Source organism: Saimiri boliviensis, chromosome 21 (assembly GCF_048565385.1).
Source record: "Saimiri boliviensis isolate mSaiBol1 chromosome 21, mSaiBol1.pri, whole genome shotgun sequence".
In the NCBI taxonomy this organism is placed as follows: Eukaryota; Metazoa; Chordata; class Mammalia; order Primates; family Cebidae; genus Saimiri; species Saimiri boliviensis.
The window spans coordinates 21276634-21420812 of NC_133469.1; positions in this window are offsets into that span (position 1 = coordinate 21276634).

Here is a 144179-nt window from a genome sequence, read left to right on the forward strand (position 1 = left end):
GAGAAATACCTTGCTCTAAAACCAAAACGGAGCTATCTAGCAGAATGGTTGTCAATGTGTGTATTCAACTTCCAGAGTTAAACTGATGTGTGTTTGCAGCAGTTCAGAAACCCTTTCCTGGGAGAATGTAGAAACAGTCATTTCCAGCCCTAGAGACGCATATAAGAGTTTGCATTAAGAATGCGTTTAAAACACAGAAGACCCGCTTCTTACGAACTCATCTGCTGTGTGTTTGTTCCTTTAAGGAAGTTGCATCTATGGTTAAATTCAGCGAGGTAGAAACACGTTTCTTCTAAAAGCTGCGTTTGGACATTCCAGAGTGGATGGGAGAACAGGCTGTAAAGAGAAATACCTTGCTCTAAAACCAAAACGGAGCTATCTAGCAGAATGGTTGTCAATGTGTGTATTCAACTTCCAGAGTTAAACTGATGTGTGTTTGCAGCAGTTCAGAAACCCTTTCCTGGGAGAATGTGGAAACAGTCATTTCCAGCCCTAGAGACGCATATAAGAGTTTGCAGTAAGAATACGTTTAAAACACAGAAGACTCGCTTCTTACGAACTCATCTGCTGTGTGTTGGTTCCTTTTAGGAAGTTGCATCTATGGTTAGATTAAGCGAGGTAGAAACACGTTTCTTCTAAAAGCTGGGTTTCGACATTCCAGAGTGGATGGGAGAACAGGCTGTAAAGAGAAATACCTTGCTCTAAATCCAAAACGGAGCTATCTAGCAGAATGGTTGTCAATGTGTGTATTCAACTTCCAGAGATAAACTGATGTATGTTTGCCGCAGTTCAGAAACCCTTTCCTGGGAGAATGTAGAAACAGTCATTTCTAGCCCTAGAGACGCATATAAGAGTTAGCAGTAAGAATGCATTTAAAACACAGAAGACCCGCTTCTTACGAACTCATCTGCTGTGTGTTGGTTCCTTTTAGGAAGTTGCATCTATGGTTAGATTCAGCGAGGTAGGAACACGTTTCTTCTAAAAGCTGGGTTTGGACATTCCAGAGTGGATGGGAGAACAGGCTGTAAAGAGAAATACCTTGCTCTAAAACCAAAACGGAGCTATCTAGCAGAATGGTTGTCAATGTGTGTATTCAACTTCCAGAGTTAAACTGATGTGTGTTTGCAGCAGTTCAGAAACCCTTTCCTGGGAGAATGTAGAAACAGTCATTTCCAGCCCTAGAGACGCATATAAGAGTTTGCAGTAAGAATGCGTTTAAAACACAGAAGACCCGCTTCTTACGAACTCATCTGCTGTGTGTTGGTTCCTTTTAGGAAGTTGCATCTATGGTTAGATTCAGCGAGGTACGAACACGTTTCTTCTAAAAGCTGCGTTTGGACATTCCAGAGTGGATGGGAGAACAGGATGTAAAGAGAAATACCTTGCTCTAAAACCAAAACTGAGCTATCTATCAGAATGGTTGTCAATGTGTGTATTCAACTTCCAGAGTTTAACTGATGTGTGTTTGCAGCAGTTCAGAAACCCTTTCCTGGGAGAATGTAGAAACAGTCATTTCCAGCCCTAGAGACGCATATAAGAGTTAGCAGTAAGAATGCGTTTAAAACACAGAAGACCCGCTTCATACGAACTCATCTGCTGTGTGTTTGTTCCTTTTAGGAAGTTGCATCTATGGTTATATTCAGCGAGGTAGGAACACGTTTCTTCTAAAAGCTGGGTTTGGACATTCCAGAGTGGATGGGAGAACAGGCTGTAAAGAGAAATACCTTGCTCTAAAACCAAAACGGAGCTATCTAGCAGAATGGTTGTCAATGTGTGTATTCAACTTCCTGAGTTAAACTGATGTGTGTTTGCAGCAGTTCAGAAACCCTTTCCTGGGAGAATGTAGAAACAGTCATTTCCAGCACTAGAGACGCATATAAGAGTTAGCAGTAAGAATGCGTTTAAAACACAGAAGACCCGCTTCTTACGAACTCATCTGCTGTGTGTTGGTTCCCTTTAGGAAGTTGCATCTATGGTTAGATTCAGCGAGGTAGGAACACGTTTCTTCTAAAAGCTGCGTTTGGACATTCCAGAGTGGATGGGAGAACAGGCTGTAAAGAGAAATACCTTGCTCTAAAACCAAAACGGAGCTATCTAGGAGAATGGTTGTCAATGTGTGTATTCAACTTCCAGAGTTAAACTGATGTGTGTTTGCAGCAGTTCAGAAACCCTTTCCTGGGAGAATGTAGAAACAGTCATTTCCAGCCCTAGAGACGCATATAAGAGTTTGCAGTAAGAATGCGTTTAAAACACAGAAGACCCGCTTCTTACGAACTCATCTGCTGTGTGTTGGTTCCTTTTAGGAAGTTGCATCTATGGTTAGATTCAGCGAGGTACGAACACGTTTCTTCTAAAAGCTGCGTTTGGACATTCCAGAGTGGATGGGAGAACAGGCTGTAAAGAGAAATACCTTGCTCTAAAACCAAAACGGAGCTATCTAGCAGAATGGTTGTCAATGTGTGTATTCAACTTCCAGAGTTAAACTGATGTGTGTTTGCAGCAGTTCAGAAACCCTTTCCTGGGAGAATGTAGAAACAGTCATTTCCAGCCCTAGAGACGCCTATAAGAGTTAGCAGTAAGAATGCGTTTAAAACACAGAAGACCTGCTTCTTACGAACTCATCTGCTGTGCATTGGTTCCTTTTAGGAAGTTGCATCTATGGTTAGATTCAGCGAGGTAGGAACACGTTTCTTCTAAAAGCTGCGTTTGGACATTCCAGAGTGGATGGGAGAACAGGCTGTAAAGAGAAATACCTTGCTCTAAAACAAAAACGGAGCTATCTAGCGGAATGGTTGTCAATGTGTGTATTCAACTTCCTGAGTTAAACTGATGTGTGTTTGCAGCAGTTCAGAAACCCTTTCCTGGGAGAATGTAGAAACAGTCATTTCCAGCCCTAGAGATGCATATAAGAGTTAGCAGTAAGAATGCGTTTAAAACACAGAAGACCCGCTTCTTACGAACTCATCTGCTGTGTGTTGGTTCCTTTTAGGAAGTTGCATCTATGGTTAGATTCAGCGAGGTAGGAACACGTTTCTTCTAAAAGCTGGGTTTGGACATTCCAGAGTGGATGGGAGAACAGGCTGTAAAGAGAAATACCTTGCTCTAAAACCAAAACGGAGCTATCTAGCAGAATGGTTGTCAATGTGTGTATTCAACTTCCAGAGTTTAACTGATGTGTGTTTGCAGCAGTTCAGAAACCCTTTTCTGGGAGAATGTAGAAACAGTCATTTCCAGCCCTAGAGACGCATATAAGAATTTTCAGTAAGAATGCGTTTAAAACACAGAAGACCCGCTTCTTACGAACTCATCTGCTGTGTGTTGGTTCCTTTTAGGAAGTTGCATCTATGGTTAGATTCAGCGATGTAGGAACACGTTTCTTCTAAAAGCTGCGTTTGGACATTCCAGAGTGGATGGGAGAACAGGCTGTAAAGAGAAATACCTTGCTCTAAAACCAAAACGGAGCTATCTAGCAGAATGGTTGTCAATGTGTGTATTCAACTTCCAGAGTTAAACTGATGTGTGTTTGCAGCAGTTCAGAAACCCTTTCCTGGGAGAATGTAGAAACAGTCATTTCCAGCCCTAGAGACGCATATAAGAGTTAGCAGTAAGAATGCGTTTAAAACACAGTAGACCCGCTTCATACGAACTCATCTGCTGTGTGTTTGTTCCTTTAAGGAAGTTGCATCTATGGTTAAATTCAGCGAGGTAGAAACACGTTTCTTCTAAAAGCTGCGTTTGGACATTCCAGAGTGGATTGGAGAACAGGCTGTAAAGAGAAATACCTTGCTATATAACCAAAACGGAGCTATCTAGCAGAATGGTTGTCAATGTGTGTATTCAACTTCCAGAGTTAAACTGATGTGTGTTTGCAGCAGTTCAGAAACCCTTTCCTGGGAGAATGTGGAAACAGTCATTTCCAGCCCTAGAGACGCATATAAGAGTTTGCAGTAAGAATGCGTTTAAAACACAGAAGACTCGCTTCTTACGAACTCATCTGCTGTGTGTTGGTTCCTTTTAGGAAGTTGCATCTATGGTTAGATTCAGCGAGGTAGAAACACGTTTCTTCTAAAAGCTGCGTTTGGACATTCCAGAGTGGATGGGAGAACAGGCTGTAAAGAGAAATACCTTGCTCTAAAACCAAAACGGAGCTATCTAGCAGAATGGTTGTCAATGTGTGTATTCAACTTCCAGAGTTAAACTGATGTGTGTTTGCAGCAGTTCAGAAACCCTTTTCTGGGAGAATGTAGAAACAGTCATTTCCAGCCCTAGAGACGCATATAAGAATTTTCAGTAAGAATGCGTTTAAAACACAGAAGACCCGCTTCTTACGAACTCATCTGCTGTGTGTTGGTTCCTTTTAGGAAGTTGCATCTATGGTTAGATTCAGCGAGGTAGGAACACGTTTCTTCTAAAAGCTGCGTTTGGACATTCCAGAGTGGATGGGAGAACAGGCTGTAAAGAGAAATACCTTGCTCTAAAACCAAAACGGAGCTATCTATCAGAATGGTTGTCAATGTGTGTATTCAACTTCCAGAGTTAAACTGATGTGTGTTTGCAGCAGTTCAGAAACCCTTTCCTGGGAGAATGTAGAAACAGTCATTTCCAGCCCTAGAGACGCATATAAGAGTTTGCAGTAAGAATGCGTTTAAAACACAGAAGACCCGCTTCTTACGAACTCATCTGCTCTGTGTTGGTTCCTTTTAGGAAGTTGCATCTATGGTTAGATTCAGCGAGGTACGAACACGTTTCTTCTAAAAGCTGCGTTTGGACATTCCAGAGTGGATGGGAGAACAGGCTGTAAAGAGAAATACCTTGCTCTAAAACCAAAACGGAGCTATCTAGCAGAATGGTTGTCAATGTGTGTATTCAACTTCCAGAGTTAAACTGATGTGTGTTTGCAGCAGTTCAGAAACCCTTTCCTGGGAGAATGTAGAAACAGTCATTTCCAGCCCTAGAGACGCCTATAAGAGTTAGCAGTAAGAATGCGTTTAAAACACAGAAGACCTGCTTCTTACGAACTCATCTGCTGTGCGTTGGTTCCTTTTAGGAAGTTGCATCTATGGTTAGATTCAGCGAGGTAGGAACACGTTTCTTCTAAAAGCTGCGTTTGGACATTCCAGAGTGGATGGGAGAACAGGCTGTAAAGAGAAATACCTTGCTCTAAAACCAAAACGGAGCTATCTAGCGGAATGGTTGTCAATGTGTGTATTCAACTTCCTGAGTTAAACTGATGTGTGTTTGCAGCAGTTCAGAAACCCTTTCCTGGGAGAATGTAGAAACAGTCATTTCCAGCCCTAGAGATGCATATAAGAGTTAGCAGTAAGAATGCGTTTAAAACACAGAAGACCCGCTTCTTACGAACTCATCTGCTGTGTGTTGGTTCCTTTTAGGAAGTTGCATCTATGGTTAGATTCAGCGAGGTAGGAACACGTTTCTTCTAAAAGCTGGGTTTGGACATTCCAGAGTGGATGGGAGAACAGGCTGTAAAGAGAAATACCTTGCTCTAAAACCAAAACGGAGCTATCTAGCAGAATGGTTGTCAATGTGTGTATTCAACTTCCAGAGTTAAACTGATGTGTGTTTGAAGCAGTTCAGAAACCCTTTTCTGGGAGAATGTAGAAACAGTCATTTCCAGCCCTAGAGACGCATATAAGAATTTTCAGTAAGAATGCGTTTAAAACACAGAAGACCCGCTTCTTACGAACTCATCTGCTGTGTGTTGGTTCCTTTTAGGAAGTTGCATCTATGGTTAGATTCAGCGAGGTAGGAACACGTTTCTTCTAAAAGCTGCGTTTGGACATTCCAGAGTGGATGGGAGAACAGGCTGTAAAGAGAAATACCTTGCTCTAAAACCAAAACGGAGCTATCTAGCAGAATGGTTGTCAATGTGTGTATTCAACTTCCAGAGTTAAACTGATGTGTGTTTGCAGCAGTTCAGAAACCCTTTCCTGGGAGAATGTAGAAACAGTCATTTCCAGCCCTAGAGACGCATATAAGAGTTAGCAGTAAGAATGCGTTTAAAACACAGAAGACCCGCTTCATACGAACTCATCTGCTGTGTGTTTGTTCCTTTAAGGAAGTTGCATCTATGGTTAAATTCAGCGAGGTAGAAACACGTTTCTTCTAAAAGCTGCGTTTGGACATTCCCGAGTGGATGGGAGAACAGGCTGTAAAGAGAAATACCTTGCTATATAACCAAAACGGAGCTATCTAGCAGAATGGTTGTCAATGTGTGTATTCAACTTCCAGAGTTAAACTGATGTGTGTTTGCAGCAGTTCAGAAACCCTTTCCTGGGAGAATGTGGAAACAGTCATTTCCAGCCCTAGAGACGCATATAAGAGTTTGCAGTAAGAAGGCGTTTAAAACACAGAAGACTCGCTTCTTACGAACTCATCTGCTGTGTGTTGGTTCCTTTTAGGAAGTTGCATCTATGGTTAGATTCAGCGAGGTAGAAACACGTTTCTTCTAAAAGCTGCGTTTGGACATTCCAGAGTGGATGGGAGAACAGGCTGTAAAGAGAAATACCTTGCTCTAAAACCAAAACGGAGCTATCTAGCAGAATGGTTGTCAATGTGTGTATTCAACTTCCAGAGTTAAACTGATGTGTGTTTGCAGCAGTTCAGAAACCCTTTTCTGGGAGAATGTAGAAACAGTCATTTCCAGCCCTAGAGACGCATATAAGAATTTTCAGTAAGAATGCGTTTAAAACACAGAAGACCCGCTTCTTACGAACTCATCTGCTGTGTGTTGGTTCCTTTTAGGAAGTTGCATCTATGGTTAGATTCAGCGAGGTAGGAACACGTTTCTTCTAAAAGCTGCGTTTGGACATTCCAGAGTGGATTGGAGAACAGGCTGTAAAGAGAAATACCTTGCTCTAAAACCAAAACGGAGCTATCTAGCAGAATGGTTGTCAATGTGTGTATTCAACTTCCTGAGTTAAACTGATGTGTGTTTGCAGCAGTTCAGAAACCCTTTCCTGGGAGAATGTAGAAACAGTCATTTCCAGCCCTAGAGACGCATATACGAGTTAGCAGTAAGAATGCGTTTAAAACACAGAAGACGCGCTTCTTACGAACTCATCTGCTGTGTGTTGGTTCCCTTTAGGAAGTTGCATCTATGGTTAGATTCAGCGAGTTAGGAACACGTTTCTTCTAAAAGCTGCGTTTGGACATTCCAGAGTGGATGGGAGAACAGGCTGTAAAGAGAAATACCTTGCTCTAAAACCAAAACGGAGCTATCTAGCAGAATGGTTGTCAATGTGTGTATTCAACTTCCAGAGTTAAACTGATGTGTGTTTGCAGCAGTTCGGAAACCCTTTCCTGGGAGAATGTAGAAACAGTCATTTCCAGCCCTAGAGACGCATATAAGAGTTAGCAGTAAGAATGCGTTTAAAACACAGAAGACCCGCTTCTTACGAACTCATCTGCTGTGTGTTTGTTCCTTTAAGGAAGTTGCATCTATGGTTAAATTCAGCGAGGTAGAAACACGTTTCTTCTAAAAGCTGCGTTTGGACATTCCAGAGTGGATGGGAGAACAGGCTGTAAAGAGAAATACCTTGCTCTAAAACCAAAACGGAGCTATCTAGCAGAATGGTTGTCAATGTGTGTATTCAACTTCCAGAGTTAAACTGATGTGTGTTTGCAGCAGTTCAGAAACCCTTTCCTGGGAGAATGTGGAAACAGTCATTTCCAGCCCTAGAGACGCATATAAGAGTTTGCAGTAAGAATGCGTTTAAAACACAGAAGACTCGCTTCTTACGAACTCATCTGCTGTGTGTTGGTTCCTTTTAGGAAGTTGCATCTATGGTTAGATTCAGCGAGGTAGAAACACGTTTCTTCTAAAAGCTGGGTTTGGACATTCCAGAGTGGATGGGAGAACAGGCTGTAAAGAGAAATACCTTGCTCTAAATCCAAAACGGAGCTATCTAGCAGAATGGTTGTCAATGTGTGTATTCAACTTCCAGAGATAAACTGATGTATGTTTGCCGCAGTTCAGAAACCCTTTCCTGGGAGAATGTAGAAACAGTCATTTCTAGCCCTAGAGACGCATATAAGAGTTAGCAGTAAGAATGCGTTTAAAACACAGAAGACCCGCTTCTTACGAACTCATCTACTGTGTGTTGGTTCCTTTTAGGAAGTTGCATCTATGGTTAGATTCAGCGAGGTAGGAACACGTTTCTTCTAAAAGCTGGGTTTGGACATTCCAGAGTGGATGGGAGAACAGGCTGTAAAGAGAAATACCTTGCTCTAAAACCAAAACGGAGCTATCTAGCAGAATGGTTGTCAATGTGTGTATTCAACTTCCAGAGTTAAACTGATGTGTGTTTGCAGCAGTTCAGAAACCCTTTCCTGGGAGAATGTAGAAACAGTCATTTCCAGCCCTAGAGACGCATATAAGAGTTTGCAGTAAGAATGCGTTTAAAACACAGAAGACCCGCTTCTTACGAACTCATCTGCTGTGTGTTGGTTCCTTTTAGGAAGTTGCATCTATGTTTAGATTCAGCGAGGTAGGAACACGTTTCTTCTAAAAGCTGCGTTTGGACATTCCAGAGTGGATGGGAGAACAGGCTGTAAAGAGAAATACCTTGCTCTAAAACCAAAACGGAGCTATCTAGCAGAATGGTTGTCAATGTGTGTATTCAACTTCCAGAGTTAAACTGATGTGTGTTTGCAGCAGTTCAGAAACCCTTTCCTGGGAGAATGTGGAAACAGTCATTTCCAGCCCTAGAGACGCATATAAGAGTTTGCAGTAAGAATGCGTTTAAAACACAGAAGACTCGCTTCTTACGAACTCATCTGCTGTGTGTTGGTTCCTTTTAGGAAGTTGCATCTATGGTTAGATTCAGCGAGGTAGAAACACGTTTCTTCTGAAACCTGGGTTTGGACATTCCAGAGTGGATGGGAGAACAGGCTGTAAAGAGAAATACCTTGCTCTAAAACCAAAACGGAGCTATCTAGCAGAATGGTTGTCAATGTGTGTATTCAACTTCCAGAGTTAAACTGATGTGTGTTTGCAGCAGTTCAGAAACCCTTTCCTGGGAGAATGTGGAAACAGTCATTTCCAGCCCTAGAGACGCATATAAGAATTTGCAGTAAGAATGCGTTTAAAACACAGAAGACTCGCTTCTTACGAACTCATCTGCTGTGTGTTGGTTCCTTTTAGGAAGTTGCATCTATGGTTAGATTCAGCGAGGTAGAAACACGTTTCTTCTAAAAGCTGGGTTTGGACATTCCAGAGTGGATGGGAGAACAGGCTGTAAAGAGAAATACCTTGCTCTAAATCCAAAACGGAGCTATCTAGCAGAATGGTTGTCAATGTGTGTATTCAACTTCCAGAGATAAACTGATGTATGTTTGCCGCAGTTCAGAAACCCTTTCCTGGGAGAATGTAGAAACAGTCATTTCTAGCCCTAGAGACGCATATAAGAGTTAGCAGTAAGAATGCGTTTAAAACACAGAAGACCCGCTTCTTACGAACTCATCTGCTGTGTGTTGGTTCCTTTTAGGAAGTTGCATCTATGGTTAGATTCAGCGAGGTAGGAACACGTTTCTTCTAAAAGCTGGGTTTGGACATTCCAGAGTGGATGGGAGAACAGGCTGTAAAGAGAAATACCTTGCTCTAAAACCAAAACGGAGATATCTAGCAGAATGGTTGTCAATGTGTGTATTCAACTTCCAGAGTTAAACTGATGTGTGTTTGCAGCAGTTCAGAAACCCTTTCCGGGGAGAATGTAGAAACAGTCATTTCCAGCCCTAGAGACGCATATAAGAGTTTGCAGTAAGAATGCGTTTAAAACACAGAAGACCCGCTTCTTACGAACTCATCTGCTGTGTGTTGGTTCCTTTTAAAAAGTTGCATCTATGGTTATATTCAGCGAGGTAGGAACACGTTTCTTCTAAAAGCTGGGTTTGGACATTCCAGAGTGGATGGGAGAACAGGCTGTAAAGAGAAATACCTTGCTCTAAAACCAAAACGGAGCTCTCTAGCAGAATGGTTGTCAATGTGTGTATTCAACTTCCTGAGTTAAACTGATGTGTGTTTGCAGCAGTTCAGAAACCCTTTCCTGGGAGAATGTAGAAACAGTCATTTCCAGCACTAGAGACGCATATAAGAGTTAGCAGTAAGAATGCGTTTAAAACACAGAAGACCCGCTTCTTACGAACTCATCTGCTGTGTGTTGGTTCCCTTTAGGAAGTTGCATCTATGGTTAGATTCAGCGAGGTAGGAACACGTTTCTTCTAAAAGCTGCGTTTGGACATTCCAGAGTGGATGGGAGAACAGGCTGTAAAGAGAAATACCTTGCTCTAAAACCAAAACGGAGCTATCTAGCAGAATGGTTGTCAATGTGTGTATTCAACTTCCAGAGTTAAACTGATGTGTGTTTGCAGCAGTTCAGAAACCCTTTCCTGGGAGAATGTGGAAACAGTCATTTCCAGCCCTAGAGACGCATATAAGAGTTTGCAGTAAGAATGCGTTTAAAACACAGAAGACTCGCTTCTTACGAACTCATCTGCTGTGTGTTGGTTCCTTTTAGGAAGTTGCATCTATGGTTAGATTCAGCGAGGTAGAAACACGTTTCTTCTAAAAGCTGCGTTTGGACATTCCAGAGTGGATGGGAGAACAGGCTGTAAAGAGAAATACCTTGCTCTAAAACCAAAACGGAGCTATCTAGCAGAATGGTTGTCAATGTGTGTATTCAACTTCCAGAGTTAAACTGATGTGTGTTTGCAGCAGTTCAGAAACCCTTTTCTGGGAGAATGTAGAAACAGTCATTTCCAGCCCTAGAGATGCATATAAGAATTTTCAGTAAGAATGCGTTTAAAACACAGAAGACCCGCTTCTTACGAACTCATCTGCTGTGTGTTGGTTCCTTTTAGGAAGTTGCATCTATGTTTAGATTCAGCGAGGTAGGAACACGTTTCTTCTAAAAGCTGCGTTTGGACATTCCAGAGTGGATGGGAGAACAGGCTGTAAAGAGAAATACCTTGCTCTAAAACCAAAACGGAGCTATCTAGCAGAATGGTTGTCAATGTGTGTATTCAACTTCCAGAGTTAAACTGATGTGTGTTTGCAGCAGTTCAGAAACCCTTTCCTGGGAGAATGTGGAAACAGTCATTTCCAGCCCTAGAGACGCATATAAGAGTTTGCAGTAAGAATGCGTTTAAAACACAGAAGACTCGCTTCTTACGAACTCATCTGCTGTGTGTTGGTTCCTTTTAGGAAGTTGCATCTATGGTTAGATTCAGCGAGGTAGAAACACGTTTCTTCTGAAACCTGGGTTTGGACATTCCAGAGTGGATGGGAGAACAGGCTGTAAAGAGAAATACCTTGCTCTAAAACCAAAACGGAGCTATCTAGCAGAATGGTTGTCAATGTGTGTATTCAACTTCCAGAGTTAAACTGATGTGTGTTTGCAGCAGTTCAGAAACCCTTTCCTGGGAGAATGTGGAAACAGTCATTTCCAGCCCTAGAGACGCATATAAGAATTTGCAGTAAGAATGCGTTTAAAACACAGAAGACTCGCTTCTTACGAACTCATCTGCTGTGTGTTGGTTCCTTTTAGGAAGTTGCATCTATGGTTAGATTCAGCGAGGTAGAAACACGTTTCTTCTAAAAGCTGGGTTTGGACATTCCAGAGTGGATGGGAGAACAGGCTGTAAAGAGAAATACCTTGCTCTAAATCCAAAACGGAGCTATCTAGCAGAATGGTTGTCAATGTGTGTATTCAACTTCCAGAGATAAACTGATGTATGTTTGCCGCAGTTCAGAAACCCTTTCCTGGGAGAATGTAGAAACAGTCATTTCTAGCCCTAGAGACGCATATAAGAGTTAGCAGTAAGAATGCGTTTAAAACACAGAAGACCCGCTTCTTACGAACTCATCTGCTGTGTGTTGGTTCCTTTTAGGAAGTTGCATCTATGGTTAGATTCAGCGAGGTAGGAACACGTTTCTTCTAAAAGCTGGGTTTGGACATTCCAGAGTGGATGGGAGAACAGGCTGTAAAGAGAAATACCTTGCTCTAAAACCAAAACGGAGATATCTAGCAGAATGGTTGTCAATGTGTGTATTCAACTTCCAGAGTTAAACTGATGTGTGTTTGCAGCAGTTCAGAAACCCTTTCCGGGGAGAATGTAGAAACAGTCATTTCCAGCCCTAGAGACGCATATAAGAGTTTGCAGTAAGAATGCGTTTAAAACACAGAAGACCCGCTTCTTACGAACTCATCTGCTGTGTGTTGGTTCCCTTTAGGAAGTTGCATCTATGGTTAGATTCAGCGAGGTAGGAACACGTTTCTTCTAAAAGCTGCGTTTGGACATTCCAGAGTGGATGGGAGAACAGGCTGTAAAGAGAAATACCTTGCTCTAAAACCAAAACGGAGCTATCTAGCAGAATGGTTGTCAATGTGTGTATTCAACTTCCAGAGTTAAACTGATGTGTGTTTGCAGCAGTTCAGAAACCCTTTCCTGGGAGAATGTGGAAACAGTCATTTCCAGCCCTAGAGACGCATATAAGAGTTTGCAGTAAGAATGCGTTTAAAACACAGAAGACTCGCTTCTTACGAACTCATCTGCTGTGTGTTGGTTCCTTTTAGGAAGTTGCATCTATGGTTAGATTCAGCGAGGTAGAAACACGTTTCTTCTAAAAGCTGCGTTTGGACATTCCAGAGTGGATGGGAGAACAGGCTGTAAAGAGAAATACCTTGCTCTAAAACCAAAACGGAGCTATCTAGCAGAATGGTTGTCAATGTGTGTATTCAACTTCCAGAGTTAAACTGATGTGTGTTTGCAGCAGTTCAGAAACCCTTTTCTGGGAGAATGTAGAAACAGTCATTTCCAGCCCTAGAGATGCATATAAGAATTTTCAGTAAGAATGCGTTTAAAACACAGAAGACCCGCTTCTTACGAACTCATCTGCTGTGTGTTGGTTCCTTTTAGGAAGTTGCATCTATGTTTAGATTCAGCGAGGTAGGAACACGTTTCTTCTAAAAGCTGCGTTTGGACATTCCAGAGTGGATGGGAGAACAGGCTGTAAAGAGAAATACCTTGCTCTAAAACCAAAACGGAGCTATCTAGCAGAATGGTTGTCAATGTGTGTATTCAACTTCCAGAGTTAAACTGATGTGTGTTTGCAGCAGTTCAGAAACCCTTTCCTGGGAGAATGTGGAAACAGTCATTTCCAGCCCTAGAGACGCATATAAGAGTTTGCAGTAAGAATGCGTTTAAAACACAGAAGACTCGCTTCTTACGAACTCATCTGCTGTGTGTTGGTTCCTTTTAGGAAGTTGCATCTATGGTTAGATTCAGCGAGGTAGAAACACGTTTCTTCTGAAACCTGGGTTTGGACATTCCAGAGTGGATGGGAGAACAGGCTGTAAAGAGAAATACCTTGCTCTAAAACCAAAACGGAGCTATCTAGCAGAATGGTTGTCAATGTGTGTATTCAACTTCCAGAGTTAAACTGATGTGTGTTTGCAGCAGTTCAGAAACCCTTTGCTGGGAGAATGTGGAAACAGTCATTTCCAGCCCTAGAGACGCATATAAGAATTTGCAGTAAGAATGCGTTTAAAACACAGAAGACTCGCTTCTTAAGAACTCATCTGCTGTGTGTTGGTTCCTTTTAGGAAGTTGCATCTATGGTTAGATTCAGCGAGGTAGAAACACGTTTCTTCTAAAAGCTGGGTTTGGACATTCCAGAGTGGATGGGAGAACAGGCTGTAAAGAGAAATACCTTGCTCTAAATCCAAAACGGAGCTATCTAGCAGAATGGTTGTCAATGTGTGTATTCAACTTCCAGAGATAAACTGATGTATGTTTGCCGCAGTTCAGAAACCCTTTCCTGGGAGAATGTAGAAACAGTCATTTCTAGCCCTAGAGACGCATATAAGAGTTAGCAGTAAGAATGCGTTTAAAACACAGAAGACCCGCTTCTTACGAACTCATCTGCTGTGTGTTGGTTCCTTTTAGGAAGTTGCATCTATGGTTAGATTCAGCGAGGTAGGAACACGTTTCTTCTAAAAGCTGGGTTTGGACATTCCAGAGTGGATGGGAGAACAGGCTGTAAAGAGAAATACCTTGCTCTAAAACCAAAACGGAGATATCTAGCAGAATGGTTGTCAATGTGTGTATTCAACTTCCAGAGTTAAACTGATGTGTGTTTGCAGCAGTTCAGAAACCCTTTCCGGGGAGAATGTAGAAACAGTCATTTCCAGCCCTAGAGACGCATATAAGAGTTTGCAGTAAGAATGCGTTTAAAACACAGAAGACCCGCTTCTTACGAACTCATCTGCTGTGTGTTGGTTCCTTTTAAAAAGTTGCATCTATGGTTATATTCAGCGAGGTAGGAACACGTTTCTTCTAAAAGCTGGGTTTGGACATTCCAGAGTGGATGGGAGAACAGGCTGTAAAGAGAAATACCTTGCTCTAAAACCAAAACGGAGCTCTCTAGCAGAATGGTTGTCAATGTGTGTATTCAACTTCCTGAGTTAAACTGATGTGTGTTTGCAGCAGTTCAGAAACCCTTTCCTGGGAGAATGTAGAAACAGTCATTTCCAGCACTAGAGACGCATATAAGAGTTAGCAGTAAGAATGCGTTTAAAACACAGAAGACCCGCTTCTTACGAACTCATCTGCTGTGTGTTGGTTCCCTTTAGGAAGTTGCATCTATGGTTAGATTCAGCGAGGTAGGAACACGTTTCTTCTAAAAGCTGCGTTTGGACATTCCAGAGTGGATGGGAGAACAGGCTGTAAAGAGAAATACCTTGCTCTAAAACCAAAACGGAGCTATCTAGCAGAATGGTTGTCAATGTGTGTATTCAACTTCCAGAGTTAAACTGATGTGTGTTTGCAGCAGTTCAGAAACCCTTTCCTGGGAGAATGTGGAAACAGTCATTTCCAGCCCTAGAGACGCATATAAGAGTTTGCAGTAAGAATGCGTTTAAAACACAGAAGACTCGCTTCTTACGAACTCATCTGCTGTGTGTTGGTTCCTTTTAGGAAGTTGCATCTATGGTTAGATTCAGCGAGGTAGAAACACGTTTCTTCTAAAAGCTGCGTTTGGACATTCCAGAGTGGATGGGAGAACAGGCTGTAAAGAGAAATACCTTGCTCTAAAACCAAAACGGAGCTATCTAGCAGAATGGTTGTCAATGTGTGTATTCAACTTCCAGAGTTAAACTGATGTGTGTTTGCAGCAGTTCAGAAACCCTTTTCTGGGAGAATGTAGAAACAGTCATTTCCAGCCCTAGAGATGCATATAAGAATTTTCAGTAAGAATGCGTTTAAAACACAGAAGACCCGCTTCTTACGAACTCATCTGCTGTGTGTTGGTTCCTTTTAGGAAGTTGCATCTATGGTTAGATTCAGCGAGGTAGGAACACGTTTCTTCTAAAAGCTGCGTTTGGACATTCCAGAGTGGATGGGAGAACAGGCTGTAAAGAGAAATACCTTGCTCTAAAACCAAAACGGAGCTATCTAGCAGAATGGTTGTCAATGTGTGTATTCAACTTCCAGAGTTAAACTGATGTGTGTTTGCAGCAGTTCAGAAACCCTTTCCTGGGAGAATGTAGAAACAGTCATTTCCAGCCCTAGAGACGCATATAAGAGTTTGCAGTAAGAATGCGTTTAAAACACAGAAGACCCGCTTCTTACGAACTCATCTGCTGTGTGTTGGTTCCTTTTAGGAAGTTGCATCTATGGTTAGATTCAGCGAGGTACGAACACGTTTCTTCTAAAAGCTGCGTTTGGACATTCCAGAGTGGATGGGAGAACAGGCTGTAAAGAGAAATACCTTGCTCTAAAACCAAAACGGAGCTATCTAGCAGAATGGTTGTCAATGTGTGTATTCAACTTCCAGAGTTAAACTGATGTGTGTTTGCAGCAGTTCAGAAACCCTTTCCTGGGAGAATGTAGAAACAGTCATTTCCAGCCCTAGAGATGCATATAAGAGTTAGCAGTAAGAATGCGTTTAAAACACAGAAGACCCGCTTCTTACGAACTCATCTGCTGTGTGTTGGTTCCTTTTAGGAAGTTGCATCTATGGTTAAATTCAGCGAGGTAGGAACACGTTTCTTCTAAAAGCTGGGTTTGGACATTCCAGAGTGGATGGGAGAACAGGCTGTAAAGAGAAATACCTTGCTCTAAAACCAAAACGGAGCTATCTAGCAGAATGGTTGTCAATGTGTGTATTCAACTTCCAGAGTTAAACTGATGTGTGTTTGCAGCAGTTCAGAAACCCTTTTCTGGGAGAATGTAGAAACAGTCATTTCCAGCCCTAGAGACGCATATAAGAATTTTCAGTAAGAATGCGTTTAAAACACAGAAGACCCGCTTCTTACGAACTCATCTGCTGTGTGTTGGTTCCTTTTAGGAAGTTGCATCTATGGTTAGATTCAGCGATGTAGGAACACGTTTCTTCTAAAAGCTGCGTTTGGACATTCCAGAGTGGATGGGAGAACAGGCTGTAAAGAGAAATACCTTGCTCTAAAACCAAAACGGAGCTATCTAGCAGAATGGTTGTCAATGTGTGTATTCAACTTCCAGAGTTAAACTGATGTGTGTTTGCAGCAGTTCAGAAACCCTTTCCTGGGAGAATGTAGAAACAGTCATTTCCAGCCCTAGAGACGCATATAAGAGTTAGCAGTAAGAATGCGTTTAAAACACAGAAGACCCGCTTCATACGAACTCATCTGCTGTGTGTTTGTTCCTTTAAGGAAGTTGCATCTATGGTTAAATTCAGCGAGGTAGAAACACGTTTCTTCTAAAAGCTGCGTTTGGACATTCCCGAGTGGATGGGAGAACAGGCTGTAAAGAGAAATACCTTGCTATATAACCAAAACGGAGCTATCTAGCAGAATGGTTGTCAATGTGTGTATTCAACTTCCAGAGTTAAACTGATGTGTGTTTGCAGCAGTTCAGAAACCCTTTCCTGGGAGAATGTAGAAACAGTCATTTCCAGCCCTAGAGACGCATATAAGAGTTAGCAGTAAGAATGCCTTTAAAACACAGAAGACCCGCTTCTTACGAACTCATCTGTTGTGTGTTGGTTCCCTTTAGGAAGTTGCATCTATGGTTAGATTCAGCGAGTTAGGAACACGTTTCTTCTAAAAGCTGCGTTTGGACATTCCAGAGTGGATGGGAGAACAGGCTGTAAAGAGAAATACCTTGCTCTAAAACCAAAACGGAGCTATCTAGCAGAATGGTTGTCAATGTGTGTATTCAACTTCCAGAGTTAAACTGATGTGTGTTTGCAGCAGTTCGGAAACCCTTTCCTGGGAGAATGTAGAAACAGTCATTTCCAGCCCTAGAGACGCATATAAGAGTTAGCAGTAAGAATGCGTTTAAAACACAGAAGACCCGCTTCTTACGAACTCATCTGCTGTGTGTTTGTTCCTTTAAGGAAGTTGCATCTATGGTTAAATTCAGCGAGGTAGAAACACGTTTCTTCTAAAAGCTGCGTTTGGACATTCCAGAGTGAATGGGAGAACAGGCTGTAAAGAGAAATACCTTGCTCTAAAACCAAAACGGAGCTATCTAGCAGAATGGTTGTCAATGTGTGTATTCAACTTCCAGAGTTAAACTGATGTGTGTTTGCAGCAGTTCAGAAACCCTTTCCTGGGAGAATGTGGAAACAGTCATTTCCAGCCCTAGAGACGCATATAAGAGTTTGCAGTAAGAATGCGTTTAAAACACAGAAGACTCGCTTCTTACGAACTCATCTGCTGTGTGTTGGTTCCTTTTAGGAAGTTGCATCTATGGTTAGATTCAGCGAGGTAGAAACACGTTTCTTCTAAAAGCTGGGTTTGGACATTCCAGAGTGGATGGGAGAACAGGCTGTAAAGAGAAATACCTTGCTCTAAATCCAAAACGGAGCTATCTAGCAGAATGGTTGTCAATGTGTGTATTCAACTTCCAGAGATAAACTGATGTATGTTTGCCGCAGTTCAGAAACCCTTTCCTGGGAGAATGTAGAAACAGTCATTTCTAGCCCTAGAGACGCGTATAAGAGTTAGCAGTAAGAATGCGTTTAAAACACAGAAGACCCGCTTCTTACGAACTCATCTACTGTGTGTTGGTTCCTTTTAGGAAGTTGCATCTATGGTTAGATTCAGCGAGGTAGGAACACGTTTCTTCTAAAAGCTGGGTTTGGACATTCCAGAGTGGATGGGAGAACACGCTGTAAAGAGAAATACCTTGCTCTAAATCCAAAACGGAGCTATCTAGCAGAATGGTTGTCAATGTGTGTATTCAACTTCCAGAGATAAACTGATGTATGTTTGCCGCAGTTCAGAAACCCTTTCCTGGGAGAATGTAGAAACAGTCATTTCTAGCCCTAGAGACGCATATAAGAGTTAGCAGTAAGAATGCGTTTAAAACACAGAAGACACGCTTCTTACGAACTCATCTGCCGTGTGTTGGTTCCTTTTAGGAAGTTGCATCTATGGTTAGATTCAGCGAGGTAGGAACACGTTTCTTCTAAAACCTGGGTTTGGACATTCCAGAGTGGATGGGAGAACAGGCTGTAAAGAGAAATACCTTGCTCTAAAACCAAAACGGAGCTATCTAGCAGAATGGTTGTCAATGTGTGTATTCAACTTCCAGAGTTAAACTGATGTGTGTTTGCAGCAGTTCAGAAACCCTTTCCTGGGAGAATGTGGAAACAGTCATTTCCAGCCCTAGAGACGCATATAAGAATTTGCAGTAAGAATGCGTTTAAAACACAGAAGACTCGCTTCTTACGAACTCATCTGCTGTGTGTTGGTTCCTTTTAGGAAGTTGCATCTATGGTTAGATTCAGCGAGGTAGAAACACGTTTCTTCTAAAAGCTGGGTTTGGACATTCCAGAGTGGATGGGAGAACAGGCTGTAAAGAGAAATACCTTGCTCTAAATCCAAAACGGAGCTATCTAGCAGAATGGTTGTCAATGTGTGTATTCAACTTCCAGAGATAAACTGATGTATGTTTGCCGCAGTTCAGAAACCCTTTCCTGGGAGAATGTAGAAACAGTCATTTCCAGCCCTAGAGATGCATATAAGAGTTAGCAGTAAGAATGCGTTTAAAACACAGAAGACCCGCTTCTTACGAACTCATCTGCTGTGTGTTGGTTCCTTTTAGGAAGTTGCATCTATGGTTAGATTCAGCGAGGTAGGAACACGTTTCTTCTAAAAGCTGGGTTTGGACATTCCAGAGTGGATGGGAGAACAGGCTGTAAAGAGAAATACCTTGCTCTAAAACCAAAACGGAGCTATCTAGCAGAATGGTTGTCAATGTGTGTATTCAACTTCCAGAGTTAAACTGATGTGTGTTTGCAGCAGTTCAGAAACCCTTTTCTGGGAGAATGTAGAAACAGTCATTTCCAGCCCTAGAGACGCATATAAGAATTTTCAGTAAGAATGCGTTTAAAACACAGAAGACCCGCTTCTTACGAACTCATCTGCTGTGTGTTGGTTCCTTTTAGGAAGTTGCATCTATGGTTAGATTCAGCGATGTAGGAACACGTTTCTTCTAAAAGCTGCGTTTGGACATTCCAGAGTGGATGGGAGAACAGGCTGTAAAGAGAAATACCTTGCTCTAAAACCAAAAGGGAGCTATCTAGCAGAATGGTTGTCAATGTGTGTATTCAACTTCCAGAGTTAAACTGATGTGTGTTTGCAGCAGTTCAGAAACCCTTTCCTGGGAGAATGTAGAAACTGTCATTTCCAGCCCTAGAGACGCATATAAGAGTTAGCAGTAAGAATGCGTTTAAAACACAGAAGACCCGCTTCTTACGAACTCATCTGCTGTGTGTTTGTTCCTTTAAGGAAGTTGCATCTATGGTTAAATTCAGCGAGGTAGAAACACGTTTCTTCTAAAAGCTGCGTTTCGACATTCCCGAGTGGATGGGAGAACAGGCTGTAAAGAGAAATACCTTGCTATATTACCAAAACGGAGCTATCTAGCAGAATGGTTGTCAATGTGTGTATTCAACTTCCAGAGTTAAACTGATGTGTGTTTGCAGCAGTTCAGAAACCCTTTCCTGGGAGAATGTGGAAACAGTCATTTCCAGCCCTAGAGACGCATATAAGAGTTTGCAGTAAGAATGCGTTTAAAACACAGAAGACTCGCTTCTTACGAACTCATCTGCTGTGTGTTGGTTCCTTTTAGGAAGTTGCATCTATGGTTAGATTCAGCGAGGTAGAAACACTTTTCTTCTAAAAGCTGCGTTTGGACATTCCAGAGTGGATGGGAGAACAGGCTGTAAAGAGAAATACCTTGCTCTAAAACCAAAACGGAGCTATCTAGCAGAATGGTTGTCAATGTGTGTTTTCAACTTCCAGAGTTAAACTGATGTGTGTTTGCAGCAGTTCAGAAACCCTTTTCTGGGAGAATGTAGAAACAGTCATTTCCAGCCCTAGAGACGCATATAAGAATTTTCAGTAAGAATGCGTTTAAAACACAGAAGACCCGCTTCTTACGAACTCATCTGCTGTGTGTTGGTTCCTTTTAGGAAGTTGCATCTATGGTTAGATTCAGCGAGGTAGGAACACGTTTCTTCTAAAAGCTGCGTTTGGACATTCCAGAGTGGATTGGAGAACAGGCTGTAAAGAGAAATACCTTGCTCTAAAACCAAAACGGAGCTATCTAGCAGAATGGTTGTCAATGTGTGTATTCAACTTCCTGAGTTAAACTGATGTGTGTTTGCAGCAGTTCAGAAACCCTTTCCTGGGAGAATGTAGAAACAGTCATTTCCAGCCCTAGAGACGCATATAAGAGTTAGCAGTAAGAATGCGTTTAAAACACAGAAGACCCGCTTCTTACGAACTCATCTGCTGTGTGTTGGTTCCCTTTAGGAAGTTGCATCTATGGTTAGATTCAGCGAGTTAGGAACACGTTTCTTCTAAAAGCTGCGTTTGGACATTCCAGAGTGGATGGGAGAACAGGCTGTAAAGACAAATACCTTGCTCTAAAACCAAAACGGAGCTATCTAGCAGAATGGTTGTCAATGTGTGTATTCAACTTCCAGAGTTAAACTGATGTGTGTTTGCAGCAGTTCGGAAACCCTTTCCTGGGAGAATGTAGAAACAGTCATTTCCAGCCCTAGAGACGCATATAAGAGTTAGCAGTAAGAATGCGTTTAAAACACAGAAGACCCGCTTCTTACGAACTCATCTGCTGTGTGTTTGTTCCTTTAAGGAAGTTGCATCTATGGTTAAATTCAGCGAGGTAGAAACACGTTTCTTCTAAAAGCTGCGTTTGGACATTGCAGAGTGGATGGGAGAACAGGCTGTAAAGAGAAATACCTTGCTCTAAAACCAAAACGGAGCTATCTAGCAGAATGGTTGTCAATGTGTGTATTCAACTTCCAGAGTTAAACTGATGTGTGTTTGCAGCAGTTCAGAAACCCTTTCCTGGGAGAATGTGGAAACAGTCATTTCCAGCCCTAGAGACGCATATAAGAGTTTGCAGTAAGAATGCGTTTAAAACACAGAAGACTCGCTTCTTACGAACTCATCTGCTGTGTGTTGGTTCCTTTTAGGAAGTTGCATCTATGGTTAGATTCAGCGAGGTAGAAACACGTTTCTTCTAAAAGCTGGGTTTGGACATTCCAGAGTGGATGGGAGAACAGGCTGTAAAGAGAAATACCTTGCTCTAAATCCAAAACGGAGCTATCTAGCAGAATGGTTGTCAATGTGTGTATTCAACTTCCAGAGATAAACTGATGTATGTTTGCCGCAGTTCAGAAACCCTTTCCTGGGAGAATGTAGAAACAGTCATTTCTAGCCCTAGAGACGCATATAAGAGTTAGCAGTAAGAATGCGTTTAAAACACAGAAGACCCGCTTCTTACGAACTCATCTGCTGTGTGTTGGTTCCTTTTAGGAAGTTGCATCTATGGTTAGATTCAGCGAGGTAGGAACACGTTTCTTCTAAAAGCTGGGTTTGGACATTCCAGAGTGGATGGGAGAACAGGCTGTAAAGAGAAATACCTTGCTCTAAAACCAAAACGGAGCTATCTAGCAGAATGGTTGTCAATGTGTGTATTCAACTTCCAGAGTTAAACTGATGTGTGTTTGCAGCAGTTCAGAAACCCTTTCCTGGGAGAATGTAGAAACAGTCATTTCCAGCCCTAGAGACGCATATAAGAGTTTGCAGTAAGAATGCGTTTAAAACACAGAAGACCCGCTTCTTACGAACTCATCTGCTGTGTGTTGGTTCCTTTTAGGAAGTTGCATCTATGTTTAGATTCAGCGAGGTAGGAACACGTTTCTTCTAAAAGCTGCGTTTGGACATTCCAGAGTGGATGGGAGAACAGGCTGTAAAGAGAAATACCTTGCTCTAAAACCAAAACGGAGCTATCTAGCAGAATGGTTGTCAATGTGTGTATTCAACTTCCAGAGTTAAACTGATGTGTGTTTGCAGCAGTTCAGAAACCCTTTTCTGGGAGAATGTAGAAACAGTCATTTCCAGCCCTAGAGACGCATATAAGAATTTTCAGTAAGAATGCGTTTAAAACAGAGAAGACCCGCTTCTTACGAACTCATCTGCTGTGTGTTGGTTCCTTTTAGGAAGTTGCATCTATGGTTAGATTCAGCGAGGTAGGAACACGTTTCTTCTAAAAGCTGCGTTTGGACATTCCAGAGTGGATTGGAGAACAGGCTGTAAAGAGAAATACCTTGCTCTAAAACCAAAACGGAGCTATCTAGCAGAATGGTTGTCAATGTGTGTATTCAACTTCCTGAGTTAAACTGATGTGTGTTTGCAGCAGTTCAGAAACCCTTTCCTGGGAGAATGTAGAAACAGTCATTTCCAGCCCTAGAGACGCATATAAGAGTTAGCAGTAAGAATGCGTTTAAAACACAGAAGACCCGCTTCTTACGAACTCATCTGCTGTGTGTTGGTTCCCTTTAGGAAGTTGCATCTATGGTTAGATTCAGCGAGGTAGGAACACGTTTCTTCTAAAAGCTGCGTTTGGACATTCCAGAGTGGATGGGAGAACAGGCTGTAAAGAGAAATACCTTGCTCTAAAACCAAAACGGAGCTATCTAGCAGAATGGTTGTCAATGTGTGTATTCAACTTCCAGAGTTAAACTGATGTGTGTTTGCAGCAGTTCAGAAACCCTTTCCTGGGAGAATGTGGAAACAGTCATTTCCAGCCCTAGAGACGCATATAAGAATTTGCAGTAAGAATGCGTTTAAAACACAGAAGACTCGCTTCTTACGAACTCATCTGCTGTGTGTTGGTTCCTTTTAGGAAGTTGCATCTATGGTTAGATTCAGCGAGGTAGAAACACGTTTCTCCTAAAAGCTGGGTTTGGACATTCCAGAGTGGATGGGAGAACAGGCTGTAAAGAGAAATACCTTGCTCTAAATCCAAAACGGAGCTATCTAGCAGAATGGTTGTCAATGTGTGTATTCAACTTCCAGAGATAAACTGATGTATGTTTGCCGCAGTTCAGAAAACCTTTCCTGGGAGAATGTAGAAACAGTCATTTCTAGCCCTAGAGACGCATATAAGAGTTAGCAGTAAGAATGCGTTTAAAACACAGAAGACCCGCTTCTAACGAACTCATCTGCTGTGTGTTGGTTCCTTTTAGGAAGTTGCATCTATGGTTAGATTCAGCGAGGTAGGAACACGTTTCTTCTAAAAGCTGGGTTTGGACATTCCAGAGTGGATGGGAGAACAGGCTGTAAAGAGAAATACCTTGCTCTAAAACCAAAACGGAGATATCTAGCAGAATGGTTGTCAATGTGTGTATTCAACTTCCAGAGTTAAACTGATGTGTGTTTGCAGCAGTTCAGAAACCCTTTCCGGGGAGAATGTAGAAACAGTCATTTCCAGCCCTAGAGACGCATATAAGAGTTTGCAGTCAGAATGCGTTTAAAACACAGAAGACCCGCTTCTTACGAACTCATCTGCTGTGTGTTGGTTCCTTTTAGGAAGTTGCATCTATGGTTAGATTCAGCGAGGTAGGAACACGTTTCTTCTAAAACTGGGTTTGGACATTCCAGAGTGGATGGGAGAACAGGCTGTAAAGAGAAATACCTTGCTCTAAAACCAAAACGGAGCTATCTATCATAATGGTTGTCAATGTGTGTATTCAACTTCCAGAGTTAAACTGATGTGTGTTTGCAGCAGTTCAGAAACCCTTTCCTGGGAGAATGTAGAAACAGTCATTTCCAGCCCTAGAGACGCATATAAGAGTTAGCAGTAAGAATGCGTTTAAAACACAGAAGACCCGCTTCATACGAACTCATCTGCTGTGTGTTTGTTCCTTTTAGGAAGTTGCATCTATGGTTATATTCAGCGAGGTAGGAACACGTTTCTTCTAAAATCTGGGTTTGGACATTCCAGAGTGGATGGGAGAACAGGCTGTAAAGAGAAATACCTTGCTCTAAAACCAAAACGGACCTCTCTAGCAGAATGGTTGTCAATGTGTGTATTCAACTTCCTGAGTTAAACTGATGTGTGTTTGCAGCAGTTCAGAAACCCTTTCCTGGGAGAATGTAGAAACAGTCATTTCCAGCACTAGAGACGCATATAAGAGTTAGCAGTAAGAATGCGTTTAAAACACAAAAGACCCGCTTCTTACGAATTCATCTGCTGTGTGTTGGTTCCCTTTAGGAAGTTGCATCTATGGTTAGATTCAGCGAGGTAGGAACACGTTTCTTCTAAAAGCTGCGTTTGGACATTCCAGAGTGGATGGGAGAACAGGCTGTAAAGAGAAATACCTTGCTCTAAAACCAAAACGGAGCTATCTTGCAGAATGGTTGTCAATGTGTGTATTCAACTTCCAGAGTTAAACTGATGTGTGTTTGCAGCAGTTCAGAAACCCTTTCCTGGGAGAATGTAGAAACAGTCATTTCCAGCCCTAGAGACGCATATAAGAGTTTGCAGTAAGAATGCGTTTAAAACACAGAAGACCCGCTTCTTACGAACTCATCTGCTGTGTGTTGGTTCCTTTTAGGAAGTTGCATCTATGGTTAGATTCAGCGAGGTACGAACACGTTTCTTCTAAAAGCTGCGTTTGGACATTCCAGAGTGGATGGGAGAACAGGCTGTAAAGAGAAATACCTTGCTCTAAAACCAAAACGGAGCTATCTAGCAGAATGGTTGTCAATGTGTGTATTCAACTTGCAGAGTTAAACTGATGTGTGTTTGCAGCAGTTCAGAAACCCTTTCCTGGGAGAATGTAGAAACAGTCATTTCCAGCCCTAGAGACGCCTATAAGAGTTAGCAGTAAGAATGCGTTTAAAACACAGAAGACCTGCTTCTTACGAACTCATCTGCTGTGCGTTGGTTCCTTTTAGGAAGTTGCATCTATGGTTAGATTCAGCGAGGTAGGAACACGTTTCTTCTAAAAGCTGCGTTTGGACATTCCAGAGTGGATGGGAGAACAGGCTGTAAAGAGAAATACCTTGCTCTAAAACCAAAACGGAGCTATCTAGCGGAATGGTTGTCAATGTGTGTATTCAACTTCCTGAGTTAAACTGATGTGTGTTTGCAGCAGTTCAGAAACCCTTTCCTGGGAGAATGTAGAAACAGTCATTTCCAGCCCTAGAGACGCATATAAGAGTTAGCAGTAAGAATGCGTTTAAAACACAGAAGACCCGCTTCTTACGAACTCATCTGCTGTGTGTTGGTTCCTTTTAGGAAGTTGCATCTATGGTTAGATTCAGCGAGGTAGGAACACGTTTCTTCTAAAAGCTGGGTTTGGACATTCCAGAGTGGATGGGAGAACAGGCTGTAAAGAGAAATACCTTGCTCTAAAACCAAAACGGAGCTTTCTAGCAGAATGGTTGTCAATGTGTGTATTGAACTTCCAGAGTTAAACTGATGTGTGTTTGCAGCTAGTTCAGATACCCTTTCTTGGGAGAATGTAGAAACAGTCATTTCCAGCCCTAGAGACGCATATAAGAGTTAGCAGTAAGAATGCGTTTAAAACACAGAAGACCCGCTTCATTCGAACTCATCTGCTGTGTGTTTGTTCCTTTAAGGAAGTTGCATCTATGGTTAAATTCAGCGAGGTAGAAACACGTTTCTTCTAAAAGCTGCGTTTGGACATTCCAGAGTGTATGGGAGAACAGGCTGTAAAGAGAAATACCTTGCTATATAACCAAAACGGAGCTATCTAGCAGAATGGTTGTCAATGTGTGTATTCAACTTCCAGAGTTAAACTGATGTGTGTTTGCAGCAGTTCAGAAACCCTTTCCTGGGAGAATGTGGAAACAGTCATTTCCAGCCCTAGAGACGCATATAAGAGTTTGCAGTAAGAATGCGTTTAAAACACAGAAGACTCGCTTCTTACGAACTCATCTGCTGTGTGTTGGTTCCTTTTAGGAAGTTGCATCTATGGTTAGATTCAGCGAGGTAGAAACACGTTTCTTCTAAAAGCTGCGTTTGGACATTCCAGAGTGGATGGGAGAACAGGCTGTAAAGAGAAATACCTTGCTCTAAAACCAAAACGGAGCTATCTAGCAGAATGGTTGTCAATGTGTGTATTCAACTTCCAGAGATAAACTGATGTATGTTTGCAGCAGTTCAGAAACCCTTTCCTGGGAGAATGTAGAAACAGTCATTTCCAGCCCTAGAGACGCATATAAGAGTTAGCAGTAAGAATGCGTTTAAAACACAGAAGACCCGCTTCTTACGAACTCATCTGCTGTGTGTTGGTTCCTTTTAGGAAGTTGCATCTATGGTTAGATTCAGCGAGGTACGAACACGTTTCTTCTAAAAGCTGCGTTTGGACATTCCAGAGTGGATGGGAGAACAGGCTGTAAAGAGAAATACCTTGCTCTAAAACCAAAACGGAGCTATCTAGCAGAATGGTTGTCAATGTGTGTATTCAACTTCCAGAGTTAAACTGATGTGTGTTTGCAGCAGTTCAGAAACCCTTTCCTGGGAGAATGTAGAAACAGTCATTTCCAGCCCTAGAGACGCATATAAGAGTTTGCAGTAAGAATGCGTTTAAAACACAGAAGACCCGCTTCTTACGAACTCATCTGCTGTGTGTTGGTTCCTTTTAGGAAGTTGCATCTATGGTTAGATTCAGCGAGGTACGAACACGTTTCTTCTAAAAGCTGCGTTTGGACATTCCAGAGTGGATGGGAGAACAGGATGTAAAGAGAAATACCTTGCTCTAAAACCAAAACGGAGCTATCTAGCAGAATGGTTGTCAATGTGTGTATTCAACTTCCAGAGTTAAACTGATGTGTGTTTGCAGCAGTTCAGAAACCCTTTCCTGGGAGAATGTAGAAACAGTCATTTCCAGCCCTAGAGACGCTTATAAGAGTTAGCAGTAAGAATGCGTTTAAAACACAGAAGACCTGCTTCTTACGAGCTCATCTGCTGTGCGTTGGTTCCTTTTAGGAAGTTGCATCTATGGTTAGATTCAGCGAGGTAGGAACACGTTTCTTATAAATGCTGCGTTTGGACATTCCAGAGTGGATGGGAGAACAGGCTGTAAAGAGAAATACCTTGCTCTAAAACCAAAACGGAGCTATCTAGCGGAATGGTTGTCAATGTGTGTATTCAACTTCCTGAGTTAAACTGATGTGTGTTTGCAGCAGTTCAGAAACCCTTTCCTGGGAGAATGTAGAAACAGTCATTTCCAGCCCTAGAGATGCATATAAGAGTTAGCAGTAAGAATGCGTTTAAAACACAGAAGACCCGCTTCTTACGAACTCATCTGCTGTGTGTTGGTTCCTTTTAGGAAGTTGCATCTATGGTTAGATTCAGCGAGGTAGGAACACGTTTCTTCTAAAAGCTGGGTTTGGACATTCCAGAGTGGATGGGAGAACAGGCTGTAAAGAGAAATACCTTGCTCTAAAACCAAAACGGAGCTTTCTAGCAGAATGGTTGTCAATGTGTGTATTGAACTTCCAGAGTTAAACTGATGTGTGTTTGCAGCTAGTTCAGATACCCTTTCTTGGGAGAATGTAGAAACAGTCATTTCCAGCCCTAGAGACGCATATAAGAGTTAGCAGTAAGAATGCGTTTAAAACACAGAAGACCCGCTTCATACGAACTCATCTGCTGTGTGTTGGTTCCCTTTAGGAAGTTGCATCTATGGTTAGATTAAGCGAGGTAGAAACACGTTTCTTCTAAAAGCTGCGTTTGGACATTCCAGAGTGGATGGGAGAACAGGCTGTTAAGAGAAATACCTTGCTATATAACCAAAACGGAGCTATCTAGCAGAATGGTTGTCAATGTGTGTATTCAACTTCCAGAGTTAAACTGATGTGTGTTTGCAGCAGTTCAGAAACCCTTTCCTGGGAGAATGTGGAAACAGTCATTTCCAGCCCTGGAGACGCATGTAAGAGTTTGCAGTAAGAATGCGTTTAAAACACAGAAGACTCGCTTCTTACGAACTCATCTGCTGTGTGTTGGTTCCTTTTAGGAAGTTGCATCTATGGTTAGATTCAGCGAGGTAGAAACACGTTTCTTCTAAAAGCTGCGTTTGGACATTCCAGAGTGGATGGGAGAACAGGCTGTAAAGAGAAATACCTTGCTCTAAAACCAAAACGGAGCTATCTAGCAGAATGGTTGTCAATGTGTGTTTTCAACTTCCAGAGATAAACTGATGTATGTTTGCAGCAGTTCAGAAACCCTTTCCTGGGAGAATGTAGAAACAGTCATTTCCAGCCCTAGAGACGCATATAAGAGTTAGCAGTAAGAATGCGTTTAAAACACAGAAGACCCGCTTCTTACGAACTCATCTGCTGTGTGTTGGTTCCTTTTAGGATGTTGCATCTATGGTTAGATTCAGCGAGGTACGAACACGTTTCTTCTAAAAGCTGCATTTGGACATTCCAGAGTGGATGGGAGAACAGGCTGTAAAGAGAAATACCTTGCTCTAAAACCAAAACGGAGCTATCTAGCAGAATGGTTGTCAATGTGTGTATTCAACTTCCAGAGTTAAACTGATGTGTGTTTGCAGCAGTTCAGAAACCCTTTCCTGGGAGAATGTAGAAACAGTCATTTCCAGCCCTAGAGACGCATATAAGAGTTTGCAGTAAGAATGCGTTTAAAACACAGAAGACCCGCTTCTTACGAACTCATCTGCTGTGTGTTGGTTCCTTTTAGGAAGTTGCATCTATGGTTAGATTCAGCGAGGTACGAACACGTTTCTTCTAAAAGCTGCGTTTGGACATTCCAGAGTGGATGGGAGAACAGGCTGTAAAGAGAAATACCTTGCTCTAAAACCAAAACGGAGCTATCTAGCAGAATGGTTGTCAATGTGTGTATTCAACTTGCAGAGTTAAACTGATGTGTGTTTGCAGCAGTTCAGAAACCCTTTCCTGGGAGAATGTAGAAACAGTCATTTCCAGCCCTAGAGACGCATATAAGAGTTAGCAGTAAGAATGCGTTTAAAACACAGAAGACCTGCTTCTTACGAACTCATCTGCTGTGCGTTGGTTCCTTTTAGGAAGTTGCATCTATGGTTAGATTCAGCGAGGTAGGAACACGTTTCTTCTAAAAGCTGCGTTTGGACATTCCAGAGTGGATGGGAGAACAGGCTGTAAAGAGAAATACCTTGCTCTAAAACCAAAACGGAGCTATCTAGCGGAATGGTTGTCAATGTGTGTATTCAACTTCCTGAGTTAAACTGATGTGTGTTTGCAGCAGTTCAGAAACCCTTTCCTGGGAGAATGTAGAAACAGTCATTTCCAGCCCTAGAGACGCATATAAGAGTTAGCAGTAAGAATGCGTTTAAAACACAGAAGACCCGCTTCTTACGAACTCATCTGCTGTGTGTTGGTTCCTTTTAGGAAGTTGCATCTATGGTTAGATTCAGCGAGGTAGGAACACGTTTCTTCTAAAAGCTGGGTTTGGACATTCCAGAGTGGATGGGAGAACAGGCTGTAAAGAGAAATACCTTGCTCTAAAACCAAAACGGAGCTTTCTAGCAGAATGGTTGTCAATGTGTGTATTGAACTTCCAGAGTTAAACTAATGTGTGTTTGCAGCTAGTTCAGATACCCTTTCTTGGGAGAATGTAGAAACAGTCATTTCCAGCCCTAGAGACGCATATAAGAGTTAGCAGTAAGAATGCGTTTAAAACACAGAAGACCCGCTTCATTCGAACTCATCTGCTGTGTGTTTGTTCCTTTAAGGAAGTTGCATCTATGGTTAAATTCAGCGAGGTAGAAACACGTTTCTTCTAAAAGCTGCGTTTGGACATTCCAGAGTGTATGGGAGAACAGGCTGTAAAGAGAAATACCTTGCTATATAACCAAAACGGAGCTATCTAGCAGAATGGTTGTCAATGTGTGTATTCAACTTCCAGAGTTAAACTGATGTGTGTTTGCAGCAGTTCAGAAAACCTTTCCTGGGAGAATGTGGAAACAGTCATTTCCAGCCCTAGAGACGCATATAAGAGTTTGCAGTAAGAATGCGTTTAAAACACAGAAGACTCGCTTCTTACGAACTCATCTGCTGTGTGTTGGTTCCTTTTAGGAAGTTGCATCTATGGTTAGATTCAGCGAGGTACGAACACGTTTCTTCTAAAAGCTGCGTTTGGACATTCCAGAGTGGATGGGAGAACAGGCTGTAAAGAGAAATACCTTGCTCTAAAACCAAAACGGAGCTATCTAGCAGAATGGTTGTCAATGTGTGTATTCAACTTCCAGAGTTAAACTGATGTGTGTTTGCAGCAGTTCAGAAACCCTTTCCTGGGAGAATGTAGAAACAGTCATTTCCAGCCCTAGAGACGCATATAAGAGTTTGCAGTAAGAATGCGTTTAAAACACAGAAGACCCGCTTCTTACGAACTCATCTGCTGTGTGTTGGTTCCTTTTAGGAAGTTGCATCTATGGTTAGATTCAGCGAGGTACGAACACGTTTCTTCTAAAAGCTGCGTTTGGACATTCCAGAGTGGATGGGAGAACAGGATGTAAAGAGAAATACCTTGCTCTAAAACCAAAACGGAGCTATCTAGCAGAATGGTTGTCAATGTGTGTATTCAACTTCCAGAGTTAAACTGATGTGTGTTTGCAGCAGTTCAGAAACCCTTTCCTGGGAGAATGTAGAAACAGTCATTTCCAGCCCTAGAGACGCTTATAAGAGTTAGCAGTAAGAATGCGTTTAAAACACAGAAGACCTGCTTCTTACGAGCTCATCTGCTGTGCGTTGGTTCCTTTTAGGAAGTTGCATCTATGGTTAGATTCAGCGAGGTAGGAACACGTTTCTTATAAATGCTGCGTTTGGACATTCCAGAGTGGATGGGAGAACAGGCTGTAAAGAGAAATACCTTGCTCTAAAACCAAAACGGAGCTATCTAGCGGAATGGTTGTCAATGTGTGTATTCAACTTCCTGAGTTAAACTGATGTGTGTTTGCAGCAGTTCAGAAACCCTTTCCTGGGAGAATGTAGAAACAGTCATTTCCAGCCCTAGAGATGCATATAAGAGTTAGCAGTAAGAATGCGTTTAAAACACAGAAGACCCGCTTCTTACGAACTCATCTGCTGTGTGTTGGTTCCTTTTAGGAAGTTGCATCTATGGTTAGATTCAGCGAGGTAGGAACACGTTTCTTCTAAAAGCTGGGTTTGGACATTCCAGAGTGGATGGGAGAACAGGCTGTAAAGAGAAATACCTTGCTCTAAAACCAAAACGGAGCTTTCTAGCAGAATGGTTGTCAATGTGTGTATTGAACTTCCAGAGTTAAACTGATGTGTGTTTGCAGCTAGTTCAGATACCCTTTCTTGGGAGAATGTAGAAACAGTCATTTCCAGCCCTAGAGACGCATATAAGAGTTAGCAGTAAGAATGCGTTTAAAACACAGAAGACCCGCTTCATACGAACTCATCTGCTGTGTGTTTGTTCCTTTAAGGAAGTTGCATCTATGGTTAAATTCAGCGAGGTAGAAACACGTTTCTTCTAAAAGCTGCGTTTGGACATTCCAGAGTGGATGGGAGAACAGGCTGTTAAGAGAAATACCTTGCTATATAACCAAAACGGAGCTATCTAGCAGAATGGTTATCAATGTGTGTATTCAACTTCCAGAGTTAAACTGATGTGTGTTTGCAGCAGTTCAGAAACCCTTTCCTGGGAGAATGTGGAAACAGTCATTTCCAGCCCTGGAGACGCATGTAAGAGTTTGCAGTAAGAATGCGTTTAAAACACAGAAGACTCGCTTCTTACGAACTCATCTGCTGTGTGTTGGTTCCTTTTAGGAATTTGCATCTATGGTTAGATTCAGCGAGGTAGAAACACGTTTCTTCTAAAAGCTGCGTTTGGACATTCCAGAGTGGATGGGAGAACAGGCTGTAAAGAGAAATACCTTGCTCTAAAACCAAAACGGAGCTATCTAGCAGAATGGTTGTCAATGTGTGTTTTCAACTTCCAGAGATAAACTGATGTATGTTTGCAGCAGTTCAGAAACCCTTTCCTGGGAGAATGTAGAAACAGTCATTTCCAGCCCTAGAGACGCATATAAGAGTTAGCAGTAAGAATGCGTTTAAAAAACAGAAGACCCGCTTCTTACGAACTCATCTGCTGTGTGTTGGTTCCTTTTAGGATGTTGCATCTATGGTTAGATTCAGCGAGGTACGAACACGTTTCTTCTAAAAGCTGCATTTGGACATTCCAGAGTGGATGGGAGAACAGGCTGTAAAGAGAAATACCTTGCTCTAAAACCAAAACGGAGCTATCTAGCAGAATGGTTGTCAATGTGTGTATTCAACTTCCAGAGTTAAACTGATGTGTGTTTGCAGCAGTTCAGAAACCCTTTCCTGGGAGAATGTAGAAACAGTCATTTCCAGCCCTAGAGACGCATATAAGAGTTTGCAGTAAGAATGCGTTTAAAACACAGAAGACCCGCTTCTTACGAACTCATCTGCTGTGTGTTGGTTCCTTTTAGGAAGTTGCATCTATGGTTAGATTCAGCGAGGTACGAACACGTTTCTTCTAAAAGCTGCGTTTGGACATTCCAGAGTGGATGGGAGAACAGGCTGTAAAGAGAAATACCTTGCTCTAAAACCAAAACGGAGCTATCTAGCAGAATGGTTGTCAATGTGTGTATTCAACTTGCAGAGTTAAACTGATGTGTGTTTGCAGCAGTTCAGAAACCCTTTCCTGGGAGAATGTAGAAACAGTCATTTCCAGCCCTAGAGACGCCTATAAGAGTTAGCAGTAAGAATGCGTTTAAAACACAGAAGACCTGCTTCTTACGCACTCATCTGCTGTGCGTTGGTTCCTTTTAGGAAGTTGCATCTATGGTTAGATTCAGCGAGGTAGGAACACGTTTCTTCTAAAAGCTGCGTTTGGACATTCCAGAGTGGATGGGAGAACAGGCTGTAAAGAGAAATACCTTGCTCTAAAACCAAAACGGAGCTATCTAGCGGAATGGTTGTCAATGTGTGTATTCAACTTCCTGAGTTAAACTGATGTGTGTTTGCAGCAGTTCAGAAACCCTTTCCTGGGAGAATGTAGAAACAGTCATTTCCAGCCCTAGAGACGCATATTAGAGTTAGCAGTAAGAATGCGTTTAAAACACAGAAGACCCGCTTCTTACGAACTCATCTGCTGTGTGTTGGTTCCTTTTAGGAAGTTGCATCTATGGTTAGATTCAGCGAGGTAGGAACACGTTTCTTCTAAAAGCTGGGTTTGGACATTCCAGAGTGGATGGGAGAACAGGCTGTAAAGAGAAATACCTTGCTCTAAAACCAAAACGGAGCTTTCTAGCAGAATGGTTGTCAATGTGTGTATTGAACTTCCAGAGTTAAACTGATGTGTGTTTGCAGCTAGTTCAGATACCCTTTCTTGGGAGAATGTAGAAACAGTCATTTCCAGCCCTAGAGACGCATATAAGAGTTAGCAGTAAGAATGCGTTTAAAACACAGAAGACCCGCTTCTTACGAACTCATCTGCTGTGTGTTTGTTCCTTTAAGGAAGTTGCATCTATGGTTAAATTCAGCGAGGTAGAAACACGTTTCTTCTAAAAGCTGCGTTTGGACATTCCAGAGTGTATGGGAGAACAGGCTGTAAAGAGAAATACCTTGCTATATAACCAAAACGGAGCTATCTAGCAGAATGGTTGTCAATGTGTGTATTCAACTTCCAGAGTTAAACTGATGTGTGTTTGCAGCAGTTCAGAAACCCTTTCCTGGGAGAATGTGGAAACAGTCATTTCCAGCCCTAGAGACGCATGTAAGAGTTTGCAGTAAGAATGCGTTTAAAACACAGAAGACTCGCTTCTTACGAACTCATCTGCTGTGTGTTGGTTCCTTTTAGGAAGTTGCATCTATGGTTAGATTCAGCGAGGTAGAAACACGTTTCTTCTAAAAGCTGCGTTTGGACATTCCAGAGTGGATGGGAGAACAGGCTGTAAAGAGAAATACCTTGCTCTAAAACCAAAACGGAGCTATCTAGCAGAATGGTTGTCAATGTGTGTTTTCAACTTCCAGAGATAAACTGATGTCTGTTTGCAGCAGTTCAGAAACCCTTTCCTGGGAGAATGTAGAAACAGTCATTTCCAGCCCTAGAGACGCATATAAGAGTTAGCAGTAAGAATGCGTTTAAAACACAGAAGACCCGCTTCTTACGAACTCATCTGCTGTGTGTTGGTTCCTTTTAGGATGTTGCATCTATGGTTAGATTCAGCGAGGTACGAACACGTTTCTTCTAAAAGCTGCATTTGGACATTCCAGAGTGGATGGGAGAACAGGCTGTAAAGAGAAATACCTTGCTCTAAAACCAAAACGGAGCTATCTAGCAGAATGGTTGTCAATGTGTGTATTCAACTTCCAGAGTTAAACTGATGTGTGTTTGCAGCAGTTCAGAAACCCTTTCCTGGGAGAATGTAGAAACAGTCATTTCCAGCCCTAGAGACGCATATAAGAGTTTGCAGTAAGAATGCGTTTAAAACACAGAAGACCCGCTTCTTACGAACTCATCTGCTGTGTGTTGGTTCCTTTTAGGAAGTTGCATCTATGGTTAGATTCAGCGAGGTACGAACACGTTTCTTCTAAAAGCTGCGTTTGGACATTCCAGAGTGGATGGGAGAACAGGCTGTAAAGAGAAATACCTTGCTCTAAAACCAAAACGGAGCTATCTAGCAGAATGGTTGTCAATGTGTGTATTCAACTTGCAGAGTTAAACTGATGTGTGTTTGCAGCAGTTCAGAAACCCTTTCCTGGGAGAATGTAGAAACAGTCATTTCCAGCCCTAGAGACGCCTATAAGAGTTAGCAGTAAGAATGCGTTTAAAACACAGAAGACCTGCTTCTTACGAACTCATCTGCTGTGCGTTGGTTCCTTTTAGGAAGTTGCATCTATGGTTAGATTCAGCGAGGTAGGAACACGTTTCTTCTAAAAGCTGCGTTTGGACATTCCAGAGTGGATGGGAGAACAGGCTGTAAAGAGAAATACCTTGCTCTAAAACCAAAACGGAGCTATCTAGCGGAATGGTTGTCAATGTGTGTATTCAACTTCCTGAGTTAAACTGATGTGTGTTTGCAGCAGTTCAGAAACCCTTTCCTGGGAGAATGTAGAAACAGTCATTTCCAGCCCTAGAGACGCATATAAGAGTTAGCAGTAAGAATGCGTTTAAAACACAGAAGACCCGCTTCTTACGAACTCATCTGCTGTGTGTTGGTTCCTTTTAGGAAGTTGCATCTATGGTTAGATTCAGCGAGGTAGGAACACGTTTCTTCTAAAAGCTGGGTTTGGACATTCCAGAGTGGATGGGAGAACAGGCTGTAAAGAGAAATACCTTGCTCTAAAACCAAAACGGAGCTTTCTAGCAGAATGGTTGTCAATGTGTGTATTGAACTTCCAGAGTTAAACTGATGTGTGTTTGCAGCTAGTTCAGATACCCTTTCTTGGGAGAATGTAGAAACAGTCATTTCCAGCCCTAGAGACGCATATAAGAGTTAGCAGTAAGAATGCGTTTAAAACACAGAAGACCCGCTTCATTCGAACTCATCTGCTGTGTGTTTGTTCCTTTAAGGAAGTTGCATCTATGGTTAAATTCAGCGAGGTAGAAACACGTTTCTTCTAAAAGCTGCGTTTGGACATTCCAGAGTGTATGGGAGAACAGGCTGTAAAGAGAAATACCTTGCTATATAACCAAAACGGAGCTATCTAGCAGAATGGTTGTCAATGTGTGTATTCAACTTCCAGAGTTAAACTGATGTGTGTTTGCAGCAGTTCAGAAACCCTTTCCTGGGAGAATGTGGAAACAGTCATTTCCAGCCCTAGAGACGCATATAAGAGTTTGCAGTAAGAATGCGTTTAAAACACAGAAGACTCGCTTCTTACGAACTCATCTGCTGTGTGTTGGTTCCTTTTAGGAAGTTGCATCTATGGTTAGATTCAGCGAGGTAGAAACACGTTTCTTCTAAAAGCTGCGTTTGGACATTCCAGAGTGGATGGGAGAACAGGCTGTAAAGAGAAATACCTTGCTCTAAAACCAAAACGGAGCTATCTAGCAGAATGGTTGTCAATGTGTGTATTCAACTTCCAGAGATAAACTGATGTATGTTTGCAGCAGTTCAGAAACCCTTTCCTGGGAGAATGTAGAAACAGTCATTTCCAGCCCTAGAGACGCATATAAGAGTTAGCAGTAAGAATGCGTTTAAAACACAGAAGACCCGCTTCTTACGAACTCATCTGCTGTGTGTTGGTTCCTTTTAGGAAGGTGCATCTATGGTTAGATTCAGCGAGGTACGAACACGTTTCTTCTAAAAGCTGCGTTTGGACATTCCAGAGTGGATGGGAGAACAGGCTGTAAAGAGAAATACCTTGCTCTAAAACCAAAACGGAGCTATCTAGCAGAATGGTTGTCAATGTGTGTATTCAACTTCCAGAGTTAAACTGATGTGTGTTTGCAGCAGCTCAGAAACCCTTTCCTGGGAGAATGTAGAAACAGTCATTTCCAGCCCTAGAGACGCATATAAGAGTTTGCAGTAAGAATGCGTTTAAAACACAGAAGACCCGCTTCTTACGAACTCATCTGCTGTGTGTTGGTTCCTTTTAGGAAGTTGCATCTATGTTTAGATTCAGCGAGGTAGGAACACGTTTCTTCTAAAATCTGCGTTTGGACATTCCAGAGTGGATGGGAGAACAGGCTGTAAAGAGAAATACCTTGCTCTAAAACCAAAACGGAGCTATCTAGCAGAATGGTTGTCAATGTGTGTATTCAACTTCCAGAGTTAAACTGATGTGTGTTTGCAGCAGTTCAGAAACCCTTTTCTGGGAGAATGTAGAAACAGTCATTTCCAGCCCTAGAGACGCATATAAGAATTTTCAGTAAGAATGCGTTTAAAACACAGAAGACCCGCTTCTTACGAACTCATCTGCTGTGTGTTGGTTCCTTTTAGGAAGTTGCATCTATGGTTAGATTCAGCGAGGTAGGAACACGTTTCTTCTAAAAGCTGCGTTTGGACATTCCAGAGTGGATGGGAGAACAGGCTGTAAAGAGAAATACCTTGCTCTAAAACCAAAACGGAGCTATCTAGCAGAATGGTTGTCAATGTGTGTATTCAACTTCCTGAGTTAAACCGATGTGTGTTTGCAGCAGTTCAGAAACCCTTTCCTGGGAGAATGTAGAAACAGTCATTTCCAGCCCTAGAGACGCATATAAGAGTTAGCAGTAAGAATGCGTTTAAAACACAGAAGACCCGCTTCTTACGAACTCATCTGCTGTGTGTTGGTTCCCTTTAGGAAGTTGCATCTATGGTTAGATTCAGCGAGGTAGGAACACGTTTCTTCTAAAAGCTGCGTTTGGACATTCCAGAGTGGATGGGAGAACAGGCTGTAAAGAGAAATACCTTGCTCTAAAACCAAAACGGAGCTATCTAGCAGAATGGTTGTCAATGTGTGTATTCAACTTCCAGAGTTAAACTGATGTGTGTTTGCAGCAGTTCAGAAACCCTTTCCTGGGAGAATGTAGAAACAGTCATTTCCAGCCCTAGAGACGCATATAAGGGTTAGCAGTAAGAATGCGTTTAAAACACAGAAAACCCGCTTCTTACGAACTCATCTGCTGTGTGTTGGTTCCTTTTAGGAAGTTGCATCTATGGTTAGATTCAGCGAGGTAGGAACACGTTTCTTCTAAAAGCTGCGTTTGGACATTCCAGAGTGGACGGGAGAAAAGGCTGTAAGGAGAAATACCTTGCTCTAAAACCAAAACGGAGCTATCTAGCAGAATGGTTGTCAATGTGTGTATTCAACTTCCAGAGTTAAACTGATGTGTGTTTGCAGCAGTTCAGAAACCCTTTCCTGGGAGAATGTAGAAACAGTCATTTCCAGCCCTAGAGACGCATATAAGAGTTTGCAGTAAGAATGCGTTTAAAACACAGAAGACCCGCTTCTTACGAACTCATCTGCTGTGTGTTTGTTCCTTTAAGGAAGTTGCATCTATGGTTAAATTCAGCGAGGTAGAAACACGTTTCTTCTAAAAGCTGCGTTTGGACATTCCAGAGTGGATGGGAGAACAGGCTGTAAAGAGAAATACCTTGCTCTAAAACCAAAACGGAGCTATCTAGCAGAATGGTTGTCAATGTGTGTATTCAACTTCCAGAGTTAAACTGATGTGTGTTTGCAGCAGTTCAGAAACCCTTTCCTGGGAGAATGTGGAAACAGTCATTTCCAGCCCTAGAGACGCATATAAGAGTTTGCAGTAAGAATGCGTTTAAAACACAGAAGACTCGCTTCTTACGAACTCATCTGCTGTGTGTTGGTTCCTTTTAGGAAGTTGCATCTATGGTTAGATTTAGCGAGGTAGAAACACGTTTCTTCTAAAAGCTGGGTTTGGACATTCCAGAGTGGATGGGAGAACAGGCTGTAAAGAGAAATACCTTGCTCTAAATCCAAAACGGAGCTATCTAGCAGAATGGTTGTCAATGTGTGTATTCAACTTCCAGAGTTAAACTGATGTGTGTTTGCAGCAGTTCAGAAACCCTTTCCTGGGAGAATGTAGAAACAGTCATTTCCAGCCCTAGAGACGCATATCAGAGTTTGCAGTAAGAATGCGTTTAAAACACAGAAGACCCGCTTCTTACGAACTCATCTGCTGTGTGTTGGTTCCTTTTAGGAAGTTGCATCTATGTTTAGATTCAGCGAGGTAGGAACACGTTTCTTCTAAAAGCTGCGTTTGGACATTCCAGAGTGGATGGGAGAACAGGCTGTAAAGAGAAATACCTTGCTCTAAAACCAAAACGGAGCTATCTAGCAGAATGGTTGTCAATGTGTGTATTCAACTTCCAGAGTTAAACTGATGTGTGTTTGCAGCAGTTCAGAAACCCTTTTCTGGGAGAATGTAGAAACAGTCATTTCCAGCCCTAGAGACGCATATAAGAATTTTCAGTAAGAATGCGTTTAAAACACAGAAGACCCGCTTCTTACGAACTCATCTGCTGTGTGTTGGTTCCTTTTAGGAAGTTGCATCTATGGTTAGATTCAGCGAGGTAGGAACACGTTTCTTCTAAAAGCTGCGTTTGGACATTCCAGAGTGGATTGGAGAACAGGCTGTAAAGAGAAATACCTTGCTCTAAAACCAAAACGGAGCTATCTAGCAGAATGGTTGTCAATGTGTGTATTCAACTTCCTGAGTTAAACTGATGTGTGTTTGCAGCAGTTCAGAAACCCTTTCCTGGGAGAATGTAGAAACAGTCATTTCCAGCCCTAGAGACGCATATAAGAGTTAGCAGTAAGAATGCGTTTAAAACACAGAAGACCCGCTTCTTACGAACTCATCTGCTGTGTGTTGGTTCCCTTTAGGAAGTTGCATCTATGGTTAGATTCAGCGAGGTAGGAACACGTTTCTTCTAAAAGCTGCGTTTGGACATTCCAGAGTGGATGGGAGAACAGGCTGTAAAGAGAAATACCTTGCTCTAAAACCAAAACGGAGCTATCTAGCAGAATGGTTGTCAATGTGTGTATTCAAATTCCAGAGTTAAACTGATGTGTGTTTGCAGCAGTTCAGAAACCCTTTCCTGGGAGAATGTAGAAACAGTCATTTCCAGCCCTAGAGACGCATATAAGAGTTTGCAGTAAGAATGCGTTTAAAACACAGAAGACCCGCTTCTTACGAACTCATCTGCTGTGTGTTTGTTCCTTTAAGGAAGTTGCATCTATGGTTAAATTCAGCGAGGTAGAAACACGTTTCTTCTAAAAGCTGCGTTTGGACATTCCAGAGTGGATGGGAGAACAGGCTGTAAAGACAAATACCTTGCTCTAAAACCAAAACGGAGCTATCTAGCAGAATGGTTGTCAATGTGTGTATTCAACTTCCAGAGTTAAACTGATGTGTGTTTGCAGCAGTTCAGAAACCCTTTCCTGGGAGAATGTGGAAACAGTCATTTCCAGCCCTAGAGACGCATATAAGAGTTTGCAGTAAGAATGCGTTTAAAACACAGAAGACTCGCTTCTTACGAACTCATCTGCTGTGTGTTGGTTCCTTTTAGGAAGTTGCATCTATGGTTAGATTCAGCGAGGTAGAAACACCTTTCTTCTAAAAGCTGGGTTTGGACATTCCAGAGTGGATGGGAGAACAGGCTGTAAAGAGAAATACCTTGCTCTAAATCCAAAACGGAGCTATCTAGCAGAATGGTTGTCAATGTGTGTATTCAACTTCCAGAGTTAAACTGATGTGTGTTTGCAGCAGTTCAGAAACCCTTTCCTGGGAGAATGTAGAAACAGTCATTTCTAGCCCTAGAGACGCATATAAGAGTTAGCAGTAAGAATGCGTTTAAAACACAGAAGACCCGCTTCTTACGAACTCATCTGCTGTGTGTTGGTTCCTTTTAGGAAGTTGCATCTATGGTTAGATTCAGCGAGGTAGGAACACGTTTCTTCTAAAAGCTGGGTTTGGACATTCCAGAGTGGATGGGAGAACAGGCTGTAAAGAGAAATACCTTGCTCTAAAACCAAAACGGAGCTATCTAGCGGAATGGTTGTCAATGTGTGTATTCAACTTCCAGAGTTAAACTGATGTGTGTTTGCAGCAGTTCAGAAACCCTTTCATGGGAGAATGTAGAAACAGTCATTTCCAGCCCTAGAGACGCATATAAGAGTTTGCAGTAAGAATGCGTTTAAAACACAGAAGACCCGCTTCTTACGAACTCATCTGCTGTGTGTTGGTTCCTTTTAGGAAGTTGCATCTATGGTTAGATTCAGCGAGGTAGGAACACGTTTCTTCTAAAAGCTGCGTTTGGACATTCCAGAGTGGATGGGAGAACAGGCTGTAAAGAGAAATACCTTGCTCTAAAACCAAAACGGAGCTATCTATCAGAATGGTTGTCAATGTGTGTATTCAACTTCCAGAGTTAAACTGATGTGTGTTTGCAGCAGTTCAGAAACCCTTTCCTGGGAGAATGTAGAAACAGTCATTTCCAGCCCTAGAGACGCATATAAGAGTTAGCAGTAAGAATGCGTTTAAAACACAGAAGACCCGCTTCATACGAACTCATCTGCTGTGTGTTTGTTCCTTTTAGGAAGTTGCATCTATGGTTATATTCAGCGAGGTAGGAACACGTTTCTTCTAAAAGCTGGGTTTGGACATTCCAGAGTGGATGGGAGAACAGGCTGTAAAGAGAAATACCTTGCTCTAAAACCAAAACGGAGCTATCTAGCAGAATGGTTGTCAATGTGTGTATTCAACTTCCTGAGTTAAACTGATGTGTGTTTGCAGCAGTTCAGAAACCCTTTCCTGGGAGAATGTAGAAACAGTCATTTCCAGCACTAGAGACGCATATAAGAGTTAGCAGTAAGAATGCGTTTAAAACACAGAAGACCCGCTTCTTACGAACTCATCTGCTGTGTGTTGGTTCCCTTTAGGAAGTTGCATCTATGGTTAGATTCAGCGAGGTAGGAACACGTTTCTTCTAAAAGCTGCGTTTGGACATTCCAGAGTGGATGGGAGAACAGGCTGTAAAGAGAAATACCTTGCTCTAAAACCAAAACGGAGCTATCTAGCAGAATGGTTGTCAATGTGTGTATTCAACTTCCAGAGTTAAACTGATGTGTGTTTGCAGCAGTTCAGAAACCCTTTCCTGGGAGAATGTAGAAACAGTCATTTCCAGCCCTAGAGACGCATATAAGAGTTTGCAGTAAGAATGCGTTTAAAACACAGAAGACCCGCTTCTTACGAACTCATCTGCTGTGTGTTGGTTCCTTTTAGGAAGTTGCATCTATGGTTAGATTCAGCGAGGTACGAAAACGTTTCTTCTAAAAGCTGCGTTTGGACATTCCAGAGTGGATGGGAGAACAGGCTGTAAAGAGAAATACCTTGCTCTAAAACCAAAACGGAGCTATCTAGCAGAATGGTTTTCAATGTGTGTATTCAACTTCCAGAGTTAAACTGATGTGTGTTTGCAGCAGTTCAGAAACCCTTTCCTGGGAGAATGTAGAAACAGTCATTTCCAGCCCTAGAGACGCCTATAAGAGTTAGCAGTAAGAATGCGTTTAAAACACAGAAGACCTGCTTCTTACGAACTCATCTGCTGTGCGTTGGTTCCTTTTAGGAAGTTGCATCTATGGTTAGATTCAGCGAGGTAGGAACACGTTTCTTCTAAAAGCTGCGTTTGGACATTCCAGAGTGGATGGGAGAACAGGCTGTAAAGAGAAATACCTTGCTCTAAAACCAAAACGGAGCTATCTAGCGGAATGGTTGTCAATGTGTGTATTCAACTTCCTGAGTTAAACTGATGTGTGTTTGCAGCAGTTCAGAAACCCTTTCCTGGGAGAATGTAGAAACAGTCATTTCCTGCCCTAGAGATGCATATAAGAGTTAGCAGTAAGAATGCGTTTAAAACACAGAAGACCCGCTTCTTACGAACTCATCTGCTGTGTGTTGGTTCCTTTTAGGAAGTTGCATCTATGGTTAGATTCAGCGAGGTAGGAACACGTTTCTTCTAAAAGCTGGGTTTGGACATTCCAGAGTGGATGGGAGAACAGGCTGTAAAGAGAAATACCTTGCTCTAAAACCAAAACGGAGCTTTCTAGCAGAATGGTTGTCAATGTGTGTATTGAACTTCCAGAGTTAAACTGATGTGTGTTTGCAGCTAGTTCAGATACCCTTTCTTGGGAGAATGTAGAAACAGTCATTTCCAGCCCTAGAGACGCATATAAGAGTTAGCAGTAAGAATGCGTTTAAAACACAGAAGACCCGCTTCATACGAACTCATCTGCTGTGTGTTTGTTCCTTTAAGGAAGTTGCATCTATGGTTAAATTCAGCGAGGTAGAAACACGTTTCTTCTAAAAGCTGCGTTTGGACATTCCAGAGTGGATGGGAGAACAGGCTGTAAAGAGAAATACCTTGCTATATAACCAAAACGGAGCTATCTAGCAGAATGGTTGTCAATGTGTGTATTCAACTTCCGGAGTTAAACTGATGTGTGTTTGCAGCAGTTCAGAAACCCTTTCCTGGGAGAATGTAGAAACAGTCATTTCCAGCCCTAGAGACGCATATAAGAGTTTGCAGTAAGAATGCGTTTAAAACACAGAAGACTCGCTTCTTACGAACTCATCTGCTGTGTGTTGGTTCCTTTTAGGAAGTTGCATCTATGGTTAGATTCAGCGAGGTAGAAACACGTTTCTTCTAAAAACTGCGTTTGGACATTCCAGAGTGGATGGGAGAACAGGCTGTAAAGAGAAATACCTTGCTCTAAAACCAAAACGGAGCTATCTAGCAGAATGGTTGTCAATGTGTGTATTCAACTTCCAGAGTTAAACTGATGTGTGTTTGCAGCAGTTCAGAAACCCTTTTCTGGGAGAATGTAGAAACAGTCATTTCCATCCCTAGAGACGCATATAAGAATTTTCAGTAAGAATGCGTTTAAAACACAGAAGACCCGCTTCTTACGAACTCATCTGCTGTGTGTTGGTTCCTTTTAGGAAGTTGCATCTATGGTTAGATTCAGCGAGGTAGGAACACGTTTCTTCTAAAAGCTGCGTTTGGACATTCCAGAGTGGATGGGAGAACAGGCTGTAAAGAGAAATACCTTGCTCTAAAACCAAAACGGAGCTATCTAGCAGAATGGTTGTCAATGTGTGTATTCAACTTCCTGAGTTAAACTGATGTGTGTTTGCAGCAGTTCAGAAACCCTTTCCTGGGAGAATGTAGAAACAGTCATTTCCATCCCTAGAGACGCATATAAGAGTTAGCAGTAAGAATGCGTTTAAAACACAGAAGACCCGCTTCTTACGAACTCATCTGCTGTGTGTTGGTTCCCTTTAGGAAGTTGCATCTATGGTTAGATTCAGCGAGGTAGGAACACGTTTCTTCTAAAAGCTGCGTTTGGACATTCCAGAGTGGATGGGAGAACAGGCTGTAAAGAGAAATACCTTGCTCTAAAACCAAAACGGAGCTATCTAGCAGAATGGTTGTCAATGTGTGTATTCAACTTCCAGAGTTAAACTGATGTGTGTTTGCAGCAGTTCAGAAACCCTTTCCTGGGAGAATGTAGAAACAGTCATTTCCAGCCCTAGAGACGCCTATAAGAGTTAGCAGTAAGAATGCGTTTAAAACACAGAAGACCTGCTTCTTACGAACTCATCTGCTGTGCGTTGGTTCCTTTTAGGAAGTTGCATCTATGGTTAGATTCAGCGAGGTAGGAACACGTTTCTTCTAAAAGCTGCGTTTGGACATTCCAGAGTGGATGGGAGAACAGGCTGTAAAGAGAAATACCTTGCTCTAAAACCAAAACGGAGCTATCTAGCGGAATGGTTGTCAATGTGTGTATTCAACTTCCTGAGTTAAACTGATGTGTGTTTGCAGCAGTTCAGAAACCCTTTCCTGGGAGAATGTAGAAACAGTCATTTCCTGCCCTAGAGATGCATATAAGAGTTAGCAGTAAGAATGCGTTTAAAACACAGAAGACCCGCTTCTTACGAACTCATCTGCTGTGTGTTGGTTCCTTTTAGGAAGTTGCATCTATGGTTAGATTCAGCGAGGTAGGAACACATTTCTTCTAAAAGCTGGGTTTGGACATTCCAGAGTGGATGGGAGAACAGGCTGTAAAGAGAAATACCTTGCTCTAAAACCAAAACGGAGCTTTCTAGCAGAATGGTTGTCAATGTGTGTATTGAACTTCCAGAGTTAAACTGATGTGTGTTTGCAGCTAGTTCAGATACCCTTTCTTGGGAGAATGTAGAAACAGTCATTTCCAGCCCTAGAGACGCATATAAGAGTTAGCAGTAAGAATGCGTTTAAAACACAGAAGACCCGCTTCATACGAACTCATCTGCTGTGTGTTTGTTCCTTTAAGGAAGTTGCATCTATGGTTAAATTCAGCGAGGTAGAAACACGTTTCTTCTAAAAGCTGCGTTTGGACATTCCAGAGTGGATGGGAGAACAGGCTGTAAAGAGAAATACCTTGCTATATAACCAAAACGGAGCTATCTAGCAGAATGGTTGTCAATGTGTGTATTCAACTTCCGGAGTTAAACTGATGTGTGTTTGCAGCAGTTCAGAAACCCTTTCCTGGGAGAATGTAGAAACAGTCATTTCCAGCCCTAGAGACGCATATAAGAGTTTGCAGTAAGAATGCGTTTAAAACACAGAAGACTCGCTTCTTACGAACTCATCTGCTGTGTGTTGGTTCCTTTTAGGAAGTTGCATCTATGGTTAGACTCAGCGAGGTAGAAACACGTTTCTTCTAAAAGCTGCGTTTGGACATTCCAGAGTGGATGGGAGAACAGGCTGTAAAGAGAAATACCTTGCTCTAAAACCAAAACGGAGCTATCTAGCAGAATGGTTGTCAATGTGTGTATTCAACTTCCAGAGTTAAACTGATGTGTGTTTGCAGCAGTTCAGAAACCCTTTTCTGGGAGAATGTAGAAACAGTCATTTCCATCCCTAGAGACGCATATAAGAATTTTCAGTAAGAATGCGTTTAAAACACAGAAGACCCGCTTCTTACGAACTCATCTGCTGTGTGTTGGTTCCTTTTAGGAAGTTGCATCTATGGTTAGATTCAGCGAGGTAGGAACACGTTTCTTCTAAAAGCTGCGTTTGGACATTCCAGAGTGGATGGGAGAACAGGCTGTAAAGAGAAATACCTTGCTCTAAAACCAAAACGGAGCTATCTAGCAGAATGGTTGTCAATGTGTGTATTCAACTTCCTGAGTTAAACTGATGTGTGTTTGCAGCAGTTCAGAAACCCTTTCCTGGGAGAATGTAGAAACAGTCATTTCCAGCCCTAGAGACGCATATAAGAGTTAGCAGTAAGAATGCGTTTAAAACACAGAAGACCCGCTTCTTACGAACTCATCTGCTGTGTGTTGGTTCCCTTTAGGAAGTTGCATCTATGGTTAGATTCAGCGAGGTAGGAACACGTTTCTTCTAAAAGCTGCGTTTGGACATTCCAGAGTGGATGGGAGAACAGGCTGTAAAGAGAAATACCTTGCTCTAAAACCAAAACGGAGCTATCTAGCAGAATGGTTGTCAATGTGTGTATTCAACTTCCAGAGTTAAACTGATGTGTGTTTGCAGCAGTTCAGAAACCATTTCCTGGGAGAATGTAGAAACAGTCATTTCCAGCCCTAGAGACGCATATAAGAGTTTGCAGTAAGAATGCGTTTAAAACACAGAAGACCCGCTTCTTACGAACTCATCTGCTGTGTGTTTGTTCCTTTAAGGAAGTTACATCTACGGTTAAATTCAGCGAGGTAGAAACACGTTTCTTCTAAAAGCTGCGTTTGGACATTCCAGAGTGGATGGGAGAACAGGCTGTAAAGAGAAATACCTTGCTCTAAAACCAAAACGGAGCAATCTAGCAGAATGGTTGTCAATGTGTGTATTCAACTTCCAGAGTTAAACTGATGTGTGTTTGCAGCAGTTCAGAAACCCTTTCCTGGGAGAATGTGGAAACAGTCATTTCCAGCCCTAGAGACGCATATAAGAGTTTGCAGTAAGAATGCGTTTAAAACACAGAAGACTCGCTTCTTACGAACTCATCTGCTGTGTGTTGGTTCCTTTTAGGAAGTTGCATCTATGGTTAGATTCAGCGAGGTAGAAACACGTTTCTTCTAAAAGCTGGGTTTGGACATTCCAGAGTGGATGGGAGAACAGGCTGTAAAGAGAAATACCTTGCTCTAAATCCAAAACGGAGCTATCTAGCAGAATGGTTGTCAATGTGTGTATTCATCTTCCAGAGATAAACTGATGTATGTTTGCCGCAGTTCAGAAACCCTTTTCTGGGAGAATGTAGAAACAGTCATTTCTAGCCCTAGAGACGCATATAAGAGTTAGCAGTAAGAATGCGTTTAAAACACAGAAGACCCGCTTCTTACGAACTCATCTTCTGTGTGTTGGTTCCTTTTAGGAAGTTGCATCTATGGTTAGATTCAGCGAGGTAGGAACACGTTTCTTCTAAAAGCTGGGTTTGGACATTCCAGAGTGGATGGGAGAACAGGCTGTAAAGAGAAATACCTTGCTCTAAAACCAAAACGGAGCTATCTAGCAGAATGGTTGTCAATGTGTGTATTCAACTTCCAGAGTTAAACTGATGTGTGTTTGCAGCAGTTCAGAAACCCTTTCCTGGGAGAATGTAGAAACAGTCATTTCCAGCCCTAGAGACGCATATAAGAGTTTGCAGTAAGAATGCGTTTAAAACACAGAAGACCCGCTTCTTACGAACTCATCTGCTGTGTGTTGGTTCCTTTTAGGAAGTTGCATCTATGTTTAGATTCAGCGAGGTAGGAACACGTTTCTTCTAAAAGCTGGGTTTGGACATTCCAGAGTGGACGGGAGAACAGGATGTAAAGAGAAATACCTTGCTCTAAAACCAAAACGGAGCTATCTAGCAGAATGGTTGTCAATGTGTGTATTCAACTTCCAGAGTTAAACTGATGTGTGTTTGCAGCAGTTCAGAAACCCTTTCCTGGGAGAATGTAGAAACAGTCATTTCCAGCCCTCGAGACGCATATAAGAGTTAGCAGTAAGAATGCGTTTAAAACACAGAAGACCCGCTTCTTACGAACTCATCTGCTGTGTGTTGGTTCCCTTTAGGAAGTTGCATCTATGGTTAGATTCAGCGAGGTAGGAACACGTTTCTTCTAAAAGCTGCGTTTGGACATTCAAGAGTGGATGGGAGAACAGGCTGTAAAGAGAAATACCTTGCTCTAAAACCGAAACGGAGCTATCTAGCAGAATGGTTGTCAATGTGTGTATTCAACTTCCAGAGTTAAACTGATGTGTGTTTGCAGCAGTTCAGAAACCCTTTCTTGGGAGAATGTAGAAACAGTCATTTCCAGCCCTAGAGACGCATATAAGAGTTTGCAGTAAGAATGCGTTTAAAACACAGAAGACCCGCTTCTTACGAACTCATCTGCTGTGTGTTGGTTCCTTTTAGGAAGTTGATTCTATGGTTAAATTCAGAGAGGTAGAAACACGTTTCTTCTAAAAGCTGCGTTTGGACATTCCAGAGTGGATGGGAGAACAGGCTGTAAAGAGAAATACCTTGCTATATAACCAAAACGGAGCTATCTAGCAGAATGGTTGTCAATGTGTGTATTCAACTTCCAGAGTTAAACTGATGTGTGTTTGCAGCAGTTCAGAAACCCTTTCCTGGGAGAATGTAGAAACAGTCATTTCCAGCCCTAGAGACGCATATAAGAGTTAGCAGTAAGAATGCATTTAAAACACAGAAGACCCGCTTCTTACGAACTCATCTGCTGTGTGTTGGTTCCTTTTAGGAAGTTGCATCTATGGTTAGATTCAGGAGGTAGGAACACGTTTCTTCTAAAAGCTGCGTTTGGACATTCCAGAGTGGATGGGAGAACAGGCTGTAAAGAGAAATACCTTGCTCTAAAACCAAAACGGAGCTATCTAGCAGAATGGTTGTCAATGTGTGTATTCAACTTCCAAAGTTAAACTGATGTGAGTTTGCAGCAGTTCAGAAACCCTTTCCTGGGAGAATGTAGAAACTGTCATTTCCAGCCCTAGAGACGCATATAAGTGTTTGCAGTAAGAATGCGTTTAAAACACAGGAGACCCGACTCTTACGAACTCATCTGCTGTGTGTTGGTTCCTTTTAGGAAGTTGCATCTATGGTTAAATTCAGCGAGGTAGAAACACGTTTCTTCTAAAAGCTGCGTTTGGACATTCCAGATTGTATGGGAGAACAGGCTGTAAAGAGAAATACCTTGCTATATAACCAAAACAGAGCTATCTAGCAGAATGGTTGTCAATGTGTGTATTCAACTTCCAGAGTTAAACTGATGTGTGTTTGCAGCAGTTCAGAAACCCTTTCCTGGGATAATGTAGAAACAGTCATTTCCAGCCCTAGAGACGCATATAAGAGTTAGCAGTAAGAATGCGTTTAAAACACAGAAGACCCGCTTCTTACGAACTCATCTGCTGTGTGTTTGTTCCTTTTAGGAAGTTGCATCTATGGTTAAATTCAGCGAGGTAGAAACACGTTTCTTCTAAAAGCTGCGTTTGGACATTCCAGAGTGGATGGGAGAACAGGCTGTAAAGAGAAATACCTTGCTATATAACCAAAACGGAGCTATCTAGCAGAATGGTTGTCAATGTGTGTATTCAACTTCAAGAGTTAAACTGATGTGTGTTTGCAGCAGTTCAGAAACCCTTTCCTGGGAGAATGTAGAAACAGTCATTTCCAGCCCTAGAGACGCATATAAGAGTTTGCAGTAAGAATGCGTTTAAAACACAGAAGACCCGCTTCTTACGAACTCATCTGCTGTGTGTTTGTTCCTTTTAGGAAGTTGCATCTATGGTTATATTCAGCGAGGTAGGAACACGTTTCTTCTAAAAGCTGCGTTTGGACATTCCAGAGTGGATGGGAGAACAGGCTGTAAAGAGAAATACCTTGCTCTAAAACCAAAACGGAGCTATCTAGCAGAATGGTTGTCAATGTGTGTATTCAACTTCCAGAGTTAAACTGATGTGTGTTTGCAGCTAGTTCAGATACCCTTTCTTGGGAGAATGTAGAAACAGTCATTTCCAGCCCAAGAGACGCATATAAGAGTTTGCAGTAAAAATGTGTTTAAAACATAGAAGACCCGCTTCATACGAACTCATCTGCTGTGTGTTGGTTCCTTTTAGGAAGTTGCATCTATGGTTACATTCAGCGAGGTAGAAACACGTTTCTTCTAAAAGATGGGTTTGGACATTCCAGAGTGGATGGGAGAACAGGCTGTAAAGAGAAATACCTTGCTCTAAAACCAAAACGGAGCTATCTAGCAGAATGGTTGTCAATGTGTGTATTCAACTTCCAGAGTTAAACTGATGTGTGTTTGCAGCAGTTCAGAAACCATTTCCTGGGAGAATGTAGAAAACAGTCATTTCCAGCCCTAGAGACGCATATAAGAGTTTGCAGTAAGAATGCGTTTAAAACACAGAAGACCCGCTTCTTACGAACTCATCTGCTGTGTGTTTGTTCCTTTTAAGGAAGTTGCATCTATGGTTAAATTCAGCGAGGTAGAAACACGTTTCTTCTAAAAGCTGCGTTTGGACATTCCAGAGTGGATGGGAGAACAGGCTGTAAAGAGAAATACCTTGCTCTAAAACCAAAACGGAGCTATCTAGCAGAATGGTTGTCAATGTGTGTATTCAACTTCCAGAGTTAAACTGATGTGTGTTTGCAGCAGTTCAGAAACCCTTTCCTGGGAGAATGTGGAAACAGTCATTTCCAGCCCTAGAGACGCATATAAGAGTTTGCAGTAAGAATGCGTTTAAAACACAGAAGACTCGCTTCTTACGAACTCATCTGCTGTGTGTTGGTTCCTTTTAGGAAGTTGCATCTATGGTTAGATTCAGCGAGGAAGAAACACGTTTCTTCTAAAAGCTGGGTTTGGACATTCCAGAGTGGATGGGAGAACAGGCTGTAAAGAGAAATACCTTGCTCTAAATCCAAAACGGAGCTATCTAGCAGAATGGTTGTCAATGTGTGTATTCAACTTCCAGAGATAAACTGATGTATGTTTGCCGCAGTTCAGAAACCCTTTTCTGGGAGAATGTAGAAACAGTCATTTCTAGCCCTAGAGACGCATATAAGAGTTAGCAGTAAGAATACGTTTAAAACACAGAAGACCCGCTTCTTACGAACTCATCTGCTGTGTGTTGGTTCCTTTTAGGAAGTTGCATCTATGGTTAGATTCAGCGAGGTAGGAACACGTTTCTTCTAAAAGCTGGGTTTGGACATTCCAGAGTGGATGGGAGAACAGGCTGTAAAGAGAAATACCTTGCTCTAAAACCAAAACGGAGCTATCTAGCAGAATGGTTGTCAATGTGTGTATTCAACTTCCAGAGTTAAACTGATGTGTGTTTGCAGCAGTTCAGAAACCCTTTCCTGGGAGAATGTAGAAACAGTCATTTCCAGCCCTAGAGACGCATATAAGAGTTTGCAGTAAGAATGCGTTTAAAACACAGAAGACCCGCTTCTTAGGAACTCATCTGCTGTGTGTTGGTTCCTTTTAGGAAGTTGCATCTATGGTTACATTCAGCGAGGTAGGAACACGTTCCTTCTAAAAGCTGCGTTTGGACATTCCAGAGTGGATGGGAGAACAGGCTGTAAAGAGAAATACCTTGCTCTAAAACCAAAACGGAGCTATCTAGCAGAATGGTTGTCAATGTGTGTATTCAACTTCCTGAGTTAAACTGATGTGTGTTTGCAGCAGTTCATAAACCCTTTCCTGGGAGAATGTAGAAACAGTCATTTCCAGCCCTCGAGACGCATATAAGAGTTAGCAGTAAGAATGCGTTTAAAACACAGAAGACCCGCTTCTTACGAACTCATCTGCTGTGTGTTGGTTCCCTTTAGGAAGTTGCATCTATGGTTAGATTCAGCGAGGTAGGAACACGTTTCTTCTAAAAGCTGCGTTTGGACATTCAAGAGTGGATGGGAGAACAGGCTGTAAAGAGAAATACCTTGCTCTAAAACCGAAACGGAGCTATCTAGCAGAATGGTTGTCAATGTGTGTATTCAACTTCCAGAGTTAAACTGATGTGTGTTTGCAGCAGTTCAGAAACCCTTTCTTGGGAGAATGTAGAAACAGTCATTTCCAGCCCTAGAGACGCATATAAGAGTTTGCAGTAAGAATGCGTTTAAAACACAGAAGACCCGCTTCTTACGAACTCATCTGCTGTGTGTTGGTTCCTTTTAGGAAGTTGATTCTATGGTTAAATTCAGAGAGGTAGAAACACGTTTCTTCTAAAAGCTGCGTTTGGACATTCCAGAGTGGATGCGAGAACAGGCTGTAAAGAGAAATACCTTGCTATATAACCAAAACGGAGCTATCTAGCAGAATGGTTGTCAATGTGTGTATTCAACTTCCAGAGTTAAACTGATGTGTGTTTGCAGCAGTTCAGAAACCCTTTCCTGGGAGAATGTAGAAACAGTCATTTCCAGCCCTAGAGACGCATATAAGAGTTAGCAGTAAGAATGCATTTAAAACACAGAAGACCCGCTTCTTACGAACTCATCTGCTGTGTGTTGGTTCCTTTTAGGAAGTTGCATCTATGGTTAGATTCAGCGGGGTAGGAACACGTTTCTTCTAAAAGCTGCGTTTGGACATTCCAGAGTGGATGGGAGAACAGGCTGTAAAGAGAAATACCTTGCTCTAAAACCAAAACGGAGCTATCTAGCAGAATGGTTGTCAATGTGTGTATTCAACTTCCAAAGTTAAACTGATGTGTGTTTGCAGCAGTTCAGAAACCCTTTCCTGGGAGAATGTAGAAACTGTCATTTCCAGCCCTAGAGACGCATATAAGTGTTTGCAGTAAGAATGCGTTTAAAACACAGAAGACCCGACTCTTACGAACTCATCTGCTGTGTGTTGGTTCCTTTTAGGAAGTTGCATCTATGGTTACATTCAGCGAGGTAGAAACACGTTTCTTCTAAAAGCTGCGTTTGGACATTCCAGAGTGGATGGGAGAACAGGCTGTAAAGAGAAATACCTTGCTATATAACCAAAACAGAGCTATCTAGCAGAATGGTTGTCAATGTGTGTATTCAACTTCCAGAGTTAAACTGATGTGAGTTTGCAGCAGTTCAGAAACCCTTTCCTGGGATAATGTAGAAACAGTCATTTCCAGCCCTAGAGACGCATATAAGAGTTAGCAGTAAGAATGCGTTTAAAACACAGAAGACCCGCTTCTTACGAACTCATCTGCTGTGTGTTTGTTCCTTTTAGGAAGTTGCATCTATGGTTAAATTCAGCGAGGTAGAAACACGTTTCTTCTAAAAGCTGCGTTTGGACATTCCAGAGTGGATGGGAGAACAGGCTGTAAAGAGAAATACCTTGCTCTAAAACCAAAACGGAGCTATCTAGCAGAATGGTTGTCAATGTGTGTATTCAACTTCCAGAGTTAAACTGATGTGTGTTTGCAGCTAGTTCAGATACCCTTTCTTGGGAGAATGTAGAAACAGTCATTTCCAGCACAAGAGACGCATATAAGAGTTTGCAGTAAAAATGTGTTTAAAACATAGAAGACCCGCTTCATACGAACTCATCTGCTGTGTGTTGGTTCCTTTTAGGAAGTTGCATCTATGGTTACATTCAGCGAGGTAGAAACACGTTTCTTCTAAAAGATGGGTTTGGACATTCCAGAGTGGATGGGAGAACAGGCTGTAAAGAGAAATACCTTGCTCTAAAACCAAAACGGAGCTATCTAGCAGAATGGTTGTCAATGTGTGTATTCAACTTCCAGAGTTAAACTGATGTGTGTTTGCAGCAGTTCAGAAACCGTTTCCTGAGAGAATGTAGAAACAGTCATTTCCAGCCCTAGAGACGCATATAAGAGTTAGCAATAAGAACGCGTTTAAAACACAGAAGACCCGCTTCTTACGAACTCATCTGCTGTGTGTTGGTTCCTTTTAGGAAGTTGCATGTATGGTTAGATTCAGCGAGGTAGGAACACGTTTCTTCTAAAAGCTGCGTTTGGACATTCCAGAGTGTATGGGAGAACAGGCTGTAAAGAGAAATACCTTGTCCTAAAACCAAAACGGAGCTATCTATCAGAATGGTTGTCAATGTGTGTATTCAACTTCCAGAGTTAAACTGATGTGTGTTTGCAGCAGTTCAGAAACCCTTTCTTGGGAGAATGTAGAAACAGTCATTTCCAGCCCTCGAGACGCATATAATAATTTGCAGTAAGAATGCGTGTAAAACACAGAAGACCCGCTTCTTACGAACTCATCTGCTGTGTGTTTGTTCCTTTTAGGAAGCTGCATCTATGGTTAAATTCAGCGAGGTAGAAACACGTTTCTTCTAAAAGCTGCGTTTGGACATTCCAGAGTGGATGGGAGAACAGGCTGTAAAGAGAAATACCTTGCTATATAACCAAAACGGAGCTATCTAGCAGAATGGTTGTCAATGTGTGTATTCAACTTCCAGAGTTAAACTGATGTGTGTTTGCAGCAGTTCAGAAACCCTTTCCTGGGAGAATGTAGAAACAGTCATTTCCAGCCCTAGAGACGCATATAAGAGTTAGCAGTAAGAATGCATTTAAAACACAGAAGACCCGCTTCTTACGAACTCATCTGCTGTGTGTTGGTTCCTTTTAGGAAGTTGCATCTATGGTTAGATTCAGCGAGGTAGGAACACGTTTCTTCTAAAAGCTGCGTTTGGACATTCCAGAGTGGATGGGAGAACAGGCTGTAAAGAGAAATACCTTGCTCTAAAACCAAAACGGAGCTATCTAGCAGAATGGTTGTCAATGTGTGTATTCAACTTCCAAAGTTAAACTGATGTGTGTTTGCAGCAGTTCAGAAACCCTTTCCTGGGAGAATGTAGAAACTGTCATTTCCAGCCCTAGAGACGCATATAAGTGTTTGCAGTAAGAATGCGTTTAAAACACAGAAGACCCGACTCTTACGAACTCATCTGCTGTGTGTTGGTTCCTTTTAGGAAGTTGCATCTATGGTTAAATTCAGCGAGGTAGAAACACGTTTCTTCTAAAAGCTGCGTTTGGACATTCCAGAGTGGATGGGAGAACAGGCTGTAAAGAGAAATACCTTGCTATATAACCAAAACAGAGCTATCTAGCGGAATGGTTGTCAATGTGTGTATTCAACTTCCAGAGTTAAACTGATGTGTGTTTGCAGCAGTTCAGAAACCCTTTCCTGGGATAATGTAGAAACAGTCATTTCCAGCCCTAGAGACGCATATAAGAGTTAGCAGTAAGAATGCGTTTAAAACACAGAAGACCCGCTTCTTACGAACTCATCTGCTGTGTGTTTGTTCCTTTTAGGAAGTTGCATCTATGGTTAAATTCAGCGAGGTAGAAACACGTTTCTTCTAAAAGCTGCGTTTGGACATTCCAGAGTGGATGGGAGAACAGGCTGTAAAGAGAAATACCTTGCTATATAACCAAAACGGAGCTATCTAGCAGAATGGTTGTCAATGTGTGTATTCAACTTCAAGAGTTAAACTGATGTGTGTTTGCAGCAGTTCAGAAACCCTTTCCTGGGAGAATGTAGAAACAGTCATTTCCAGCCCTAGAGACGCATATAAGAGTTTGCAGTAAGAATGCGTTTAAAACACAGAAGACCCGCTTCTTCCGAACTCATCTGCTGTGTGTTGGTTCCTTTTAGGAAGTTGCATCTATGGTTATATTCAGCGAGGTAGGAACACGTTTCTTCTAAAAGCTGCGTTTGGACATTCCAGAGTGGATGGGAGAACAGGCTGTAAAGAGAAATACCTTGCTCTAAAACCAAAACGGAGCTATCTAGCAGAATGGTTGTCAATGTGTGTATTCAACTTCCAGAGTTAAACTGATGTGTGTTTGCAGCTAGTTCAGATACCCTTTCTTGGGAGAATGTAGAAACAGTCATTTCCAGCCCAAGAGACGCATATAAGAGTTTGCAGTAAAAATGTGTTTAAAACATAGAAGACCCGCTTCATACGAACTCATCTGCTGTGTGTTGGTTCCTTTTAGGAAGTTGCATCTATGGTTACATTCAGCGAGGTAGAAACACGTTTCTTCTAAAAGATGGGTTTGGACATTCCAGAGTGGATGGGAGAACAGGCTGTAAAGAGAAATACCTTGCTCTAAAACCAAAACGGAGCTATCTAGCAGAATGGTTGTCAATGTGTGTATTCAACTTCCAGAGTTAAACTGATGTGTGTTTGCAGCAGTTCAGAAACCGTTTCCTGAGAGAATGTAGAAACAGTCATTTCCATCCCTAGAGACGCATATAAGAGTTAGCAGTAAGAACGCGTTTAAAACACAGAAGACCCCCTTCTTACGAACTCATCTGCTGTGTGTTGGTTCCTTTTAGGAAGTTCCATCTATGGTTAGATTCAGCGAGGTAGGAACACGTTTCTTCTAAAAGCTGCGTTTGGACATTCCAGAGTGTATGGGAGAACAGGCTGTAAAGAGAAATACCTTGTCCTAAAACCAAAACGGAGATATCTAGCAGAATGGTTGTCAATGTGTGTATTCAACTTCCAGAGGTAAACTGATGTGTGTTTGCAGCAGTTCAGAAACCCTTTCTTGGGAGAATGTAGAAACAGTCATTTCCAGCCCTAGAGACGCATATAATAATTTGCAGTAAATGCGTGTAAAACACAGAAGACCCGCTTCTTACGAACTCATCTGCTGTGTGTTTGTTCCTTTTAGGAAGCTGCATCTATGGTTAAATTCAGCGAGGTAGAAACACGTTTCTTCTAAAAGCTGCGTTTGGACATTCCAGAGTGGATGGGAGAACAGGCTGTAAAGAGAAATGCCTTGCTATATAACCAAAACAGAGCTATCTAGCAGAATGTTTGTCAATGTGTGTATTCAACTTCCAGAGTTAAACTGATGTGTGTTTGCAGCAGTTCAGAAACCCTTTCCTGGGAGAATGTAGAAACAGTCATTTCCAGCCCTAGAGACGCATATAAGAGTTTGCAGTAAGAATGCGTTTAAAACACAGAAGACCCGCTTCTTACGAACTCATCTGCTGTGTGTTGGTTCCTTTTAGGAAGTTGCATCTATGGTTAAATTCAGCGAGGTAGAAACACGTTTCTTCTAAAAGCTGCGTTTGGACATTCCAGAGTGGATGGGAGAACAGGCTGTAAAGAGAAATACCTTGCTATATAACCAAAACAGAGCTATCTAGGAGAATGGTTGTCAATGTGTGTATTCAACTTCCAGAGTTAAACTGATGTGTGTTTGCAGCAGTTCAGAAACCCTTTCCTGGGAGAATGTAGAAACAGTCATTTCCAGCCCTAGAGACGCATGTAAGAGTTAGCAGTAAGAATGCGTTTAAAACACAGAAGACCCGCTTCATACGAACTCATCTGCTGTGTGTTGGTTCCTTTTAGGAAGTTGCATCTATGGTTATATTCAGCGAGGTAGGAACACGTTTCTTCTAAAAGCTGGGTTTGGACATTCCAGAGTCGATGGGAGAACAGGCTGTAAAGAGAAATACCTTGCTCTAAAACCAAAACGGAGCTATATAGCGGAATGGTTGTCAATGTGTGTATTCAACTTCCTGATTTAAACTGATGTGTGTTTGCAGCAGTTCAGAAACCCTTTCCTGGGAGAATGTAGAAACAGTCATTTCCAGCCCTAGAGACGCATATAAGAGTTAGCAGTAAGAATGCGTTTAAAACACAGAAGACCCGCTTCTTCCGAACTCATCTGCTGTGTGTTGGTTCCTTTTAGGAAGATGCATCTATGGTTAGATTCAGCGAGGTAGGAACACGTTTCATCTAAAAGCTGCGTTTGGACATTCCAGAGTGGATGGGAGAACAGGCTGTAAAGAGAAATACCTTGCTCTAAAACCAAAACGGAGCTATCTAGCAGAATGGTTGTCAATGTGTGTATTCAACTTCCAGAGTTAAACTGATGTGTGTTTGCAGCAGTTCTGAAACCCTTTCCTGGGAGAATGTAGAAACTGTCATTTCCAGCCCTAGAGACGCATATAAGAGTTTGCAGTAAGAATGCGTTTAAAACACAGAAGACCCGCCTCTTACGAACTCATCTGCTGTGTGTTGGTTCCTTTTAGGAAGTTGCATCTATGGTTAAATTCAGCGAGGTAGGAACACGTTTCTTCTAAAAGCTGCGTTTGGACATTCCAGAGTGGATGGGACAACAGGCTGTAAAGAGAAATACCTTGCTATATAACCAAAACAGAGCTATCTAGCAGAATGGTTGTCAATGTGTGTATTCAACTTCCAGAGTTAAACTGATGTGTGTTTGCAGCAGTTCAGAAACCCTTTCCTGGGAGAATGTAGAAACAGTCATTTCCAGCCCTAGAGACGCATATAAGAGTTAGCAGTAAGAATGCGTTTAAAACACAGAAGACCCGCTTCTTACGAACTCATCTGCTGTGTGTTTGTTCCTTTTAAGAAGTTGCATCTATGGTTAAATTCAGCGAGGTAGAAACACGTTTCTTCTAAAAGCTGCGTTTGGACATTCCAGAGTGGATGGGAGAACAGGCTGTAAAGAGAAATACCTTGCTATATAACCAAAACGGAGCTATCTAGCAGAATGGTTGTCAATGTGTGTATTCAACTTCAAGAGTTAAACTGATGTGTGTTTGCAGCAGTTCAGAAACCCTTTCCTGTGAGAATGTAGAAACAGTCATTTCCAGCCCTAGAGACGCATATAAGAGTTTGCAGTAAGAATGCGTTTAAAACACAGAAGACCCGCTTCTTACGAACTCATCTGCTGTGTGTTGGTTCCTTTTAGGAAGTTGCATCTATGGTTAGATTCAGCGAGGTAGGAACACGTTTCTTCTAAAAGCTGCGTTTGGACATTCCAGAGTGGATGGGAGAACAGGCTGTAAAGAGAAATACCTTGCTCTAAAACCAAAACGGAGCTATCTAGCAGAATGGTTGTCAATGTGTGTATTCAACTTCCAGAGTTAAACTGATGTGTGTTTGCAGCTAGTTCAGATACCCTTTCTTGGGAGAATGTAGAAACAGTCATTTCCAGCCCAAGAGACGCATATAAGAGTTTGCAGTAAAAATGTGTTTAAAACATAGAAGACCCGCTTCATACGAGCTCATCTGCTGTGTGTTGGTTCCTTTTAGGAAGTTGCATCTATGGTTACATTCAGCGAGGTAGAAACACGTTTCTTCTAAAAGATGGGTTTGGACATTCCAGAGTGGATGGGAGAACAGGCTGTAAAGAGAAATACCTTGCTCTAAATCCAAAACGGAGCTATCTAGCAGAATGGTTGTCAATGTGTGTATTCAACTTCCTGAGTTAAACTGATGTGTGTTTGCAGCAGTTCAGAAACCGTTTCCTGAGAGAATGTAGAAACAGTCATTTCCAGCCCTAGAGACACATATAAGAGTTTGCAGTAAGAATGCGTTTAAAACACAGAAGACCCGCTTCTTACGAACTCATCTGCTGTGTGTTGGTTCCTTTTAGGAAGTTGCATCTATGGTTAGATTCAGCGAGGTAGGAACACGTTTCTTCTAAAAGCTGCGTTTGGACATTCCAGAGTGGATGGGAGAACAGGCTGTAAAGAGAAATACCTTGCTCTAAAACCAAAACGGAGCTATCTAGCAGAATGGTTGTCAATGTGTGTATTCAACTTCCAGAGTTAAACTGATGTGTGTTTGCAGCAGTTCTGAAACCCTTTCCTGGGAGAATGTAGAAACTGTCATTTCCAGCCCTAGAGACGCATATAAGAGTTTGCAGTAAGAATGCGTTTAAAACACAGAAGACCCGCCTCTTACGAACTCATCTGCTGTGTGTTGGTTCCTTTTAGGAAGTTGCATCTATGGTTAAATTCAGCGAGGTAGGAACACGTTTCTTCTAAAAGCTGCGTTTGGACATTCCAGAGTGGATGGGACAACAGGCTGTAAAGAGAAATACCTTGCTATATAACCAAAACAGAGCTATCTAGCAGAATGGTTGTCAATGTGTGTATTCAACTTCCAGAGTTAAACTGATGTGTGTTTGCAGCAGTTCAGAAACCCTTTCCTGGGAGAATGTAGAAACAGTCATTTCCAGCCCTAGAGACGCATATAAGAGTTAGCAGTAAGAATGCGTTTAAAACACAGAAGACCCGCTTCTTACGAACTCATCTGCTGTGTGTTTGTTCCTTTTAAGAAGTTGCATCTATGGTTAAATTCAGCGAGGTAGAAACACGTTTCTTCTAAAAGCTGCGTTTGGACATTCCAGAGTGGATGGGAGAACAGGCTGTAAAGAGAAATACCTTGCTATATAACCAAAACGGAGCTATCTAGCAGAATGGTTGTCAATGTGTGTATTCAACTTCAAGAGTTAAACTGATGTGTGTTTGCAGCAGTTCAGAAACCCTTTCCTGTGAGAATGTAGAAACAGTCATTTCCAGCCCTAGAGACGCATATAAGAGTTTGCAGTAAGAATGCGTTTAAAACACAGAAGACCCGCTTCTTACGAACTCATCTGCTGTGTGTTGGTTCCTTTTAGGAAGTTGCATCTATGGTTAGATTCAGCGAGGTAGGAACACGGTTCTTCTAAAAGCTGCGTTTGGACATTCCAGAGTGGATGGGAGAACAGGCTGTAAAGAGAAATACCTTGCTCTAAAACCAAAACGGAGCTATCTAGCAGAATGGTTGTCAATGTGTGTATTCAACTTCCAGAGTTAAACTGATGTGTGTTTGCAGCTAGTTCAGATACCCTTTCTTGGGAGAATGTAGAAACAGTCATTTCCAGCCCAAGAGACGCATATAAGAGTTTGCAGTAAAAATGTGTTTAAAACATAGAAGACCCGCTTCATACGAGCTCATCTGCTGTGTGTTGGTTCCTTTTAGGAAGTTGCATCTATGGTTACATTCAGCGAGGTAGAAACACGTTTCTTCTAAAAGATGGGTTTGGACATTCCAGAGTGGATGGGAGAACAGGCTGTAAAGAGAAATACCTTGCTCTAAATCCAAAACGGAGCTATCTAGCAGAATGGTTGTCAATGTGTGTATTCAACTTCCTGAGTTAAACTGATGTGTGTTTGCAGCAGTTCAGAAACCGTTTCCTGAGAGAATGTAGAAACAGTCATTTCCAGCCCTAGAGACACATATAAGAGTTTGCAGTAAGAATGCGTTTAAAACACAGAAGACCCGCTTCTTACGAACTCATCTGCTGTGTGTTGGTTCCTTTTAGGAAGTTGCATCTATGGTTAGATTCAGCGAGGTAGGAACACGTTTCTTCTAAAAGCTGCGTTTGGACATTCCAGAGTGGATGGGAGAACAGGCTGTAAAGAGAAATACTTTGCTCTAAAACCAAAACGGAGCTATCTAGCAGAATGGTTGTCAATGTGTGTATTCAACTTCCAGAGATAAACTGATGTGTGTTTGCAGCAGTTCAGAAACCCTTTCCTGGAAGAATGTATAAACAGTCATTTCCAGCCCTCGAGACGCATATAAGTGTTAGCAGTAAGAATGCGTTTAAAACACAGAAAACCCGCTTCTTACGAACTCATCTGCTGTGTGTTGGTTCCTTTTAGGAAGTTGCATCTATGGTTAGATTCAGCGAGGTAGGAACACGTTTCTTCTAAAAGCTGCGTTTGGACATTCCAGAGTGGATGGGAGAACAGGCTGTAAAGAGAAATACCTTGCTCTAAAACCAAAACGGAGCTATCTAGCAGAATGGTTGTCAATGTGTGTATTCAACTTCCAGAGTTAAACTGATGTGTGTTTACAGCAGTTCAGAAACCCTTTCCTGGGATAATGTAGAAACAGTCATTTCCAGCCCTAGAGACGCATATAAGAGTTTGCAGTAAGAATGCGTTTAAAACACAGAAGACCCACTTCTTACGAACTCATCTGCTGTGTGTTGGTTCCTTTTAGGAAGTTGCATCTATGGTTAGATTCAGCGAGGTAGGAACACGTTTCTTCTAAAAGCTGCGTTTGGATATTCCATAGTGGATGGGAGAACAGGCTGTAAAGGGAAATACCTTGCTCTAAAACCAAAACGGAGCTATCTAGCAGAATGGTTGTCAATGTGTGTATTCAACTTCAAGAGTTAAACTGATGTGTGTTTGCAGCAGTTCAGAAACACTTTCCTGGGAGAATGTAGAAACAGTCATTTCCAGCCCTAGAGACGCATATAAGAGTTAGCAGTAAGAATGCGTTTAAAACACAGAAGACCCGCTTCTTACGAACTCATCTGCTGTGTGTTGGTTCCCTTTAGGAACTTGCATCTATGGTTAGATTCAGCGAGGTAGGAACACGTTTCTTCTAAAAGCTGCGTTTGGACATTCCAGAGTGGATGGGAGAACAGGCTGTAAAGAGAAATACCTGGCTCTAAAACCAAAACGGAGCTATCTAGCAGAATGGTTGTCAATGTGTGTATTCAACTTCCAGAGTTAAACTGATGTGTGTTTGCAGCAGTTCAGAAACCCTTTCCTGGGAGAATGTAGAAACAGTCATTTCCAGCCCTAGAGACGCATATAAGAGTTAGCAGTAAGAATGCGTTTAAAACACAGAAGACCCGCTTCTTACGAACTCATCTGCTGTGTGTTGATTCCTTTTAGGAAGTTGCATCTATGGTTAGATTCAGCGAGGTAGGAACACGTTTCATCTAAAAGCTGCGTTTGGACATTCCAGAGTGGATGGGAGAACAGGCTGTAAAGAGAAATACCTTGCTCTAAAACCAAAACGGAGATATCTAGCAGAATGGTTGTCAATGTGTGTATTCAACTTCCAGAGTTAAACTGATGTGTGTTTGCAGCAGTTCAGAAACCCTTTCCTGGGAGAATGTAGAAACTGTCATTTCCAGCCCTAGAGACGCATATAAGTGTTTGCAGTAAGAATGCGTTTAAAACACAGAAGACCCGCCTCTTACGAACTCATCTGCTGTGTATTGGTTCCTTTTAGGAAGTTGCATCTATGGTTAAATTCAGCGAGGTAGAAACACGTTTCTTCTAAAAGCTGCGTTTGGACATTCCAGAGTGGATGGGAGAACAGGCTGTAAAGAGAAATACCTTGCTATATAACCAAAACAGAGCTATCTAGCAGAATGGTTGTCAATGTGTGTATTCAACTTCCAGAGTTAAACTGATGTGTGTTTGCAGCAGTTCAGAAACCCTTTCCTGGGAGAATGTAGAAACAGTCATTTCCAGCCCTAGAGACGCATGTAAGAGTTAGCAGTAAGAATGCGTTTAAAACACAGAAGACCCGCTTCATACGAACTCATCTGCTGTGTGTTGGTTCCTTTTAGGAAGTTGCATCTATGGTTATATTCAGCGAGGTAGGAACACGTTTCTTCTAAAAGCTGGGTTTGGACATTCCAGAGTCGATGGGAGAACAGGCTGTAAAGAGAAATACCTTGCTCTAAAACCAAAACGGAGCTATCTAGCGGAATGGTTGTCAATGTGTGTATTCAACTTCCTGATTTAAACTGATGTGTGTTTGCAGCAGTTCAGAAACCCTTTCCTGGGAGAATGTAGAAACAGTCATTTCCAGCCCTAGAGACGCATATAAGAGTTTGCAGTAAGAATGCGTTTAAAACACAGAAGACCCGCTTCTTACGAACTCATCTGCTGTGTGTTGGTTCCTTTTAGGAAGTTGCATCTATGGTTAGATTCAGCGAGGTAGGAACACCTTTCTTCTAAAAGCTGCGTTTGGACATTCCAGAGTGGATGGGAGAACAGGCTGTAAAGAGAAATACCTTGCTCTAAAACCAAAACGGAGCTATCTAGCAGAATGGTTGTCAATGTGTGTATTCAACTTCCAGAGTTAAACTGATGTGTGTTTGCAGCTAGTTCAGATACCCTTTCTTGGGAGAATGTAGAAACAGTCATTTCCAGCCCAAGAGATGCATATAAGAGTTTGCAGTAAAAATGTGTTTAAAACATAGAAGACCCGCTTCATACGAACTCATCTGCTGTGTGTTGGTTCCTTTTAGGAAGTTGCATCTATGGTTACATTCAGCGAGGTAGAAACAAGTTTCTTCTAAAAGATGGGTTTGGACATTCCAGAGTGGATGGGAGAACAGGCTGTAAAGAGAAATACCTTGCTCTAAAACCAAAACGGAGCTATCTAGCAGAATGGTTGTCAATGTGTGTATTCAACTTCCTGAGTTAAACTGATGTGTGTTTGCAGCAGTTCAGAAACCGTTTCCTGAGAGAATGTAGAAACAGTCATTTCCAGCCCTAGAGACGCATATAAGAGTTAGCAGTAAGAACGCGTTTAAAACACAGAAGACCCGCTTCTTACGAACTCATCTGCTGTGTGTTGGTTCCTTTTAGGAAGTTCCATCTACGGTTAGATTCAGCGTGGTAGGAACACGTTTCTTCTAAAAGCTGCGTTTGGACATTCCAGAGTGGATGGGAGAACAGGCTGTAAAGAGAAATACCTTGCTCTAAAACCAAAACGGAGCTATCTAGCAGAATGGTTGTCAATGTGTGTATTCAACTTCCAGAGTTAAACTGATGTGTGTTTGCAGCAGTTCAGAAACCCTTTCTTGGGAGAATGTAGAAACAGTCATTTCCAGCCCTAGAGACGCATATAATAATTTGCAGTAAGAATGCGTGTAAAACACAGAAGACCCGCTTCTTACGAACTCATCTGCTGTGTGTTTGTTCCTTTTAGGAAGCTGCATCTATGGTTAATTTCAGCGAGGTAGAAACACGTTTCTTCTAAAAGCTGCGTTTGGACATTCCAGAGTGGATGGGAGAACAGGCTGTAAAGAGAAATACCTTGCTATATAACCAAAACAGAGCTATCTAGCAGAATGGTTGTCAATGTGTGTATTCAACTTCCAGAGTTAAACTGATGTGTGTTTGCAGCAGTTCAGAAACCCTTTCCTGGAAGAATGTAGAAACAGTCATTTCCAGCCCTAGAGACGCATATAAGAGTTAGCAGTAAGAATGCGTTTAAAACACAGAAGACCCGCTTCTTACGAACTCATCTGCTGTGTGTTTGTTCCTTTTAGGAAGTTGCATCTATGGTTAAATTCAGCGAGGTAGAAACACGTTTCTTCTAAAAGCTGCGTTTGGACATTCCAGAGTGGATGGGAGAACAGGCTGTAAAGAGAAATACCTTGCTATATAACCAAAACGGAGCTATCTAGCAGAATGGTTGTCAATGTGTGTATTCAACTTCAAGAGTTAAACTGATGTGTGTTTGCAGCAGTTCAGAAACCCTTTCCTGGGAGAATGTAGAAACAGTCATTTCCAGCCCTAGAGACGCATATAAGAGTTAGCAGTAAGAATGCGTTTAAAACACAGAAGACCCGCTTCTTACGAACTCATCTGCTGTGTGTTGGTTCCTTTTAGGAAGTTGCATCTATGGTTAGATTCAGCGAGGTAGGAACACGTTTCATCTAAAAACTGCGTTTGGACATTCCAGAGTGGAAGGGAGAACAGGCTGTAAAGAGAAATACCTTGCTCTAAAACCAAAACGGAGCTATCTAGCAGAATGGTTGTCAATGTGTGTATTCAACTTCCTGAGTTAAACTGATGTGTGTTTGCAGCAGTTCAGAAACCCTTTCCTGGGAGAATGTAGAAACTGTCATTTCCAGCCCAAGAGACGCATATAAGAGTTTGCAGTAAGAATGCGTTTAAAACACAGAAGACCCGCCTCTTACGAACTCATCTGCTGTGTGTTGGTTCCTTTTAGGAAGTTGCATCTATGGTTAAATTCAGCGAGGTAGAAACACGTTTCTTCTAAAAGCTGCGTTTGGACATTCCAGAGTGGATGGGAGAACAGGCTGTAAAGAGAAATACCTTGCTATATAACCAAAACAGAGCTATCTAGCAGAATGGTTGTCAATGTGTGTATTCAACTTCCAGAGTTAAACTGATGTGTGTTTGCAGCAGTTCAGAAACCCTTTCCTGGGAGAATGTAGAAACAGTCATTTCCAGCCCTAGTGGCGCATGTAAGAGTTAGCAGTAAGAATGCGTTTAAAACACAGAAGACCCGCTTCATACGAACTCATCTGCTGTGTGTTGCTTCCTTTTAGGAAGTTGCATCTATGGTTATATTCAGCGAGGTAGGAACACGTTTCTTCTAAAAGCTGGGTTTGGACATTCCAGAGTCGATGGGAGAACAGGCTGTAAAGAGAAATACCTTGCTCTAAAACCAAAACGGAGCCATCTAGCGGAATGGTTGTCAATGTGTGTATTCAACTTCCTGATTTAAACTGATTTGTGTTTGCAGCAGTTCAGAAACCCTTTCCTGGGAGAATGTAGAAACAGTCATTTCCAGCCCTAGAGACGCATATAATAATTTTCAGTAAGAATGCGTGTAAAACACAGAAGACCCGCTTCTTACGAACTCATCTGCTGTGTGTTTGTTCCTTTTAGGAAGCTGCATCTATGGTTAAATTCAGCGAGGTAGAAACACGTTTCTTCTAAAAGCTGCGTTTGGACATTCCAGAGTGGATGGGAGAACAGGCTGTAAAGAGAAATACCTTGCTATATAACCAAAACAGAGCTATCTAGCAGAATGGTTGTCAATGTGTGTATTCAACTTCCAGAGTTAAACTGATGTGTGTTTGCAGCAGTTCAGAAACCCTTTCCTGGGAGAATGTAGAAACAGTCATTTCCAGCCCTAGAGACGCATATAAGAGTTAGCAGTAAGAATGCGTTTAAAACACAGAAGACCCGCTTCTTACGAACTCATCTGCTGTGTGTTTGTTCCTTTTAGGAAGTTGCATCTATGGTTAAATTCAGCGAGGTAGAAACACGTTTCTTCTAAAAGCTGCGTTTGGACATTCCAGAGTGGATGGGAGAACAGGCTGTAAAGAGAAATACCTTGCTATATAACCAAAACGGAGCTATCTAGCAGAATGGTTGTCAATGTGTGTATTCAACTTCAAGAGTTAAACTGATGTATGTTTGCAGCAGTTCAGAAACCCTTTCCTGGAAGAATGTAGAAACAGTCATTTCCAGCCCTAGAGACGCATATAAGAGTTTGCAGTAAGAATGCGTTTAAAACACAGAAGACCCGCTTCTTACGAACTCATCTGCTGTGTGTTGGTTCCTTTTAGGAAGTTGCATCTATGGTTAGATTCAGCGAGGTAGGAACACGTTTCTTCTAAAAGCTGCGTTTGGACATTCCAGAGTGGATGGGAGAACAGGCTGTAAAGAGAAATACTTTGCTCTAAAACCAAAATGGAGCTATCTAGCAGAATGGTTGTCAATGTGTGTATTCAACTTCCAGAGTTAAACTGATGTGTGTTTGCAGCAGTTCAGAAACCCTTTCCTGGGAGAATGTACAAACAGTCATTTCCAGCCCTAGAGACGCATATAAGTGTTAGCAGTAAGAATGCGTTTAAAACACAGAAAACCCGCTTCTTACGAACTCATCTGCTGTGTGTTGGTTCCTTTTAGGAAGTTGCATCTATGGTTAGATTCAGCGAGGTAGGAACACGTTTCTTCTAAAAGCTGCGTTTGGACATTCCAGAGTGGATGGGAGAACAGGCTGTAAAGAGAAATACCTTGCTCTAAAAACGAAACGGAGCTATCTAGCAGAATGGGTGTCAATGTGTGTATTCAACTTCCAGGGTTAAACTGATGTGTGTTTACAGCAGTTCAGAAACCCTTTCCTGGGATAATGTAGAAACAGTCATTTCCAGCCCTAGAGACGCATATAAGAGTTTGCAGTAAGAATGCGTTTAAAACACAGAAGACCCGCTTCTTACGAACTCATCTGCTGTGTGTTGGTTCCTTTTAGGAAGTTGCATCTATGGTTAGATTCAGCGAGGTAGGAACACGTTTCTTCTAAAAGCTGCGTTTGGATATTCCATAGTGGATGGGAGAACAGGCTGTAAAGGGAAATACCTTGCTCTAAAACCAAAACGGAGCTATCTAGCAGAATGGTTGTCAATGTGTGTATTCAACTTCCTGAGTTAAACTGATGTGTGTTTGCAGCAGTTCAGAAACCCTTTCCTGGGAGAATGTAGAAACAGTCATTTCCAGCCCTAGAGACGCATATAAGAGTTAGCAGTAAGAATGCGTTTAAAACACAGAAGACCTGCTTCTTACGAACTCATCTGTTGTGTGTTGGTTCCTTTTAGGAAGTTGCATCTATGGTTACATTCAGCGAGGTAGAAACACGTTTCTTCTAAAAGATGGGTTTGGACATTCCAGAGTGGATGGGAGAACAGGCTGTAAAGAGAAATACCTTGCTCTAAAACCAAAACGGAGCTATCTAGCAGAATGGTTGTCAATGTGTGTATTCAACTTCCTGAGTTAAACTGATGTGTGTTTGCAGCAGTTCAGAAACCGTTTCCTGAGAGAATGTAGAAACAGTCATTTCCAGCCCTAGAGACGCATATAAGAGTTAGCAGTAAGAACGCGTTTAAAACACAGAAGACCCGCTTCTTACGAACTCATCTGCTGTGTGTTGGTTCCTTTTAGGAAGTTCCATCTATGGTTAGATTCAGCGAGGTAGGAACACGTTTCTTCTAAAAGCTGCCTTTGGACATTCCAGAGTGGATGGGAGAACAGACTGTAAAGAGAAATACCTTGCTCTAAAACCAAAACGGAGCTATCTAGCAGAATGGTTGTCAATGTGTGTATTCAACTTCCAGAGTTAAACTGATGTGTGTTTGCAGCAGTTCAGAGACCCTTTCTTGGGAGAATGTAGAAACAGTCATTTCCAGCCCTAGAGACGCATATAATAATTTGCAGTAACAATGCGTGTAAAACACAGAAGACCCGCTTCTTACGAACTCATCTGCTGTGTGTTTGTTCCTTTTAGGAAGCTGCATCTATGGTTAAATTCTGCGAGGTAGAAACACGTTTCTTCTAAAAGCTGCGTTTGGACATTCCAGAGTGGATGGGAGAACAGGCTGTAAAGAGAAATACCTTGCTATATAACCAAAACAGAGCTATCTAGCAGAATGGTTGTCAATGTGTGTATTCAACTTCCAGAGTTAAACTGATGTGTGTTTGCAGCAGTTCAGAAACCCTTTCCTGGGAGAATGTAGAAACAGTCATTTCCAGCCCTAGAGACGCATATAAGAGTTAGCAGTAAGAATGCGTTTAAAACACAGAAGACCCGCTTCTTACGAACTCATCTGCTGTGTGTTGGTTCCTTTTAGGAAGTTGCATCTATGGTTAAATTCAGCGAGGTAGAAACACGTTTTTTCTAAAAGCTGCGTTTGGACATTCCAGAGTGGATGGGAGAACAGGCTGTCAAGAGAAATACCTTGCTATATAACCAAAACGGAGCTATCTAGCAGAATGGTTGCCAATGTGTGTATTCAACTTCAAGAGTTAAACTGATGTATGTTTGCAGCAGTTCAGAAACCCTTTCCTGGGAGAATGTAGAAACAGTCATTTCCAGCCCTAGAGACGCATATAAGAGTTTGCAGTAAGAATGCGTTTAAAACACAGAAGACCCGCTTCTTACGAACTCATCTGCTGTGTGTTGGTTCCTTTTAGGAAGTTGCATCTATGGTTAGATTCAGCGAGGTAGGAACACGTTTCTTCTAAAAGCTGCGTTTGGACATTCCAGAGTGGATGGGAGAACAGGCTGTAAAGAGAAATACTTTGCTCTAAAACCAAAACGGAGCTATCTAGCAGAATGGTTGTCAATGTGTGTATTCAACTTCCAGAGTTAAACTGATGTGTGTTTGCAGCAGTTCAGAAACCCTTTCTTGGGAGAATGTAGAAACAGTCATTTCCAGCCCTAGAGACGCATATAATAATTTGCAGTAAGAATGCGTGTAAAACACAGAAGACCCGCTTCTTACGAACTCATCTGCTGTGTGTTTGTTCCTTTTAGGAAGTTGCATCTATGGTTAAATTCAGCGAGGTAGAAACACGTTTCTTCTAAAAGCTGCGTTTGGACATTCCAGAGTGGATGGGAGAACAGGCTGTAAAGAGAAATACCTTGCTATATAACCAAAACAGAGCTATCTAGCAGAATGGTTGTCAATGTGTGTATTCAATTTCCAGAGTTTAACTGATGTGTGTTTGCAGCAGTTCAGAAACCCTTTCCTGGGAGAATGTAGAAACAGTCATTTCCAGCCCTAGAGACGCATATAAGAGTTAGCAGTAAGAATGCGTTTAAAACACAGAAGACCCGCTTCTTACGAACTCATCTGCTGTGTGTTTGTTCCTTTTAGGAAGTTGCATCTATGGTTAAATTCAGCGAGGTAGAAACACGTTTCTTCTAAAAGCTGCGTTTGGACATTCCAGAGTGGATGGGAGAACAGGCTGTAAAGAGAAATACCTTGGTATATAACCAAAACGGAGCTATCTAGCAGAATGGTTGTCAATGTGTGTATTCAACTTCCAGAGTTAAACTGATGTGTGTTTGCAGCAGTTCAGAAACCCTTTCTTGGGAGAATGTAGAAACAGTCATTTCCAGCCCTAGAGACGCATATAATAATTTGCAGTAAGAATGCGTGTAAAACACAGAAGACCCGCTTCTTACGAACTCATCTGCTGTGTGTTTGTTCCTTTTAGGAAGTTGCATCTATGGTTAAATTCAGCGAGGTAGAAACACGTTTCTTCTAAAAGATGGGTTTGGACATTCCAGAGTGGATGGGAGAACAGGCTGTAAAGAGAAATACCTTGGTATATAACCAAAACGGAGCTATCTAGCAGAATGGTTGTCAATGTGTGTATTCAACTTCCAGAGTTAAACTGATGTGTGTTTGCAGCAGTTCAGAAACCCTTTCTTGGGAGAATGTAGAAACAGTCATTTCCAGCCCTAGAGACGCATATAATAATTTGCAGTAAGAATGCGTGTAAAACACAGAAGACCCGCTTCTTACGAACTCATCTGCTGTGTGTTTGTTCCTTTTAGGAAGTTGCATCTATGGTTAAATTCAGCGAGGTAGAAACACGTTTCTTCTAAAAGATGGGTTTGGACATTCCAGAGTGGATGGGAGAACAGGCTGTAAAGAGAAATACTTTGCTCTAAAACCAAAATGGAGCTATCTAGCAGAATGGTTGTCAATGTGTGTATTCAACTTCCAGAGTTAAACTGATGTGTGTTTGCAGCAGTTCAGAAACCCTTTCCTGGGAGAATGTACAAACAGTCATTTCCAGCCCTAGAGACGCATATAAGTGTTAGCAGTAAGAATGCGTTTAAAACACAGAAAACCCGCTTCTTACGAACTCATCTGCTGTGTGTTGGTTCCTTTTAGGAAGTTGCATCTATGGTTAGATTCAGCGAGGTAGGAACACGTTTCTTCTAAAAGCTGCGTTTGGACATTCCAGAGTGGATGGGAGAACAGGCTGTAAAGAGAAATACCTTGCTCTAAAAACGAAACGGAGCTATCTAGCAGAATGGGTGTCAATGTGTGTATTCAACTTCCAGGGTTAAACTGATGTGTGTTTACAGCAGTTCAGAAACCCTTTCCTGGGATAATGTAGAAACAGTCATTTCCAGCCCTAGAGACGCATATAAGAGTTTGCAGTAAGAATGCGTTTAAAACACAGAAGACCCGCTTCTTACGAACTCATCTGCTGTGTGTTGGTTCCTTTTAGGAAGTTGCATCTATGGTTAGATTCAGCGAGGTAGGAACACGTTTCTTCTAAAAGCTGCGTTTGGATATTCCATAGTGGATGGGAGAACAGGCTGTAAAGGGAAATACCTTGCTCTAAAACCAAAACGGAGCTATCTAGCAGAATGGTTGTCAATGTGTGTATTCAACTTCCTGAGTTAAACTGATGTGTGTTTGCAGCAGTTCAGAAACCCTTTCCTGGGAGAATGTAGAAACAGTCATTTCCAGCCCTAGAGACGCATATAAGAGTTAGCAGTAAGAATGCGTTTAAAACACAGAAGACCTGCTTCTTACGAACTCATCTGTTGTGTGTTGGTTCCTTTTAGGAAGTTGCATCTATGGTTACATTCAGCGAGGTAGAAACACGTTTCTTCTAAAAGATGGGTTTGGACATTCCAGAGTGGATGGGAGAACAGGCTGTAAAGAGAAATACCTTGCTCTAAAACCAAAACGGAGCTATCTAGCAGAATGGTTGTCAATGTGTGTATTCAACTTCCTGAGTTAAACTGATGTGTGTTTGCAGCAGTTCAGAAACCGTTTCCTGAGAGAATGTAGAAACAGTCATTTCCAGCCCTAGAGACGCATATAAGAGTTAGCAGTAAGAACGCGTTTAAAACACAGAAGACCCGCTTCTTACGAACTCATCTGCTGTGTGTTGGTTCCTTTTAGGAAGTTCCATCTATGGTTAGATTCAGCGAGGTAGGAACACGTTTCTTCTAAAAGCTGCCTTTGGACATTCCAGAGTGGATGGGAGAACAGACTGTAAAGAGAAATACCTTGCTCTAAAACCAAAACGGAGCTATCTAGCAGAATGGTTGTCAATGTGTGTATTCAACTTCCAGAGTTAAACTGATGTGTGTTTGCAGCAGTTCAGAGACCCTTTCTTGGGAGAATGTAGAAACAGTCATTTCCAGCCCTAGAGACGCATATAATAATTTGCAGTAACAATGCGTGTAAAACACAGAAGACCCGCTTCTTACGAACTCATCTGCTGTGTGTTTGTTCCTTTTAGGAAGCTGCATCTATGGTTAAATTCTGCGAGGTAGAAACACGTTTCTTCTAAAAGCTGCGTTTGGACATTCCAGAGTGGATGGGAGAACAGGCTGTAAAGAGAAATACCTTGCTATATAACCAAAACAGAGCTATCTAGCAGAATGGTTGTCAATGTGTGTATTCAACTTCCAGAGTTAAACTGATGTGTGTTTGCAGCAGTTCAGAAACCCTTTCCTGGGAGAATGTAGAAACAGTCATTTCCAGCCCTAGAGACGCATATAAGAGTTAGCAGTAAGAATGCGTTTAAAACACAGAAGACCCGCTTCTTACGAACTCATCTGCTGTGTGTTGGTTCCTTTTAGGAAGTTGCATCTATGGTTAAATTCAGCGAGGTAGAAACACGTTTTTTCTAAAAGCTGCGTTTGGACATTCCAGAGTGGATGGGAGAACAGGCTGTCAAGAGAAATACCTTGCTATATAACCAAAACGGAGCTATCTAGCAGAATGGTTGCCAATGTGTGTATTCAACTTCAAGAGTTAAACTGATGTATGTTTGCAGCAGTTCAGAAACCCTTTCCTGGGAGAATGTAGAAACAGTCATTTCCAGCCCTAGAGACGCATATAAGAGTTTGCAGTAAGAATGCGTTTAAAACACAGAAGACCCGCTTCTTACGAACTCATCTGCTGTGTGTTGGTTCCTTTTAGGAAGTTGCATCTATGGTTAGATTCAGCGAGGTAGGAACACGTTTCTTCTAAAAGCTGCGTTTGGACATTCCAGAGTGGATGGGAGAACAGGCTGTAAAGAGAAATACTTTGCTCTAAAACCAAAACGGAGCTATCTAGCAGAATGGTTGTCAATGTGTGTATTCAACTTCCAGAGTTAAACTGATGTGTGTTTGCAGCAGTTCAGAAACCCTTTCTTGGGAGAATGTAGAAACAGTCATTTCCAGCCCTAGAGACGCATATAATAATTTGCAGTAAGAATGCGTGTAAAACACAGAAGACCCGCTTCTTACGAACTCATCTGCTGTGTGTTTGTTCCTTTTAGGAAGTTGCATCTATGGTTAAATTCAGCGAGGTAGAAACACGTTTCTTCTAAAAGCTGCGTTTGGACATTCCAGAGTGGATGGGAGAACAGGCTGTAAAGAGAAATACCTTGCTATATAACCAAAACAGAGCTATCTAGCAGAATGGTTGTCAATGTGTGTATTCAATTTCCAGAGTTTAACTGATGTGTGTTTGCAGCAGTTCAGAAACCCTTTCCTGGGAGAATGTAGAAACAGTCATTTCCAGCCCTAGAGACGCATATAAGAGTTAGCAGTAAGAATGCGTTTAAAACACAGAAGACCCGCTTCTTACGAACTCATCTGCTGTGTGTTTGTTCCTTTTAGGAAGTTGCATCTATGGTTAAATTCAGCGAGGTAGAAACACGTTTCTTCTAAAAGCTGCGTTTGGACATTCCAGAGTGGATGGGAGAACAGGCTGTAAAGAGAAATACCTTGGTATATAACCAAAACGGAGCTATCTAGCAGAATGGTTGTCAATGTGTGTATTCAACTTCCAGAGTTAAACTGATGTGTGTTTGCAGCAGTTCAGAAACCCTTTCTTGGGAGAATGTAGAAACAGTCATTTCCAGCCCTAGAGACGCATATAATAATTTGCAGTAAGAATGCGTGTAAAACACAGAAGACCCGCTTCTTACGAACTCATCTGCTGTGTGTTTGTTCCTTTTAGGAAGTTGCATCTATGGTTAAATTCAGCGAGGTAGAAACACGTTTCTTCTAAAAGCTGCGTTTGGACATTCCAGAGTGGATGGGAGAACAGGCTGTAAAGAGAAATACCTTGCTATATAACCAAAACAGAGCTATCTAGCAGAATGGTTGTCAATGTGTGTATTCAACTTCCAGAGTTAAACTGATGTGTGTTTGCAGCAGTTCAGAAACCCTTTCCTGGGAGAATGTAGAAACAGTCATTTCCAGCCCTAGAGACGCATATAAGAGTTAGCAGTAAGAATGCGTTTAAAACACAGAAGACCCGCTTCTTACGAACTCATCTGCTGTGTGTTGGTTCCTTTTAGGAAGTTGCATCTATGGTTAAATTCAGCGAGGTAGAAACACGTTTCTTCTAAAAGCTGCGTTTGGACATTCCAGAGTGGATGGGAGAACAGGCTGTAAAGAGAAATACCTTGCTATATAACCAAAACGGAGCTATCTAGCAGAATGGTTGTCAATGTGTGTATTCAACTTCAAGAGTTAAACTGATGTGTGTTTGCAGCAGTTCAGAAACCCTTTCCTGGGAGAATGTAGAAACAGTCATTTCCAGCCCTAGAGACGCATATAAGTGTTAGCAGTAAGAATGCGTTTAAAACACAGAAAACCCGCTTCTTACGAACTCATCTGCTGTGTGTTGGTTCCTTTTAGGAAGTTGCATCTATGGTTATATTCAGCGAGGTAGGAACACGTTTCTTCTAAAAGCTGCGTTTGGACATTCCAGAGTGGATGGGAGAACAGGCTGTAAAGAGAAATACCTTGCTCTAAAACCAAAACGGAGCTATCTAGCAGAATGGTTGTCAATGTGTGTATTCAACTTCCAGAGTTAAACTGATGTGTGTTTACAGCAGTTCAGAAACCCTTTCCTGGGATAATGTAGAAACAGTCATTTCCAGCCCTAGAGACGCATATAAGAGTTTGCAGTAAGAATGCGTTTAAAACACAGAAGACCCGCTTCTTACGAACTCATCTGCTGTGTGTTGGTTCCTTTTAGGAAGTTGCATCTATGGTTAGATTCAGCGAGGTAGGAACACGTTTCTTCTAAAAGCTGCGTTTGGATATTCCATAGTGGATGGGAGAACAGGCTGTAAAGAGAAATACCTTGCTCTAAAACCAAAACGGAGCTATCTAGCAGAATGGTTGTCAATGTGTGTATTCAACTTCCTGAGTTAAACTGATGTGTGTTTGCAGCAGTTCAGAAACCCTTTCCTGGGAGAAGGTAGAAACAGTCATTTCCAGCCCTAGAGACGCATATAAGAGTTAGCAGTAAGAATGCGTTTAAAACACAGAAGACCCGCTTCTTACGAACTCATCTGCTGTGTGTTGGTTCCCTTTAGGAAGTTGCATCTATGGTTAGATTCAGAGAGGTAGAAACACGTTTCTTCTAAAAGCTGCGTTTGGACATTTCAGAGTGGATGGGAGAACAGGCTGTAAAGAGAAATACCTTGCTATATAACCAAAACGGAGCTATCTAGCAGAATGGTTGTCAATGTGTGTATTCAACTTCCAGAGTTAAACTGATGTGTGTTTGCAGCAGTTCAGAAACCCTTTCCTGGGAGAATGTAGAAACAGTCATTTCCAGCCCTAGAGACGCATATAAGAGTTAGCAATAAGAATGCGTTTAAAACACAGAAGACCCGCTTCTTACGAACTCATCTGCTGTGTGTTGGTTCCTTTTAGGAAGTTGCATCTATGGTTACATTCAGCGAGGTAGAAACACGTTTCTTCTAAAAGATGGGTTTGGACATTCCAGAGTGGATGGGAGAACAGGCTGTAAAGAGAAATACCTTGCTCTAAAACCAAAACGGAGCTATCTAGCAGAATGGTTGTCAATGTGTGTATTCAACTTCCAGAGTTAAACTGATGTGTGTTTGCAGCAGTTCAGAAACCCTTTCTTGGGAGAATGTAGAAACAGTCATTTCCAGCCCTAGAGACGCATATAATAATTTGCAGTAAGAATGCGTGTAAAACACAGAAGACCCGCTTCTTACGAACTCATCTGCTGTGTGTTTGTTCCTTTTAGGAAGTTGCATCTATGGTTAAATTCAGCGAGGTAGAAACACGTTTCTTCTAAAAGCTGCGTTTGGACATTCCAGAGTGGATGGGAGAACAGGCTGTAAAGAGAAATACCTTGCTATATAACCAAAACAGAGCTATCTAGCAGAATGGTTGTCAATGTGTGTATTCAACTTCCAGAGTTAAACTGATGTGTGTTTGCAGCAGTTCAGAAACCCTTTCCTGGGAGAATGTAGAAACAGTCATTTCCAGCCCTAGAGACGCATATAAGAGTTAGCAGTAAGAATGCGTTTAAAACACAGAAGACCCGCTTCTTACGAACTCATCTGCTGTGTGTTGGTTCCCTTTAGGAAGTTGCATCTATGGTTAGATTCAGCGAGTGGGGAACACGTTTCTTCTAAAAGCTGCGTTTGGACATTCCAGAGTGGATGGGAGAACAGGCTGTAAAGAGAAATACCTTGCTCTAAAACCAAAACGGAGCTATCTAGCAGAATGGTTGTCAATGTGTGTATTCAACTTCCAGAGTTAAACTGATGTGTGTTTGCAGCAGTTAAGAAACCCTTTCTTGGGAGAATGTAGAAACAGTCATTTCCAGCCCTAGAGACGCATATAAGAGTTTGCAGTAAGAATGTGTTTAAAACACAGAAGACCCGCTTCTTACGAACTCATCTGCTGTGTGTTTGTTCCCTTTAGGAAGTTGCATCTATGGTTAAATTCAGAGAGGTTGAAACACGTTTCTTCTAAAAGCTGCGTTTGGACATTCCAGAGTGGATGGGATAACAGGCTGTAAAGAGAAATACCTTGCTATATAACCAAAACGGAGCTATCTAGCGGAATGGTTGTCAATGTGTGTATTCAACTTCCAGAGTTAAACTGATGTGTGTTTGCAGCAGTTCAGAAACCCTTTCCTGGGAGAATGTAGAAACAGTCATTTCCAGCCCTAGAGACGCATATAAGAGTTAGCAGTAAGAATGCGTTTAAAACACAGAAGACCCGCTTCTTACGAACTCATCTGCTGTGTGTTGGTTCCTTTTAGGAAGTTGCATCTATGGTTAGATTCAGCGAGGTAGGAACACGTTTCTTCTAAAAGCTGCGTTTGGACATTCCAGAGTGGATGGGAGAACAGGCTGTAAAGAGAAATACCTTGCTCTAAAACCAAAACGGAGCTATATAGCAGAATGGTTGTCAATGTGTGTATTCAACTTCCAGAGTTAAACTGATGTGTGTTTGCAGCTAGTTCAGATACCCTTTCTTGGGAGAATATAGAAACAGTCATTTCCAGCCCAAGAGACGCATATAAGAGTTTGCAGTAAAAATGTGTTTAAAACATAGAAGACTCGCTTCATACGAACTCATCTGCTGTGTGTTGGTTCCTTTTAGGAAGTTGCATCTATGGTTACATTCAGCGAGGTAGAAACACGTTTCTTCTAAAAGATGGGTTTGGACATTCCAGAGTGGATGGGAGAACAGGCTGTAAAGAGAAATACCTTGCTCTAAAACCAAAACGGAGCTATCTAGCAGAATGGTTGTCAATGTGTGTATTCAACTTCCAGAGTTAAACTGATGTGTGTTTGCAGCAGTTCAGAAACCCTTTCCTGGGAGAATGTAGAAACTGTCATTTCCAGCCCTAGAGACGCATATAAGAGTTTGCAGTAAGAATGCGTTTAAAACACAGAAGACCCGCCTCTTACGAACTCATGTGCTGTGTGTTGGTTCCTTTTAGGAAGTTGCATCTATGGTTACATTCAGCGAGGTAGAAACACGTTTCTTCTAAAAGCTGCGTTTGGACATTCCAGAGTGGATGGGAGAACAGGCTGTAAAGAGAAATACCTTTCTATATAACCAAAACAGAGCTATCTAGCAGAATGGTTGTCAATGTGTGTATTCAACTTCCTGAGTTAAACTGATGTGTGTTTGCAGCAGTTCAGATACCCTTTTCTGGGAGAATGTAGAAACAGTCATTTCCAGCCCTAGAGACGCATATAAGAGTTAGCAGTAAGAATGCGTTTAAAACACAGAAGACCCGCTTCTTACGAACTCATCTGCTGTGTGTTGGTTCCCTTTAGGAAGTTGCATCTATGGTTAGATTCAGCGAGGTAGGAACACGTTTCTTCTAAAAGCTGCGTTTGGACATTCCAGGGTGGATGGGAGAACAGGCTGTAAAGAGAAATACCTTGCTCTAAAACCAAAACGGAGCTATCTAGCAGAATGGTTGTCAATGTGTGTATTCAACTTCCAGAGTTAAACTGATGTGTGTTTGCAGCAGTTAAGAAACCCTTTCTTGGGAGAATGTAGAAACAGTCATTTCCAGCCCTAGAGACGCATATAAGTGTTTGCAGTAAGAATGCGTTTAAAACACAGAAGACCCGCTTCTTACGAACTCATCTGCTGTGTGTTGGTTCCTTTTAGGAAGTTGCATCTATGGTTACATTCAGCGAGGTAGAAACACGTTACTTCTAAAAGCTGCGTTTGGACATTCCAGAGTGGATGGGAGAACAGGCTGTAAAGAGAAATACCTTGCTCTAAAACCAAAACAGAGCTATCTAGCAGAATGGTTGTCAATGTGTGTATTCAACTTCCAGAGTTAAACTGATGTGTGTTTGCAGCAGTTCAGAAACCCTTTCCTGGGAGAATGTAGAAACAGTCATTTCCAGCCCTAGAGACGCATATAAGAGTTAGCAGTAAGAATGCGTTTAAAACACAGAAGACCCGCTTCTTACGAACTCATCTGCTGTGTGTTTGTTCCTTTTACGAAGTTGCATCTATGGTTAAATTCAGCGAGGTAGAAACTCGTTTCTTCTAAAAGCTGCGTTTGGACATTCCAGAGTGGATGGGAGAACAGGCTGTAAAGAGAAATACCTTGCTATATAACCAAAACGGAGCTATCTAGCAGAATGGTTGTCAATGTGTGTATTCAACTTCAAGAGTTAAACTGGTGTGTGTTTGCAGCAGTTCAGAAACCCTTTCCTGGGAGAATGTAGAAACAGTCATTTCCAGCCCTAGAGACGCATATAAGAGTTTGCAGTAAGAATGCGTTTAAAACACAGAAGACCCGCTTCTTACGAACTCATCTGCTGTGTGTTGGTTCCTTTTAGGAAGTTGCATCTATGGTTAGATTCAGCGAGGTAGGAACACGTTTCTTCTAAAAGCTGCGTTTGGACATTCCAGAGTGGATGGGAGAACAGGCTGTAAAGAGAAATACCTTGCTCTAAAACCAAAACGGAGCTATCTAGCAGAATGGTTGTCAATGTGTGTATTCAACTTCCAGAGTTAAACTGATGTGTTTTTGCAGCTAGTTCAGATACCCTTTCTTGGGAGAATGTAGAAACAGTCATTTCCAGCCCAAGAGACGCATATAAGAGTTTGAAGTAAAAATGTGTTTAAAACATAGAAGACCCGCTTCATACGAACTCATCTGCTGTGTGTTGGTTCCTTTTAGGAAGTTGCATCTATGGTTACATTCAGCGAGGTAGAAACACGTTTCTTCTAAAAGATGGCTTTGGACATTCCAGAGTGGATGGGAGAACAGGCTGTAAAGAGAAATACCTTGCTCTAAAACCAAAACGGAGCTATCTAGCAGAATGGTTGTCAATGTGTGTATTCAACTTCCAGAGTTAAACTGATGTGTGTTTGCAGCAGTTCAGAAACCCTTTCCTGAGAGAATGTAGAAACAGTCATTTCCAGCCCTAGAGACGCATATAAGAGTTAGCAGTAAGAACGCGTTTAAAACACAGAAGACCCGCTTCTTACGAACTCATCTGCTGTGTGTTGGTTCCTTTTAGGAAGTTGCATCTATGGTTAGATTCAGCGAGGTAGGAACACGTTTCTTCTAAAAGCTGCGTTTGGACATTCCAGAGTGGATGGGAGAACAGGCTGTAATGAGAAATACCTTGCTCTAAAACCAAAACGGAGCTATCTAGCAGAATGGTTGTCAATGTGTGTATTCAACTTCCAGAGTTAAACTGATGTGTGTTTGCAGCAGTTCAGAAACCCTTTCCTGGAAGAATGTTGAAACAGTCATTTCCAGCCCTAGAGACGCATATAAGTGTTAGCAGTAAGAATGCGTTTAAAACACAGAAAACCCGCTTCTTACGAACTCATCTGCTGTGTTTTGGTTCCTTTTAGGAAGTTGCATCTATTGTTAGATTCACCGAGGTAGGAACACGTTTCTTCTAAAAGCTGCGTTTGGACATTCCAGAGTGGATGGGAGAACAGGCTGTAAAGAGAAATACCTTGCTCTAAAACCAAAAGGAAGCTATCTAGCAGAATGGTTGTCAATGTGTGTATTCAACTTCCAGAGTTAAACTGATGTGTGTTTACAGCAGTTCAGAAACCCTTTCCTGGGATAATGTAGAAACAGTCATTTCCAGCCCTAGAGACGCATATAAGAGTTTGCAGTAAGAATGCGTTTAAAACACAGAAGACCCGCTTCTTACGAACTCATCTGCTGTGTGTTGGTTCCTTTTAGGAAGTTGCATCTATGGTTAGATTCAGCGAGGTAGGAACAAGTTTCTTCTAAAAGCTGCGTTTGGATATTCCATAGTGGATGGGAAAACAGGCTGTAAAGAGAAATACCTTGCTCTAAAACCAAAACGGAGCTATCTAGCAGAATGGTTGTCAATGTGTGTATTCAACTACCTGAGTTAAACTGATGTGTGTTTGCAGCAGTTCAGAAACCCATTCCTGGGAGAATGTAGAAACAGTCATTTCCAGCCCTAGAGACGCATATAAGAGTTAGCAGTAAGAATGCGTTTAAAACACAGAAGACCCGCTTCTTAGGAACTCATCTGCTGTGTGTTGGTTCCTTTTAGGAAGTTGCATCTATGGTTAGATTCAGCGAGGTAGGAACACGTTTCTTCTAAAAGCTGCGTTTGGACATTCCAGAGTGGATGGGAGAACAGGCTGTAAAGAGAAATACCTTGCTCTAAAACCAAAACGGAGTTATCTAGCAGAATGGTTGTCAATGTGTGTATTCAACTTCCAGAGATAAACTGATGTGTGTTTGCAGCAGTTAAGAAACCCTTTCCTAGGAGAATGTAGAAACAGTCATTTCCAGCCCTAGAGACGCATATAAGAGTTAGCAGTAAGAATGCGTTTAAAACACAGAAGACCCGCTTCTTACGAACTCATCTGCTGTGTGTTGGTTCCTTTTAGGAAGTTGCATCTATGGTTAGATTCAGCGAGGTAGGAACACGTTTCTTCTAAAAGCTGCGTTTGGACATTCCAGAGTGGATGGGAGAACAGGCTGTAAAGAGAAATACCTTGCTCTAAAACCAAAACGGAGCTATCTAGCAGAATGGTTGTCAATGTGTGTATTCAACTTCCAGAGTTAAACTGATGTGTGTTTGCAGCTAGTTCAGATACCCTTTCTTGGGAGAATGTAGAAACAGTCATTTCCAGCCCAAGAGACGCATATAAGAGTTTGCAGTAAAAATGTGTTTAAAACATAGAAGACTCGCTTCATACGAACTCATCTGCTGTGTGTTGGTTCCTTTTAGGAAGTTGCATCTATGGTTACATTCAGCGAGGTAGAAACACGTTTCTTCTAAAAGATGGGTTTGGACATTCCAGAGTGGATGGGAGAACAGGCTGTAAAGAGAAATACCTTGCTCTAAAACCAAAACGGAGCTATCTAGCAGAATGGTTGTCAATGTGTGTATTCAACTTCCTGAGTTAAACTGATGTGTGTTTGCAGCAGTTCAGAAACCCTTTCCTGAGAGAATGTAGAAACAGTCATTTCCAGCCCTAGAGACGCATATAAGAGTTAGCAGTAAGAACGCGTTTAAAACACAGAAGACCCGCTTCTTACGAACTCATCTGCTGTGTGTTGGTTCCTTTTAGGAAGTTGCATCTATGGTTAGATTCAGCGAGGTAGAAACACGTTTCTTCTAAAAGCTGCGTTTGGACATTCCAGAGTGGATGGGAGAACAGGCTGTAAAGAGAAATACCTTGCTCTAAAACCAAAACGGAGCTATCTAGCAGAATGGTTGTCAATGTGTGTATTCAACTTCCAGAGTTAAACTGATGTGTGTTTGCAGCAGTTCAGAAACCCTTTCTTGGGAGAATGTAGAAACAGTCATTTCCAGCCCTAGAGACGCATATAATAATTTGCAGTAAGAATGCGTGTAAAACACAGAAGACCCGCTTCTTACGAACTCATCTGCTGTGTGTTTGTTCCTTTTAGGAAGTTGCATCTATGGTTAAATTCAGCGAGGTAGAAACACGTTTCTTCTAAAAGCTGCGTTTGGACATTCCAGAGTGGATGGGAGAACAGGTTGTAAAGAGAAATACCTTGCTATATAACCAAAACAGAGCTATCTAGCAGAATGGTTGTCAATGTGTGTATTCAACTTCCAGAGTTAAACTGATATGTGTTTGCAGCAGTTCAGAAACCCTTTCCTGGGAGAATGTAGAAACAGTCATTTCCAGCCCTAGAGACGCATATAAGAGTTAGCAGTAAGAATGCGTTTAAAACACAGAAGACCCGCTTCTTACGAACTCATCCGCTGTGTGTTTGTTCCTTTTAGGAAGTTGCATCTATGGTTAAATTCAGCGAGGTAGAAACACGTTTATTCTAAAAGCTGCGTTTGGACATTCCAGAGTGGATGGGAGAACAGGCTGTAAAGAGAAATACCTTGCTATATAACCAAAACGGAGCTATCTAGCAGAATGGTTGTCAATGTGTGTATTCAACTTCAAGAGTTAAACTGATGTGTGTTTGCAGCAGTTCAGAAACCCTTTCCTGGGAGAATGTAGAAACAGTCATTTCCAGCCCTAGAGACGCATATAAGGGTTTGCAGTAAGAATGCGTTTAAAACACAGAAGACCCGCTTCTTACGAACTCATCTGCTGTGTGTTGGTTCCTTTTAGGAAGTTGCATCTATGGTTAGATTCAGCGAGGTAAAAACACGTTTCTTCTAAAAGCTGCGTTTGGACATTCCAGAGTGGATGGGAGAACAGGCTGTAAAGAGAAATACCTTGCTCTAAAACCAAAACGGAGCTATCTAGCAGAATGGTTGTCAATGTGTGTATTCAACTTCCAGAGTTAAACTGATGTGTGTTTGCAGCAGTTCAGAAACCCTTTCCTGGAAGAATGTAGAAACAGTCATTTCCAGCCCTAGAGACGCATGTAAGAGTTAGCAGTAAGAATGCGTTTAAAACACAGAAGACCCGCTTCATACGAACTCATCTGCTGTGTGTTGGTTCCTTTTAGGAAGTTGCATCTATGGTTATATTCAGCGAGGTAGGAACACGTTTCTTCTAAAAGTTGGGTTTGGACATTCCAGAGTGGATGGGAGAACAGGCTGTAAAGAGAAATATCTTGCTCTAAAACCAAAACGGAGCTATCTAGCAGAATGGTTGTCAATGTGTTTATTCAACTTCCAGAGTTACACTGATGTGTGTTTGCAGCAGTTCAGAAACCCTTTCCTGGGAGAATGTAGAAACAGTCATTTCCAGCCCTAGAGACGCATATAAGAGTTTGCCGTAAGAATGCGTTTAAATCACAGAAGACCCGCTTCTTCCGAACTCATCTGCTGTGTGTTGGTTCCTTTTAGGAAGTTGCATCTATGGTTAGATTCAGCGATTTAGGAACACGTTTCTTCTAAAAGCTGCGTTTGGACATTCCAGAGTGGATGGGAGAACAGGCTGTAAAGAGAAATACCTTGCTCTAAAACCAAAACGGAGCTATCTAGCAGAATGGTTGTCAATGTGTGTATTCAACTTCCAGAGTTAAACTGATGTGTGTTTGCAGCTAGTTCAGATACCCTTTCTTGGGAGAATGTAGAAACAGTCATTTCCAGCCCAAGAGACGCATATAAGAGTTTGCAGTAAAAATGTGTTTAAAACATAGAAGACTCGCTTCATACGAACTCATCTGCTGTGTGTTGGTTCCTTTTAGGAAGTTGCATCTATGGTTACATTCAGCGAGGTAGAAACACGTTTCTTCTAAAAGATGGGTTTGGACATTCCAGAGTGGATGGGAGAACAGGCTGTAAAGAGAAATACCTTGCTCTAAAACCAAAACGGAGCTATCTAGCAGAATGGTTGTCAATGTGTGTATTCAACTTCCTGAGTTAAACTGATGTGTGTTTGCAGCAGTTCAGAAACCCTTTCCTGAGAGAATGTAGAAACAGTCATTTCCAGCCCTAGAGACGCATATAAGAGTTAGCAGTAAGAACGCGTTTAAAACACAGAAGACCCGCTTCTTACGAACTCATCTGCTGTGTGTTGGTTCCTTTTAGGAAGTTGCATCTATGGTTAGATTCAGCGAGGTAGGAACACGTTTCTTCTAAAAGCTGCGTTTGGACATTCCAGAGTGGATGGGAGAACAGGCTGTAAAGAGAAATACCTTGCTCTAAAACCAAAACGGAGCTATCTAGCAGAATGGTTGTCAATGTGTGTATTCAACTTCCGGAGTTAAACTGATGTGTGTTTGCAGCAGTTCAGAAACCCTTTCATGGGAGAATGTAGAAACAGTCATTTCCAGCCCTAGAGACGCATATAATAATTTGCAGTAAGAATGCGTGTAAAACACAGAAGACCCGCTTCTTACGAACTCATCTGCTGTGTGTTTGTTCCTTTTAGGAAGTTGCATCTATGGTTAAATTCAGCGAGGTAGAAACACGTTTCTTCTAAAAGCTGCGTTTGGACATTCCAGAGTGGATGGGAGAACAGGTTGTAAAGAGAAATACCTTGATATATAACCAAAACAGAGCTATCTAGCAGAATGGTTGTCAATGTGTGTATTCAACTTCCAGAGTTAAACTGATGTGTGTTTGCAGCAGTTCAGAAACCCTTTCCTGGGAGAATGTAGAAACAGTCATATCCAGCCCTAGAGACGCATATAAGAGTTAGCAGTAAGAATGCGTTTAAAACACAGAAGACCCGCTTCTTACGAACTCATCTGCTGTGTGTTTGTTCCTTTTAGGAAGTTGCATCTATGGTTAAATTCAGCGAGGTAGAAACACGTTTATTCTAAAAGCTGCGTTTGGACATTCCAGAGTGGATGGGAGAACAGGCTGTAAAGAGAAATACCTTGCTATATAACCAAAACGGAGCTATCTAGCAGAATGGTTGTCAATGTGTGTATTCAACTTCAAGAGTTAAACTGATGTGTGTTTGCAGCAGTTCAGAAACCCTTTCCTGGGAGAATGTAGAAACAGTCATTTCCAGGCCTAGAGACGCATATAAGGGTTTGCAGTAAGAATGCGTTTAAAACACAGAAGACCCGCTTCTTACGAACTCATCTGCTGTGTGTTGGTTCCTTTTAGGAAGTTGCATCTATGGTTAGATTCAGCGAGGTAAAAACACGTTTCTTCTAAAAGCTGCGTTTGGACATTCCAGAGTGGATGGGAGAAAAGGCTGTAAAGAGAAATACCTTGCTCTAAAACCAAAACGGAGCTATCTAGCAGAATGGTTGTCAATGTGTGTATTCAACTTCCAGAGTTAAACTGATGTGTGTTTGCAGCAGTTCAGAAACCCTTTCCTGGAAGAATGTAGAAACAGTAATTTCCAGCCCTAGAGACGCATGTAAGAGTTAGCAGTAAGAATGCGTTTAAAACACAGAAGACCCGCTTCTTCCGAACTCATCTGCTGTGTGTTGGTTCCTTTTAGGAAGTTGCATCTATGGTTAGATTCAGCGAGGTAGGAACACGTTTCTTCTAAAAGCTGCGTTTGGACATTCCAGAGTGGATGGGAGAACAGGCTGTAAAGAGAAATACCTTGCTCTAAAACCAAAACGGAGCTATCTAGCAGAATGGTTGTCAATGTGTGTATTCAACTTCCTGAGGTAAACTGATGTGTGTTTGCAGCAGTTCAGAAACCCTTTCCTGAGAGAATGTAGAAACAGTCATTTCCAGCCCTAGAGACGCATATAAGAGTTAGCAGTAAGAACGCGTTTAAAACACAGAAGACCCGCTTCTTACGAACTCATCTGCTGTGTGTTGGTTCCTTTTAGGAAGTTGCATCTATGGTTAGATTCAGCGAGGTAGGAACACGTTTCTTCTAAAAGCTGCGTTTGGACATTCCAGAGTGGATGGGAGAACAGGCTGTAAAGAGAAATACCTTGCTCTAAAACCAAAACGGAGCTATCTAGCAGAATGGTTGTCTATGTGTGTATTCAACTTCCAGAGTTAAACTGATGTGTGTTTGCAGCAGTTCAGAAACCCTTTCCTGGGAGAATGTAGAAACAGTCATTTCCAGCCCTAGAGACGCATATAAGAATTAGAAGTAAGAATGCGTTTAAAAAACAGAAAACCCGCTTCATACGAACTCATCTGCTGTGTGTTGGTTCCTTTTAGGAAGTTGCATCTATGGTTAGATACAGCGAGGTAGGAACACGTTTCTTCTAAAAGCTGGGTTTGGACATTCCAGAGTGGATGGGAGAACAGGCTGTAAAGAGAAATACCTTGCTCTAAAACCAAAACGGAGCTATCTAGCAGAATGGTTGTCAATGTGTTTATTCAACTTCCAGAGTTACACTGATGTGTGTTTGCAGCAGTTCAGAAACCCTTTCCTGGGAGAATGTAGAAACAGTCATTTCCAGCCCTAGAGACGCATATAAGAGTTTGCAGTAAGAATGCGTTTAAAACACAGAAGACCCCCTTCATACGAACTCATCTGCTGTGTGTTGGTTCCTTTTAGGAAGTTGCATCTATGGTTAGATTCAGCGAGGTAGGAACACGTTTCTTCTAAAAGCTGCGTTTGGACATTCCAGAGTGGATGGGAGAACAGGCTGTAAAGAGAAATACCTTGCTCTAAAACCAAAACGGAGCTATCTAGCAGAATGGTTGTCAATGTGTGTATTCAACTGCCAGAGTTAAACTGATGTGTGTTAGCAGCTAGTTCAGATACTCTTTCTTGGGAGAATGTAGAAACAGTCATTTCCAGCCCAAGAGACGCATATAAGAGTTTGCAGTAAGAATCCGTTTAAAACACAGAAGACCCGCTTCTTACGAACTCATCTGCTGTGTGTTGGTTCCTTTTAGGAAGTTGCATCTATGGTTACATTCAGCGAGGTATAAACACGTTTCTTCTAAAAGATGGGTTTGGACATTCCAGAGTGGATGGGAGAACAGGCTGTAAAGAGAAATACCTTGCTCTAAAACCAAAACGGAGCTATCTAGCAGAATGGTTGTCAATGTGTGTATTCAACTTCCTGATTTAAACTGATGTGTGTTTGCAGCAGTTCAGAAACCCTTTCTTGGGATAATGTAGAAACAGTCATTTCCAGCCCTAGAGACGCATATAATAATTTGCAGTAAGAATGCGTGTAAAACACAGAAGACCCGCCTCTTACGAACTCATCTGCTGTGTGTTGGTTCCTTTTAGGAAGTTGCATCTATGGTTAGATTCAGCGAGGTAGGAACACGTTTCTTCTAAAAGCTGCGTTTGGACATTCCAGAGTGGATGAGAGAACAGGCTCTAAAGAGAAATACCTTGCTCTAAAACCAAAACGGAGCTATCTAGCAGAATGGTTGTCAATGTGTGTATTCAACTTCCTGAGTTAAACTGATGTGTGTTTGCAGCAGTTCAGAAACCCTTTCCTGGGAGAATGTAGAAACAGTCATTTCCAGCCCTAGAGACGCATATAAGAGTTAGCAGTAAGAATGCGTTTAAAACACAGAAGACCCGCTTCTTACGAACTCATCTGCTGTGTGTTGGTTCCCTTTAGGAAGTTGCATCTATGGTTACATTCAGCGAGGTAGGAACACGTTTCTTCTAAAAGCTGCGTTTGGACATTCCAGAGTGGATGGGAGAACAGGCTGTAAAGAGAAATACCTTGCTCTAAAACCAAAATGGAGCTCTCTAGCAGAATGGTTGTCAATGTGTGTATTCAACTTCCAGAGTTAAACTGATGTGTGTTTGCAGCAGTTCAGAAACCCTTTCCTGGGATAATGTAGAAACAGTCCTTTCCAGCCCTAGAGACGCATATAAGAGTTTGCAGTAAGAATGCGTTTAAAACACAGAAGACCCGCTTCTTACGAACTCATCTGCTGTGTGTTCGTTCCTTTTAGGAAGTTGCATCTATGGTTAGATTCAGCGAGGTAGGAACACGTTTCTTCTAAAAGCTGCGTTTGGACATTCCATAGTGGATGGGAGAACAGGCTGTTAAGAGAAATACCTTTCTCTAAAACCAAAACGGAGCTATCTAGCAGAATGGTTGTCAATGTGTGTATTCAACTTCCTGAGTTAAACTGATGTGTGTTTGCAGCAGTTCAGAAACCCTTTCCTGGGAGAATGTAGAAACAGTCATTTCCAGCCCTAGAGACGCATATAAGAGTTAGCAGTAAGAATGCGTTTAAAACACAGAAGACCCGCTTCTTACGAACTCATCTGCTGTGTGTTGGTTCCCTTTAGGAGGTTGCATCTATGGTTAGATTCAGCGAGGTAGGAACACATTTCTTCTAAAAGCTGCGTTTGGACATTCCAGAGTGGATGGGAGAACAGGCTGTAAAGAGAAATACCTTGCTCTAAAACCAAAACGGAGCTATCTAGCAGAATGGTTGTCAATGTGTGTATTCAACTTCCAGAGTTGGACTAATGTGTGTTTGCAGCAGTTCAGAAACCCTTTCCTGGGAGAATGTAGAAACAGTCATTTCCAGCCCTAGAGACGCATATAAGAGTTAGAAGTAAGAATGCGTTTAAAACACAGAAAACCCGCTTCTTACGAACTCATCTGCTGTGTGTTGGTTCCTTTTAGGAAGTTGCATCTATGGTTAGATTCAGCGAGGTAGGAACACGTTTCTTCTAAAAGCTGCGTTTGGACATTCCAGAGTGGATGGGAGTACAGGCTGTAAAGAGAAATACCTTGCTCTAAAACCAAAACGGAGCTATCTAGCAGAATGGTTGTCAATGTGTGTATTCAACTTCCAGAGTTAAACTGATGTGTGTTTGCAGCAGTTCAGAAACCCTTTCCTGGGATAATGTAGAAACAGTCATTTCCAGCCCTAGAGACGCATATAAGAGTTTGCAGTAAGAATGCGTTTAAAACACAGAAGACCCGCTTCTTACGAACTCATCTGCTGTGTGTTGGTTCCTTTTAGGAAGTTGCATCTATGGTTAGATTCAGCGAGGTACGAACACGTTTCTTCTAAAAGCTGCGTTTGGACATTCCATAGTGGATGGGAGAACAGGCTGTAAAGAGAAATACCTTGCTCTAAAAGCAAAACGGAGCTATCTAGCAGAATGGTTGTCAATGTGTGTATTCAACTGCCAGAGTTAAACTGATGTGTGTTTGCAGCAGTTCAGAAACCCTTTCTTGGGAGAATGTAGAAACAGTCATTTCAAGCCCTAGAGACGCATATAAGAGTTTGCAGTAAGAATGCGTTTAAAACACAGAAGACCCGCTTCTTAGGAACTCATCTGCTGTGTGTTGGTTCCTTTTAGGAAGTTGCATCTATGGTTAAATTCAGAGAGGTAGAAACACGTTTCTTCTAAAAGCTGCGTTTGGACATTCCAGAGTGGATGGGAGAACAGGCTGTAAAGAGAAATACCTTGCTATATAACCAAAACGGAGCTATCTAGCAGAATGGTTGTCAATGTGTGTATTCAACTTCCAGAGTTAAACTGATGGGTGTTTGCAGCAGTTCAGAAACCCTTTCCTGGGAGAATGTAGAAACAGTCATTTCCAGCCCTAGAGACGCATATAAGAGTTAGCAGTAAGAATGCGTTTAAAACACAGAAGACCCGCTTCTTACGAACTCATCTGCTGTGTGTTGGTTCCTTTTAGGAAGTTGCATCTATGGTTAGATTCAGCGAGGTAGGAACACGTTTCTTCTAAAAGATGCGTTTGGACATTCCAGAGTGGATGGGAGAACAGGCTGTAAAGAGAAATACCTTGCTCTAAAACCAAAACGGAGCTATCTAGCGGAATGGTTGTCAATGTGTGTATTCAACTTCCTGATTTAAACTGATGTGTGTTTGCAGCAGTTCAGAAACCCATTCCTGGGAGAATGCAGAAACAGTCATTTCCAGCCCTAGAGACGCATATAAGAGTTAGCAGTAAGAATGCGTTTAAAACACAGAAGACCCGCTTCTTCCGAACTCATCTGCTGTGTGTTGGTTCCTTTTAGGAAGTTGCATCTATGGTTAGATTCAGCGAGGTAGGAACACGTTTATTCTAAAAGCTGCGTTTGGACATTCCAGAGTGGATGGGAGAACAGGCTGTAAAGAGAAATACCTTGCTCTAAAACCAAAACGGAGCTATCTAGCAGAATTGTTGTCAATGTGTGTATTCAACTTCCAGAGTTAAACTGATGTGTGTATGCAGCAGTTCAGAAACCCTTTCCTGGGAGAATGTAGAAACAGTCATTTCCAGCCCTAGGGACGCATATAAGAATTAGCAGTAAGAATGCGTTTAAAACACAGAAGACACGCTTCATACGAACTCATCTGCTGTGTGTTGGTTCCTTTTAGGAAGTTGCATCTATGGTTAGATTCAGCGAGGTAGGAACACGTTTCTTCTAAAAGCTGGGTTTGGACATTCCAGAGTGGATGGGAGAACAGGCTGTAAAGAGAAATATCTTGCTCTAAAACCAAAACGGAGCTATCTAGCAAAATGGTTCAATGTGTGTATTCAACTTCCAGAGTTAAACTGATGTGTGTTTGCAGCAGTTCAGAAACCCTTTCCTAGGAGAATGTAGAAACAGTCATTTCCAGCCCTAGAGACGCATATAAGAGTTTGCAGTAAGAATGCGTTTAAAACACAGAAGACCCGCCTCTTACGAACTCATCTGCTGTGTGTTGGTTCCTTTTAGGAAGTTGCATCTATGGTTAGATTCAGCGAGGTAGGAACACGTTTCTTCTAAAAGCTGCGTTTGGACATTCCAGAGTGGATGGGAGAACAGGCTGTAAAGAGAAATACCTTGCTCTAAAACCAAAACGGAGCTATCTAGCAGAATGGTTGTCAATGTGTGTATTCAACTTCCAGAGTTAAACTGATGTGTGTTTGCAGCAGTTCAGAAACCCTTTCTTGGGAGAATGTAGAAACAGTCATTTCCAGCCCGAGAGACGCATGTAAGAGTTTGCAGTAAGAATGCGTTTAAAACACAGAAGACCCGCTTCTTACGAACTCATCTGCTGTGTGTTGGTTCCTTTTAGGAAGTTGCATCTATGGTTAGATTCAGCGAGGTAGGAACACGTTTCTTCTAAAAGCTGCGTTTGGACATTCCAGAGTGGATGGGAGAACAGGCTGTAAAGAGAAATACCTTGCTCTAAAACCAAAACGGAGCTATCTAGCAGAATGGTTGTCAATGTGTGTATTCAACTTCCAGAGTTAAACTAATGTGTGTTTGCAGCAGTTCAGAAACCCTTTCCTGGTAAAATGTAGAAACAGTCATTTCCAGCCCTAGAGACGCATATAAGAGTTAGCAGTAAGAATGCGTTTAAAACACAGAAAACCCGCTTCTTACGAACTCATCTGCTGTGTGTTGGTTCCTTTTAGGAAGTTGCATCTATGGTTAGATTCAGCGAGGTAGGAACACGTTTCTTCTAAAAGCTGCGTTTGGACATTCCAGAGTGGATGGGAGTACAGGCTGTAAAGAGAAATACCTTGATCTAAAACCAAAACGGAGCTATCTAGCTGAATGGTTGTCAATGTGTGTATTCAACTTCCAGAGTTAAACTGATGTGTGTTTGCAGCAGTTCAGAAACCCTTTCCTGGGATAATGTAGAAACAGTCATTTCCAGCCCTAGAGACGCATATAAGAGTTTGCAGTAAGAATGCGTTTAAAACACAGAAGACCCGCTTCTTACGAACTCATCTGCTGTGTGTTGGTTCCTTTTAGGAAGTTGCATCTATGGTTAAATTCAGAGAGGTAGAAACACGTTTCTTCTAAAAGCTGCGTTTGGACATTCCAGAGTGGATGGGAGAACAGGCTGTAAAGAGAAATACCTTGCTATATAACCAAATCGGAGCTATCTAGCAGAATGGTTGTCAATGTGTGTATTCAACTTCCAGAGTTAAACTGAGGTGTGTTTGCAGCAGTTCAGAAACCCTTTCCTGGGAGAATGTAGAAACAGTCATTTCCAGCCCTAGAGACGCATATAAGAGTTAGCAGTAAGAATGCGTTTAAAACACAGAAGACCCGCTTCTTACGAACTCATCTGCTGTGTGTTGGTTCCTTTTAGGAAGTTGCATCTATGGTTAGATTCAGCGAGGTAGGAACACGTTTCTTCTAAAAGCTGCGTTTGGACATTCCAGAGTGGATGGGAGAACAGGCTGTAAAGAGAAATACCTTGCTCTAAAACCAAAACGGAGCTATCTAGCGGAATGGTTGTCAAAGTGTGTATTCAACTTCCTGATTTAAACTGATGTGTGTTTGCAGCAGTTCAGAAACCCTTTCCTGGGAGAATGCAGAAACAGTCATTTCCAGCCCTAGAGACGCATATAAGAGTTAGCAGTAATAATGCGTTTAAAACACAGAAGACCCGCTTCTTCCGAACTCATCTGCTGTGTGTTGGTTCCTTTTAGGAAGTTGCATCTATGGTTAGATTCAGCGAGGTAGGAACACGTTTCTTCTAAAAGCTGCGTTTGGACATTCCAGAGTGGATGGGAGAACAGGCTGTAAAGAGAAATACCTTGCTCTAAAACCAAAACGGAGCTATCTAGCAGAATTGTTGTCAATGTGTGTATTCAACTTCCAGAGTTAAACTGATGTGTGTTTGCAGCAGTTCAGAAACCCTTTCCTGGGAGAATGTAGAAACAGTCATTTCCAGCCCTAGAGATGCATATAAGAATTAGGAGTAAGAATGCGTTTAAAACACAGAAGACCCGCTTCATACGAACTCATCTGCTGTGTGTTGGTTCCTTTTAGGAAGTTGCATCTATGGTTAGATTCAGCGAGGTAGGAACACGTTTATTCTAAAAGCTGCGTTTGGACATTCCAGAGTGGATGGGAGAACAGGCTGTAAAGAGAAATACCTTGCTCTAAAACCAAAACGGAGCTATCTAGCAGAATTGTTGTCAATGTGTGTATTCAACTTCCAGAGTTAAACTGATGTGTGTATGCAGCAGTTCAGAAACCCTTTCCTGGGAGAATGTAGAAACAGTCATTTCCAGCCCTAGGGACGCATATAAGAATTAGCAGTAAGAATGCGTTTAAAACACAGAAGACACGCTTCATACGAACTCATCTGCTGTGTGTTGGTTCCTTTTAGGAAGTTGCATCTATGGTTAGATTCAGCGAGGTAGGAACACGTTTCTTCTAAAAGCTGGGTTTGGACATTCCAGAGTGGATGGGAGAACAGGCTGTAAAGAGAAATATCTTGCTCTAAAACCAAAACGGAGCTATCTAGCAAAATGGTTCAATGTGTGTATTCAACTTCCAGAGTTAAACTGATGTGTGTTTGCAGCAGTTCAGAAACCCTTTCCTAGGAGAATGTAGAAACAGTCATTTCCAGCCCTAGAGACGCATATAAGAGTTTGCAGTAAGAATGCGTTTAAAACACAGAAGACCCGCCTCTTACGAACTCATCTGCTGTGTGTTGGTTCCTTTTAGGAAGTTGCATCTATGGTTAGATTCAGCGAGGTAGGAACACGTTTCTTCTAAAAGCTGCGTTTGGACATTCCAGAGTGGATGGGAGAACAGGCTGTAAAGAGAAATACCTTGCTCTAAAACCAAAACGGAGCTATCTAGCAGAATGGTTGTCAATGTGTGTATTCAACTTCCAGAGTTAAACTGATGTGTGTTTGCAGCAGTTCAGAAACCCTTTCTTGGGAGAATGTAGAAACAGTCATTTCCAGCCCGAGAGACGCATGTAAGAGTTTGCAGTAAGAATGCGTTTAAAACACAGAAGACCCGCTTCTTACGAACTCATCTGCTGTGTGTTGGTTCCTTTTAGGAAGTTGCATCTATGGTTAGATTCAGCGAGGTAGGAACACGTTTCTTCTAAAAGCTGCGTTTGGACATTCCAGAGTGGATGGGAGAACAGGCTGTAAAGAGAAATACCTTGCTCTAAAACCAAAACGGAGCTATCTAGCAGAATGGTTGTCAATGTGTGTATTCAACTTCCAGAGTTAAACTAATGTGTGTTTGCAGCAGTTCAGAAACCCTTTCCTGGTAAAATGTAGAAACAGTCATTTCCAGCCCTAGAGACGCATATAAGAGTTAGCAGTAAGAATGCGTTTAAAACACAGAAAACCCGCTTCTTACGAACTCATCTGCTGTGTGTTGGTTCCTTTTAGGAAGTTGCATCTATGGTTAGATTCAGCGAGGTAGGAACACGTTTCTTCTAAAAGCTGCGTTTGGACATTCCAGAGTGGATGGGAGTACAGGCTGTAAAGAGAAATACCTTGATCTAAAACCAAAACGGAGCTATCTAGCTGAATGGTTGTCAATGTGTGTATTCAACTTCCAGAGTTAAACTGATGTGTGTTTGCAGCAGTTCAGAAACCCTTTCCTGGGATAATGTAGAAACAGTCATTTCCAGCCCTAGAGACGCATATAAGAGTTTGCAGTAAGAATGCGTTTAAAACACAGAAGACCCGCTTCTTACGAACTCATCTGCTGTGTGTTGGTTCCTTTTAGGAAGTTGCATCTATGGTTAAATTCAGAGAGGTAGAAACACGTTTCTTCTAAAAGCTGCGTTTGGACATTCCAGAGTGGATGGGAGAACAGGCTGTAAAGAGAAATACCTTGCTATATAACCAAATCGGAGCTATCTAGCAGAATGGTTGTCAATGTGTGTATTCAACTTCCAGAGTTAAACTGAGGTGTGTTTGCAGCAGTTCAGAAACCCTTTCCTGGGAGAATGTAGAAACAGTCATTTCCAGCCCTAGAGACGCATATAAGAGTTAGCAGTAAGAATGCGTTTAAAACACAGAAGACCCGCTTCTTACGAACTCATCTGCTGTGTGTTGGTTCCTTTTAGGAAGTTGCATCTATGGTTAGATTCAGCGAGGTAGGAACACGTTTCTTCTAAAAGCTGCGTTTGGACATTCCAGAGTGGATGGGAGAACAGGCTGTAAAGAGAAATACCTTGCTCTAAAACCAAAACGGAGCTATCTAGCGGAATGGTTGTCAAAGTGTGTATTCAACTTCCTGATTTAAACTGATGTGTGTTTGCAGCAGTTCAGAAACCCTTTCCTGGGAGAATGCAGAAACAGTCATTTCCAGCCCTAGAGACGCATATAAGAGTTAGCAGTAATAATGCGTTTAAAACACAGAAGACCCGCTTCTTCCGAACTCATCTGCTGTGTGTTGGTTCCTTTTAGGAAGTTGCATCTATGGTTAGATTCAGCGAGGTAGGAACACGTTTCTTCTAAAAGCTGCGTTTGGACATTCCAGAGTGGATGGGAGAACAGGCTGTAAAGAGAAATACCTTGCTCTAAAACCAAAACGGAGCTATCTAGCAGAATTGTTGTCAATGTGTGTATTCAACTTCCAGAGTTAAACTGATGTGTGTTTGCAGCAGTTCAGAAACCCTTTCCTGGGAGAATGTAGAAACAGTCATTTCCAGCCCTAGAGATGCATATAAGAATTAGGAGTAAGAATGCGTTTAAAACACAGAAGACCCGCTTCATACGAACTCATCTGCTGTGTGTTGGTTCCTTTTAGGAAGTTGCATCTATGGTTAGATTCAGCGAGGTAGGAACACGTTTCTTCTAAAAGCTGGGTTTGGACATTCCAGAGTGGATGGGAGAACAGGCTGTAAAGAGAAATACCTTGCTCTAAAACCAAAACGGAGCTATCTAGCAGAATGGTTGTCAATGTGTGTATTCAACTTCCAGAGTTAAACTGATGTGTGTTTGCAGCAGTTCAGAAACCCTTTCCTGGGAGAATGTAGAAACAGTCATTTCCAGCCCTAGAGACGCATATAAGAGTTAGCAGTAAAAATGCGTTTAAAACACAGAAGACCCGCCTCTTACGAACTCATCTGCTGTGTGTTGGTTCCTTTTAGGAAGTTGCATCTATGGTTAGATTCAGCGAGGTAGGAACACGTTTCTTCTAAAAGCTGCGTTTGGACATTCCAGAGTGGATGGGAGAACAGGCTGTAAAGAGAAATACCTTGCTCTAAAACCAAAACGGAGCTATCTAGCAGAATGGTTGTCAATGTGTGTATTCAACTTCCTGAGTTAAACTGATGTGTGTTTGCAGCAGTTCAGAAACCCTTTCCTGGGAGAATGTAGAAACAGTCATTTCCAGCCTTAGAGACGCATATAAGAGTTAGCAGTAAGAATGCGTTTAAAACACAGAAGACCCGCTTCTTACGAACTCATCTTCTGTGTCTTGGTTCCCTTTTGGAAGTTGCATCTATGGTTAGATTCAGCGAGGTAGGAACACGTTTCTTCTAAAAGCTGCGTTTGGACATTCCAGAGTGGATGGGAGAACAGGCTGTAAAGAGAAATACCTTGCTCTAAAACCAAAACGGAGCTGTCCAGCAGAATGGTTGTCAATGTGTGTATTCAACTTCCAGAGTTAAACTGATGTGTGTTTGCAGCAGTTCAGAAACCCTTTCCTGGGAGAATGTAGAAACAGTCATTTCCAGCCCTAGAGACGCATTTAAGAGTTAGCAGTAAGAATGCGTTTAAAACACAGAAGACCCGCTTCATACGAACTCATCTGCTGTGTGTTGGTTCCTTTTAGGAAGTTGCATCTATGGTTATATTCAGCGAGGTAGGAACACGTTTCTTCTAAAAGCTGGGTTTGGACATTCCACAGTCTTTGGGAGAACAGGCTGTAAAGAGAAATACCTTGCTCTAAAACCAAAACGGAGCTATCTCGTGGAATGGTTGTCAATGTGTGTATTCAACTTCCTGATTTAAACTGATGTGTGTTTGCAGCAGTTCAGAAACCCTTTCCTGGGAGAATGTAGAAACAGTCATTTCCAGCCCTAGAGACGCATATAAGAGTTTGCAGTAAGAATGCGTTTAAAACACAGAAGACCCGCTTCTTACGAACTCATCTGCTGTGTGTTGGTTCCTTTTAGGAAGTTGCATCTATGGTTACATTCAGCGAGGTAGAAACACGTTTCTTCTAAAAGCTGCGTTTGGACATTCCAGAGTGGATGGGAGAACAGGCTGTAAAGAGAAATACCTTGCTATATAACCAAAACAGAGCTATCTAGCAGAATGGTTGTCAATGTGTGTATTCAACTTCCAGAGTTAAACTGATGTGTGTTTGCAGCAGTTCAGAAACCCTTTCCTGGGAGAATTTAGAAACAGTCATTTCCAGCCCTAGAGACGCATATAAGAGTTAGCAGTAATAATGCGTTTAAAACACAGAAGACCCGCTTCTTACGAACTCATCTGCTGTGTGTTTGTTCCTTTTAGGAAGTTGCATCTATGGTTAAATTCAGCGAGGTAGAAACACGTTTCTTCTAAAAGCTGCGTTTGGACATTCCAGAGTGGATGGGAGAACAGGCTGTAAAGAGAAATACCTTGCTATATACCAAAACGGAGCTATCTAGCAGAATGGTTGTCAATGTGTGTATTCAACTTCAAGAGTTAAACTGATGTGTGTTTGCAGCAGTTCAGAAACCCTTTCCTGGGAGAATGTAGAAACAGTCATTTCCAGCCCTAGAGACGCATATAAGAGTTAGCAGTAAGAATGCGTTTAAAACACAGAAGACCCGCTTCTTACGAACTCATCTGCTGTGTGTTGGTTCCTTTTAGGAAGTTGCATCTATGGTTAGATTCAGCGAGGTAGGAACACGTTTCTTCTAAAAGCTGCGTTTGGACATTCCAGAGTGGATGGGAGAACAGGCTGTAAAGAGAAATACCTTGCTATATAACCAAAACGGAGCTATCTAGCAGAATGGTTGTCAATGTGTGTATTCAACTTCAAGAGTTAAACTGATGTGTGTTTGCAGCAGTTCAGAAACCCTTTCCTGGGAGAATGTAGAAACAGTCATTTCCAGCCCTAGAGACGCATATAAGAGTTTGCAGTAAGAATGCGTTTAAAACACAGAAGACCCGCTTCTTACGAACTCATCTGCTGTGTGTTGGTTCCTTTTAGGAAGTTGCATCTATGGTTAGATTCAGCGAGGTAGGAACACGTTTCTTCTAAAAGCTGCGTTTGGACATTCCAGAGTGGATGGGAGAACAGGCTGTAAAGAGAAATACCTTGCTCTAAAACCAAAACGGAGCTATCTAGCAGAATGGTTGTCAATGTGTGTATTCAACTTCCAGAGTTAAACTGATGTGTGTTTGCAGCAGTTCAGAAACCCTTTCCTGGGAGAATGTAGAAACAGACATTTCCAGCCCTAGAGACGCATATAAGAGTTAGCAGTAAGAATGCGTTTAAAACACAGAAGACCCGCTTCTTACGAACTCATCTGCTGTGTGTTGGTTCCTTTTAGGAAGTTGCATCTATGGTTAGATTCAGCGAGGTAGGAACACGTTTCTTCTAAAAGCTGCGTTTGGACATTCCAGAGTGGATGGGAGAACAGGCTGTAAAGAGAAATACCTTGCTCTAAAACCAAAACGGAGCTATCTAGCAGAATGGTTGTCAATGTGTGTATTCAACTTCCAGAGTTAAACTGATGTTTGTATGCAGCAGTTCAGAAACCCTTTCCTGGGAGAATGTAGAAACAGTCATTTCCAGCCCTAGAGACGCATATAAGAATTAGAAGTAAGAATGCGTTTAAAACACAGAAGACCCGCTTCATACGAACTCATCTGCTGTGTGTTGGTTCCTTTTAGGAAGTTGCATCTATGGTTAGATTCAGCGAGGTAGGAACACGTTTCTTCTAAAAGCTGGGTTTGGACATTCCAGAGTGGATGGGAGAACAGGCTGTAAAGAGAAATACCTTGCTCTAAAACCAAAACGGAGCTATCTAGCAGAATGGTTGTCAATGTGTGTATTCAACTTCCAGAGTTAAACTGATGTGTGTTTGCAGCAGTTCAGAAACCCTTTCCTGGGAGAATGTAGAAACAGTCATTTCCAGCCCTAGAGACGCATATAAGAGTTAGCAGTAAAAATGCGTTTAAAACACAGAAGACCCGCCTCTTACGAACTCATCTGCTGTGTGTTGGTTCCTTTTAGGAAGTTGCATCTATGGTTAGATTCAGCGAGGTAGGAACACGTTTCTTCTAAAAGCTGCGTTTGGACATTCCAGAGTGGATGGGAGAACAGGCTGTAAAGAGAAATACCTTGCTCTAAAACCAAAACGGAGCTGTCTAGCAGAATGGTTGTCAATGTGTGTATTCAACTTCCAGAGTTAAACTGATGTGTGTTTGCAGCAGTTCAGAAACCCTTTCCTGGGAGAATGTAGAAACAGTCATTTCCAGCCCTAGAGACGCATATAAGAGTTAGCAGTAAGAATGCGTTTAAAACACAGAAGACCCGCTTCATACGAACTCATCTGCTGTGTGTTGGTTCCTTTTAGGAAGTTGCATCTATGGTTAGATTCAGCGAGGTAGGAACACGTTTCTTCTAAAAGCTGCGTTTGGACATTCCAGAGTGGATGGGAGAACAGGCTGTAAAGAGAAATACCTTGCTCTAAAACCAAAACGGAGCTATCTAGCAGAATTGTTGTCAATGTGTGTATTCAACTTCCAGAGTTAAACTGATGTGTGTATGCAGCAGGTCAGAAACCCTTTCCTGGGAGAATGTAGAAACAGTCATTTCCAGCCCTAGAGACGCATATAAGAGTTTGCAGTAAGAATGCGTTTAAAACACAGAAGACCCGCCTCTTACGAACTCACCTGCTGTTTGTTGGTTCCTTTTAGGAAGTTGCATCTATGGTTAGATTCAGCGAGGTAGGAACACGTTTCTTCTAAAAGCTGCGTTTGGACATTCCAGAGTGGATGGGAGAACAGGCTGTAAAGAGAAATACCTTGCTCTAAAACCAAAACGGAGCTATCTAGCAGAATGGTTGTCAATGTGTGTATTCAACTTCCAGAGTTAAACTGATGTGTGTTTGCAGCTAGTTCAGATACCCTTTCTTGGGAGAATGTAGAAACAGTCATTTCCAGCCCTAGAGACGCATATAAGAGTTTGCAGTAAGAATGCGTTTAAAACACAGAAGACCCGCTTCTTACGAACTCATCTGCTGTGTGTTGGTTCCTTTTAGGAAGTTGCATCTATGGTTACATTCAGCGAGGTAGAAACACGTTTCTTCTAAAAGCTGCGTTTGGACATTCCAGAGTGGATGGGAGAACAGGCTGTAAAGAGAAATACCTTGCTATATAACCAAAACAGAGCTATCTAGCAGAATGGTTGTCAATGTGTGTATTCAACTTCCAGAGTTAAACTGATGTGTGTTTGCAGCAGTTCAGAAACCCTTTCCTGGGAGAATTTAGAAACAGTCATTTCCAGCCCTAGAGACGCATATAAGAGTTAGCAGTAATAATGCGTTTAAAACACAGAAGACCCGCTTCTTACGAACTCATCTGCTGTGTGTTTGTTCCTTTTAGGAAGTTGCATCTATGGTTAAATTCAGCGAGGTAGAAACACGTTTCTTCTAAAAGCTGCGTTTGGACATTCCAGAGTGGATGGGAGAACAGGCTGTAAAGAGAAATACCTTGCTATATACCAAAACGGAGCTATCTAGCAGAATGGTTGTCAATGTGTGTATTCAACTTCAAGAGTTAAACTGATGTGTGTTTGCAGCAGTTCAGAAACCCTTTCCTGGGAGAATGTAGAAACAGTCATTTCCAGCCCTAGAGACGCATATAAGAGTTTGCAGTAAGAATGCGTTTAAAACACAGAAGACCCGCTTCTTACGAACTCATCTGCCGTGTGTTGGTTCCTTTTAGGAAGTTGCATCTATGGTTAGATTCAGCGAGGTAGGAACACGTTTCTTCTAAAAGCTGCGTTTGGACATTCCAGAGTGGATGGGAGAACAGGCTGTAAAGAGAAATACCTTGCTATATAACCAAAACGGAGCTATCTAGCAGAATGGTTGTCAATGTGTGTATTCAACTTCAAGAGTTAAACTGATGTGTGTTTGCAGCAGTTCAGAAACCCTTTCCTGGGAGAATGTAGAAACAGTCATTTCCAGCCCTAGAGACGCATATAAGAGTTTGCAGTAAGAATGCGTTTAAAACACAGAAGACCCGCTTCTTACGAACTCATCTGCTGTGTGTTGGTTCCTTTTAGGAAGTTGCATCTATGGTTAGATTCAGCGAGGTAGGAACACGTTTCTTCTAAAAACTGCGTTTGGACATTCCAGAGTGGATGGGAGAACAGGCTGTAAAGAGAAATACCTTGCTCTAAAACCAAAACGGAGCTATCTAGCAGAATGGTTGTCAATGTGTGTATTCAACTTCCAGAGTTAAACTGATGTGTGTTTGCAGCAGTTCAGAAACCCTTTCCTGGGAGAATGTAGAAACAGACATTTCCAGCCCTAGAGATGCATATAAGAGTTAGCAGTAAGAATGCGTGTAAAACACAGAAGACCCGCTTCTTACGAACTCATCTGCTGTGTGTTGGTTCCTTTTAGGAAGTTGCATCTATGGTTAGATTCAGCGAGGTAGGAACACGTTTCTTCTAAAAGCTGCGTTTGGACATTCCAGAGTGGATGGGAGAACAGGCTGTAAAGAGAAATACCTTGCTCTAAAACCAAAACGGAGCTATCTAGCAGAATGGTTGTCAATGTGTGTATTCAACTTCCAGAGTTAAACTGATGTTTGTATGCAGCAGTTCAGAAACCCTTTCCTGGGAGAATGTAGAAACAGTCATTTCCAGCCCTAGAGACGCATATAAGAATTAGAAGTAAGAATGCGTTTAAAACACAGAAGACCCGCTTCATACGAACTCATCTGCTGTGTGTTGGTTCCTTCTAGGAAGTTGCATCTATGGTTAGATTCAGCGAGGTAGGAACACGTTTCTTCTAAAAGCTGGGTTTGGACATTCCAGAGTGGATGGGAGAACAGGCTGTAAAGAGAAATACCTTGCTCTAAAACCAAAACGGAGCTATCTAGCAGAATGGTTGTCAATGTGTGTATTCAACTTCCAGAGTTAAACTGATGTGTGTTTGCAGCAGTTCAGAAACCCTTTCCTGGGAGAATGTAGAAACAGTCATTTCCAGCCCTAGAGACGCATATAAGAGTTTGCAGTAAGAATGCGTTTAAAACACGGAAGACCAGCCTCTTACGAACTCATCTGCTGTGTGTTGGTTCCTTTTAGGAAGTTGCATCTATGGTTAGATTCAGCGAGGTAGGAACACGTTTCTTCTAAAAGCTGCGTTTTTACATTCCAGAGCGGATGGGAGAAAAGGCTGTAAAGAGAAATACCTTGCTCTAAAACCAAAACGGAGCTATCTAGCAGAATGGTTGTCAATGTGTGTATTCATCTTCCAGAGTTAAACTGATGTGTGTTTGCAGCAGTTCAGAAACCCTTTCCTGAGAGAATGTAGAAACAGTCATTTCCAGCCCTAGAGACGCATATAAGAGTTAGCAGTAAGAATGCGTTTAAAACACAAAAGACCCGCTTCTTACGAATTCATCTGCTGTGTGTTGGTTCCCTTTAGGAAGTTGCATCTATGGTTAGATTCAGCGAGGTAGGAACACGTTTCTTCTAAAAGCTGCGTTTGGACATTCCAGAGTGGATGGGGGAACAGGCTGTAAAGAGAAATACCTTGCTCTAAAACCAAAACGGAGCTATCTAGCAGAATGGTTGTCAATGTGTGTATTCAACTTCCAGAGTTAAACTGATGTGTGTTTGCAGCAGTTCAGAAACACTTTCTTGGGAGAATGTAGAAACAGTCATTTCCAGCCCTAGAGTCGCATATAAGAGTTTGCAGTAAGAATGCGTTTAAAACACAGAAGACACGCTCCTTACGAACTCATCTGCTGTGTGTTGGTTCCTTTTAGGAAGTTGCATCTATGGTTAGATTCAGCGAGGTAGGAACACGTTTCTTCTAAAAGCTGCGTTTGGACATTCCAGAGTGGATGGGAGAACAGGCTGTAAAGAGAAATACCTTGCTCTAAAACCAAAACGGAGCTATCTAGCAGAATATTTGTCAATGTGTGTATTCAACTTCCAGAGTTAAACTGATGTGTGTTTGCAGCAGTTCAGAAACCATTTCCTGGGAGAATGTAGAAACAGTCATTTCCAGCCCTAGAGACGCATATAAGAGTTTGCAGTAAGAATGCGTTTAAAACACAGAAGACCCGCTTCTTACGAACTCATCTGCTGTGTGTTGGTTCCCTTTAGGAAGTTGCATCTATGGTTAGATTAAGCGAGGTAGGAACACGTTTCTTCTAAAAGCTGCGTTTGGACATTCCAGAGTGGATGGGAGAACAGGCTGTAAAGAGAAATACCTTGCTCTAAAACCAAAACGGAGCTATCTAGCAGAATGGTTGTCAATGTGTGTATTCTACTTCCAGAGTTAAACTGATGTGTGCTTGCAGCAGTTCAGAAACCCTTTCTTGGGAGAATGTAGAAACAGTCATTTCCAGCCCTAGAGACGCATATAAGAGTTAGCAGTAAGAATGCGTTTAAAACACAGAAGACCCGGTTCTTACGAACTCATCTGCTGTGTGTTTGTTCCTTTTAGGAAGTTGCATCTATGGTTAAATTCAGCGAGGTAGGAACACGTTTCTTCTAAAAGCTGCGTTTGGACATTCCGGAGTGGATGGGGGAACAGGCTGTAAAGAGAAATACCTTGCTATATAACCAAAACGGAGCTATCTAGCAGAATGGTTGTCAATGTGTGTATTCAACTTCCAGAGATAAACTGATGTGTGTTTCCAGCAGTTCAGAAACCCTTTCCTGGGAGAATGTAGAAACAGTCATTTCCAGCCCTAGAGACGCATATAAGAGTTAGCAGTCAGAATGCGTTTAAAACACAGAAGACCCGCTTCTTACGAACTCATCTGCTGTGTGTTGGTTCCTCTTAGGAAGTTGCATCTATGGTTAGATTCAGAGAGGAAGAAACACGTTTCTTCTAAAAGCTGCGTTTGGACATTCCAGAGTGGAAGGGAGAACAGTCTGTAAAGAGAAATACCTTGCTCTAACACCCAAACGGAGCTATCTAGCAGAATGGTTGTCAATGTGTGTATTCAACTTCCTGAGTTAAACTGATGTGTGTTTGCAGCAGTTCAGAAACCCTTTCCTGGGAGAATGTAGAAACAGTCATTTCCAGCCCTAGAGACGCATATAAGAGTTAGCAATAAGAATGCGTTTAAAACACAGAAGACCCGCTTCTTACGAACTCATCTGCTGTGTGTTGGTTCCTTTTAGGAAGTTGCATCTATGGTTAGATTCAGCGAGGTAGGAACACGTTTCTTCTAAAAGCTGCGTTTGGACATTCCAGAGTGGATGGGAGAACAGGCTGTAAAGAGAAATACCTTGCTCTAAAACCAAAACGGAGCTATCTGGCAGAATGGTTGTCAATGTGTGTATTCAACTTCCAGAGTTAAAATGATTTGTGTTTGCAGCAGTTCAGAAACGCTTTCCTGGGAGAATGTAGAAACAGTCATTTCCAGCCCTAGAGACGCATATAAGAGTTAGCAGTAAGAATGCGTTTAAAACACAGAAGACCCGCTTCTTACGAACTCATCTGCTGTGTGTTGGTTCCTTTTAGGAAGTTGCATCTATGTTTAGATTCAGCGAGGTAGGAACACGTTTCTTCTAAAAGCTGCGTTTGAACATTCCAGAGTGGAAGGGAGAACAGTCTGTAAAGAGAAGTACCTTGCTCTAAAACCAAAACGGAGCTATCTAGCAGAATGGTTGTCAATGTGTGTATTCAACTTCCAGATTTTAACTGATGTGTGTTTGCAGCAGTTCAGAAACCCTTTCCTGGGAGAATGTAGAAACAGTCATTTCCAGCCCTAGAGACGCATATAAGAGTTAGCAGTAAGAATGCGTTTAAAACACAGAAGACCCGCTTCTTACGAACTCATCTGCTGTGTGTTGGTTCCTTTTAGTAAGTTGCATCTATGATTAGATTCAGCGAGGTAGGAACACGTTTATTCTAAAAGCTGCGTTTGGACATTCCAGAGTGGATGGGAGAACAGGCTGTAAAGAGAAACACCTTGCTCTAAAATCAAAACGGAGCTATCTAGCAGAATGGTTGTCAATGTGTGTATTCAACTTCCTGATTTAAACTGATGTGTGTTTGCAGCAGTTCAGAAACCCTTTCCTGGGAGAATGTAGAAACAGTCATTTCCAGCCCTAGAGACGCATATAAGAGTTAGCAGTAAGAATGCGTTTAAAACACAGAAGACCCGCTTCTTCCGAACTCATCTGCTGTGTGTTGGTTCCTTTTAGGAAGTTGCATCTATGGTTAGATTCAGTGAGGTAGGAACACGTTTCTTCTAAAAGCTGCGTTTGGACATTCCAGAGTGGATGGGAGAACAGGCTGTAAAGAGAAAAACCTTGCTCTAAAACCAAAACGGAGCTATCTAGCAGAATTGTTGTCAATGTGTGTATTCAACTTCCAGAGTTAAACTGATGTGTGTTTGCAGCAGTTCAGAAACACTTTCCTGGGAGAATGTAGAAACAGTCATTTCCAGCCCTAGAGACGCATATAAGAGTTTGCAGTAAGAATGCGTTTAAAACACAGAAGACCCGCTTCTTACGAACTCATCTGCTGTGTGTTTGTTCCTTTTAGGAAGTTGCATCTATGGTTAGATTCAGCGAGGTAGGAACACGTTTCTTCTAAAAGCTGCGTTTGGACATTCCAGAGTGGATGGGAGAACAGGCTGTAAAGAGAAATACCTTGCTCTAAAACCAAAACGGAGCTATCTAGCAGAATGGTTGTCAATGTGTGTATTCAACTTCCAGAGTTAAACTGATGTGTGTTTGCAGCAGTTCAGAAACCCTTTCCTGGGAGAATGTAGAAACAGTCATTTCCAGCCCTAGAGACGCATATCAGAGTTTGCAGTAAGAATGGGTTTAAAACACAGAAGACCCGCTTCCTACGAACTCATCTGCCGTGTGTTGGTTCCTTTTAGGAAGTTGCATCTATGGCTAGATTCAGCGAGGTCGGAACACGTTTCTTCTAAAAGCTGCGTTTGGACATTCCAGAGTGGATGGGAGAACAGGCTGTAAAGAGAAATATCTTGCTCTAAAACCAAAACGGAGCTATCTAGCAGAATGGTTGTCAATGTGTGTATTCAACTTCCAGAGTTAAACTGATGTGTCTTTGCAGCAGTTCAGAAACCCTTTCCTGGGAGAATGCAGAAACAGTCATTTCCAGCCCTAGAGACGCATATAATAGTTTGCCGTAAGAATGCGTTTAAAACACAGAAGACCCGCTTCTTACGAACTCATCTGCTGTGTGTTGGTTCCTTTTAGGAAGTTGCATCTATGGTTAGATTCAGCGAGGTAGAAACACGTTTCTTCTAAAAGCTGCGTTTGTACATTCCAGAGTGGATGGGAGAACAGGCTGTAAAGAGAAATACCTTGCTCTAAAACCAAAACTGAGCTATCTAGCAGAATGGTTGTCAATGTGTGTATTCAACTTCCAGAGTTAAACTGATGTGTGTTTGCAACAGTTCAGAAACCCTTTCCTGGGAGAATGTAGAAACAGTCATTTCCAGCCCTAGAGACGCATATAAGAGTTTGCAGTAAGAATGCGTTTAAAACACAGAAGACCCGCTTTTTACGAACTCATCTGCTGTGTGTTCGTTCCTTCTAGGAAGTTGCATCTATGGTTAGATTCAGCGAGGTAGGAACACGTTTCTTCTAAAAGCTGCGTTTGGACATTCCAGAGTGGATGGGAGAACAGGCGGTAAAGAGAAATACCTTGCTCTAAAACCAAAACGGAACTATCTAGCAGAATGTTTGTCAATGTGTGTATTCAACTTCCAGAATTAAACTGATGTGTGTTTTGCAACAGTTCAGAAAATCTTTCCTGGGAGAATGTAGAAACAGTCATTTCCAGCCCTAGAGACGCATATCAGAGTTTGCAGTAAGAATGCGTTTAAAACACAGAAGACACACTTCTTACGAACTCATCTGCTGTGTGTTGGTTCCTTTTAGGAAGTTGCATCTATGGTTAGATTCAGCGAGGTAGAAACACGTTTCTTCTAAAAGCTGCGTTTGGACATTCCAGAGTGGATGGGAGAACAGGCTGTAAAGAGAAATACCTTGCTCTAAAACCAAAACGGGGCTATCTAGCAGAATGGTTGTCAATGTGTTTATTCAACTTCCAGAGTTTAACTGATGTGTGTTTGCAGCAGTTCAGAAACCCTTTCCTGGGAGAATGTAGAAACAGTCATTTCCAGCCCTAGAGACGCATATCAGAGTTTGCAGTAAGAATGCGTTTAAAACACAGAAGACCCGCTTCTTACGAACTCATCTGCTGTGTGTTGGTTAATTTTAGGAAGTTGCATCTATTGTTAGATTCAGCGAGGTAGGAACACGTTTCTTCTAAAAGCTTCGTTTGGACATTTCAAAGTGGATGGGAGAACAGGCTGTACAGAGAAATACCTTGCTCTAAAACCAAAACGGAGCTATCTAGCAGAATGGTTTTCAATGTGTGTATTCAACTTCCAGAGTTAAACTGATGTGTGTTTGCAGCAGTTTAGAAACCCTTTCCTGGGAGAATGTAGAAACAGTCATTTCCAGCCCTAGAGACGCATATAAGGGTTTGCAGTAAGAATGCGTTTAATACACAGAAGACCCGCTTCTTACGAACTCATCTGCTGTGTGTTGGTTCCTTTTAGGAAGTTGCATCTATTGTTAGATTCAGCGAGGTAGGAACACGTTTCTTCTAAAAGCTGCGTTTGGACATTTCAGAGTGGATGGGAGAACAGGCTGTAAAGAGAAATACCTTGCTCTAAAACCAAAACGGAGCTATCTAGCAGAATGGTTGTCAATGTGTGTATTCAACTTCCAGAGTTAAACTGATGTGTGTTTGCAACAGTTCAGAAACCCTTTCCTGGGAGAATGTAGAAACAGTCATTTCCAGCCCTAGAGACGCATATCAGAGTTTGCAGTAAGAATGCGTTTAAAACACAGAAGACCCTCTTCTTACGAACTCATCTGCTGTGTGTTGGTTCCTTTTAGGAAGTTGCATCTATGGTTACATTCAGCGAGGTAGAAACACGTTTCTTCTAAAAGCTGCGTTTGTACATTCTAGAGTGGATGGGAGAACAGGCTGTAAATAGAAATACCTTGCTCTAAAACCAAAACGGAGCTATCTAGCAGAATGGTTGTCAATGTGTATATTCAACTTCCAGAGTTAAACTGATGTGTGTTTGCAGCAGTTCAGAAACCCTTTCCTGGGAGAATGTAGAAACAGTCATTTCCAGCCCTAGAGACGCATATAAGAGTTTGCAGTAAGAATGCGTTTAAAACACAGAAGACCCGCTTCTTACGAACTCATCTGCTGTGTGTTGGTTCCTTTTAGGAAGTTACATCTATTGTTAATTCAGCAAGGTAGGAACACGTTTCTTCTAAAAGCTGCGTTTGGACATTCCAGAGTGGATGGGAAAACAGGCTGTAAAGAGAAATACCTTGCTCTAAAACCAAAACGGAGCTATCTAGCACAATGGTTGTCAATGTGTGTATTCAACTTCCAGAGTTAAACTGATGTGTGTTTGCAGCAGTTCAGAAACCCTTTCCTGGGAGAATGTAGAAACAGTCATTTCCAGCCCTAGAGACGCATATAAGAGTTTGCAGTAAGAATGCGTTTAAAACACAGAAGACCCGCTTCTTACGAACTCATCTGCTGTGTGTTGGTTCCTTTTAGGAAGTTTCATCTATTGTTAGATTCAACGAGGTAGGAACACGTTTCTTCTAAAAGCTGCGTTTGGACATTTCAGAGTGGATGGGAGAACAGGCTGTAAAGAGAAATACCTTGCTCTAAAACCAAAACCGAGCTATCTAGCAGAATGGTTGTTAATGTGTGTATTCAACTTCCAGAGTTTAACTGATGTGTGTTTGCAGCAGTTCAGAAACCCTTTCCTGGGAGAATGCAGAAACAGTCATTTCCAGCCCTAGAGACGCATATAAGAGTTAGCAGTAAGAATGCGTTTAAAACACAGAAGACCCGCTTCTTACGAACTCATCTGCTGTGTGTTGGTTCCTTTTAGGAAGTTGCATCTATGGTTAGATTCAGCGAGGAAGATACACGTTTCTTCTAAAAGCTGTGTTTGGACATTCCAGAGTGGATTGGAGAACAGGCTGTAAAGAGAAATACCTTGCTCTAAAACCAAAACGGAGCTATCTAGCAGAATGGTTGTCAATGTGTGTATTCAACTTCCAGAGTTAAACTGATGTGTGTTTGCAGCAGTTCAGAAACCCTTTCCTGGGAGAATGCAGAAACAGTCATTTCCAGCCCTAGAGACGCATATAAGAGTTTGCAGTAAGAATGCGTTTAAAACAAAGAAGACCCGCTTCTTACGAACTCATCTGCTGTGTGTTCGTTCCTTTTAGGAAGTTGCATCTATGGTTATATTCAGCGAGGTCGGAACACGTTCCTTCTAAAAGCTGCGTTTGGACATTCCAGAGTGGATGGGAGAACAGGCTGTAAAGAGAAATACCTTGCTCTAAAACCAAAACGGAGCTATCTAGCAGAATGGTTGTCAATGTGTGTATTCAACTTCCAGAGTTTAACTGATGTGTGTTTGCAGCAGTTCAGAAACCCTTTCCTGGGAGAATGCAGAAACAGTCATTTCCAGCCCTAGAGACGCATATAAGAGTTAGCAGTAAGAATGCGTTTAAAACACAGAAGACCCGCTTCTTACGAACTCATCTGCTGTGTGTTGGTTCCTTTTAAGAAGTTGCAACTATGGTTAGTTTCACCGAGGAAGAAACACGTTTCTTCTAAAAGCTGCGTTTGGACATTCCAGAGTGGATGGGAGAACAGGCTGTAAAGAGAAATACCTTGCTCTAAAACCAAAACGGAGCTATCTAGCAGAATGGTTGTCAATGTGTGTATTCAACTTCCAGAGTTTAACTGATGTGTGTTTGCAGCAGTTCAGAAACCCTTTCCTGGGAAAATGTAGAAACAGTCATTTCCAGCCCAAGAGACGCATATAAGAGTTTGAAGTAAGAATGCGTTTAAAACACAGAAGACCCGCTTCTTACGAACTCATATGCTGTGTGTTGGTTCCTTTTAGGAAGTTGCATCTATGGTTAGATTCAGCGAGGAAGATACACGTTTCTTCTAAAAGCTGCGTTTAGACATTCCAGAGTGGATTGGAGAACAGGCTGTAAAGAGAAATACCTTGCTCTAAAACCAAAACGGAGCTATCTAGCAGAATGGTTGTCAATGTGTGTATTCAACTTCCAGAGTTTAACTGATGTGTGTTTGCAGCAGTTCTGAAACCCTTTCCTGGGAGAATGCAGAAACAGTCATTTCCAGCCCTAGAGACGCATTTAAGAGTTAGCAGTAAGAATGCGTTTAAAACACAGAAGACCCGCTTCATACGAACTCATCTGCTGTGTGTTGGTTCCTTTTAGGAAGTTGCATCTATGTTTAAATTCAGCGAGGTAGGAACACGTTTCTTCTAAAAGCTGCGTTTGGACATTCCAGAGTGGATGGGAGAACAGGCTGTAAAGAGAATTACCGTGCTCTAAAACCAAAACGGAGCTATCTAGCAGAATGGTTATCAATGTGTGTATTCAACTTCCAGAGTTTAACTGATGTGTGTTTGCAGCAGTTCAGAAACCCTTTCCTGGGAGAATGCAGAAACAGTCATTTCCAGCCCTAGAGTCGCATATAAGAGTTAGCAGTAAGAATGCGTTTAAAACACTGAAGACCCGCTTCTTACGAACTCATCTGCTGTGTGTTGGTTCCTTTTAGGAAGTTGCATCTATGTTTAGATTCAGCGAGGTAGGAACACGTTTCTTCTATAAGCTGCATTTGGACATTCCAGAGTGGATGGGAGAACAGGCTGTAAAGAGAAATACCTTGCTCTAAAACCAAAACGAAGCTATCTAGCAGAATCGTTGTCAATGTGTGTATTCAACTTCCAGAGTTAAACTGATGTGTGTTTGCAGCAGTTCAGAAACCCTTTCCTGGGAGAATGTAGAAACAGTCATTTCCAGCCCTAGAGACGCATATAAGAGTTAGCAGTAAGAATGCGTTTAAAACACAGAAGACCCGCTTCTTACGAACTCATCTGCTGTGTGTTGGTTCCTTTTAGGAAGTTGCATCTATGGTTAGATTCAGCGAGGTAGGAACACGTTTCTTCTAAAAGCTGCGTTTGGACATTCCAGAGTGGATGGGAGAACAGACTGTAAAGAGAAATACCTTGCTCTAAAACCAAAACGGAGCTATCAAGCAGAATGGTTGTCAATGTGTGTATTCAACTACCAGAGTTAAACTGATGTGTGTTTGCAGCAGTTCAGAAACCCTTTCTTGGGAGAATGTAGAAACAGTCATTTCCAGCCCTAGAGACGCATATAAGAGTTAGCAGTAAGAATGCGTTTAAAACACAGAAGACCCGCTTCTTACGAACTCATCTGCTGTCTGTTGGTTCCTTTTAGGAAGTTGCATCTATGGTTAGATTCAGCGAGGTAGGAACACGTTTCTTCTAAAAGCTGCGATTGGACATTCCAGAGTGGATGGGAGAACAGGCTGTAAAGAGAAATACCTTGCTCTAAAACAAAACGGAGCTATATAGCAGAATGGTTGTCAATGTGTGTATTCAACTTCCAGAGTTAAACTGATGTGTGTTTGCAACAGTTCAGAAACCCTTTCCTGGGAGAATGTAGAAACAGTCATTTCCAGCCCTAGAGACGCATATCAGAGTTAGCAGTAAGAATGCGTTTAAAACACAGAAGACCCGCTTCATACGAACTCATCTGCTGTGTGTTGGTTCCTTTTAGGAAGTTGCATCTATGGTTAGATTCAGCGAGGTAGGAACACGTTTCTTCTAAAAGCTGGGTTTGGACATTCCAGAGTCGATGGGAGAACAGGCTATAAAGAGAAATACCTTGCTCTAAAACCAAAACGGAGCTATCTAGCGGAATGGTTGTCAATGTGTGTATTCAACTTCCTGATTTAAACTGATGTGTGTTTGCAGCAGTTCAGAAACCCGTTCCTGGGAGAATGTAGAAACAGTCATTTCCAGCCCTAGAGACGCATATAAGAGTTAGCAGTAAGAATGCGTTTAAAACACAGAAGACCCGCTTCTTACGAACTCATCTGCTGTGTGTTGGTTCCTTTTAGGAAGTTGCATCTATGGTTAGATTCAGCGAGGTAGGAACACGTTTCTTCTAAAAGCTGCGTTTGGACATTCCAGAGTGGATGGGAGAACAGGCTGTAAAGAGAAATACCTTGCTCTAAAACCAAAACGGAGCTATCTAACAGAATGGTTGTCAATGTGTGTATTCAACTTCCAGAGTTAAACTGATGTGTGTTTGCAGCAGTTCAGAAACCCTTTCCTGGGAGAATGTAGAAACAGTCATTTCCAGCCCTAGAGACGCATATAAGAGTTAGCAGTATGAATGCGTTTAAAACACAGAAGACCCGCTTCTTACAAACTCATCTGCTGTGTATTTGTTCCTTTTAGGAAGTTGCATCCATGGTTAAATTCAGCGAGGTAGAAACACGTTTCTTCTAAAAGCTGCGTTTGGACATTCCAGAGTGGATGGGAGAACAGGCTGTAAAGGGAAATACCTTGCTATATAACCAAAACGGAGCTATCTAGCAGAATGGTTGTCAATGTGTGTATTCAACTTCCAGAGTTTAACTGATGTGTGTTTGCAGCAGTTCAGAAACCCTTTCCTGGGAGAATGTAGAAACAGTCATTTCCAGCCCTAGAGACGCATATAAGAGTTAGCAGTAAGAATGCGTTTAAAACACAGAAGACCCGCTTCTTACGAACTCATCTGCTGTGTGTTGGTTGCTTTTAGGAAGTTGCATCTATGGTTAGATTCAGCGAGGTAGGAACACGTTTCTTCTAAAAGCTGGGTTTGTACATTCCAGAATGGATGGGAGAACAGGCTGTAAAGAGAAATACCTTGCTCTAAAACCAAAACGGAGCTATCTAGCAGAATGGTTGTCAATGTGTGTATTCAACTTCCTGAGTTAAACTGATGTGTGTTTGCAGCAGTTCAGAAACTCTTTACTGGGAGAATGTAGAAACAGTCATTTCCAGCCCTAGAGACGCATATAAGAATTATCAGTAAGAATGCGTTTAAAACACAGAAGACCCGCTTCATACGAACTCATCTGCTGTGTGTTGGTTCCTTTTAGGAAGTTGCATCTATGGTTATATTCAGCGAGGTAGGAACACGTTTCTTCTAAAAGCTGGGTTTGGACATTCCAGAGTGGATGGGAGAACAGGCTGTAAAGAGAAATACCTTGCTCTAAAACCAAAATGGAGCTATCTAGCGGAATGGTTGTCAATGTGTGTATTCAACTTCCTGAGTTAAACTGATGTGTGTTTGCAGCAGTTCAGAAACCCTTTCCTGGGAGAATGTAGAAACAGTCATTTCCAGCCCTAGAGACGCATATAAGAGTTAGCAGTAAGAATGCGTTTAAAACACAGAAGACCCGCTTCTTACGAACTCATCTGCTGTGTGTTGGTTCCCTTTAGGAAGTTGCATCTATGGTTAGATTCAGCGAGGTAGGAACACGTTTCTTCTAAAAGCTGCGTTTGGACATTCCAGAGTGGATGGGAGAACAGGCTGTAAAGAGAAATACCTTGCTCTAAAACCAAAATGGAGCTATCTAGCGGAATGGTTGTCAATGTGTGTATTCAACTTCCTGAGTTAAACTGATGTGTGTTTGCAGCAGTTCAGAAACCCTTTCCTGGGAGAATGTAGAAACAGTCATTTCCAGCCCTAGAGACGCATATAAGAGTTAGCAGTAAGAATGCGTTTAAAACACAGAAGACCCGCTTCTTACGAACTCATCTGCTGTGTGTTGGTTCCCTTTAGGAAGTTGCATCTATGGTTAGATTCAGCGAGGTAGGAACACGTTTCTTCTAAAAGCTGCGTTTGGACATTCCAGAGTGGATGGGAGAACAGGCTGTAAAGAGAAATACCTTGCTCTAAAACCAAAACGGAGCTATCTAGCAGAATGGTTGTCAATGTGTGTATTCAACTTCCAGAGTTAAACTGATGTGTGTTTGCAGAAGATCAGAAACCCTTTCCTGGGAGAATGTAGAAACAGTCATTTCCAGCCCTACAGACGCATATGAGAGTTAGCAGTAAGAATGCGTTTAAAACACAGAAGACCCGCTTCTTACGAACTCATCTGCTGTGTGTTGGTTCCTTTTAGGAAGTAGCATCTATGGTTAGATTCAGCGAGGTAGGAACACGTTTCTTCTAAAAGCTGGGTTTGGACATTCGAGAGTGGATGGGAGAACAGGCTGTAAAGAGAAATACCTTGCTCTAAAACCAAAACGGAGCTATCTAGCAGAATGGTTGTCAATGTGTGTATTCAACTTCCAGAGTTAAACTGATGTGTGTTTGCAGCAGTTCAGAAACCCTTTCCTGGGAGAATGTAGAAACAGTCATTTCCAGCCCTAGAGACGCATATAAGAGTTAGCAGTAAGAATGCGTTTAAAACACAGAAGACCCGCTTCATACGAACTCATCTGCTGTGTGTTGGTTCCTTTTAGGAAGTTGCATCTATGGTTAGATTCAGCGAGGTAGGAACACGTTTCTTCTAAAAGCTGGGTTTGGACATTCCAGAGTGGATGGGAGAACAGGCTGTAAAGAGAAATACCTTGCTCTAAAACCAAAACGGAGCTATCTAGCAGAATGGTTGTCAATGTGTGTATTCAACTTCCAGAGTTAAACTGATGTGTGTTTGCAGAACTTCAGAAACCCTTTCTTGGGAGAATGTAGAAACAGTCATTTCCAGCCCTAGAGACGCATATAAGAGTTAGCAGTAAGAATGCGTTTAAAACACAGAAGACCCGCTTCATACGAACTCATCTGCTGTGTGTTGGTTCCTTTTAGGAAGTTGCATCTATGGTTAGATTCAGCGAGGTAGGAACACGTTTCTTCTAAAAGCTGGGTTTGGACATTCCAGAGTCGATGGGAGAACAGGCTATAAAGAGAAATACCTTGCTCTAAAACCAAAACGGAGCTATCTAGCGGAATGGTTGTCAATGTGTGTATTCAACTTCCTGATTTAAACTGATGTGTGTTTGCAGCAGTTCAGAAACCCTCTCCTGGGAGAATGTAGAAACAGTCATTTCCAGCCCTAGAGACGCATATAAGATTTAGCAGTAAGAATGCGTTTAAAACACAGAAGACCCGCTTCTTACGAACTCATCTGCTGTGTGTTGGTTCCTTTTAGGAACTTGCATCTATGGTTAGATTCAGCGAGGTAGGAACACGTTTCTACTAAAAGCTGGGTTTGTACATTCCAGAGTGGATGGGAGAACAGGCTGTAAAGAGAAATACCTTGCTCTAAAACCAAAACGGAGCTATCTAACAGAATGGTTGTCAATGTGTGTAATCAACTTCCAGAGTTAAACTGATGTGTGTTTGCAGCAGTTCAGAAACCCTTTCCTGGGAGAATGTAGAAACAGTCATTTCCAGCCCTAGAGACGCATATAAGAGTTAGCAGTAAGAATGCGTTTAAAACACAGAAGATCCGCTTCTTACAAACTCATCTGCTGTGTATTTGTTCCTTTTAGGAAGTTGCATCTATGGTTAAATTCAGCGATGTAGAAACACGTTTCTTCTAAAAGCTGCGTTTGGACATTCCAGAGTGGATGGGAGAACAGGCTGTAAAGGGAAATACCTTGCTATATAACCAAAACGGAGCTATCTAGCAGAATGGTTGTCAATGTGTGTATTCAACTTCCAGAGTTTAACTGATGTGTGTTTGCAGCAGTTCAGAAACCCTTTCCTGGGAGAATGTAGAAACAGTCATTTCCAGCCCTAGAGACGCATATAAGAGTTACCAGTAAGAATGCGTTTAAAACACAGAAGACCCGCTTCTTACGAACTCATCTGCTGTGTGTTGGTTCCCTTTAGGAAGTTGCATCTATAGTTAGATTCAGCGAGGTAGGAACACCTTTCTTCTAAAAGCTGGGTTTGGACATTCCAGAGTGGATGGGAGAACAGGCTGTAAAGAGAAATACCTTGCTCTAAAACCAAAACGGAGCTATCTAGCAGAATGGTTGCCAATGTGTGTATTCAACTTCCTGAGTTAAACTGATGTGTGTTTGCAGCAGTTCAGAAACGCTTTCCTGGGAGAATGTAGAAACAGTCATTTCCAGCCCTAGAGACGCATATAAGAGTTAGCAGTAAGAATGCGTTTAAAACACAGAAGACCCACTTCTTACGAACTCATCTGCTGTGTGTTGGTTCCCTTTAGGAAGTTGCATCTATGGTTAGATTCAGCGAGGTAGGAACACGTTTCTTTTAAAAGCTGCGTTTGGACATTCCAGAGTGGATGGGAGAACAGGCTGTAAAGAGAAATACCTTGCTCTAAAACCAAAACGGAGCTATCTAGCAGAATGGTTGTCAATGTGTGTATTCAACTTCCAGAGTTAAACTGATGTGTGTTTGCAGCAGTTCAGAAACCCTTTCTTGGGAGAATGTAGAAACAGTCATTTACAGCCCTAGAGACGAATATAATAGTTAGCAGTAAGAATGCGTTTAAAACACAGAAGATCCGCTTCTTACGAACTCATCTGCTGTGTATTTGTTCCTTTTAGGAAGTTGCATCTATGGTTAAATTCAGCGAGGTAGAAACACGTTTCTTCTATAAGCTGCGTTTGGACATTCCAGAGTGGATGGGAGAACAGGCTGTAAAGAGAAATACCTTGCTATATAACCAAAACGGAGCTATCTAGCAGAATGGTTGTCAATGTGTGTATTCAACTTCCAGAGTTAAACTGATGTGTGTTTGCAGCCGTTCAGAAACCCTTTCCTGGGAGAATGTAGAAACAGTCATTTCCAGCCCTACAGACGCATATAAGAGTTAGCAGTAAGAATGCGTTTAAAACACAGAAGACCCGCTTCCTACGAACTCATCTGCTGTGTGTTGGTTCCTTTTAGGAAGTTGCATCTATGGTTAGATTCAGCGAGGTAGGAACACGTTTCTTCTAAAAGCTGCGTTTGGACATTCCAGAGTGGATGGGAGAACAGGCTGTAAAGAGAAATACCTTGCTCTAAAACCAAAACAGAGCTATCTAGCAGAATGGTTGTCAATGTGTGTATTCAACTTCCAGAGTTAAACTCATGTGTGTTTGCAGCAGTTCAGAAACCCTTTCCTGGGAGAATGTAGAAACAGTCATTTCCAGCCCTAGAGACGCATATAAGAGTTAGCAGTAAGAATGCGTTTAAAACACAAAAGACCCGCTTCTTACGAACTCATCTGCTGTGTGTTGGTTCCTTTTAGGAAGTTGCATCTATGGTTATATTCAGCGAGGTAGGAACACGTTTCTTCTAAAAGCTGCGTTTGGACATTCCAGAGTGGATGGGAGAACAGGCTGTAAAGAGAAATACCTTGCTCTGAAACCAAAACGGAGCTATCTAGCAGAATGGTTGTCAATGTGTGTATTCAACTTCCAGAGTTAAACTGATGTGTGTTTACAGCAGTTCAGAAACCCTTTCTTGGGAGAATATAGAAACAGTCATTTCCAGCCCTAGAGACGCATATAATAGTTTGCAGTAAGAATGCGTTTAAAACACAGAAGACCCGCTTCTTACGAACTCATCTGCTGTGTGTTTGTTCCTTTTAGGAAGTTGCATCTATCGTTAAATTCAGCGAGGTAGAAACACGTTTCTTCTAAAAGCTGCGTTTGGACATTCCAGAGTGGATGGGAGAACAGGCTGTAAAGAGAAATAGCTTGCTATATAACCAAAACGGAGCTATCTAGCAGAATGGTTGTCAATGTGTGTATTCAACTTCCAGAGTTAAACTGATGTGTGTTTGCAGCAGTTCAGAAACCCTTTCCTGGGAGAATGTAGAAACAGTCATTTCCAGCCCTACAGACACATATGAGAGTTAGCAGTAAGAATGCGTTTAAAACACAGAAGACCCGCTTCTTACGAACTCATCTGCTGTGTGTTGGTTCCTTTTAGGAAGTTGCATCTATGGTTAGATTCAGCGAGGTAGGAACACGTTTCTTCTAAAAGCTGGGTTTGGACATTCGACAGTGGATGGGAGAACAGGCTGTAAAGAGAAATACCTTGCTCTAAAACCAAAACGGAGCTATCTAGCAGAATGGTTGTCAATGTGTGTATTCAACTTCCTGAGTTAAACTGATGTGTGTTTGCAGCAGTTCAGAAACCCTTTCCTGGGAGAATGTAGAAACAGTCATTTCCAGCCCTAGAGACGCATATAAGAGTTAGCAGTAAGAATGCGTTTAAAACACAGAAGACCCGCTTCTTACGAACTCATCTGCTGTGTGTTGGTTCCCTTTAGGAAGTTGCATCTATGGTTAGATTCAGCGAGGTAGGAACACGTTTCTTCTAAAAGCTGCGTTTGGACATTCCAGAGTGGATGGGAGAACAGGCTGTAAAGAGAAATACCTTGCTCTAAAACCAAAATGGAGCTATCTAGCGGAATGGTTGTCAATGTGTGTATTCAACTTCCTGAGTTAAACTGATGTGTGTTTGCAGCAGTTCAGAAACCCTTTCCTGGGAGAATGTAGAAACAGTCATTTCCAGCCCTAGAGACGCATATAAGAGTTAGCAGTAAGAATGCGTTTAAAACACAGAAGACCCGCTTCTTACGAACTCATCTGCTGTGTGTTGGTTCCCTTTAGGAAGTTGCATCTATGGTTAGATTCAGCGAGGTAGGAACACGTTTCTTCTAAAAGCTGCGTTTGGACATTCCAGAGTGGATGGGAGAACAGGCTGTAAAGAGAAATACCTTGCTCTAAAACCAAAACGGAGCTATCTAGCAGAATGGTTGTCAATGTGTGTATTCAACTTCCAGAGTTAAACTGATGTGTGTTTGCAGAAGATCAGAAACCCTTTCCTGGGAGAATGTAGAAACAGTCATTTCCAGCCCTACAGACGCATATGAGAGTTAGCAGTAAGAATGCGTTTAAAACACAGAAGACCCGCTTCTTACGAACTCATCTGCTGTGTGTTGGTTCCTTTTAGGAAGTAGCATCTATGGTTAGATTCAGCGAGGTAGGAACACGTTTCTTCTAAAAGCTGGGTTTGGACATTCGAGAGTGGATGGGAGAACAGGCTGTAAAGAGAAATACCTTGCTCTAAAACCAAAACGGAGCTATCTAGCAGAATGGTTGTCAATGTGTGTATTCAACTTCCAGAGTTAAACTGATGTGTGTTTGCAGCAGTTCAGAAACCCTTTCCTGGGAGAATGTAGAAACAGTCATTTCCAGCCCTAGAGACGCATATAAGAGTTAGCAGTAAGAATGCGTTTAAAACACAGAAGACCCGCTTCATACGAACTCATCTGCTGTGTGTTGGTTCCTTTTAGGAAGTTGCATCTATGGTTAGATTCAGCGAGGTAGGAACACGTTTCTTCTAAAAGCTGGGTTTGGACATTCCAGAGTGGATGGGAGAACAGGCTGTAAAGAGAAATACCTTGCTCTAAAACCAAAACGGAGCTATCTAGCAGAATGGTTGTCAATGTGTGTATTCAACTTCCAGAGTTAAACTGATGTGTGTTTGCAGAACTTCAGAAACCCTTTCTTGGGAGAATGTAGAAACAGTCATTTCCAGCCCTAGAGACGCATATAAGAGTTAGCAGTAAGAATGCGTTTAAAACACAGAAGACCCGCTTCATACGAACTCATCTGCTGTGTGTTGGTTCCTTTTAGGAAGTTGCATCTATGGTTAGATTCAGCGAGGTAGGAACACGTTTCTTCTAAAAGCTGGGTTTGGACATTCCAGAGTCGATGGGAGAACAGGCTATAAAGAGAAATACCTTGCTCTAAAACCAAAACGGAGCTATCTAGCAGAATGGTTGTCAATGTGTGTATTCAACTTCCTGATTTAAACTGATGTGTGTTTGCAGCAGTTCAGAAACCCTCTCCTGGGAGAATGTAGAAACAGTCATTTCCAGCCCTAGAGACGCATATAAGATTTAGCAGTAAGAATGCGTTTAAAACACAGAAGACCCGCTTCTTACGAACTCATCTGCTGTGTGTTGGTTCCTTTTAGGAACTTGCATCTATGGTTAGATTCAGCGAGGTAGGAACACGTTTCTACTAAAAGCTGGGTTTGTACATTCCAGAGTGGATGGGAGAACAGGCTGTAAAGAGAAATACCTTGCTCTAAAACCAAAACGGAGCTATCTAACAGAATGGTTGTCAATGTGTGTAATCAACTTCCAGAGTTAAACTGATGTGTGTTTGCAGCAGTTCAGAAACCCTTTCCTGGGAGAATGTAGAAACAGTCATTTCCAGCCCTAGAGACGCATATAAGAGTTAGCAGTAAGAATGCGTTTAAAACACAGAAGATCCGCTTCTTACAAACTCATCTGCTGTGTATTTGTTCCTTTTAGGAAGTTGCATCTATGGTTAAATTCAGCGATGTAGAAACACGTTTCTTCTAAAAGCTGCGTTTGGACATTCCAGAGTGGATGGGAGAACAGGCTGTAAAGGGAAATACCTTGCTATATAACCAAAACGGAGCTATCTAGCAGAATGGTTGTCAATGTGTGTATTCAACTTCCAGAGTTTAACTGATGTGTGTTTGCAGCAGTTCAGAAACCCTTTCCTGGGAGAATGTAGAAACAGTCATTTCCAGCCCTAGAGACGCATATAAGAGTTACCAGTAAGAATGCGTTTAAAACACAGAAGACCCGCTTCTTACGAACTCATCTGCTGTGTGTTGGTTCCCTTTAGGAAGTTGCATCTATAGTTAGATTCAGCGAGGTAGGAACACCTTTCTTCTAAAAGCTGGGTTTGGACATTCCAGAGTGGATGGGAGAACAGGCTGTAAAGAGAAATACCTTGCTCTAAAACCAAAACGGAGCTATCTAGCAGAATGGTTGCCAATGTGTGTATTCAACTTCCTGAGTTAAACTGATGTGTGTTTGCAGCAGTTCAGAAACGCTTTCCTGGGAGAATGTAGAAACAGTCATTTCCAGCCCTAGAGACGCATATAAGAGTTAGCAGTAAGAATGCGTTTAAAACACAGAAGACCCACTTCTTACGAACTCATCTGCTGTGTGTTGGTTCCCTTTAGGAAGTTGCATCTATGGTTAGATTCAGCGAGGTAGGAACACGTTTCTTTTAAAAGCTGCGTTTGGACATTCCAGAGTGGATGGGAGAACAGGCTGTAAAGAGAAATACCTTGCTCTAAAACCAAAACGGAGCTATCTAGCAGAATGGTTGTCAATGTGTGTATTCAACTTCCAGAGTTAAACTGATGTGTGTTTGCAGCAGTTCAGAAACCCTTTCTTGGGAGAATGTAGAAACAGTCATTTACAGCCCTAGAGACGAATATAATAGTTAGCAGTAAGAATGCGTTTAAAACACAGAAGATCCGCTTCTTACGAACTCATCTGCTGTGTATTTGTTCCTTTTAGGAAGTTGCATCTATGGTTAAATTCAGCGAGGTAGAAACACGTTTCTTCTATAAGCTGCGTTTGGACATTCCAGAGTGGATGGGAGAACAGGCTGTAAAGAGAAATACCTTGCTATATAACCAAAACGGAGCTATCTAGCAGAATGGTTGTCAATGTGTGTATTCAACTTCCAGAGTTAAACTGATGTGTGTTTGCAGCCGTTCAGAAACCCTTTCCTGGGAGAATGTAGAAACAGTCATTTCCAGCCCTACAGACGCATATAAGAGTTAGCAGTAAGAATGCGTTTAAAACACAGAAGACCCGCTTCCTACGAACTCATCTGCTGTGTGTTGGTTCCTTTTAGGAAGTTGCATCTATGGTTAGATTCAGCGAGGTAGGAACACGTTTCTTCTAAAAGCTGCGTTTGGACATTCCAGAGTGGATGGGAGAACAGGCTGTAAAGAGAAATACCTTGCTCTAAAACCAAAACAGAGCTATCTAGCAGAATGGTTGTCAATGTGTGTATTCAACTTCCAGAGTTAAACTCATGTGTGTTTGCAGCAGTTCAGAAACCCTTTCCTGGGAGAATGTAGAAACAGTCATTTCCAGCCCTAGAGACGCATATAAGAGTTAGCAGTAAGAATGCGTTTAAAACACAAAAGACCCGCTTCTTACGAACTCATCTGCTGTGTGTTGGTTCCTTTTAGGAAGTTGCATCTATGGTTATATTCAGCGAGGTAGGAACACGTTTCTTCTAAAAGCTGCGTTTGGACATTCCAGAGTGGATGGGAGAACAGGCTGTAAAGAGAAATACCTTGCTCTGAAACCAAAACGGAGCTATCTAGCAGAATGGTTGTCAATGTGTGTATTCAACTTCCAGAGTTAAACTGATGTGTGTTTACAGCAGTTCAGAAACCCTTTCTTGGGAGAATATAGAAACAGTCATTTCCAGCCCTAGAGACGCATATAATAGTTTGCAGTAAGAATGCGTTTAAAACACAGAAGACCCGCTTCTTACGAACTCATCTGCTGTGTGTTTGTTCCTTTTAGGAAGTTGCATCTATCGTTAAATTCAGCGAGGTAGAAACACGTTTCTTCTAAAAGCTGCGTTTGGACATTCCAGAGTGGATGGGAGAACAGGCTGTAAAGAGAAATAGCTTGCTATATAACCAAAACGGAGCTATCTAGCAGAATGGTTGTCAATGTGTGTATTCAACTTCCAGAGTTAAACTGATGTGTGTTTGCAGCAGTTCAGAAACCCTTTCCTGGGAGAATGTAGAAACAGTCATTTCCAGCCCTACAGACACATATGAGAGTTAGCAGTAAGAATGCGTTTAAAACACAGAAGACCCGCTTCTTACGAACTCATCTGCTGTGTGTTGGTTCCTTTTAGGAAGTTGCATCTATGGTTAGATTCAGCGAGGTAGGAACACGTTTCTTCTAAAAGCTGGGTTTGGACATTCGACAGTGGATGGGAGAACAGGCTGTAAAGAGAAATACCTTGCTCTAAAACCAAAACGGAGCTATCTAGCAGAATGGTTGTCAATGTGTGTATTCAACTTCCAGAGTTAAACTGATGTGTGTTTGCAGCAGTTCAGAAACCCTTTCCTGGGAGAATGTAGAAACAGTCATTTCCAGCCCTAGAGACTCATATAAGAGTTAGCAGTAAGAATGCGTTTAAAACACAGAAGACCCGCTTCATACGAACTCATCTGCTGTGTGTTGGTTCCTTTTAGGAAGTTGCATCTATGGTTAGATTCAGCGAGGTAGGAACACGTTTCTACTAAAAGCTGGGTTTGGACATTCCAGAGTGGATGGGAGAACAGGCTGTAAAGAGAAATACCTTGCTCTAAAACCAAAACGGAGCTATCTAACAGAATGGTTGTCAATGTGTGTATTCAACTTCCAGAGTTAAACTGATGTGTGTTTGCAGCAGTTCAGAAACCCTTTCCTGGGAGAATGTAGAAACAGTCATTTCCAGCCCTAGAGACGCATATAAGAGTTAGCAGTAAGAATGCGTTTAAAACACAGAAGATCCGCTTCTTACGAACTCATCTGCTGTGTATTTGTTCCTTTTAGGAAGTTGCATCTATGGTTAAATTCAGCGAGGTAGAAACACGTTTCTTCTAAAAGCTGCGTTTGGACATTCCAGAGTGGATGGGAGAACAGGCTGTAAAGAGAAATACCTTGCTATATAACCAAAACGGAGCTATCTAGCAGAATGGTTGTCAATGTGTGTATTCAACTTCCAGAGTTAAACTGATGTGTGTTTGCAGCAGTTCAGAAACCCTTTCCTGGGAGAATGTAGAAACAGTCATTTCCAGCCCTACAGACGCATATAAGAGTTAGCAGTAAGAATGCGTTTAAAACACAGAAGACCCGCTTCCTACGAACTCATCTGCTGTGTGTTGGTTCCTTTTAGGAAGTTGCATCTATGGTTAGATTCAGCGAGGTAGGAACACGTTTCTTCTAAAAGCTGCGTTTGGACATTCCAGAGTGGATGGGAGAACAGGCTGTAAAGAGAAATACCTTGCTCTAAAACCAAAACAGAGCTATCTAGCAGAATGGTTGTCAATGTGTGTATTCAACTTCCAGAGTTAAACTGATGTGTGTTTGCAGCAGTTCAGAAACCCTTTCCTGGGAGAATGTAGAAACAGTCATTTCCAGCCCTAGAGACGCATATAAGAGTTAGCAGTAAGAATGCGTTTAAAACACAGAAGACCCGCTTCTTACGAACTCATCTGCTGTGTGTTGGTTCCTTTTAGGAAGTTGCATCTATGGTTATATTCAGCGAGGTAGGAACACGTTTCTTCTAAAAGCTGGGTTTGGACATTCCAGAGTGGATGGGAGAACAGGCTGTAAAGAGAAATACCTTGCTCTAAAACCAAAACGGAGCTATCTAGCGGAATGGTTGTCAATGTGTGTATTCAACTTCCTCAGTTAAACTGATGTGTGTTTGCAGCAGTTCAGAAACCCTTTCCTGGGAGAATGTAGAAACAGTCATTTCCAGCCCTAGAGACGCATATAAGAGTTAGCAGTAAGAATGCGTTTAAAACACAGAAGACCCGCTTCTTACGAACTCATCTGCTGTGTGTTGGTTCCTTTTAGGAAGTTGCATCTATGGTTAGATTCAGCGAGGTAGGAACACGTTTCTTCTAAAAGCTGCGTTTGGACATTCCAGAGTGGATGGGAGAACAGGCTGTAAAGAGAAATACCTTGCTCTAAAACCAAAACGGAGCTATCTAGCAGAATGGTTGTCAATGTGTGTATTCAACTTCCAGAGTTAAACTGATGTGTGTTTGCAGCAGTTCAGAAACCCTTTCTTGGGAGAATGTAGAAACAGTCATTTCCATCCCTAGAGACGCATATAAGAGTTTGCAGTAAGAATGCGTTTAAAACACAGAAGACCCGCTTCTTACGAACTCATCTGCTGTGTGTTTGTTCCTTTTAGGAAGTTGCATCTATCGTTAAATTCAGCGATTTAGAAACACGTTTCTTCTAAAAGCTGCGTTTGGACACTCCAGAGTGGATGGGAGTACAGGCTGTAAAGAGAAATACCTTGCTATATAACCAAAACGGAGCTATCTAGCAGAATGGTTGTCAATGTGTGTATTCAACTTCCAGAGTTAAACTGATGTGTGTTTGCAGCAGTTCAGAAACCCTTTCCTGGGAGAATGTAGAAACAGTCATTTCCAGCCCTAGAGACGCATATAAGAGTTAGCAGTAAGAATGCGTTTAAAACACAGAAGACCCGCTTCATACGAACTCATCTGCTGTTTGTTGGTTCCTTTTAGGAACTTGCATCTATGGTTAGATTCAGCGAGGTAGGAATACGTTTCTACTAAAAGCAGGGTTTGTACATTCCAGAGTGGATGGGAGAACAGGCTGTAAAGAGAAATACCTTGCTCTAAAACCAAAACGGAGCTATCTAGCAGAATGGTTGTCAATGTGTGTATTCAACTTCCTGAGTTAAACTGATGTGTGTTTGCAGCAGTTCAGAAACCCTTTCCTGGGAGAATGTAGAAACAGTCATTTCCAGCCCTAGAGACGCATATAAGAGTTAGCAGTAAGAATGCGTTTAAAACACAGACGACCTGCTTCATACGAACTCATCTGCTGTGTGTTGGTTCCTTTTAGGAAGTTGCATCTATGGTTATATTCAGCGAGGTAGTAACACGTTTCTTCTAAAAGCTGGGTTTGGACATTCCAGAGTGGATTGGAGAACAGGCTGTAAAGAGAAATACCTTGCTCTAAAACCAAAACGGAGCTATCTAGCGGAATGGTTGTCAATGTGTATTCAACTTCCTGAGTTAAACTGATGTGTGTTTGCAGCAGTTCAGAAACCCTTTCCTGGGAGAATGTAGAAACAGTCATTTCCAGCCCTAGAGACGCATATAAGAGTTAGCAGTAAGAATGCGTTTAAAACACAGAAGACCCGCTTCTTACGAACTCATCTGCTGTGTGTTGGTTCCTTTTAGGAAGTTGCATCTATGGTTAGATTCAGCTAGGTAGGAACACGTTTCTTCTAAAAGCTGCGTTTGGATATTCCAGAGTGGATGGGAGAAGAGGCTGTAAAGAGAAATACCTTGCTCTAAAACCAAAACGGAGCTATCTAGCGGAATGGTTGTCAATGTGTGTATTCAACTTCCTGAGTTAAACTGATGTGTGTTTGCAGCAGTTCAGAAACCCTTTCCTGGGAGAATGTAGAAACAGTCATTTCCAGCCCTAGAGACGCATATAAGAGTTAGCAGTAAGAATGCGTTTAAAACACAGAAGACCCGCTTCTTACGAACTCATCTGCTGTGTGTTGGTTCCTTTTAGGAAGTTGCATCTATGGTTAGATTCAGCGAGGTAGGAACACGTTTCTTCTAAAAGCCGGGTTTGGACATTCCAGAGTGGATGGGAGAACAGGCTGTAAAGAGAAAAACCTTGCTCTAAAACCAAAACGGAGCTATCTAGCGGAATGGTTGTCAATGTGTGTATTCAACTTCCTGAGTTAAACTGATGTGTGTTTGCAGCAGTTCAGAAACCCTTTCCTGGGAGAATGTAGAAACAGTCATTTCCAGCCCTAGAGACGCATATAAGAGTTAGCAGTAAGAATGCGTTTAAAACACAGAAGACCCGCTTCTTACGAACTCATCTGCTGTGTGTTGGTTCCTTTTAGGAAGTTGCATCTATGGTTAGATTCAGCGAGGTAGGAACACGTTTCTTCTAAAAGCTGCGTTTGGACATTCCAGAGTGGATGGGAGAACAGGCTGTAAAGAGAAATACCTTGCTCTAAAACCAAAACGGAGCTATCTAGCGGAATGGTTGTCAATGTGTGTATTCAACTTCCTGAGTTAAACTGATGTGTGTTTGCAGCAGTTCAGAAACCCTTTCCTGGGAGAATGTAGAAACCGTCATTTCCAGCCCTAGAGACGCATATAAGAGTTAGCAGTAAGAATGCGTTTAAAACACAGAAGACCCGCTTCTTACGAACTCATCTGCTGTGTGTTGGTTCCCTTTAGGAACTTGCATCTATGGTTAGATTCAGCGAGGTAGGAACACGTTTCTTCTAAAAGCTGCGTTTGGACATTCCAGAGTGGATGGGAGAAAAGGCTGTAAAGAGAAATACCTTGCTCTGAAACCAAAACGGAGCTATCTAGCAGAATGGTTGTCAATGTGTGTATTCAACTTCCAGAGTTAAACTGATGTGTGTTTACAGCAGTTCAGAAACCCTTTCTTGGGAGAATGTAGAAACAGTCATTTCCAGCCCTAGAGACGCATATAATAGTTTGCAGAAAGAATGCGTTTAAAACACAGAAGACCCGCTTCTTACGAACTCATCTGCTGTGTGTTTGTTCCTTTTAGGAAGTTGCATCTATCGTTAAATTCAGCGAGGTAGAAACACGTTTCTTCTAAAAGCTGCGTTTGGACATTCCAGAGTGGATGGGAGAACAGGTTGTAAAGAGAAATAGCTTGCTATATAACCAAAACGGAGCTATCTAGCAGAATGGTTGTCAATGTGTGTATTCAACTTCCAGAGATAAACTGATGTGTGTTTGCAGCAGTTCAGAAACCCTTTCCTGGGAGAATGTAGAAACAGTCATTTCCAGCCCTACAGACGCATATGAGAGTTAGCAGTAAGAATGCGTTTAAAACACAGAAGACCCGCTTCTTTCGAACTCATCTGCTGTGTGTTGGTTCCTTTTAGGAAATTGCATCTATGGTTAGATTCAGCGAGGTAGGAACACGTTTCTTCTAAATGCTGGGTTTGGACATTCGAGAGTGGATGGGAGAACAGGCTGTAAAGAGAAATAACTTGCTCTAAAACCAAAACGGAGCTATCTAGCAGAATGGTTGTCAATGTGTGTATTCAACTTCCAGAGTTAAACTGATGTGTGTTTGCAGCAGTTCAGAAACCCTTTCCTGGGAGAATGTAGAAACAGTCATTTCCAGCCCTAGAGACGCATATAAGAGTTAGCAGTAAGAATGCGTTTAAAACACAGAAGACCCGCTTCATACGAACTCATCTGCTGTGTGTTGGTTCCTTTTAGGAAGTTGCATCTATGGTTAGATTCAGCGAGGTAGGAACACGTTTCTTCTAAAAGCTGGGTTTGGACATTCCAGAGTGGATGGGAGAACAGGCTGTAAAGAGAAATACCTTGCTCTAAAACCAAAACGGAGCTATCTAGCAGAATGGTTGTCAATGTGTGTATTCAACTTCCAGAGTTAAACTGATGTGTGTTTGCAGAACTTCAGAAAGCCTTTCTTGGGAGAATGTAGAAACAGTCATTTCCAGCCCTAGAGACGCATATAAGAGTTAGCAGTAAGAATGCGTTTAAAACACAGAAGACCCGCTTCATACGAACTCATCTGCTGTGTGTTAGTTCCTTTTAGGAAGTTGCATCTATGGTTAGATTCAGCGAGGTAGGAACACGTTTCTTCTAAAAGCTGGGTTTGGACATTCCAGAGTCGATGGGAGAACAGGCTATAAAGAGAAATACCTTGCTCTAAAACCAAAACAGAGCTATCTAGCGGAATGGTTGTCAATGTGTGTATTCAACTTCCTGATTTAAACTGATGTGTGTTTGCAGCAGTTCAGAAACCCTTTCCTGGGAGAATGTAGAAACAGTCATTTCCAGCCCTAGAGACGCATATAAGATTTAGCAGGAAGAATGCGTTTAAAACACAGAAGACCCGCTTATTACGAACTCATCTGCTGTGTGTTGGTTCCTTTTAGGAACTTGCATCTATGGTTAGATTCAGCGAGGTAGGAACACGTTTCTACTAAAAGCTGGGTTTGTACATTCCAGAGTGGATGGGAGAACAGGCTGTAAAGAGAAATACCTTGCTCTAAAACCAAAACGGAGCTATCTAACAGAATGGTTGTCAATGTGTGTATTCAACTTCCAGAGTTAAACTGATGTGTGTTTGCAGCAGTTCAGAAACCCTTTCCTGGGAGAATGTAGAAACAGTCATTTCCAGCCCTAGAGACGCATATAAGAGATAGCAGTAAGAATGCGTTTAAAACACAGAAGACCCGCTTCTTACAAACTCATCTGCTGTGTATTTGTTCCTTTTAGGAAGTTGCATCTATGGTTAAATTCAGCGAGGTAGAAACACGTTTCTTCTAAAAGCTGCGTTTGGACATTCCAGAGTGGATGGGAGAACAGGCTGTAAAGGGAAATACCTTGCTATATAACCAAAACGGAGCTATCTAGCAGAATGGTTGTCAATGTGTGTATTCAACTTCCAGAGTTTAACTGATGTGTGTTTGCAGCAGTTCAGAAACCCTTTCCTGGGAGAATGTAGAAACAGTCATTTCCAGCCCTAGAGACGCATATAAGAGATAGCAGTAAGAATGCGTTTAAAACACAGAAGACCCGCTTCTTACGAACTCATCTGCTGTGTGTTGGTTCCTTTTAGGAAGTTGCATCTATGGTTATATTCAGCGAGGTAGGAACACGTTTCTTCTAAAAGCTGTGTTTGGACATTCCAGAGTGGATGGGAGAACAGGCTGTAAAGAGAAATACCTTGCTCTAAAACCAAAACGGAGCTATCTAGCGGAATGGTTGTCAATGTGTGTATTCAACTTCCTGAGTTAAACTGATGTGTGTTTGCAGCAGTTCAGAAACCCTTTCCTGGGAGAATGTAGAAACAGTCATTTCCAGCCCTAGAGACGCATATAAGAGTTAGCAGTAAGAATGCGTTTAAAACACAGAAGACCCGCTTCTTTCGAACTCATCTGCTGTGTGTTGGTTCCTTTTAGGAAGTTGCATCTATGGTTAGATTCAGCTAGGTAGGAACACGTTTCTTCTAAAAGCTGCGTTTGGATATTCCAGAGTGGATGGGAGAAGAGGCTGTAAAGAGAAATACCTTACTCTAAAACCAAAACGGAGCTATCTAGCGGAATGGTTGTCAATGTGTGTATTCAACTTCCAGAGTTAAACTGATGTGTGTTTGCAGCAGTTCAGAAACCCTTTCCTGGGAGAATGTAGAAACAGTCATTTCCAGCCCTAGAGACGCATATAAGAGTTAGCAGTAAGAATGCGTTTAAAACACAGAAGACCCGCTTCTTACGAACTCATCTGCTGTGTGTTGGTTCCCTTTAGGAAGTTGCATCTATGGTTAGATTCAGCGAGGTAGGAACACGTTTCTTCTAAAAGCTGCGTTTGGACATTCCAGAGTGGATGGGAGAACAGGCTGTAAAGAGAAATACCTTGCTCTAAAACCCAAACGGAGCTATCTAGCAGAATGGTTGTCAATGTGTGTATTCAACTTCCAGAGTTAAACTGATGTGTGTTTGCAGCAGTTCAGAAACCCTTTCTTGGGAGAATGTAGAAACAGTCATTTCCATCCCTAGAGACGCATATAAGAGTTTGCAGTAAGAATGCGTTTAAAACACAGAAGACCCGCTTCTTACGAACTCATCTGCTGTGTGTTTGTTCCTTTTAGGAAGTTGCATCTATCGTTAAATTCAGCGATTTAGAAACACCTTTCTTCTAAAAGCTGCGTTTGGACATTCCAGAGTGGATGGGACAACAGGCTGTAAAGAGAAATAGCTTGCTATATAACCAAAACGGAGCTATCTAGCAGAATGGTTGTCAATGTGTGTATTCAACTTCCAGAGTTAAACTGATGTGTGTTTGCAGCAGTTCAGAAACCCTTTCCTGGGATAATGTAGAAACAGTCATTTCCAGCCCTAGAGACGCATATAAGAGTTAGCAGAAAGAATGCGTTTAAAACACAGAAGACCCGCTTCATACGAACTCATCTGCTGTTTGTTGGTTCCTTTTAGGAACTTGCATCTATGGTTAGATTCAGAGAGGTAGGAACACGTTTCTACTAAAAGCAGGGTTTGTACATTCCAGAGTGGATGGGAGAACAGGCTGTAAAGATAAATACCTTGCTCTAAAACCAAAACGGAGCTATCTAGCAGAATGGTTGTCAATGTGTGTATTCAACTTCCTGAGTTAAACTGATGTGTGTTTGCAGCAGTTCAGAAACCCTTTCCTGGGAGAATGTAGAAACAGTCATTTCCAGCCCTAGAGACGCATATAAGAGTTAGCAGTAAGAATGCGTTTAAAACACAGACGACCCGCTTCATACGAACTCATCTGCTGTGTGTTGGTTCCTTTTAGGAAGTTGCATCTATGGTTATATTCAGCGAGGTAGTAACACGTTTCTTCTAAAAGCTGGGTTTGGACATTCCAGAGTGGATGGGAGAACAGGCTGTAAAGAGAAATACCTTGCTCTAAAACCAAAACGGAGCTATCTAGCGGAATGGTTGTCAATGTGTATTCAACTTCCTGAGTTAAACTGATGTGTGTTTGCAGCAGTTCAGAAACCCTTTCCTGGGAGAATGTAGAAACAGTCATTTCCAGCCCTAGAGACGCATATAAGAGTTAGCAGTAAGAATGCGTTTAAAACACAGAAGACCCGCTTCTTACGAACTCATCTGCTGTGTGTTGGTTCCTTTTAGGAAGTTGCATCTATGGTTAGATTCAGCTAGGTAGGAACACGTTTCTTCTAAAAGCTGCGTTTGGATATTCCAGAGTGGATGGGAGAAGAGGCTGTAAAGAGAAATACCTTGCTCTAAAACCAAAACGGAGCTATCTAGCGGAATGGTTGTCAATGTGTGTATTCAACTTCCTGAGTTAAACTGATGTGTGTTTGCAGCAGTTCAGAAACCCTTTCCTGGGAGAATGTAGAAACAGTCATTTCCAGCCCTAGAGACGCATATAAGAGTTAGCAGTAAGAATGCGTTTAAAACACAGAAGACCCGATTCTTACCAACTCATCTGCTGTGTGTTGGTTCCTTTTAGGAAGTTGCATCTATGGTTAGATTCAGCGAGGTAGGAACACGTTTCTTCTAAAAGCTGGGTTTAGACATTCCAGAGTGGATGGGAGAACAGGCTGTAAAGAGAAAAACCTTGCTCTAAAACCAAAACGGAGCTATCTAGCGGAATGGTTGTCAATGTGTGTATTCAACTTCCTGAGTTAAACTGATGTGTGTTTGCAGCAGTTCAGAAACCCTTTCCTGGGAGAATGTAGAAACAGTCATTTTCAGCCCTAGAGACGCATATAAGAGTTAGCAGTAAGAATGCGTTTAAAACACAGAAGACCCGCTTCTTACGAACTCATCTGCTGTGTGTTGGTTCCTTTTAGGAAGTTGCATCTATGGTTAGATTCAGCGAGGTAGGAACACGTTTCTTCTAAAAGCTGGGTTTGGACATTCCAGAGTGGATGGGAGAACAGGCTGTAAAGAGAAAAACCTTGCTCTAAAACCAAAACGGAGCTCTCTAACGGAATGGTTGTCAATGTGTGTATTCAACTTCCTGAGTTAAACTGATGTGTGTTTGCAGCAGTTCAGAAACCCTTTCCTGGGAGAATGTAGAAACAGTCATTTCCAGCCCTAGAGACGCATATAAGAGTTAGCAGTAAGAATGCGTTTAAAACACAGAAGACCCGCTTCTTACGAACTCATCTGCTGTGTGTTGGTTCCTTTTAGGAAGTTGCATCTATGGTTAGATTCAGCGAGGTAGGAACACGTTTCTTCTAAAAGCTGCGTTTGGACATTCCAGAGTGGATGGGAGAACAGGCTGTAAAGAGAAATACCTTGCTCTAAAACCAAAACGGAGCTATCTAGCGGAATGGTTGTCAATGTGTGTATTCAACTTCCTGAGTTAAACTGATGTGTGTTTGCAGCAGTTCAGAAACCCTTTCCTGGGAGAATGTAGAAACAGTCATTTCCAGCCCTAGAGACGCATATAAGAGTTAGCAGTAAGAATGCGTCTAAAACACAGAAGACCCGCTTCTTACGAACTCATCTGCTGTGTGTTGGTTCCTTTTAGGAACTTGCATCTATGGTTAGATTCAGCGAGGTAGGAACACGTTTCTTCTAAAAGCTGCGTTTGGACATTCCAGAGTGGATGGGAGAAAAGGCTGTAAAGAGAAATACCTTGCTCTGAAACCAAAACGGAGCTATCTAGCAGAATGGTTGTCAATGTGTGTATTCAACTTCCAGAGTTAAACTGATGTGTGTTTACAGCAGTTCAGAAACCCTTTCTTGGGAGAATGTAGATACAGTCATTTCCAGCCCTAGAGACGCATATAATAGTTTGCAGAAAGAATGCGTTTAAAACACAGAAGACCCGCTTCTTACGAACTCATCTGCTGTGTGTTTGTTCCTTTTAGGAAGTTGCATCTATCGTTAAATTCAGCGAGGTAGAAACACGTTTCTTCTAAAAGCTGCGTTTGGACATTCCAGAGTGGATGGGAGAACAGGTTGTAAAGAGAAATAGCTTGCTATATAACCAAAACGGAGCTATCTAGCAGAATGGTTGTCAATGTGTGTATTCAACTTCCAGAGTTAAACTGATGTGTGTTTGCAGCAGTTCAGAAACCCTTTCCTGGGAGAATGTAGAAACAGTCATTTCCAGCCCTACAGACGCATATGAGAGTTAGCAGTAAGAATGCGTTTAAAACACAGAAGACCCGCTTCTTACGAACTCATCTGCTGTGTGTTGGTTCCTTTTAGGAAATTGCATCTATGGTTAGATTCAGCGAGGTAGGAACACGTTTCTTCTAAATGCTGGGTTTGGACATTCGAGAGTGGATGGGAGAACAGGCTGTAAAGAGAAATACCTTGCTCTAAAACCAAAACGGAGCTATCTAGCAGAATGGTTGTCAATGTGTGTATTCAACTTCCAGAGTTAAACTGATGTGTGTTTGCAGCAGTTCAGAAACCCTTTCCTGGGAGAATGTAGAAACAGTCATTTCCAGCCCTAGAGACGCATATAAGAGTTAGCAGTAAGAATGCGTTTAAAACACAGAAGACCCGCTTCATACGAACTCATCTGCTGTGTGTTGGTTCCTTTTAGGAAGTTGCATCTATGGTTAGATTCAGCGAGGTAGGAACACGTTTCTTCTAAAAGCTGGGTTTGGACATTCCAGAGTGGATGGGAGAACAGGCTGTAAAGAGAAATACCTTGCTCTAAAACCAAAACGGAGCTATCTAGCAGAATGGTTGTCAATGTGTGTATTCAACTTCCAGAGTTAAACTGATGTGTGTTTGCAGAACTTCAGAAACCCTTTCTTGGGAGAATGTAGAAACAGTCATTTCCAGCCCTAGAGACGCATATAAGAGTTAGCAGTAAGAATGCGTTTAAAACACAGAAGACCCGCTTCTTACGAACTCATCTGCTGTGTGTTGGTTCCTTTTAGGAAGTTGCATCTATGGTTAGATTCAGCGAGGTAGGAACACGTTTCTTCTAAAAGCTGGGTTTGGACATTCCAGAGTCGATGGGAGAACAGGCTATAAAGAGAAATACCTTGCTCTAAAACCAAAACAGAGCTATCTAGCGGAATGGTTGTCAATGTGTGTATTCAACTTCCTGATTTAAACTGATGTGTGTTTGCAGCAGTTCAGAAACCCTTTCCTGGGAGAATGTAGAAACAGTCATTTCCAGCCCTAGAGACGCATATAAGAGTTAGCAGTAAGAATGCGTTTAAAACACAGAAGACCCGCTTCTTACGAACTCATCTGCTGTGTGTTGGTTCCTTTTAGGAACTTGCATCTATGGTTAGATTCAGCGAGGTAGGAACACGTTTCTACTAAAAGCTGGGTTTGTACATTCCAGAGTGGATGGGAGAACAGGCTGTAAAGAGAAATACCTTGCTCTAAAACCAAAACGGAGCTATCTAACAGAATGGTTGTCAATGTGTGTATTCAACTTCCAGAGTTAAACTGATGTGTGTTTGCAGCAGTTCAGAAACCCTTTCCTGGGAGAATGTAGAAACAGTCATTTCCAGCCCTAGAGACGCATATAAGAGTTAGCAGTAAGAATGCGTTTAAAACACAGAAGACCCGCTTCTTACAAACTCATCTGCTGTGTATTTGTTCCTTTTAGGAAGTTGCATCTATGGTTAAATTCAGCGAGGTAGAAACACGTTTCTTCTAAAAGCTGCGTTTGGACATTCCAGAGTGGATGGGAGAACAGGCTGTAAAGGGAAATACCTTGCTATATAACCAAAACGGAGCTATCTAGCAGAATGGTTGTCAATGTGTGTATTCAACTTCCAGAGTTTAACTGATGTGTGTTTGCAGCAGTTCAGAAACCCTTTCCTGGGAGAATGTAGAAACAGTCATTTCCAGCCCTAGAGACGCATATAAGAGTTAGCAGTAAGAATGCGTTTAAAACACAGAATACCCGCTTCTTACGAACTCATCTGCTGTGTGTTGGTTGCTTTTAGGAAGTTGCATCTATGGTTAGATTCAGCGAGGTAGGAACACGTTTCTTCTAAAAGCTGGGTTTGTACATTCCAGAGTGGATGGGAGAACAGGCTGTAAAGAGAAATACCTTGCTCTAAAACCAAAACGGAGCTATCTAGCGGAATGGTTGTCAATGTGTGTATTCAACTTCCTGAGTTAAACTGATGTGTGTTTGCAGCAGTTCAGAAACTCTTTCCTGGGAGAATGTAGAAACAGTCATTTCCAGCCCTAGAGACGCATATAAGAATTAGCAGTAAGAATGCGTTTAAAACAGAGAAGACCCGCTTCATACGAACTCATCTGCTGTGTGTTGGTTCCTTTTAGGAAGTTCCATCTATGGTTATATTCAGCGAGGTAGGAACACGTTTCTTCTAAAAGCTGGGTTTGGACATTCCAGAGTGGATGGGAGAACAGGCTGTAAAGAGAAATACCTTGCTCTAAAACCAAAACGGAGCTATCTAGCGGAATGGTTGTCAATGTGTGTATTCAACTTCCTGAGTTAAACTGATGTGTGTTTGCAGCAGTTCAGAAACCCTTTCCTGGGAGAATGTAGAAACAGTCATTTCCAGCCCTAGAGACGCATATAAGAGTTAGCAGTAAGAATGCGTTTAAAACACAGAAGACCCGCTTCTTACGAACTCATCTGCTGTGTGTTGGTTCCCTTTAGGAAGTTGCATCTATGGTTAGATTCAGCGAGGTAGGAACACGTTTCTTCTAAAAGCTGCGTTTGGACATTCCAGAGTGGATGGGAGAACAGTCTGTAAAGAGAAATACCTTGCTCTAAAACCAAAACGGAGCTATCTAGCAGAATGGTTGTCAATGTGTGTATTCAACTTCCAGAGTTAAACTGATGTGTGTTTGCAGCAGTTCAGAAACCCTTTCTTGGGAGAATGTAGAAACAGTCATTTCCATCCCTAGAGACGCATATAAGAGTTTGCAGTAAGAATGCGTTTAAAACACAGAAGACCCGCTTCTTACGAACTCATCTGCTGTGTGTTGGTTCCTTTTAGGAAGTTGCATCTATCGTTAAATTCAGCGATTTAGAAACACGTTTCTTCTAAAAGCTGCGTTTGGAAATTCCAGAGTGGATGGGAGAACAGGCTGTAAAGAGAAATACCTTGCTATATAACCAAAACGGAGCTATCTAGCAGAATGGTTGTCAATGTGTGTATTCAACTTCCAGAGTTAAACTGATGTGTGTTTGCAGCAGTTCAGAAACCCTTTCCTGGGAGAATGTAGAAACAGTCATTTCCAGCACTAGAGACGCATATAAGAGTTAGCAGTAAGAATGCGTTTAAAACACAGAAGACCCGCTTAATACGAACTCATCTGCTGTTTGTTGGTTCCTTTTAGGAACTTGCATCTATGGTTAGAATCAGCGAGGTAGGAACACGTTTCTACTAAAAGCAGGGTTTGTACATTCCAGAGTGGATGGGAGAACAGGCTGTAAAGAGAAATACCTTGCTCTAAAACCAAAACGGAGCTATCTAGCAGAATGGTTGTCAATGTGTGTATTCAACTTCCTGAGTTAAACTGATGTGTGTTTGCAGCAGTTCAGAAACCCTTTCCTGGGAGAATGTAGAAACAGTCATTTCCAGCCCTAGAGACGCATATAAGAGTTAGCAGTAAGAATGCGTTTAAAACACAGACGACCCGCTTCATACGAACTCATCTGCTGTGTGTTGGTTCCTTTTAGGAAGTTGCATCTATGGTTATATTCAGCGAGGTAGTAACACGTTTCTTCTAAAAGCTGGGTTTGGACATTCCAGAGTGGATGGGAGAACAGGCTGTAAAGAGAAACACCTTGCTCTAAAACCAAAACGGAGCTATCTAGCGGAATGGTTGTCAATGTGTATTCAACTTCCTGAGTTAAACTGATGTGTGTTTGCAGCAGTTCAGAAACCCTTTCCTGGGAGAATGTAGAAACAGTCATTTCCAGCCCTACAGACGCATATAAGAGTTAGCAGTAAGAATGCGTTTAAAACACAGAAGACCCGCTTCTTACGAACTCATCTGCTGTGTGTTGGTTCCTTTTAGGAAGTTGCATCTATGGTTAGATTCAGCTAGGTAGGAACACGTTTCTTCTAAAAGCTGCGTTTGGATATTCCAGAGTGGATGGGAGAAGAGGCTGTAAAGAGAAATACCTTGCTCTAAAACCAAAACGGAGCTATCTAGCGGAATGGTTGTCAATGTGTGTATTCAACTTCCTGAGTTAAACTGATGTGTGTTTGCAGCAGTTCAGAAACCCTTTCCTGGGAGAATGTAGAAACAGTCATTTCCAGCCCTAGAGACGCATATAAGAGTTAGCAGTAAGAATGCGTTTAAAACACAGAAGACCCGCTTCTTATGAACTCATCTGCTGTGTGTTGGTTCCTTTTAGGAAGTTGCATCTATGGTTAGATTCAGCGAGGTAGGAACACGTTTCTTCTAAAAGCTGGGTTTGGACATTCCAGAGTGGATGGGAGAACAGGCTGTAAAGAGAAAAACCTTGCTCTAAAACCGAAATGGAGCTATCTAGCGGAATGGTTGTCAATGTGTGTATTCAACTTCCTGAGTTAAACCGATGTGTGTTTGCAGCAGTTCAGAAACCCTTTCCTGGGAGAATGTAGAAACAGTCATTTCCAGCCCTAGAGACGCATATAAGAGTTAGCAGTAAGAATGCGTTTAAAACACAGAAGACCCGCTTCTTACGAACTCATCTGCTGTGTGTTGGTTCCCTTTAGGAACTTGCATCTATGGTTAGATTCAGCGAGGTAGGAACACGTTTCTTCTAAAAGCTGCGTTTGGACATTCCAGAGTGGATGGGAGAACAGGCTGTAAAGAGAAATACCTTGCTCTGAAACCAAAACGGAGCTATCTAGCAGAATGGTTGTCAATGTGTGTATTCAACTTCCAGAGTTAAACTGATGTGTGTTTGCAGCAGTTCAGAAACCCTTTCCTGGGAGAATGTAGAAACAGTCATTTCCAGCCCTAGAGACGCATATAAGAGTTAGCAGTAAGAATGCGTTTAAAACACAGAAGACCCGCTTCTTACGAACTCATCTGCTGTGTGTTGGTTCCTTTTAGGAAGTTGCATCTATGGTTAGATTCAGCGAGGTAGGAACACGTTTCTTCTAAAAGCTGCGTTTGGACATTCCAGAGTGGATGGGAGAACAGGCTGTAAAGAGAAATACCTTGCTCTAAAACCAAAACGGAGCTATCTAGCGGAATGGTTGTCAAAGTGTGTATTCAACTTCCTGAGTTAAACTGATGTGTGTTTGCAGCAGTTCAGAAACCCTTTCCTGGGAGAATGTAGAAACAGTCATTTCCAGCCCTAGAGACGCATATAAGAGTTAGCAGTAAGAATGCGTTTAAAACACAGAAGACCCGCTTCTTACGAACTCATCTGCTGTGTGTTGGTTCCCTTTAGGAAGTTGCATCTATGGTTAGATTCAGCGAGGTAGGAACACGTTTCTTCTAAAAGCTGCGTTTGGGCATTCCAGAGTGGATGGGAGAACAGGCTGTAAAGAGAAATACCTTGCTCTAAAACCAAAACGGAGCTATCAAGCCGAATGGTTGTCAATGTGTGTATTCAACTTCCAGAGTTAAACTGATGTGTGTTTGCAGCAGTTCAGAAACCCTTTCTTGGGAGAATGTAGAAACAGTCATTTCCAGCCCTAGAGACGCATATAAGAGTTAGCAGTAAGAATGCGTTTAAAACACAGAAGACCCGCTTCTTACGAACTCATCTGCTGTGTGTTTGTTCCTTTTAGGAAGTTGCATCTATCGTTTAATTCAGCGAGGTAGAAACACGTTTCTTCTAAAAGCTGCGTTTGGACATTCCAGAGTGGATGGGAGAACAGGTTGTAAAGAGAAATAGCTTGCTATATAACCAAAACGGAGCTATCTAGCAGAATGGTTGTCAATGTGTGTATTCAACTTCCAGAGTTAAACTGATGTGTGTTTGCAGCAGTTCAGAAACCCTTTCCTGGGAGAATGTAGAAACAGTTATTTCCAGCCCTACAGACGCATATGAGAGTTAGCAGTAAGAATGCGTTTAAAACACAGAAGACCCGCTTCTTACGAACTCATCTGCTGTGTGTTGGTTCCTTTTAGGAAATTGCATCTATGGTTATATTCAGCGAGGTAGGAACACGTTTCTTCTAAATGCTGGGTTTGGACATTCGAGAGTGGATGGGAGAACAGGCTGTAAAGAGAAATACCTTGCTCTAAAACCAAAACGGAGCTATCTAGCAGAATGGTTGTCAATGTGTGTATTCAACTTCCAGAGTTAAACTGATGTGTGTTTGCAGCAGTTCAGAAACCCTTTCCTGGGAGAATGTAGAAACAGTCATTTCCAGCCCTAGAGACGCATATAAGAGTTAGCAGTAAGAATGCGTTTAAAACACAGAAGACCCGCTTCATACGAACTCATCTGCTGTGTGTTGGTTCCTTTTAGGAAGTTGCATCTATGGTTAGATTCAGCGAGGTAGGAACACGTTTCTTCTAAAAGCTGGGTTTGGACATTCCAGAGTGGATGGGAGAACAGGCTGTAAAGAGAAATACCTTGCTCTAAAACCAAAACGGAGCTATCTAGCAGAATGGTTGTCAATGTGTGTATTCAACTTCCAGAGTTAAACTGATGTGTGTTTGCAGAACTTCAGAAACCCTTTCTTGGGAGAATGTAGAAACAGTCATTTCCAGCCCTAGAGACGCATATAAGAGTTAGCAGTAAGAATGCGTTTAAAACACAGAAGACCCGCTTCATACGAACTCATCTGCTGTGTGTTGGTTCCTTTTAGGAAGTTGCATCTATGGTTAGATTCAGCGAGGTAGGAACACGTTTCTTCTAAAAGCTGGGTTTGGACATTCCAGAGTCGATGGGAGAACAGGCTATAAAGAGAAATACCTTGCTCTAAAACCAAAACGGAGCTATCTAGCGGAATGGTTGTCAATGTGTGTATTCAACTTCCTGATTTAAACTGATGTGTGTTTGCAGCAGTTCAGAAACCCTTTCCTGGGAGAATGTAGAAACAGTCATTTCCAGCCCTAGAGACGCATATAAGATTTAGCAGTAAGAATGCGTTTAAAACACAGAAGACCCGCTTCTTACGAACTCATCTGCTGTGTGTTGGTTCCTTTTAGGAACTTGCATCTATGGTTAGATTCAGCGAGGTAGGAACACGTTTCTACTAAAAGCTGGGTTTGTACATTCCAGAGTGGATGGGAGAACAGGCTGTAAAGAGAAATACCTTGCTCTAAAACCAAAACGGAGCTATCCAGCAGAATGGTTGTCAATGTGTGTATTCAACTTCCAGAGTTAAACTGATGTGTGTTTGCAGCAGTTCAGAAACCCTTTCCTGGGAGAATGTAGAAACAGTCATTTCCAGCCCTAGAGACGCATATAAGAGTTAGCAGTAAGAATGCGTTTAAAACACAGAAGACCCGCTTCTTACAAACTCATCTGCTGTGTATTTGTTCCTTTTAGGAAGTTGCATCTATGGTTAAATTCAGCGAGGTAGAAACACGTTTCTTCTAAAAGCTGCGTTTGGACATTCCAGAGTGGATGGGAGAACAGGCTGTAAAGGGAAATACCTTGCTATATAAACAAAACGGAGCTATCTAGCAGAATGGTTGTCAATGTGTGTATTCAACTTCCAGAGTTTAACTGATGTGTGTTTGCAGCAGTTCAGAAACCCTTTCCTGGGAGAATGTAGAAACAGTCATTTCCAGCCCTAGAGACGCATATAAGAGTTAGCAGTGAGAATGCGTTTAAAACACAGAAGACCCGCTTCTTACGAACTCATCTGCTGTGTGTTGGTTCCTTTTAGGAAGTTGCATCTATGGTTAGATTCAGCGAGGTAGGAACACGTTTCTTCTAAAAGCTGGGTTTGGACATTCCAGAGTGGATGGGAGAACAGGCTGTAAAGAGAAATACCTTGCTCTAAAACCAAAACGGAGCTATCTAGCAGAATGGTTGTCAATGTGTGTATTCAACTTCCAGAGTTAAACTGATGTGTGTTTGCAGCAGTTCAGAAACCCTTTCCTGGGAGAATGTAGAAACAGTCATTTCCAGCCCTAGAGACGCATATAAGAGTTAGCAGTAAGAATGCGTTTAAAACACAGAAGACCCGCTTCTTACAAACTCATCTGCTGTGTATTTGTTCCTTTTAGGAAGTTGCATCTATGGTTAAATTCAGCGAGGTAGAAACACGTTTCTTCTAAAAGCTGCGTTTGGACATTCCAGAGTGGATGGGAGAACAGGCTGTAAAGGGAAATACCTTGCTATATAACCAAAACGGAGCTATCTAGCAGAATGGTTGTCAATGTGTGTATTCAACTTCCAGAGTTTAACTGATGTGTGTTTGCAGCAGTTCAGAAACCCTTTCCTGGGAGAATGTAGAAACAGTCATTTCCAGCCCTAGAGACGCATATAAGAGTTAGCAGTAAGAATGCGTTTAAAACACAGACGACCTGCTTCTTACAAACTCATCTGCTGTGTATTTGTTCCTTTTAGGAAGTTGCATCTATGGTTAAATTCAGCGAGGTAGAAACACGTTTCTTCTAAAAGCTGCGTTTGGAAATTCCAGAGTGGATGGGAGAACAGGCTGTAAAGGGAAATACCTTGCTATATAACCAAAACGGAGCTATCTAGCAGAATGGTAGTCAATGTGTGTATTCAACTTCCAGAGTTTAACTGATGTGTGTTTGCAGCAGTTCAGAAACCCTTTCCTGGGAGAATGTAGAAACAGTCATTTCCAGCCCTAGAGACGCATATAAGAGTTAGCAGTAAGAATGCGTTTAAAACACAGAAGACCCGCTTCTTACGAACTCATCTGCTGTGTGTTGGTTCCTTTTAGGAAGTTGCATCTATGGTTATATTCAGCGAGGTAGGAACACGTTTCTTCTAAAAGCTGCGTTTGGACATTCCAAAGTGGATGGGAGAACAGGCTGTAAAGAGAAAAACCTTGCTCTAAAACCAAAACGGAGCTATCTAGCGGAATGGTTGTCAATGTGTGTATTCAACTTCCTCAGTTAAACTGATGTGTGTTTGCAGCAGTTCAGAAACCCTTTCCTGGGAGAATGTAGAAACAGTCATTTCCAGCCCTAGAGACGCATATAAGAGTTAGCAGTAAGAATGCGTTTAAAACACAGAAGACCCGCTTCTTACGAACTCATCTGCTGTGTGTTGGTTCCTTTTAGGAAGTTGCATCTATGGTTAGATTCAGCGAGGTAGGAACACGTTTCTTCTAAAAGCTGCGTTTGGACATTCCAGAGTGGATGGGAGAACAGGCTGTAAAGAGAAATACCTTGCTCTAAAACCAAAACGGAGCTATCTAGCGGAATGGTTGTCAAAGTGTGTATTCAACTTCCTGAGTTAAACTGATGTGTGTTTGCAGCAGTTCAGAAACCCTTTCCTGGGAGAATGTAGAAACAGTCATTTCCAGCCCTAGAGACGCATATAAGAGTTAGCAGTAAGAATGCGTTTAAAACACAGAAGACCCGCTTCTTACGAACTCATCTGCTGTGTGTTGGTTCCCTTTAGGAAGTTGCATCTATGGTTAGATTCAGCGAGGTAGGAACACGTTTCTTCTAAAAGCTGCGTTTGGGCATTCCAGAGTGGATGGGAGAACAGGCTGTAAAGAGAAATACCTTGCTCTAAAACCAAAACGGAGCTATCAAGCCGAATGGTTGTCAATGTGTGTATTCAACTTCCAGAGTTAAACTGATGTGTGTTTGCAGCAGTTCAGAAACCCTTTCTTGGGAGAATGTAGAAACAGTCATTTCCAGCCCTAGAGACGCATATAAGAGTTAGCAGTAAGAATGCGTTTAAAACACAGAAGACCCGCTTCTTACGAACTCATCTGCTGTGTGTTTGTTCCTTTTAGGAAGTTGCATCTATCGTTTAATTCAGCGAGGTAGGAACACGTTTCTTCTAAAAGCTGCGTTTGGACATTCCAGAGTCGATGGGAGAACAGGCTATAAAGAGAAATACCTTGCTCTAAAACCAAAACGGAGCTATCTAGCGGAATGGTTGTCAATGTGTGTATTCAACTTCCTGATTTAAACTGATGTGTGTTTGCAGCAGTTCAGAAACCCTTTCCTGGGAGAATGTAGAAACAGTCATTTCCAGCCCTAGAGACGCATATAAGAGTTAGCAGTAAGAATGCGTTTAAAACACAGAAGACCCGCTTCTTACAAACTCATCTGCTGTGTATTTGTTCCTTTTAGGAAGTTGCATCTATGGTTAAATTCAGCGAGGTAGAAACACGTTTCTTCTAAAAGCTGCGTTTGGACATTCCAGAGTGGATGGGAGAACAGGCTGTAAAGGGAAATACCTTGCTATATAACCAAAACGGAGCTATCTAGCAGAATGGTTGTCAATGTGTGTATTCAACTTCCAGAGTTTAACTGATGTGTGTTTGCAGCAGTTCAGAAACCCTTTCCTGGGAGAATGTAGAAACAGTCATTTCCAGCCCTAGAGACGCATATAAGAGTTAGCAGTAAGAATGCGTTTAAAACACAGACGACCCGCTTCTTACAAACTCATCTGCTGTGTATTTGTTCCTTTTAGGAAGTTGCATCTATGGTTAAATTCAGCGAGGTAGAAACACGTTTCTTCTAAAAGCTGCGTTTGGAAATTCCAGAGTGGATGGGAGAACAGGCTGTAAAGGGAAATACCTTGCTATATAACCAAAACGGAGCTATCTAGCAGAATGGTTGTCAATGTGTGTATTCAACTTCCAGAGTTTAACTGATGTGTGTTTGCAGCAGTTCAGAAACCCTTTCCTGGGAGAATGTAGAAACAGTCATTTCCAGCCCTAGAGACGCATATAAGAGTTAGCAGTAAGAATGCGTTTGAAACACAGAAGACCCGCTTCTTACGAACTCATCTGCTGTGTGTTGGTTCCTTTTAGGAAGTTGCATCTATGGTTATATTCAGCGAGGTAGGAACACGTTTCTTCTAAAAGCTGCGTTTGGACATTCCAAAGTGGATGGGAGAACAGGCTGTAAAGAGAAAAACCTTGCTCTAAAACCAAAACAGAGCTATCTAGCGGAATGGTTGTCAATGTGTGTATTCAACTTCCTCAGTTAAACTGATGTGTGTTTGCAGCAGTTCAGAAACCCT